The sequence below is a fragment of the Podarcis liolepis genome, assembly GCF_965112155.1.
Source record: "Podarcis liolepis genome assembly, chromosome: 12".
Taxonomy (NCBI): domain Eukaryota; kingdom Metazoa; phylum Chordata; class Lepidosauria; order Squamata; family Lacertidae; genus Podarcis; species Podarcis liolepis.
In genome coordinates, this window is record NC_139563.1 from 48,696,561 (window position 1) to 48,814,010 (window position 117,450).

General features: G+C 43.9%; 3 protein-coding genes across 7 annotated transcripts; 1 reads left to right on the forward strand and 2 right to left on the reverse strand.

Moving 5' to 3' along the window:
* Nucleotides 1-1,622: 1,622 nt before the first annotated feature.
* EXOSC7 (exosome component 7) lies at nucleotides 1,623-22,425 on the reverse strand. The gene is made up of 8 exons (XM_083468540.1): nucleotides 22,207-22,425; nucleotides 20,170-20,271; nucleotides 18,817-18,911; nucleotides 12,014-12,179; nucleotides 11,642-11,712; nucleotides 5,903-6,023; nucleotides 3,831-3,986; nucleotides 1,623-1,849 (listed from the first exon to the last, which is right to left on the reverse strand). Exons 1-8 carry the CDS (start codon nucleotides 22,261-22,263, stop codon nucleotides 1,745-1,747), a joined length of 873 nt encoding a protein of 290 aa, XP_083324666.1. The 5' UTR covers nucleotides 22,264-22,425; the 3' UTR covers nucleotides 1,623-1,744.
* A 1,906-nt stretch (nucleotides 22,426-24,331) lies between these two features.
* Nucleotides 24,332-77,794, forward strand: ZDHHC3 (zDHHC palmitoyltransferase 3). Of its 4 annotated transcripts, XM_083468516.1 has the most exons (9): nucleotides 24,387-24,577; nucleotides 43,468-43,611; nucleotides 51,226-51,555; nucleotides 54,092-54,216; nucleotides 55,917-56,013; nucleotides 58,093-58,174; nucleotides 61,898-62,028; nucleotides 71,998-73,038; nucleotides 73,406-77,794. In XM_083468516.1, the coding sequence occupies exons 3-8, from the start codon at nucleotides 51,250-51,252 to the stop codon at nucleotides 72,235-72,237; spliced, it is 981 nt and encodes a 326-aa protein (XP_083324642.1). In that variant the 5' UTR covers nucleotides 24,387-24,577; nucleotides 43,468-43,611; nucleotides 51,226-51,249; the 3' UTR covers nucleotides 72,238-73,038; nucleotides 73,406-77,794. The 4 variants fall into 4 exon arrangements, with proteins under 4 accessions (XP_083324644.1, XP_083324643.1, XP_083324642.1 ...); XM_083468517.1 differs by lacking the exon at nucleotides 43,468-43,611 and having other exon boundaries at nucleotides 24,386-24,577; XM_083468519.1 differs by lacking the exons at nucleotides 71,998-73,038; nucleotides 73,406-77,794 and adding an exon at nucleotides 69,594-71,246 and having other exon boundaries at nucleotides 24,390-24,577.
* TGM4 (transglutaminase 4) lies at nucleotides 77,621-108,032 on the reverse strand. 2 transcript variants are annotated; one of them, XM_083468167.1, is made up of 15 exons: nucleotides 107,850-108,032; nucleotides 107,551-107,708; nucleotides 99,752-99,931; nucleotides 98,180-98,286; nucleotides 97,328-97,457; nucleotides 94,294-94,412; nucleotides 91,844-91,951; nucleotides 89,688-89,862; nucleotides 88,655-88,793; nucleotides 88,069-88,172; nucleotides 86,127-86,378; nucleotides 84,480-84,782; nucleotides 82,155-82,324; nucleotides 80,367-80,503; nucleotides 77,621-78,458 (listed from the first exon to the last, which is right to left on the reverse strand). In XM_083468167.1, the coding sequence occupies exons 2-15, from the start codon at nucleotides 107,564-107,566 to the stop codon at nucleotides 78,317-78,319; spliced, it is 2,082 nt and encodes a 693-aa protein (XP_083324293.1). In that variant the 5' UTR covers nucleotides 107,567-107,708; nucleotides 107,850-108,032; the 3' UTR covers nucleotides 77,621-78,316. The 2 variants fall into 2 exon arrangements, with proteins under 2 accessions (XP_083324293.1, XP_083324294.1); XM_083468168.1 differs by lacking the exons at nucleotides 97,328-97,457; nucleotides 98,180-98,286; nucleotides 99,752-99,931; nucleotides 107,551-107,708; nucleotides 107,850-108,032 and adding an exon at nucleotides 96,333-96,449.
* Nucleotides 108,033-117,450: the final 9,418 nt, after the last annotated feature.

Here is a 117,450-nt window from a genome sequence, read left to right on the forward strand (position 1 = left end):
TCCACACTGGATCATTGTATTGTGTCAGTTCAATCGGCAGAGAAATGTATTAATCTAAGCAGAGGGGAACTTTTTACAATGTTTATTGACTTGAAAGAGGCTTTCGATTCCGTTTCAAGAAAGATACGGTGGGATTAAACTAGGATAAACATCCACAGACCAAAGTTTTCTTATTCGTGACTTGTATACTCAAACAACTGGTAAAGATGGGGCTGAGATCAAAGGCTTAGCCTGGTTGTCAAGAGCTTGGGAAGCACTGCTGAAAAGGTTCCCCACCCCAACCAAGATGTATGGGGCAAGGCAGAGATGGAGAATCTCAGGCTTGGAGGTCAAATTTCTATCTAGCCCACAGGACGCTCCCCAGGTTACACTCTCAATGGCCTGCTAGGTGTTTTGGCCAGGCTAGAATGGGCCCTTTCTGACATTGCTGCTTGCTTCCCTAGGTGGAATATAGCAAAGGACATCTACCTCCACCCCCATCATTCTGCCCAGACATTGAAGTCCAGTGCCGAGGGCCTTCTGGCTGTTCCCTCACTGCGAGAAGCCAAGTTACAGGGAACCAGGCAGAGGGCCTTGTCGGTAGTGGCACCCTCCCTGTGGAACGCCCTCCCACCAGATGTCAAAGAGAAAAACAACTACCAAACTTTTAGAAGACATCTGAAGGCAGCCCTGTTTAGGGAAGCTTTTAATGTTTAACAGATTATTGTATTTTAATATTCTGTTGGAAGACACCCAGAGTGGCTGGGGAATCCAAGCCAGATGGGCGGGGTATAAATAATAAATTGTTGTTGTTGTTAACGCGTAAAGAAGCATTAATTGCTTTGCCCCCTTTTGTTTCTGGTCCTTCCCACTGCCAGCATTTGGCCCTGTGAATAGAGAAAGCAACCCCTGGAAAGTTTCCTCTCGCCCCCAGGGTAAGTGAATACAACCACATAGCGGTCAACTTTCAGAAAATAAGGGATCAGCACCCTCAAAAATAAGGGATCAGCAGCCTCACCTATTCCGGGGACAGTCTACGGGATATCTAACAATCCAGGATAGCAGTGGGAAGCAGCGGGAAACAGCGCTGGAATAAGGGAATTTCCCGCAAAAAAAAGGGAAGGTTGACAGCTATGCAACCATTTTACAATCCATTGCTTGCTTTTACATTTTTATCAAGGCGTAGATTAGGGCTAGGCAATATCTGGTTTCCAGCACCAGATAATCATTGCAATATGCCAATATATCACAATATCCGAAATAAGGATGGAGCTACGCAGAGACACTGGCTGGCTTCATGGTTTTTCCTGCATCGTGATTTTTCCAGTGCCTGCTTTTGTATTTGCTGCCCCCTGCATGAGACAGAGGAGAGTTGAGCTGGCAGAGTTAACAGGGGCTGCAGGAAGTGAGAGAAGCACTGGCTAGCTTCACATTTCCCCCCACATTGTGATTTTTGCATAGCACACACACACACACGATTCACGATATGTTGCCAGGTCAAAAATTATGAAACCGGTATCGCAATGTGGACTTCAAACTGGTTTTGGATGATATAGCGACATATCACTCAGCCCTAGTGTTGATCGAATCTTTTAATTTTGCCACCGACGCCCAGTGAGAAAAGAACTGAAATGACAAGTGTGTGAGAGGAATCCACCTTTATTCAACAAATATATAGCCAACTTTGTAAAAGTAAAATAAAATCTGAACAACTAACTAACCAACCAACCCAGTCCTTGACAGATGTTCAATGTAACAATGAGGCTCATCCCAGGAATCCAACTTTTTTCCGTGTTGGTCCAAGACTTTCTTCTTTATCCAAGGCAGATTGCAAAGAGGTGTGCAACAACTTGCCCACTCTCTTTCCAGTCTGAAATGCAAATGAAAAGACAAAAACCAATGAGTGGCAGGAGAATTTCCCTGTAAAAAAGAGGATCCGCATAGAAGCTTTCCTTCTTTTGTGGAAACGTTTTTGTTTAAAAGTTAATATCTACCTCTCTGCTTTTTCTCTACTTTCTATTTGTTTTGGTGTTGGCGGGTGTAGAGATTTGGGGTTTGGTGGATCTGAGCATCACAAGTTTTTTCTACTGTGAAGCGGATATTTTGTGGTGCCCAGGACTTCTCAGATTTCCAAATATGTCCCCAGACCCCCCCCCCCAAATTGGAGATCTCTGTCTAGCTGATGAAAAGTTCTACTTGCTAACAACCCAGTGGAGTTTTGAGTTCTAGACTTGCACATTCCCCCTAGACCTTAGTGTCTAGCCTTTCAGACCAGAAGAAACTCTGGTGCAAACATTATCTCTGCAGATCTCGACAAGGGTAGTAAATCAGAAGGGTTAGCATGAAATACCGTAGCCTCCCACTGGAAGCAAAAAAATGTACCGTATTTTTCGCTCTATAACACGCACCTGACCATAACACGCACGTAGTTTTTAGAGGAAAATCCGTAGGCATGCCACCCGTAGGCATTCCCTCCATAACACGCACAGACATTTCCCCTTACTTTCTAGGAGGAAAAAAGTGAGTGTTATGGTGCAAAAAATACGGTACTCTCTAACAGCATTTTAGCTTTCTTGATACCTGCAAAGATTATAGGGAAGATGCAGAAAATACTGCTAGAGGTCATGGAGGAAAAACAAAGCACAACAACTTTGCCAATGCTGTATGTCTTGGAATGGAAATAAAAGAATTTAACCTTTTGAATCTCTTGAATATCTTAAGAGGGAGGGAGTGTAAGCCATAGACATAAAAGTAATGGAACAAAGACATGACTACAATAAGTATGATATAGATTTGAAAACTATAGACAAACAATGGGTACTATAAATACACCCAACCTGGATTGTAATTCAATCGACTTTTCCAAAGCTATCTTGTACCTGTCATTTTGTGGGCTGTAGGGAATTATTGTCTGCCTCAAGGCTGGCAAACATAATAGAATTCATGACTTAGTGTCGATATGTTAGTGCCTTTAAGACTGCTAAGGAGGAGTTATGAAACTGTTAAAAAACACGTTCTCCAGCATTTTCCTTTACATCTTGCTTGCCCCGGCAAAAATATTGATTCCATTTCCTATGAAAAGACTCTGATCACCATTTCAGATGAGTATGCAACACAATATATAAAAATATCTATATAAACATCATTTTTAAAACAGGAATCCTTGTTTGTTAACTGTAATAACTAAATGCTTTTGACTGATATAAACTGTCTTTCAGCTTTCTTTTGAGATATTTGGAGAAGTTAGATTTTTAAAACCAAAATAGGTTGAGGCTGCATAGTGGTACCTTGGTTCTCAAACGCCTTGGTACTTGAACAACTTGGAACTTGAACGCTGCAAACCCGGAAATAAGTGTTCCACTTTGTGAACTTTTTTCGGAAGTTGAATATGCTCCTTTCTAAGTGTTACACTTCCATTTTGAGTGCCACACTTCCATTTTGAGTGTTATGCTGAAGTCTGTCTGTTTTTGCTATTAATTTTGCATTTTTGTGGCTTTTTTGTTTTGTTTTTGTGACTGTGTGGAACCCAGTTCAGTTACTGATTGATTGATTGATTGATTGTGTGACTGCAGTACATTGTTTATTGCTTTCATTTTATGGATCAATGGTCTCATTAGATAGTAAAATTCATGTTAAATCGCTGTTTTAGGGGTTGTTTTTAAAAATCTGGAACGGATTAATCCATTTTGCATTACTTTCTATGGGAAAGCGTGCCTTGGTTTTGGAACACTTTGGTTTTGGAACAGACTTCCAGAACGGATTAAGTTTGAGAACCAAGGCACCACTGTACTTATTAAGGTGCTAAAAAATCCCACTACGGCTTGATTTACAACAACCTGACCACATCTTACCTCCATCATCTCAAATATGCTTTCTGGATCAAGACTCCCCCTTCCCACTTTCTTCATACAGGTTAGGACACCTCGACTGGTCACAGAAATGAGGAGGCTAGCCAGAGAACACGCTTCCTCCTGAAGTGTAGCGTCCACTACATGCCTATAGCCAATCTGGAAAAGCAACGGCAAAAAAACGTAAGCTGCAATCCTATAGTCAGACCTTGGTTTCCGAATGGCTCCGTTTTGGAACGTTTCAGCTTCCGAACACCAAAAACACGTAAGTACACTGGTGCCCCGCAAGACGAATGCCTCGCAAGACGAAAAACTCGCTAGACGAAAGAGTTTTCCGTTTTTTGAGTCGTTCCACAAGACAAATTTCCCTATGGGCTTGCTTCGCAAGACAAAACGTCTTGCGAGTTTGTTTCCTTTTTCTTAAAACCGCTAAGCCGCTAATAGCCGCTAAGCAGCTAATAACCGTGCTTCGCAAGACAAAAAAACCGCAAGACGAAGAGACTCGCGGAACGGATTAATTTCGTCTTGCGAGGCACCACTGTAAATGCTCCAGTTTTTGAACATTTTTCGGAAGCTGAATAGCTTCCAGGGAGTCCCCCCTCACTTTTCTCTCCATTTACTTTGCCGACACCCTTTGATCCTCGGTTGTCGAACAGTCTTCTGGAACGGATTACGTTCGACAACCGAGGTTTGACTATACAGTGGTACCTCGGGTTAAGAACTTAATTCGTTCTGGAGGTCCGTTCCTAACCTGAAACTGTTCTTAACCTGAGGTACCACTTTAGCTAATGGGGCCTTCTTGTAACCTGAAGCGCCTGTAACCCAAGGTACCACTGTACAGTTCTCTGCGAGTAAGGCAGGTGAACAAAGTGGGACTTACTTCCAAGTAATCATAGGGCTTGTCAGCATTATTTAGCTGTTAATCCATTCCCCTCATTTAAATTAGACCAGAGTAATCTATACCCTCACGTAACTGAATTTGTATACGCAGAGCAACTCTAGGCTTTCCTGTTCATATCTCTAGGCACTCCCTTTTGTGTTTATTCCTTCCTTATAATCTGTTGATTCTATTACACCAATTAAGTACAAAGTGTGCAAAGGGCTGCACATGCACCTTTGTGGGGTTTTTTAAAAAATCCCCACCCGAGAAGTGTGTGAAAACACAGGCAGGTGATTGCAAATTCGCTTGTGTGTTTGGTTTTTTGTGTGTGTGCAAATCCAAGGGGTAAAAGGAAAAGGGAAATATAAAAGGCTAAGTTCTTCACACAACCTTACTAAAATCCTGGAAAAGAAATGAAAGCAACTGAAAATGTATTTGCACCAGTGCTTTTTTTTCTAGAAAAATAGCTGCCGGTACTCACTATGAAGTTGTTAAGTAAGCGAAACACTTTTTGACAACAACAAAAAGAAGTGCCAGTACTGCATAGCTTTGAGTAACCCCTGAAAAAAACCACTGCCTAGCACTGCCTTTTCAGATCGCTGCCCAATATATCTGGTTTACAAATTTTATATGTGGTTTGCTTGTGCAACTTTCTGGTTTTGTGCAAATCTGAGGGAGGAAAGTTAGAACAATACTGAGAAATAACACGGGGAAGGAATTCTAGAACTGCAGCATTTTAATCCAGAATTCTCATACAATTAATTCACCAAAAGACCAAGCCAAGATGAAGAGAAGCCCTCGAAAGCGACTGTTTTCTGTAAACCTAACGTTTTCAAACCGCAAACCCTTTTCCCATACGTGTCAAAATGGCTTCTCAAATCACTGCTATAGAATAGTCAACCATGTTGTTAAAGGTGTTAATGGACAGAGTTCCATTTCTAAGCAGAGAAAGTATAATAATAATAATAATAATAATAATAATAATAATAATAATAATAATACCACACATACACACAAACAAAATACCTAATCTCTCCCATACTGGAAGCTCAAGAACCTAGAAAGAAATAGCGAAATAATCTGATGGTTTCCATGGCAGTGTCCACAATAAAAATGGCAGGTCCGCCTTCTGTATTAGAACTTTTCTATCAAAACAAGCCCATAGGAGATAAGTTCAGAATTGTCAGTGACTTACTTTGCTTAGTGTGACAATACAAGGTACATTATCTACATTAAGTCGAATACAGTCAAAAGGATCATCAGAAAGTTCAATTTCCCGTCCACCTTCATCCTCCAAAACGCGTACTTTGGGTATTCTAAAGAAAGCAGAAGGTGATGTCAAATTAAGATGTCATTTCTGCACATATTGCCACAGGGAATTATTCCAATTCCTATTCATATGCTGAGATTAGTTTCCAAAGATAGATCCTATTAGCTTTCATACTCCAGAAGAGCATCTCACCCAACACCAAAACAATTAAGAGAACATTACAGTGGTACCCCACAAGACGAACACCTCGGAAGACGAAAAACTCGCTAGACGAAGGAGTTTTTCGTTTTCTTAGCCGCTTCGCAAGACGCATTTCCCTATGGGCTTGCTTCGCAAAACAAAGCTTGCCCTGCAAGCTCCAGGGATAGCGGGGAAGCACAGCGTGTCTTCCCCGCTGTCCCGGGACCTCTTTTGAAGCAAGGGGCGGCGGGGAGAAGATTGCTTCTCCCCATTGCCAGCCCCGCAATTTCCGCCGCCGCCCCTTGCTTTAAAACAGGTCCGGGGACAGAGGGGAAGGCGCGCGGCGCTTCCCCTCTGTCCCCGGACGGTCTCCATAGGAACGCATTGATTGATTTTCAATGCATTCCTATGGGAAGCCGTGCTTCGCAAGACGAAAAACTCGCAAGAAGAAAAAACTTGCAGAACGAATTAATTTCGTCTTGCGAGGCACCACTGTAGTTTGCAGAAGAGATATAGCTCAGTGATGGAGCATCTTTCTAAGAGGTACAGCTTTTTAACCTGGCAACATGAGGGGGAAAGCCACACCATATTTATCATTTTAAAAGGATATATTGTGATTATAGTTAGTGCAGAAATGGCAGTTATCTTTGTTTTCGTTGGTCAGTAAGCAGTTTAAACAATAAAAATAGGAAGAGACCCAATTCATTGTCCAAATAGGGAGGTTTTCCACAAAATCGCAGGGCGTGTGTGTTCTTTTCCTTATCTGAACTTTTAAAAAATGGAAGCTGTATCTAAATGATTTAGAGCAACTTCCCATCTGTAAAAAAGAAAAGGCACATTCCCGGCATAATACGGCTCATTCCATTCTAAAGCTGAGGTCATTTAAAATAAACAGCCGAGAAGTCTTTTGGACTGCTTTTCAAAGCAGCTGTGCCAAAGTGTTATGTAGGTTTTATATAATATAATGAGAAACAAAAAACAAGGCAAGATGTTTTCAACTAGGCTGTTTGGCAAAGTTAGGAAGCCTGATGGAGTTACAGCAGCCCTGAGATCTTATGACGAAGTATATAAATCAATCAATCAATCAGACAGACAGACAAACAAACAAACAAACAAACACAAAAGGAGGAGGAGGATGATGATGATAATAATAATATTTTTTTTTATTTATACCCCGTCCCCAGCCAAGGCCGGGCTCAGGGCGGCTAACAAGCAGTAATAAAAACAAGTTGAATGAATACAACTTAAAAACAAGATTAAAATACAACATTAAAATATTGAAACATTAAAATATTAAAATGCAGCCTCATCACAGGAGGAGAAAGGAAAAAAGAAAGAGGGGGAGGGAATCAAATTGGCTCCAAGCCAAAGGCCAGGTGGAACAACTCTGTCTTACAGGCCCTGCAGAAAGAAATCAGATCCTGCAGGGCCCTGGTCTCATGAGGCAGAGCGTTCCACCAGGCCGGAGCCAGTGTTGAAAAGGCCCTGGCTCTGGCTGAGGCTAATCTAACTTCCTTAGGGCCCGGGACCACTAGGGTGTTGCTGTTTATGGACCTTGAGGCTCTCCGTGGGGCATACCAAGAGAGGCGGTCCCGTAGGTACGAGGGTCCTAAGCCGTGAGGAACACTGGAGAATTCCCCCTACCCCCTTCCTTGGGCTGGGCAATTATTTATATATTGATATATCATCAAAAACCAGTTTGAAGTCCATATATTGATACTGGTTTCATAATTTTTTGACCTGGCAACATATCGTGAATCATGGTGTGTGTGTGTGTGTGTGTGTGTGTGTGTGTGTGTGTGTGTGATGCACAAATCACAATATGGGAAAAACCGTGAAGCCAGCCAATGCTTCACTTGAGTCCTGCAGCCCCTGTTATCTCTGCTGGTTCCATTCTCCCCTGCCTCCTGCAGGGGACAGCGAATCTCAAGAGCAGGCGCCGGCAAAAAATCAGGATGCAGAAAAAACCATGATGCCAGCCAATGCCTCTACATAGCTCCATCCTTATTTCAGACATCGTGATGTATTGGTATATCACGATGTTGAAAACCAGCTAATACCCAGCCCTAGTGTTCACCTCTCCATCCTTATTTAAGACATCATGTGATATCAATATATCACACTGTTTCGCTGGTGTGATGTTGTGATGGTGAAAACCAGCTATCGCCCAGCCCTACTCCAGCCCTTGCCATCCCTCCCAGCCCTTTCCAATTTATTCAGTCAAATGTACCTGAAATGACTAGAGATTAATTCTGGTTATAGGCATGTTTCCTGCTTGTCTGGATCTACCACAGCCATGTGTCTGCGCAACCAAGAGTACATTTTATATCTAAGTTGAACCTGTTGTATCCTATCTAGCTGACCAACAGGAAGTGGTGCAAAGGTGTGGGATGGGAACAGGGTCTCTGTTGCAGCGTTGGGGGATATCCACCCTGAAGCTACCACCACAATATTGGCTTGGGACTGTTTCAAATTGGGCGACTTTTGCTCAGCCCTGTGGGAGCTCTCTTGCAGGGCTCAACTTGGTCATGCATAATAAAAAAATTCCTTCCAGTAGCACCTTAAAGACCAACTAAGTTAGTTCTTGGTATGAGCTTTCGTGTGCAAGCACACTTCTTCAGATACACTGAAACAGAAGTTGCCAGATCCTTCTATATAGTGAGAAGGTGGGGAGGGGTATTACTCAGAAGGGTGGCGGGAATGGGTGATTGGCAGATAGCTGAGATGAGCCTGTTGACGACTCTTAACGACTGCAATAGGTCTTACAGGAAAAGGCAAGGGGTGAGAAGGGGAAAAATAGCTTAGTCATGTATAATGAGATAAGAATCCAATGTCTTTGTTCAGACCAGGTCTCTCCATGGTTTTAAGTTTGGTAATGAGTTGCAATTCAGCAGCTTCTCTTTCCAGTCTATTTCTGAAATTCCTTTGTAGTAAAACAGCTACTTTGAGATCTTGTATAGAATGTCCTGGGAGATTGAAGTGTTCTCCTACTGGTTTCTCTGTTGGTCATGCATGTTATTCAACATCTATACAAAGCTGCTGAGAGCTGTCTCTGGGACATGAAGTCACCGGGATGGCAAAGACGCAGAGTTCTGTCACTCGGTTCCACTGGTACCAAGTCCTGAACTAGCACTGGGAGTATATGGTGGTTGTGCAAGGTAATAAAAACCTTTTAAAAGGTAAAGGGACCCCTGACTGACCATTAGGTCCAGTCATGACAGACTCTGGGGTTGCGGCGCTCATCTCGCTTTATTGGCCAAAGGAGCCGGCATGCAGCTTCTGGGTCATGTGGCCAGCATGACTAAGCCGCTTCTGGCGAACCAGAGCAGTACACGGAAAAGCCGTTTACCTTCCCGCTGGAGTGGTACCTATTTATCTACTTGCACTTTGATGCGCTTTCAAACTGCTAGGTTGGCAGGAGCAGGACCGAGCAACGGGAGCTCACCCCGTCGTGGGGATCCGAACTGCCGACCTTCTGATCGGCAAGTCCTAGGCTCTGTGGTTTAACCCACAACGCCATCCGCGTCCCAAAAACCTTTTGGAAGATGATATATAATGAAATGAAAAAACATGTTCAAAATAACGTTTGTTTAAAAAACCAGATGCTTTTCTATTAGGAATTATAGGTACCTAGATTCCAAAGGCTAGGAAAAGACTATTTATGTACGCGACAACGGAATCACGGATGTTATTAGCCCAGAGGTGGAAAGAAGAAACAGTCCTGACCAGGGAAGAATGGCAAACCAAGTTGATGGAGTATGCTGAAATGGCAAAACTAACTGGAAAGCTCAGGAACCAAGAGGACAAGAACTTTGGGGGGAAATTTATCATTTATTTAAGAGACCATTGTAAGCAAATGGAAACATTGGCAGGATTTTAATTTCACTTGTAAGGTAACAAAGACTACGGATAAACTAGATGGACAAAAATGTGGATGTGCAGTTGCAAGCGGTGAAATTACGACCCATGGAGGGGGGGGGGAAGTCTCGTGATTCAAAGAAATCCCTTTATATGTCTTTGTAATTGATTTTGTTGTAAATTTTAATTTGTAAAATCAAATATAAATTATTTTCAAAAAACAAACAGACAAAAAAACTAGCATTGGGAGGTTGTAAAGGGTTGGACGAGGTAAAAACAAACTAGAGACAATCCAGACAAGACAGAAGTGCTATGCGTGTGAGATTGACGCATCCAGAAGTTGGGAAAACTACCTGTCCTTAATGAGGCTGCACTCTTGTTGAAGGAGCAGGTGCGTAGGTTTGAGGTGCTTGTGGAACCATCTTAGTCCATTGAGTCCCAGGTAGCCTCAGCGGATAGGAGTGTCTATACCCATTTTCAGCAGGTACACCAAATGGCTTGTGACATCCTAAAGCAGGCATAGGCATAAGCAGGCCCTCCAGATGTTTTGAGACTACAATTCCCATCATCCCTGGTCCTGCTAGCTAGGGATGATGGGAATTGTAGTTCCAAAACATCTGGAGGGCTGGAGTTTGCCTATGCCTGTCTTAAAGATTAACACATTTAATTACGGCATAAGCTTTCTTGGATGAGAGTTCACTTCGAAGAAGGGGGGGGGGCTGATGCAAGCAGTGAATTCAGAGATGAGTAGCATGCAAAAATCACAGACAGTGAGATTTCATTAGAACTGGACGGATGGAAAATAAGCAAAGTGACCTGTAGCAGCAGCAGTGACAATGAAACAGCATTTGTGATTGTCTCTATTTGCCACTGTCTGTAGTTTTTGCACTTTATGTCCTTCTAATCTCACCGATTAAAAAGCAGAGACATCACCTTGCCAACAAAGGTCCGTATAGTTAAAGCTATGGTTTTCCCAGTAGTGATGTATGGAAGTGAGAGCTGGACCATAAAGAAGGCTGATCGCCGAAGAATTGATGCTTTTGAATTATGGTGCTGGAGGAGACACTTGAGAGTCCCATGGACTGCAAGAAGATCAAACGCATCCATTCTTAGGGAAATCAGCCCTGAGTGCTCAATGGAAGGACAGATCCTGAAGCTGAGGCTCCAATACTTTGGCCACCTCATGAGAAGAGAAGACTCCCTGGAAAAGACCCTGATGTTGGGAAAGACTGAGGGCACAAGGAGAAGGGGACGACAGAGGACGAGATGGTGGGACAGTGTTCTTGAAGCTACCAGCATGAGTTTGACCAAACTGCGGGAGGCAGTGGAAGACAGGAGTGCCTGGCGTGCTCTGGTCCATGGGGTCACGAAGAGTCGGACACAACTAAACGACTAAACAACAACAACAATCTCACAGATTACACAAACACACACACAATATGCATATATAAATACGATTGAGGATTACACTTGACGTGTCTGATGAAGTGGACCCTAGTCCGCAAAAGCTTATACCATAATAAATTTGTTAACTTGTTATGGCGCCAGAACACATTGTTATGGCTGCAACAGAGACCTTTCCATTTTCCTCTGCAAGTTTCTTTTAGAAAATTACGTGTGCCTTACCTGGTATTAAACAGTGCTGCCTTCACTGCAACAGAGATGGCATCAAACAAGTTTCCACCACACTCCAGTAACTGAAATGTTAAAAGAAGAAGTGTGTTTTACATGAATAGCCCATTCAGTTATATCAATCCTAGAACCTACTAGTGATAATCTGATTGTGGCAGATAGGCTTGTTCTTATCTTGACTTTTTAAATCAAGATACAGTCCTGAATGAGCAAAGGGCTGACATGGAGGTTCAGGGTTGTGATGGCGTTTAAACTATCTGCCCCGACTTTGAGACAGAAACAATCTCATCAGAATTCAACCTGTCAACGGCCCGAGGAAATCTCTGAATATCTAGTTTTGATTAAGCTGAAGTTTGTTTTACTTACCAGGACATCGACGTAAAGCACCCAGCAGTGCTCTCGGGGAGCAATGGAAAGCAACTTCAAGTCAATGCTGCTCTCGTTGTTAAAAATTCTGTAGAGGGTATTTGCTATTTCAGTGCCCAGCTCCTCTCCCCCGCGGCCCTCAAATTCGGGAGTGGCATTAGCTGAGCTGAAAGGAAGAAAGAAAAAATCAAAGCAGTTTTCACCTTTCAGGGATCTACGGCTCAGCACAGGACATTAAATCCTGCCCTTTCCTTAGGAATAAGATTTAATAAACCAAAATAATAAAGGGGACAGAGAGAGCTATAGATTACCTGAAACAGGCAACAATATAGTTTGGTATCTCAGCTCCAGTTCTTTGTTACAGTTGTAACTACTGTGGTTTGATGGAAATTAAGAACAATTGCTTTCTTCAGGTTAAGAATAAGAAAAGAAAGTTGCATGGCTAACAATATAGGCTGTTAAACATGACAGGGGGAGAGAACAGATAACCTGACAGGAAGACTGGCATATTTTAAATTGGCCTCTCCTGTCCTGGGTATTTCTCTACTGAAAAAGTCTCATTGCCTTCAACAAGCATCAGTCGTGATGGGCTCTAATCTTTTAAAAAATGCACACACAATTTCAAATATGCAAGGCAAAAATCAGCCTAATTAGAAGCTATTCCAGCAGAAGACACTGTGCAGCATACTAGAAGCAGCCTGCAGCTTTCAATGCTGCCCATCCTATTTCCTCCCATCTCCTACCTGGATTTAGAAGCTCTCAGGTCCACAACAGGTAGAAGTGGTTGAAAGGACCAGCTCCTTTTCCTCCTCTCTGTAGGGAGACAAGTCAACAGCCCCTAACCAGTGCTTGGCATCCATTTGAGTCTAAGTCAGGAAGAGTTATTGGGCTATTGTTTCGTTCTTGTTTTTGTTATGTATTTTGTGTTTTTATCTTGTGTTTTTAGGCCACAAACCACCCTGAAATCTTTACAAATTTATATACAAATTTAACCAAAAACGAAACAAAACAAGAGAGTCACAAGCCATTGCAGCAGGAGAGGCACTGCACCAACCCTCTATGAAGGAGGGTTTGAGTGCCTCTGGGGAAACAATCATAGCAGTCTTCATTAAGGGTATTAGTAAAAGTTTTATCGTATTTTTCGCTCTATAGGACGCACCGGGCCATAGGAGGGGGAGAACACGTGCGTTCAAGGTGCATTCACCCAAAGCCTCGGGAGTGCAGCAGGAGTACCCGCTGCACTCTGGAGGCTTCAGGCAGCTACCTTGGAAGCCTGGAGAGTGAGAGGGGTCAGTGCGCACTGACCCCTCTCGCTCTCCAGGCTTCAGTGAAGGCAACCCGAAGCCTCTGGAGTACGGCAGGAGTTCCCACTGGGCTCCGGAGGCTTCAGGTTCCTTTCGACCTGCTCTTTGGGGCTGGCGGGGGGAAGCGCTGCTTTCCCCCACCATCAGCCCCAAAGACCAGGTCGGGGAGCAGCGCAAAGGCTGCACACAGCCTTGCCGCTACCCCCCAAGCTTGTGGGGCTGGCGGTGGGGGGAAGCGCTGCTTTCCCCCACCGCCAGCCTCAAAGATCCCTGAAGCCTTTGGAGCACAGCGGGACCTTGCGCTGCGCTCCAAAGGCTCCGGGTTCCTTTCACTGAAGCCGGGAGAGTCTTGCTCTCCCGACTTCAGCAAAAGGAACCCAAAGCCTTTGGAGCGCAGCGCAAGGTCCCGCTGTGCTCCAAAGGCTTCAGGGATAGTTACCCCGCTGAAAGCACACCCTTTGGGATGGCTGCGCAAAGCCCCGAGTGCTCACTGGAAGGACAGCTTGCGGACGGCTGCACAAAGCCTTCACCCCGCTGCCCTGCAGAGGCTTTGCGCAGCCATCAGCCAAGCTAGAACAGCGAGACGGAGCACTCCGCAGTGCTTCGTCTCGCTGTTCTGGCTTGGGGACAGCCTTTGTAGCCTCCGCAGGGCAGCGGGGTGAAGGCTTTGTGCAGCCGTCCGCAAGCTGTCCTTCCAGTGAGCACTCAGGGCTGATTTCCTTCAGAATGGAGAGGTTTGATCTTTTTGCAGGCCATGGGACTCTCAAGAGTCTCCCCCAGCACCATAATTCAAAAGCATCAATTCTTTGGTGATCAGCCTTCTTTATGGTCCAGCTCTCACTTCCATACATCACTACGACGTGGAAGCACCAATCATAGCAAACCTTTAAGGGCAGGAGAAGCTGGTGTGGGAGGGATATGGAGGCAACCTCCTAACAGCAGCATCACTGCTACCGCTAGGACAATGTGGGGCAGGGCAGAAGCAAGCTGGGACTATGTGGGCACACTGGTGGATCCAATCCACTGATCCTGTTTGCTGTGCAGCCCCTACACTTGATCTTAGCCAAAAGGCCGAGAAGCGATGTGTGTAGCCCCTGCTTCACCACTGTCCTGCTTTGATAGTAAGCGACAGTGCCCCTACTGTTGGGAGGGCAGCATATAACTCTCAGTGCTCCCATTAAAGCGGGTCCTTAGGCATTTATCTTGTCCGCTTTCCTATAGCATGTGTGTTTCTCAAACTTGGGCCTCCAGCTGTTGTCAGACTACAACTCCCATCATCTCTGGCCACTGGTCTAACAATAGCTGGAGACCCAAGTTTGATAAATGCTGGCATATATAGCTGAATGGCAGGTACAGGTACTATTTTTCATAATACAGAAAATAGGCAGGATCTTCGCAAAGCATTTATCTCGCATTGATTCTTTTTGAGTCAGGCCACAAGCAATTAGTCAGAAATGGAACATTTCTTAATAGTATACTTACAAAGGATTCTTAAAGGTTTCCTAGGGAGAAGCAGCTTATATAAAAAACAACTCCGACAATTATCTAATTTACCTGCACTATGCAAGTTAGCCTCCAAGCACACTTGATTTTTAAATTGTGGCAAAGTTTTAATAGCCAATTTATATGAATATCAAATCACACAGTCATCTCTAGCGCACTGAGGGCGAGTTTGAAGTTATGTTTAATTAAAGGGAAGATTCACAGTTCTCATAGCAACACCTTGAGGCTGCCTCTTTGAACTTCGGCGTTTTAGAACTTTATTGCAGGATAACATTCCAATTGGAAAGCTAAGTAATACGCTACTCTGTGTCTGTTGCTGCTTCTGTCCATATCGCCTTGTGCTAAATAGACAGAAGCGTCCCCATTATAGACTTACATTTGGCCCCCCAAACCCACAATAGAATTTGGTTTTTTAAAAACAAAAAAACTTTATGGGCAGAATCCTGCTCTGTATATGCATAAAAGCAGGATGCAGAGGCTCGGTGCAAGAGAGCAGGATGGATCAGCCTTCCTCTCCAAATCACAATGATTAAAAGCCAGACACAGTCGTATCTTAGTTTCCGAGAGCCTTGTGACTCAAACGTTTTGGCTCCTGAACGCCGCAAACTCGGAAGTGAGTGTTCCGGTTTGCAAACTTTTTTTGGGAAGCCAAACGTCTGGCACGGCTTCCGAATGAGTGCAGGACGCTCCTGCAACCAATCGGAAGCCGTGCCTTGGTTTTCTAACGTTTTCAGAAGTCGAACGGACTTCCTGAACGGATTCCGTTTGAGAACCAAGGTACGACTGTAGTCAAGCGTCTCCCTCAACAGCTGTCATTGCCAAGTGGCAGGTACAAATAGGTTAGACTAGCCTATTAGCCCCATTTAGTTTTTTAAAAAATGCTTTTATTAAAGATTGTCAATTTTATTCAACGTGAGACACTAATGCTATAGACTAGTGGGTCCCAACTTTTTTTTTACCATGCCCCACCTAAGCAACTCTAAAATCCTGATTGCACCCCCCCCCCGTGACATATAATTCTTATTATTCAAAAAGTGAACTCCTATTCACGTGGAGGAAGCCTAAAGTAACTGTTAATGACTCATTCTCGAATTGCCCCCCTTAAAAATCAAATTGCCCCTCTGTGGGGCATGTGCCCCATGTTGGGAACCACGACTATAGACAGTATAAAGCTGGGGGAGAAGATGAGTGAGGAGAAGGGGAATAGTACACTTCCATTCTTTTACAAAATGCATGTGCAAGGTTTGTGTGTCAGCGTCACATGTGTAGGTTCCATTCATTCATTAGTTTTCATTGACATGGTTGGTTGCCTCTGGTGGACTGAAGTGAGTTTTGTTTGAGTGTGTGAGCGGGAGGCTAGCCCCACCTAGTTCATTGAAAGCGGAGCTGTTCCCCCATTCATGCTGCCCTTTCACTTTCACCACAGAAGCTGCACTTTATCCATATTTTTTATCAATAACCACATCATGAGCAGTTGGAGTAACTATGAACATTAAAGGATACTGTAGCGCAGTGATGGCCAAACCTGGCCCTCCAGCTGTTTTGGGACCACAACTCTCATCATCCCTAGCTAACAGGACCAGTGGTCAGGGATGTTGGGAACTGTAGTCCCCAAACAGCTGGAAGGCCAAGTTTGGCCATCACTGCCAGCGGTTCTGCCAATGGTACGGATTCTCACTGTCAGCCAGCTATTAGAAATTGGGCATGTGCGTCTATCTTACATATGAGTGCCTGGTCAAGGTTTTATGTGTGAAGAAGAAGAAGAAGAAGAAGAGTTTGGATTTGATATCCCGCCTTTCACTCCCCTTCAGGAGTCTCAAAGCGGCTAACATTCTCCTTTCCCTTCCTCCCCCACAACAAACACTCTGTGAGGTGAGTGGGGCTGAGAGACTTCACAGAAGTGTGACTGGCCCAAGGTCACCCAGCAGCTGCATGTGGAGGAGCGGAGACACGAACCCGGTTTCCCAGATTACGTGACTACCGCTCTTAACCACTACACCACACTGGCTCTCCAGTGTGAAGATTTAAGAAATCCAGAAAACGCTTTCATCCCACCCTGTACCCCAAGATTTAGGAAAATTATATTAATTAGACCTAAATCAAGTTAGTATCAACCTTGTATGTGTTTGCCATGTTCTTCATAACTGGTTGCCCACTCTCCTGGCACAGAGACATGCAACCACAAGCAAGAGTGCCAACCTTGTTTCTTATCTCAACAATGTGTACCAACATACACATTAAAAATTTTGGTGGAAGACTCTGCTCCTCAATTTTATCTTACATTATCTCAGAAAGTGCAGGAGGGACCAGGACAGCAATTCAAAACGAGTTAATGATTTGACAACCCTTTAAAATGGAGAGGAGGAATTGTCAAAATGCTCCAGGTGTTCAAAAACGCTCAGTTAGCACCACCTAGCGGCAGGCCAATAATGTGCCAGAGATTGAAACCCCACCATTTCTAATTGTGGCAGAGAAGGCTCTCCAGTTGCTTTTAGCATGCACAGTAAAAAATAAATAAAATGAAGTTTTTGAGCAATTTAAAGGAAATACAGACATTTTAATCAATTTTTGTAAATTCCGCCCAGATGCTATTTCCAACAGACAAATCCCGGATATATCCCGGAAATCCCAGACGTATGGCAGCCCTAACAGTATACCAGTAGCTATATGTGCAGATCTAAAAGCACATAGTGCTCATAGTGCTCTTGCTGGCAATAGTCAGTGAAGGCGGTGAATGTCCTGTGTGAGTGTCTGGAGGCGGTTGAGGATGGATGGCGGCTAACACATTGAGGTTAAATCCTGACAAGACAGAAGTACTGTTTTGTCCTGGTCCTGAATGGGGTAACTGTGCCCCCGAAGGACCAGGTGTGCAGCCTGGGAGTCATTTTGGACTCACAGCTGTCCATGGAGGTGCAGGTCAATTCTGTGTTCAGGGCAGCTGTCTACCACCTCCATCTGGTATACAGGCTGAGACCCTACCTGCCTGCAGACTGTCTCGCCAGAGTGGTGCATGCTCTAGTTATCTCCCGCTTGGACTATTGCAATGAGCTCTACGTGGGGCTACCTTTGAAAGTGACCTGGAAAGTACAAATAATCCAGAATGCGGCAGCTAGACCATATAACACTGGACCTGAAAGACCTACATCGGCTCCCAGTACTTTTCCGTGCACAATTCAAAGTGTTGGTGCTGACCTTTCAAGCCCTAAATGGCCTTGGCCCAGTATACCTGAATAATAATAATAATAATTATTAGCTTTGCAAAGTGGTGTTATTGGGATGGGGCAAGTGTTTGGCCAACCATTGATTCACTGGTCCAGCTTCCAGAAAGGGACCTGAGATGGGAGTCATCTACTGTGCCAGCCTAGATCTGGCATAGCAAAAAGAAAGAAAGAAAAAACATGCCTCCTTTCAGTCTTGGTCTATAGCATCTGGCATGTCTTCAGAAGAAATGCTGCTCTGAATCTCATTGGCTCCTCTGCCCAGGGCTTATTTAATTTTTTTTGACTGCATGTACATCTCTGGGCAGTATCTTGCTAACTACCAATGTCACGTTGAGAAATGCAAATTGCAGCAGAGAACTGAATGCAGTGTTCACTACTCTGGCGAAGAAGGCAAGGTCATCATGGTGAAGGAAACTAATGAGGTACCACCACCACCACCACCACCACCACCAGCAGCAGCAGCAGCAGGCAAAAGGGATTTGCAGAAAGGAATAGCCTACAGAATTCTGGTGAGGACTAGAAGGTTCTGTGTGTCCATTTTAGGAAAGGGTGGGACACTGGCCATGAGCAGAAGGAAGTAAAGAAATGAACTGCCAAATGCAAAAGATGGGGAAGGAAAAGGCAAAAAGGCAGTCAAAATAATGATTCGTTATCTGGCATTCTGAAATCCTTATAAAAAAGCAAACACAGAGCATATAGTCCTGCAACTAGCATCACATTAAGGTTGCTGGTATTTAGTTAAATAGACCCCCCCTGTGGCCCATTTTGCACTAACCAATCAACAAAGAATTCCAAGTATCCTTCATTTGGTCTATCCAGCTTCGGTGCTCCCATTTCTGCCTTGACTCCAACCAGGATGTCTGTGTGCCCCTGTTGAAATAACAGCACTCTGCTACAGATGTTTTCCAAGTCTTATGATCTTACCAGCACACCTCCCTTTACTTTCTGTGTTGGCCATTACTACCCAGTATTTCTCCTTAAAAAAAACAAAACGCCTTGAAAACACAATGGCAAACCTTTGAAGCATCTTCAAAGCACCGAAGGGGCCAACCAACTTAATATCACAATCTGATGCGGACTACTGTAGACACTCACTGCTAATAAACAGCACTGAGTCTGATAGACTGTGAGATTAACATTGTGAATATTTGTTGTTCACAGTGCTTTTTTTCTAGAAAAACAGGTGCTGGCACTCATCATGAAGTTGTTATAGTAAGTGCCACACTTTTTAACAACAAAAAGTGGTGCGGGTACTGCATATCCTTGAATACCCTGTAAAAAAGTACTGGTTGTTCAATATAATAATCCAATCGCTTTTCTGACAATTTACTTCTTCAGTCCCCTTTCCTGCAAATCTGTCTCCTCCACCCCCTCCCTTTTGATCCCTGCTTCTCACACCAATGCTTATTTTGTCTTCCTCCACTCACCCTTGCTTTTAGGTTTCCTGTTGCTTGGTTCCAAGACATTTTGGGTCTTCCTCTCACTAAGCTTGCCACCCCCTTAGCTTCCTTCTATGTTGGGCATTCAGCCAACTCTTTCCTCGTTTCCTCCAACAGCAAACAGCCCCTAAGGCAGGCTTCCTCAACCTTGGCACTCCAGATATTTTTGAGACTACAATTCCCAGCATCCCTGATCACTGGTCCTGCTAGCTAGGGATCATGGGAGTTGTAGGCCAAAAACATCTGGAGGGCCGAGGTTGAGGAAGCCTGCCCTAAGCCAACGTCCTTTTCTCATTCATACTAACCTTTCATTTTCCATACTGTATGCCATCCTTCTCTTCCTTAAATACTACTAGGTGTTTAAGAAGACAATTTTGCCATCTCAGTACGAACTGGGGAGTAATGGGCCACTACAACAGAATTATTAGTCTTGCATGTGGTTCTCCTTTCTATTTGTGTTCTACATGTTAATGTGACACATCTCTCTCCTGCAATATAAATGAACAATACATTTCCTGTGCCACAAAAATGTATGCCACTATAAATGAGTTATTTTTTCAGGTGCCACCAGACTGTTCTAGCTAGGGCAGGGGAGACCCAAACTATGTTTTAGCACTGTGCAGAGTGAGCTTCAACGAAAAATACAATATCATTAGCAATGTATAGAAGTCCCCACAAGGCATACTTACAAGTTTTACTCTGGCAGACCCACTTGTATTAGATACTACATCTGTTTCCACTTCAGTACATCTGTAATCTTCACAACCACGGCCATCCACCCGAAGATCCTCCTGAAACAGTCATTTATCACAATGTGTTACCTAATGCCATTGACTGATCACACAAATAAATGTTGCTGAGCGAAGCAGACAAATGCATATTATTCACAAGCTTGTGGTTATGAGTGAATGCCATCTCTCTCTCTTATTAAATTTTCTAATGTACATTTCAAAATATGTCAATGACTTCCCTTCTTCTCTTTCCATGGTTCATTTTGCATACCATATATCCCTGCATGTTTTACATGAACTAAACCATTCAGTAATCCACTGTTACAGGCATCGAAGCTTATTTACACTGTTGAATTTACCTTAATGCTACCAGCGTTTTTAAATAAACACAATTTTCACCCATATATTCAATAAACATTTTCCAAACTTCTTTGAATGTACGTTCTTGTTCTCTTATTCTATAAGTTAAATCTGCAAGCTGCGCGTATTCCATCAGTTTAAGTTGCCATTCTTCTTGGGACCTCACTCGTTTTCCATTTTTGGGCTAACAAAACACAGGCTGCAGTAGTAGCATACATAAATATGCTAATACCCAGGGAGGTTTGCCTGGCACCTTCACTATACACCTTTAGGCGCCAGGCAAAAACGTTCCTTTTTAATCAGGCCTTTGCCTGATTTGATCTATATCCTATACAGTGGTAGCTCGGGTTACAGACGCTTCAGGTTACAGACACTTCAGGTTACAGACTCAGGTTCAGGTTACGTGAACCGCTCTGAGACCTTTGTGTATAGGGCGGTATAGAAATGAAATTAATAATAATAATAATAATAATAATAATAATAATAATAATAATAATAATAGTAGTCTTTTTTGACACCTGGGAATTTCCCTCTGAATTATCCCCCCCCCAAAAAAGGACTCTGGGGTTGTTGTTTTTTGGAAAGGTACTTTTAAACATTTTTTTCAATTTTCCACCTTGGCTGGAAGAAAAATCCACATCTGGCAACCAATGCGCAACTTTGGTTTCTGATAGTACCAAAGGTCTAAAAAGCCTGAGATTTTCACAGTCCTCTCATGGCCATGGCACTCATTTACCAAAAGCAATGTATTTAGCATTAACTTTGGAAGTGTATACTTGATCCTGACCAAACAAAGCCTCCTGGAGCAAAAGGCAGTGTGGTGCAGTGGTTAGAGCAGAGGTGCACAGCCTGCTGCCCTCCAGGTGTTGTTGGACTACACCTCCCATCATCCCTGATCACTGGCTATGATGATGGGAGGTGTCAGACTAGGACCATGGTTCAAATCCCCATTTAGCCAGGAAGCTTACTGGGTGACCTGGAGCCAGTCACTGAACCTCAGTGTAACGTAGCTGACAGTAGTAGGGTTCCCATCTTTGTTTTGGCAAAATACAGGACGGGATGAGGTGGCTGAATTATTTTTGCAGCCTAACAGGATGGCCCCTTGGGAATATGTCACAAACAAATGCACGGATTTGTAAATCTGTCTGTGCTTTGCTACCCAGAGCTTAAATACATAACCTTTCACACACCCTTGGAGACATGTGTATTTGGAGAGAGAGAGAGAAAAAGATCTGAAATAACAGAACAAACTGCACCCCATATTAATCAGGATGGAGCATTTTTCATTGAAACACGGGACAATCTTGTATTATACAGGGGCAGGTGGCAGCCCAGCCTCACAGGGTCGTTGTGGGGATTGAACCATCCCCCTTGAGCCCTATGGAGAAACAGGTGGGCTATAAATGCAATACATAAAATAATTAATAATAATAATAATAATAATTAGTAACTGGGACAATCCTGAACGGGGCAGGTGGCAGCCCAGCCTCACAGGGTCGTTGTGAGGAATTGAATGAGGAGGGGAAGAACCACCCCCCTTGAGTCCCATGGAGAAAACAGGTGGGAAATAAATGCAAATAATAATAATAATAAAGTAACCGGCCCCAGACAGGCCTCCAGCCCCGCCTCAGTTACCTGGACGCCGTGCATGACGTACACTTTCTCCGCCTCGCTCAGCACCACCGACGCCATGGCGAGGACACCCTCACGCGCATGCGCCGCCCTCCGAACGCCGCGCGCCCGGCCGTCGCTATCAGCGAAAGGACGCCCACTCCCTGCTTACCCACTTCTCCGGCGCTGTCTGATGACGCCCTCGCTCCTTCGCGCCCCCTCCACACCTGCTTCCTGACCGCGCAGGCGCAGGCGTCCTCGCGCCTTTCCCGCCGAGCGGCTGGGCTTACGCGCACGCGCGTTGCGGATGCCCGGAATAATCTCTTTTAAAAGTGAGCGGTTGTTTTTTGGGGGACGCTCGTGACCGGTCAGTTCGCTCGTGTTTACTCCCTCACGGTGGCTACAGCGCCTCAGCTGTTGTCGGACTACAACTTCCATCATCCCTCAGCGTAAGTCCTGCTCGCTAGGGATGATGGGAGTTGTAGTCTTAACAATGGCTGGGGACCCACGTTTGAGAAACGCTGCGAGTTTAATGCCCAGTTTTCAGTTCTCGAGAAATCCTATGCCAGCCAAGGGAATGAATTCAGGACAAAGGCAAGAAACCTCAGCCTGCCCTCAGCAATACAGTGGTACCTTGGTTCTCAGACTTAATCCATTCCAGATGTCCATTCCAATACCAAAGCGTTCCAAAACCAAGGTGTGCTTTCCCATAGAAAGGAATGCAAAACAGCTTAATTCGTTCCAGACTTTTAAAAACAACCTATAAAACAGCAATTTAACATGAATTTTACTATGTAATGAGACCATTGATCCATAAAATGAAATTAACAATCAATGTACTGTACTATAAAATAAACAAGACAGTATTGTATATGATAAAAAATAAAATAATTTTTTCCCCCTGCACTGTTGATAGTCTTTGTTTGGATGGGGGGCTTTTATCCATTTCCGCAGTCACACAATCTATCAGTCAACAGCTGAACTGGGTTCCACACAGTCACAAAAGCAAATTAACCAAAAAAGCCTCAAAAATGCAAAATAAATAGCAAAAACAAAATCGCCCAAAACAGTGGTACCTTGGTTCTTGAACTTAATCCATTCCGGAAATCTGTTTGACTTTCAAAATGTTCAAAAAACCAAGGTGTGGCTTCCGATTGGTGCAGGCGCCCCGGAAACAATAGCTGACAGCTGCATCAGACGTTTGGCTTCTGAAAAGCGTTCAAAAACCAGAACATTTTGTATTGTCATTATTTTCTTGTGCTGAACCGCCCTGGGATTCTTGGGTGATCAGTTTAACAAATAATAATCAATGCCTCTTTTTCTCCCAGGCCTTTTAGCTGATTAAGCATTCTGTGGCCTTTTTAAATGTATTCGTGTGGTTTATTATTGGTTCATTATTATTATTGGTTTGTTTTTGTTTTGTGCTGTTCATTATTAGATGACGATGATTGGTTTATTTTTGTTTTGTGCGGTTTATTATTGGATGATGATTAGTTTATTATTATTGGATTATTATTATTATTATCATTGGATTATTATTATTATTATTATTGGTTTATATTTTTATTATGTATTTTGTGATGCCATTGTTATTTTTCTATGGTGAACTGCCCTGGACTCTTCTGGCGAAGGGCGGTATAAATTTATAATATAAAACAAATATCAATGAAGCAACAAAACTTTTCTTTGTAACCAGGCCTTGGGCTAAATAATAATAATGATAATAAATAATAGCAATAATAGTAATAATGATAATGATAATAATAATAATACCAAATTATTTATACTCCGCCCATCTGACTGGGCCTCCCCAGCTACTCTGGGCGGCTTCCAACAGGATATTAAACCTCCTACAGCCTTTTCAATGTGTTTCTTGTGTGCGTGTGAGTTTCCCGCTGGTTTTTGCTTTTATTCCGTATTTTGCGTCTTTTTTTCCTGTGGTGAACCGCCCTGGGATCTTCGAGCGAAGGGCGGGAACTAAAAAAAGGGCGGCGCTCGGAGCAGCCCGGAACGTTGGACCCGCGCACAACGCCGGGCAGCGAAGGGACGCCGCCTCTCTGGCAAGAGGAGGAATCGGATGGGGAGGGCGTGGCCTCTCTGGCAAGAGGAGGAAGCGGGTGGGGAGAGGGCGTGGCCTCTAGGGAAGAGAAGGAAGCGGATGGGGAGAGGGCGTGGCCTCTGCGCTGCTCACTTCCTGGTTCCCTCTCCTCCCCCCCCTCCCGGAGCGTGAATGTAGCGCGTTGGTGGGAGAGGAAGGTGTAGAGGCGCGCGCTTGCCGGGGCGTCGCGAGCTGCCTTCCGCCGCTGGCGGGGCGGATGGAACGTCTGGCTGGGCGCTGGAAGGTTGACCCCGGAGGCGCGAGCGGCGGCGGCGTGTTGCTTCATCCCCAGCCCTGGTAGGTTGAAGCGAGGCGAGTCTGGAGACCCCGGGGGCGAGGGAGGGGGCTTCCCGGGGCGGGGTGGGGGAAATAATTGGCAGGACCCGTTGGGGGTTGGCAGCCGTGGGCTGCTCTGCAGCAAAGCAAATGCACGCAAGGTGTGGGTGCGCGTGTCACGTGTGAATGTGTGAATGTGGCTCAGGAAGCCGCGGGCAGGTCCTGGGATGCCGCTTCCTGCAAGGTGAGTCGAGTGTCACACGAAGGGACCTCGCGGGCCATCAAGCCCAACCCCTTGTAAAGGCAGGGTTCTTTTGGCCGATGTGGAACTCGAACCCACGACCCTGAGAATGGAAATATGCTCCCCATATTGAGATATGCTCCCCATACAAGGCCTCTCTCGGCATTTGCAGGCAGTCTTGGGGGCTACTGTGCCAAGTATATGCTGTACAAAACCACAAAATACATAATAAAAACAAAAAACATCAACCCCATAACCACCCCCCAAAAACCCCACATTTTAAAAAGGCATAGGATTTTAATGTGAACCTACCTAATAAGGAACTTTTTGAATCAATATGCCCCCCCAGCCCCATGTGTAGAATTGGAGAGTTAATCATCATCAGTGCTTTTTTTTCTGGGGGGCTCAGGGGGACGCATACCCCTAAACATTTTGTGAATCTTTGTACTTTTGTCCGTTGGCTGTATTTGCTTTTCCCGATTTGAACTAAAAAATGGTGATTTTCTTGAGTCAAAATGAGAATACCCCTAAATTTTTTTTTGGAAAAAGCAGGGGCCCTAAACATTTTGTGAATCTAAGTTTGGCTTCATTGAGGGGCAGTATTTCAATATGAGTAGGAAAAGGAGAGTATACCCCTAAACATTTTTAAAGAAGAAAAAAAGCACTGATATACCCTGCCCATCTGGCTAAGTTTCCCCTGAAGGGAGCTGAGGGTCATCTATCTCAATCCCCTGCAATACAGGAGGCCCGTACAGGGGATCAAACCCATGACCTTGGCATTCTCAGCCCTGTGCTCTTAACCCATCTGAGCTAACCGGTTGGATTGTACTGGTTTTGGATGAAGTTTAACGGGGAAAGGGGTTGGATGAAACACTTGAACTGCTGGGCTGCGTTTGCTGGGCTACATTGCTTGCAATAATAATACCAGTAAGAATAATTTTATTATTTATACCCCACCCATCGGTCTGGGTTGCCCCCACCAGCCTGGGCAGCTTCCAACACATACAAAAACGGAATAAAACACAAGAGTTATATTCTTAGGAAAAATACAGAACTACTCTGTTTCCTTTGCTAATTTCTGTTAGCAGAAGTTCACGTTCACCTGCTTGGTGATCCTGGTGGAACTATACTACCATACAAATCTACCATCAATCTGTGTTGTGTTAGTTGGTGAAGCGCTGGAATTTAATAATAATAATAATATAATAATAATAATATCTTTATTGTCATTGCCCCCTCTCGGGGACAACGAAATTACTTGGCTGCTCCATCCACCCAGGTAGGGCACTCCACACAAAATCAAATCAACTATAAAAACACTAATTAAAACAATACAGTAATTTGGGAAGACTTTGGGTCAAACAGGGTTCGAAATTATCAAGGCGCATTTTGCACCTAAAGATTCTCCATTTGCAAGCGCCTCCAAAGGTCTGGGTGCCGTTTTTGCGCTTGGCTGACACTCAAGAATTACTGAAATGTACAGTATGTGCTTTGAAGCTTCCAAGTTAAGGATAAACAATATATTAAGGAGTTTAACAATAAAGAGTGTTTTGAAAACTCAAGGAGGGTACCAATATTTTTATTGTAAACACCAAATTAAACATGTATTAACAATTTCTGAAAAAACGTATTAACAATGTGTCACTTACGCGAATTGCATAGTAGTTCCTGCTTATTAAAATAATAAATAAAAAGTGTTGCCAATTCTCCCTGCCCTTGGTGGCGACTAGACATTCAGTTTTGGCACCTACAACCCAGGTCCCAGAAACCATTTGGCTCCTAGCTTTTCTATTCCGGGTTCTAACACTCGGGTCAAATATCTGCATATTTATGAAGTTCTCTTTTTATTTTCATTTTTAAAACAATATTCTTATACATTCACACCCCAACCCCCAGTTTCCAATTTCTCCCTATTTTTTGCATCTAATTACATTTTCCCAATCCATATTATCTCCTTTTTTACCTTCAGTCATATTGCAAGTGCTATAACAATCCTCCTAATGTTTTTAAGTGTACACAGTGGTTCTTAAGGTATTCTGTAAACTTTTCCTGCTCTTGACTGAATTTCTTGTCCTCTTGGTGCTTGATCGTAACGGTCATCTTTGTCATTTTGGCCTAGTCCATCATCTTTGTTACTCACTCTTCTTTAGTTTGGACTTTTTATGTATGAAGTTCTCTTGAGTGATGTTGGACTGGTTATCATCTCTCAGCCTGTCTTGCAGGGTAACTGCGAGGATAAGGGCTGGACTTATATGTGCCACCCTGAGATCCTTGTTCAGAGGGCAGGAGGAAAACATAATAAACTATGTTATTAGCACTTTAAATTCATAGAATCATAGAATCATAGAGTTGGAAGAGACCACAAGGGCCATCGAGTCCAACCCCCTGCCAAGCAGGAAACCCCATCAGAGCACTCCTGACATATGGTTGTCAAGCCTCTGCTTAAAGACCTCCAAAGAAGGAGACTCCACCACACTCCTTGGCAGCAAATTCCACTGTCGAACAGCTCTTACTGTCAGGAAGTTCTTCCTAATGTTTAGGTGGAATCTTCTTTCTTGTAGTTTGGATCCATTGCTCCGTGTCCGCTTCTCTGGAGCAGCAGAAAACAACCTTTCTCCCTCCTCTATGTGACATCCTTTTATATATTTGAACATGGCATGCTCTCAAATGGAGAAGTGTAATGATCAACATTAAGTATTGCGGTGATGCTGGAACTGAAAAAAGCTAAGCCTGAACTTACTGGAAGCGGAATTAATTGCATGTGTGCATACACACGTGACGAATTCTGTGGGACAAAAAGGACATTTCTATGAGACAAGAGCTCCAATCTCGACACGCCCTTATTGCGTAGAGGAGTGTTGCAACATTATTCGGTCTCTGCAAAGAAGAAGCCTTCTCTTCATGTACTAAGTCTATGAAGTTACTCTTATTTTTGAGGACCTGGGCAAATACTTATAATGGTCGAGTCTGATTTTCCTGCTGCAGTAAATTCCAGAAGATAAAAGTTAAACACGGCATATTTTCCTGATAATTGGACAGCAACATTGAAGGGTAATTTTGTTAAATATTTTCTGGATGGTGAGGTTTTTGTGTCCTCAAGGTTTGCCTAGTAAATGAATGTGTGGACCTGATAAAAGATTTCTCCTGTGTAGGCTTTTTCCTTCATTGTTAAATTGGTGGTGTTCGAGACGAATGGAAGGCTTCAATAACTCAAGCAATGTTTGCAGTTCTAAGCAGTGCTTTTCTTTTATAATGCTAGGGTCAGTATTCAGATCTTGATTTGTAAACGGTTAATTGACCAGTAACCTAAATTCCAAGAGGAATATAGAAGTTTGTCACTGTAACCAACAGTTCTTTGTTAAATGTACAGTACTCTGTAGTGCAGCCTTGAATTATTTTCTGTTAGCATTCTTCAATATCCCAGCAAAATGCTACTCTTTGGCCTCAACACTTAAAACAAATAGAAAGTTTCAGGAAGCACTTTTTTTAGATTGTTTCATCTCTCGGATTAATTTGCGATTTTTTAAGCTACGTAAATTAATTTATTGCAATGTTTTCCAAAAGGAGGCAATTGTATAAATTTGCAATAGGAGTACATTTTAAGTGGTGAAATGCTTATTTTTCCATTAAGTTTAGCAATGTATATCTGTAACTTTTCTTACTTGTACAGAGCTGTTTTATTCTTTGTTACAGCCTGTTCATGCTATCTAGACTGTGAGTAACCTTTAGTTACAGGATTTAAGATTTGCCTTTGTGTGGGATAGTAAATAACTTTATTCTGATCATCTGTTTGCTCCTTTACATGAGTGTTATTTCTTATCTGGGGTTGCAGTCCTGTGATAACACATTCTTAACCTGGGATCAACTCTCATTGCACTTGAATTTGCATTTCAGGAGGCCATGGTTAGGATTGTGCTGTTAAAGAAACTGCAGTATTCATTTTATACACACGTTCCGTTTTTGTCATTCTCCTCTAAGGTGTATTCCTGTTTTAAGTTAATTGGTTAATCGCATGAATGCAAAGAGAGAGTAGTGATCCAAAACAGGGATAGCAGAAGCATTGCCTCTGCATAATCTGGCTCCGTGTAACTTGATCACACGCAAATTAAAGTACAGTAAAAGTATGTCTGCCCTGAATTGTGATACCTTAAGTGTATCACCTTTGCAAATTCTGCTGAACTAGTAGTTCCAAAAAACCTTCAGTCGACTGGTTCTGGCAGCTCCAACAGTAAACGGTTTCATATCTAGGATCACGGATAGATTTGAAGCATGTTTGGGAACAGAAGAGAAGCTATGCAGAATTTAACATATTTAGAGCCATAAATTTGCCTTGATTTGCCTATTAGAAGCAAATTTTATGTCCCAAGACATGTTGTCTAAGGTCACATGTCACTCCCCTGCAGTAATTTTCACATCTGTTAGCCACAATAACCGTATGTGAAGGAAATTTTATGTGTTGTAGTTAGTGGATGAGGCCACAACCGGAGAGGCCAAGCTCACTAGATCTCTTGGCCTGTCCTACTTCACAGGGATGTTGTGAGGCTGCCTCGAATTCTCAGCGGGAAAAGTAGGATCTAGGATGCAAGTGGAACTAACAAATGTATGGAATTTAAAACAATGGAAAATTAGATTGAGAGCTCATTTTGTTCCAGGCTTTGCGTCCTGGCGAAGTTCTAAATGACCCCTATAGTATTGCACAAATACACAGATACACCAGTTTTCGTGTTGTGGCGCAGAGTTGGCCAGGGGAAAGACCGCCGTCTTGACAAACCCTCAGGCTCCGTTGGTACTTGTTCTTTGGCTTTACAATGGCTTCACAGAGCAGTTTCACAGGATAGTTACTGTGCGAAGCCACAGCGTATGAATTAATAGATTTTAGTATCTTAAGGCGAGAGTAAGCGTTAAATGAGATGAGTACGACGAGTAAATTGCTTTTCATTTGGCTGTACACTGTATTTCCATAGAAGTAGCTAGGCGGTATTTTGTATCCCCATTATCTTTAATTTCACTCCGTTAAAGCAATTTCTGCTTGCAGGAATGTGTTTACAGTGGTACCTCGGGTTAAGTACTTAATACGTTCTGGAGGCCCGTTCTTAACCTGAAACTGTTCTTAACCTGAAGCACCACTTTAGCTAATGGGGCCCCCTGCTGCTGCCGCGCCGCCGCAGCACGATTTCTGTTCTCATCCTGAAGCAAAGTTCTTAACCCGAGGTACTATTTCTGGGTTAGCGGAGTCTGTAACCTGAAGCGTCTGTAACCTGAAGCGTGTATGTAACCTGAGGTACCACTGTACTGCCTTTTCAGCCCAGTTATGGCAATCGGATGAAATAGGACGTTTCTTATGATCCCTCCGGTAGTCATAAACCAGTAGGTTTCTGAAGTAATACAGTCATTTCTTCTGAAGCTACAGGTGAATATAGTAGCTTTTCTGAAAGATAATGACCAGTCCTGAATGTGGCATAACCTAATATGCAAAGAAACACACAGGGTGATACTTCTCATAAAAAGTAGCAGTGATGGAAATTTGCCAGGCGCTTTTTGCGACTGGCACGGGTCCAATTTTGACCACGTGGAGATCTCTGGATGCCAGGTTGCCGACTGACCTCTCCCTCTGGCCGGCCCCTCCATCTTTCTTCAGCAGGTCAGCAGAAGAGCTTACTTACTGCATTAATCATCATCATCATAATAATAACAATAATTTATTATTTATACCCCGCCCATCTGGCTGGGCTTCCCCAGCCACTCTGGGCGGCTTCCAAAAAAACATTAAAATACTGCAATACATCAAACACTAAAAGCTTCCCTAAAGACGGCTGCCTTCAGATGTCTTCTAAAAGTCTTCTAAAAGTCTTTGACATCTGGTGGGAGGGCGTTCCACAGGGCAGGTGCCACTACTGAGAAGGCCCTCTGCCTGGTTCCCTGTAACTTGGCTTCTCGCAGCGAGGGAACCGCCAGAAGGCCCTTGGCGCTGGACCTCAGTGTCTTTGCAGAACGATGGGGGTGGAGACGCTCCTTCAGGTATACTGGGCCGAGGCCCTTTAGGGCTTGAAAGGTCAGCACCAACACTTGAATTGTGCTCGGAAACGTACTGGGAGCCAATGTAGGTCTTTCAAGACCGGTGTTATATGGTTATATATCCCGCCTTTTTCTCCAAGGAGTACATGGTTCACCCCACTTCTCAGTTAATACCTAGAAAAACCCTGCGAGGTGGGTTAAAAGACTGCGACTGGAGAAACGTCACCCTCAGTTTCACGGCTGAGTGGGGATTTGAACCCTGATCTCCCAGGTCCTACTTCGACACTCTAACCCAGGGGTCAGCAACCTTTTTCAGCCGTGGGCCAGTCAACTATCCCTCAGACCATGTGGCAGGGCCGGACTATATTTTGAAAAATAATAATGAGCGAATTCCTATACCTCCCATTCCAACAAACAAAATTCACTCTCTCACTATCGCTGCTGCAAACAGTTACCGATGCAGCATAAAGGGATAATTGAAGAGAGGCAAGGTTATTTTTATTTATTATTTACTCAATTTATACAATTGCGCTAACGTACTGGGAGTTAAATACCAATGGTACATCATCTTCATATAATTTTATTTCAGTGTACAACGGTGCTTTGTGATGCTTTCATTCTGGCAGGTGTTTGAGCTTAAAGCCCTGATGCAAACTGCCCATAAGATTTAAGACAGGGGTCAGCAACCTTTTTCAGCCGTTGTCCGGTCCACCGTCCCTCAGACCATGTGAGGGGCCAGACTATATTTTGAAAAGGAAAAAAAAATGAACGAATTCCTACCCCCCACAAATAACCCAGAGATGCATTTTAAATAAAAGCACAAATTCTATTCATGTAAAAACACACTGGTTCCCGGACCGTCCACGGGCCGGATTGAGAAGGCGATTGGGCCGCATCCTGCCCCTGGGCCTTAGGTTGCTTACCTCTGCTCCAACCACTACAATACACTGGCTTCCTGGAGCACTTTTGCTATGGGGAGCTCTATAAATTAAGTAGGTGAATAAACACGGGGAAAGCAAAATATCACTTAGAGAAGGATCTGAAATATTTTCCTTGAAGCTTGAGTTTGGTTTATTCTGGGTTGTTTAAATGTGTTGTAAACCACTTTTGAGTTTTTTTCTTTAAAATATAAAGCAATATAGAAATGAAAACTATTATTAGTATTGTTGTTGTTGTTGTTGTTAAGGCAGTGCCTGGACTAGCTTACGGTATATATCTAACACTGATCAGTAAACACATTCAGTAAAAGCTACAAAGCAGTATATGATTTTTAGGGGGGTGGGATTAGCAAAGCACTAGGGAAGGAGTGGGGAGTGCAGTTGAACAAAGATAAACAGGCAGTTGATGATAAAGGAAGATTCAGCAGTACAATGCTTTATGTACCAATGGAAATCTACATACAGCCGCACCTTGGAAGTCGAACGGAATCTGTTCCGGAAGTCCGTTCGACTTCCAAAATGTTCAGAAACTATAGCGCGGCTTCTGATTGGCTGCAGGAAGCTCCTGCAACCAATCGGAGGCCCTTTCAGACGTTTGGGTTCCAAAGAATGTTCGCAAACCGGAACAGTTTGCGGCGTTCGGGAGCCAAAACATTTGACTTGCAAGGCGTTCGGGATCCAAGGTACGACTGTATGTGGACATGGTCTCAGAACACTTGATCAATATTTTGGACATCGCCTTAAATCACACAGATGTGTCAAACCCTGGTTAGCAGATTCTGCAGAAGAGTTGAGAATTCAAGGAGGCAGGATAGAGAGCACCTTTGTGATTCTTTCTGCACCCTCAGATGGCCGGTGAATAGAGGAGATTTAATTACAGGAGATAACTTATCTCTGGTCTTCTCTGCAACTCTGGACAATGAAGGCTTTATTACCTTGCTTTGATATGACTGGTTAAGAGATATACGAGTGGCTAGATGTTATACCCTGCGGCATCTGTTTCCAATTGCAATAGTTTGGAAAACAGGGTTTTCTGTTTCTGATAAATCCAGGAGCACAGGGAGAAGATATCCTCCTGTGTTTTTAAACTGCTCATTTCGATCAAGTTTTTGTCTCGCCAGAGTGGTGCATGCTCTGTCTATCTCCTGCTTGGACTACTGCAATGTGCTCTGCGTGGGGCTACCTTTGAAACTGCAACTAATCCAGAATGTGGCAGCCAGACTGGTGACTGGGAGTGGCCGTCGAGACCATATAACACCAGTCCTGAAAGACCTATATTGGCTCCCAGTACATTTCCAAGCACAGTTCAAAGTGTTGGTGCTGACCTTTAAAGCCCTAAACGACTTTGGCCTTGTATAGCTGAAGGAGCATCACACCCATCATTCAGCCCGGACACTGAGGTCCAGCGCCGAGGGCCTTCTGGCGGTTCCCTCCCTGCGAGATGTGAGGTTACAGGGAACCAGGCAGAGGGCCTTCTTGGTAGTGGCACCCGCCCTGTGGAACGCCCTTCCATCAGATGTCAAGGAAATAAAGAACTACCTGACTTTTAGAAGACATCTGAAGGCAGCCCTGTTCAGGGAAGCTTTTAATGTTTGATGTTTTATTGTGTTTTTAATATTCGGTTGGGAGCCGCCCAAAGTGGCTGGGGAAACCCAGTCAGATAGGCGGAGTATGTATGTATGTTTGTATAAATATTCTTCTTCTTCTTCATGACAATTGAGTTTACATATACAGTCATGCCTTGGGTTACAGCTGCTTTGGGTTGCGTTTTTTTGGGTTACGCACCCGCCGAAACCCGGAAGTACCAGAACAGGACACTTCCGGGTTTCGGCTGTCGCGCATTCACAGAAGCACTAAATTACGCTTTGCGCATGTGCAGAAGCGCCGAATTGCAACCCGTGCGTGCGCAGATGCGCTGCTGCAGTTTGCGAACGTGCATCCCACATGGATCATGTTCGCAACCAGAGCGTCCACTGTACAGTGTTACCTCGGGTTACAGACGCTTCAGGTTACAGACTCCGCTAATCCAGAAATATTACCTTGGGTTAAGAACTTTGCTTCAGGATGAGAACAGAAAACGTGCAGCGGCAGCGGGAGGCTCCATTAGCTAAAGTGGAACCTCAGGTTAAGAACGTACCTCCGGAACGAATTAAGTTCTTAACCCGATGTTCTTAACCTGAAGCACCACTTTAGCTAATGGGGCCTCCTCCTGCTGCTGCGCCGCCAGAGCACAATTTCTGTTCTCATCCTGAAGCAAAGTTCTTAACCTGAAGCACTATTTCTGGGTTAGTGGAGTCTATAACCTGAAGCGTATGTAACCTGAAGCATATGTAACCCGAGGTACCACTGTATACTGATTTTCCAACGGCACACCTGGAATACATAGCAGTCTTGCCCGCATGGCAGTTTTCCTGCCACTCTGTGCGAAAAATGCATAATTCCAAAGCCTTTCATTTACTACTTAACCCCAACTACAGGGCGTAGGTTATTAACCTAGGAGATAACAGTTTGCATTGGTGATCCCAAGGGCTAATATTTAATTCTAACCTCCTACTCAAGAAGTACAGCTTTCCAAACGTCTTGTTAAAAAATGGGTACGTTCTGCAACTTGCTCCTGCTAGGGATTATTCTGTTACTGCTTTGTGTGCTTCTAGCACATGACTGAATCATTTACAGGCCTTTCAGAGGCACCACGAGTCTTGTTTTCTGATGCTTTTTGTGTTGTTGTGTGTAACTGCGTCTTTTGAAGTAATAAAACTCAAACCCTGTCCTATAAAAATGTGGCACTCATCCATCTAGCTGCGCAACTGTCTGAATGTGCCTGAAATACCAGAATCGTTGTGGTACAGAAGACCTTAGCATTAAGCTGTATGTTATACAGTGCAGAAACCAATGTATTTGGGTGGCAGGTGTTTTTTTTTTAAAAAAAATAATTGGTCCTCATCCTTATGCTGTTAATCTCTCCACTTCCTTCAAAGTTTTATCTGTGGAAATGAGGAGAAGTAGTGTTTGTGCAGTGGAAATCAGTTTTCTACAGCTTGTCACATCATAGCCATATTTCCTGCTCCCAGTCTGTTGATTAGACAATTAAACTTGGAGGCTAAGTAGAATAACGCTTGACTCTGAAGTCCAAAGATTTAAAAATCTTTTTTTTTCTCTTAAGGGTTGTTACTTTTAAATACAGTGCTTCTGTTTGCATGCTTCCTTCAGAAATACTGTATACGTGTTTTATTTTTTATTTTTTACTCCAAGCTTGTTGCTACATAACAACAATCACAAAGTTATATTCTGCCTCTATAGAGTATTGGCTTGAGAGTAGATTTATATGCACAAATGTTGGCTCTAGGTCTGTCTGATTTATGAAGATAATCAGATCTGTTCAGATAGCACAGCAGTATTCATGTGGGCAAATAGAAAAAAATAAACTGTAGCATCTTGCTTGTGTGAGTTTTCTCAGGCAACAAGTGTTGCATCAAAGAAGAACTTGTACAGACATAAATTATGGCTATTGATTTTGTTTATTATAGGTGGTGTGTTAGAGTCTCATTACTTTTTAAATACTTTTGATTTGCCTGTTTGTTTAATGTTACTTCCAAGACTACGCACATTTTGATTGTATAGATTATTTGAATGTCTGAGACCAGTTTTCTGAATTCTATAGTAGTCTGACTTAATCTACTCCCTTCGCTTAAAAAATAATTAAAGTCAAGGGGACAAAATAGAATGCTCCAGGGTTGCCGAAACTTGGTTTTTTGACTATAGTTTTCATCATCCTTGACCACTGTTCCTGGATGATGGGAGTTGTAGTCCAACAACAGCTGGAGACCCAAGTTTTGGAAACTCTGCTAGCTTCTGCATACTTAACTGGAAGTAATTCCAATTGAAAAAAGGGAGTGAATATGTATACGATCTGCTGCATGCCCTGGAGCCAGTCCAGGATTTAATCCCGAGTGATGCTAGAATCTAGTGCAAGATGCAACCAATGTCACTCTGCTTGGAAACAAGGGCCACACTGTCAAATTCAACTGCAATGAAAGTGGAAGCTTGCCTAGAAAGTCCGACAGGGTAACACTGAATTTCTAAAGGAGTCATTTGTAAAAAAATATATCAGAGGGTTAGTTTAAAGCAAGTTGAAGTCAGGATGGTTGAATATCCTCGGGACATTTGGAAGAAACCAGTATTAATATTATTTTTTAAAAAATAATTTTTATTGAATGATTTTATGTTACAAAAAACATTACAGCCATACTACCACAACATATAATTGAGAAAGAAAAATGACACACACCAATATTTTGTTTGTTATTTGTTATTTACCATCATATTTCCTCCCAAACATTCCATAGAAAACACACACCCGCACAAACACATAGTAATAATAATAATGAAAATAAATATTTTCCCCTTTTATCTTACAAAATCTTTACTTCTATTTTGACTTCCTGTCAAGTCCCTTTGCATATATTTTATCTTACAATTGAATGTACACAAAACAAGTATTAACAAGGCTCAGATAAAATGAGCGATTGCATGAATATGGCATAGAGCAGAGTGTGGACTGAGCGAAACCGCATTTTTTTGCGTGATTTAAATCACCAACCGAAGGTTTGTCTTTGGCTGCAGCTTGCAGTTGGGTTGGAGAACTCTGAGCCTGAGGTTTGAAGCCATGCTAAACCAAACCTTGGCTTAGCTGGGTGCTGAACAGGGACAAAAAGGATCGAGGAAGCGTAGGGTGGCTACACGCTCCTCCTCTGGAGACAACATATTCCAGTAAGCTTGCCTTCTCGTTTTTTGCCAACAAGACCAGCGACTATTAGCCATGAATAGAACATCTTTCTGAATACAGTGTTTCCTTGGTACTCAAATGCCTTGGTTCTCAAACGCTGAAAACCCAGAAGTAAGTGTTCCGGTTTTTGAACGTTTTTTGGAAGCTGAACATTTGATGCGGCTGTCGGCTATTGTTTCTGGGGCGCCTGCACCAATCATAAGCTGTGCCTTGGTTTTTGAACATATCGGAAGTCAAACGGACTTCCGGAACGGATTAAGTTTGGCACATTTGTTTTTGCTATTTATTTTGCATTTTTGTTTTTTGGGTTTTTCTGGTTCATTTGTTTTTGTGCCTGTGTGGAACCCCGTTCAGCTATTGATTGATTGATTGATTGATTGTGTGGCTGTGGAAATGGATAAAAGCCCCCCATCCAAACAATGACTATCATCAGTGCAGGTAAGGGGGAAAAAAGAATTTTAATTTTTATCATCTACAACACTGTTTAATTTATTTTATAGTACAGTACATTGTTTATTGATTTCATTTTATGGATCCACGGTCTCGTTAAATAGTAAAATTCATGTTAAATTGCTGTTTTTAGGGGTTGTTTTTAAAAGTCTGGAACGTGTTGATCCATTTTGCATTACAGTGGTACCTCAGGTTAAGTACTTAATTCGTCCCGGAGGTCCGTTCTTAACCTGAAACTGTTCTTAACCTGAAGCACCACTTTAGCTAATGGGGCCTCCCGCTGCTGCTGCGCCTCCAGAGCACAATTTCTGTTCTCATCCTGAAGCATAATTCTTAACCCGAGGTACTATTTCTGGGTTAGCGGAGTCTGTAACCTGAAGCGTATGTAACCCGAGGTACCACTGTACTTTCTATGGGAAAGTGCGCTTTGGTTTTGGAACGGACTCCAGGAACGGATTAAGTTTGAGAACCGAGGTACCACTGTACTAGTTGTTGGAGCTTGAATACAAAGGAGAGTTGTCTATCCTCTGACTGGCCGCTGTGAGAAACTTGACGCTAGACTAGATGTTCTGATACAGTAGGATTGCTGTTATGCCTTTAAAAAAAGCGCACACATTTGAGCTATTGGCACCGTTCACAAACTCTTGGTAGATCACAGAGTTTGGGGCGTTTCTTAAATGTAAATGAAGGCACCTGCCTCAACTTGAGGTATATTTATGGGGATGTTTGCTCTGCTGGGCGCTCTCTCTCTCTCTCTCTCTCTCGTGGTTGGAATAATTAGTTGTACCAGCAAGTAATGAGCTGCTGCTACACTTGCATCTCATTTTATGGTGGTTTCCCATTCCGTTTTGCACAATTCGGAGGTGAAGGGAGGATCCTGGCAGGCTCATGGTTCACCTGCCAGCCATAGGCACCTGGAAATCCCACGAAGACAAGCAGGTTGGCAAAAGTGAGATGAAATCTGTATTAGCCGTGTTAGAAGCAAAGCCCTTTCCTCTGCAGTCGGCCCAGAAATGGAGCAGATTTGCAGAATATTGCTCTGTTGCTTCGCCATTAATCCACTTGGTAGAAGACACTTTCATGTTGACTGTAGAGGAGGAAGATAGGTTCCCTTTCTCCATATTCGGCATGGAAACACAGGCTGCTAATCCCTTGGTAGGCTAGAGAAATTGTTTGCAGGCTAGTTATCTTCTTTTGGCTTATTCGCAAGGTTTGATTTTGGCTTATTCGCAAGGTTATGTTCTGGGGATGCCCTCAAGACCTGGAGTCCTAGAGGATAAAGCTTTTTACCAAAACACTTGCCCAGGAGAGTGGGATTCAATGTGCAATATAGGAGCAACAAAGCCAAGGACAAGCACAGAGAATTACCGTATTTTTTGCTCTATAAGACTTACTTTTTCCCTCCTAAAAAGTAAGGGGAAATGTGTGTGTGTGTGTGTGTGTTGTGGAGCGAATGCAGGCTGCGCAGCTATCCCAGAAGCCAGAACAGCAAGAGGGATTGCTGCTTTCGCTGTGCAGCAATCCCTCTTGTTCTGGCTTCTGAGATTCAGAATATTTTTTTTCTTGTTTTCCTCCTCCAAAAACTAGGTGCGTCTTATGGTCTGGTGCATCTTATAGAGCAAAAAATACGGTACTTTGGTTCCCAGATATTATCGGAAGAAGAGCCCAAGGCATTATGGAGAACAGCAACAACTGACCAAAGATAGACATAATATTTTACAAGGACAGGGAGAAACATCAAGGACAGAATAAATTGCCACACACAAGAACAACAAAGAGAGAGTTTGAATACCTTACCTCTAGGACTATAAATCATTTAAGGTGTTAATGCGAATGGAAGTCGTTAAAATTGCAGCTGCGGTATAAGGGTTTGTGATTCTGACTGGAAGTGTAATGGAAATTTATAAGATTTTGGAACGCAGAAATAGAGTAAATCGCCAAACCATCAATTCTCCCACCTAAATTGTACAATTTGGCTTTTGAGTGATTGGCATTATTAATGGTAGCATCATTTGGCATTGTTGTAATGGGGCTTTTATTGCACTATTGTAATTGAAAACTAATAAAAAATATTTTTAAAAAAACAGAAAACAAAACATGATCGGGAAACAATCTAATATTTCACCAAGAAGTGAAAGACTTATGTTGTTTCTAGCAACTGGAAAGATCAAGAGGGAGGCTTTATTTTTTAAATTTTGTTTTTTATTAAAGAAGTTCATAGAGTTCTTTCTACAGATCATTCATGCTTGATGTGAGTCACCAGTGTTATAGGCAGTGTAAAGTTGGGGGAGAAGACAGGTGGAGAAGTAAACTTTCATTCTTCTACATAGTGTATGCGTAAGGTTTTGTGTCAGTGTCACATGGGTAGGTTTTATTCATTTGTTGGTTTTTGTTGAAGAGGGAGGCGTTATACCAGGGGTCAGGAATCTAAGGCCCATGGGCCGGAAGTGCCCCGTGGAGGTCGTTTGACTGGCCCACGAGCCACCCCTGAACCGAGTTTCCCGCTCATGCACAGCGCTAAACCGGCGCGGCGCAGCACGGGGATTCGCTTCTGCAGCGCCGAAAATCGCATCTGTGCGTGCACAGACACTGAAAATCACACCTGCGCGGATGCCGAAAAACATGCACTCGCAATCTCCACGGGACTGATCGGCCCAGGCATAATAAACCCTGCTTTATACAGTCGTACCTTGGAAGTCGAACGGAATCCGTTCCGGAAGTCGGTTCGACTTCCAAAACGTTCGGAAACCAAAGTGCGGCTTCTGATTGGCTGCAGGAAGCTCCTGCAGCCAATCGGAAGCTGCGTTGGATGTTTGGCTTCCAAAAGAAGGTTTGCAAACCGGAACACTCACTTCTGGGTTTGTGGCATTTGGGAGCCGAAATGTACGAGTTCCAAGGCATTTGGGATCCAAGGTACGACTGTATATTCTTACTGCCTAAGTCACACCTCCTGGCAGTGAAGGCACACCAGGGATTGCTTATTCATAAGCAGACATCTTACTCGTTGACCCGGATGACCCATCAAGTGGATCCTCGGCACGCAAGACGTGTTTTTGACATGTTTGATGTCTGGTTTGCCCTCTGAGGACTCAGCATCTGATCCCAGGTCAAGGTTACATATGGCATCCAGTATGAATTCAAGTACAGTGGTTCTCAAATGCCTTGGTACTCAAACAACTTGGAACCCAAACACTGCAAACTGGTTTGCAAACTTTTTTCAGAAGCTGAACATGCTCCGTTTGAGTGTCATACTGAGGTCTGTCTGTTTTTGCTATTTATTTTGTGTTTTTGCGGCTCTTTTCGTTTTGTTTTTGTGAATGTGTGGAACCCAGTTCAGCTACTGATTGATGGATTGTGTGACTGCAGTACATTGTTTATTGCTTTCATTTTATGGATACATGGTCTCGTTAGATAGTAAAATTCATGTTAAATTCATGCTTTGGTGGTTGTTTTTAAAAGACTGGAGCGGATTAATCCATTTTGCATTACTTTGTATGGGAAAGCACGCCTTGGTTTTGGAACGCTTTGCTTTTGGAACGGACTTCCGGAAGGGATTAAGTTTGAGACCCAAGGTACCACTGTACCATATAAGTGAACACAGTTTATACCAAGCACCCTGTTCTGGGCTGCTACGCATTTTACAGAAAAAACTAGTCCCTGTATTTATGCCATAGATTTTCTGCAATTTGTTTTGAGTTTTTTTGAAGGATCTGAACAATCTTGTACGTGGGAGTCGTGTTTGCTCGAGGCCTCTTGAGTAAATTTATTTTCAGACAAAATGTTCTTTAAATTTTACAGAAAAGACACGATCATTTCGTAGTGGAGGTATAGGAATCCCATCTTTTTCTGTGCCCTATGAAGCACTTCTTAATTCCAAGCAGATTATTATTTTATATTGTACATAAAAAATTTAAATACTGAACGTATAAAAAGCCATTTTAAAATAAAAGGCCAACTAGCACAGAGGGGGGAAACCGTGTACATGAAAATGGGGAGCTTGTGTCTCTTAACACAGCATTGATCTCGGAGTCAGTAAAAGCAAATTTCAACTAGCCGTTCTTAAAAAGCAGATGGAAGGGATTATTATTATTATTATTATTATTATTTGCACGGGCCACCCTGTGTGTTTTTGCAGCAGAAAAATAAAACAGATTTTCCTATAGACAAGCTGACGTTTACCCACTGAGTCTGTTCTAAAATGAAGCAAAGGAGGAGGACACTGTTAATTAAGCTATAAATATCTAGACTGCTTGGGGAGGACTCAAGCTACAAAGCAGTGATTGGGAAAGTAGGTGAGCATCTTTGGAAATATGAAAAATCAAAGAACAGGAGACTTCTGCATCTTCAGGGCTTGAGATGGCAATGGGATTGGCCCTGATACGTTGGAGTTGCTGTCGTTTAGTCGTTTAGTTGTGTCCAACCAGTGGCGTAGCGTGGGTTGTCAGCACCCGGGGCAAGGCAAGTAATTTGCGCCCCCTAACCCGGGGCAAGGCAAGTAATTTGCGCCCCCTAACCCCTAACCTGCCGCCGCTGCCAGCTTCTTCTTGCTGCTGCCTGGTCTGGTCTGGTGTGGTTCTCTCCCGCGCTCAGCGCTGCGCTGGGCGGCCACTGCACTGCCCCTCCCCCAGATAGTCCCTCGCTCTCTCTCCGCACCGCACGCCTGGCACCCCCACCCCACAGTGGGCGGCGACCCGGCGGCTTGGATCGGATTCGCACAGCCAGCACTGCAGTGAGAGAGAGTGAGTGAGCCAGGTAGAGGCAGAGAGCTGCGAGTGCGAGCGCCCCCCCCAGATGTTGCGCCCGGTGCGGCCGGCCCCCCCTGCACCCCCCACGCTACGCCACTGTGTCCAACTCCTTGTGACCCTATGGACCAGAGCACGCCATGTCTTCCACTGCCTCCCGCAGTTTGGTCAAACTCATGTTAGTCGCTTCGAGAACACTGTCCAACCATCTCGTCCTCTGTCGTCCCCTTCTCCTTGTGCCCTCAATCTTTCCCAACATCAGGGTCTTTTCCAGGGAGTCTTCTCTTCTCATGAGGTGGCCAAAGAATTGGAGTCTCAGGTTCACGATCTGTCCTTCCAGTGAGCACTCAGGGCTGATTTCCTTCAGAATGGAGAGGTTTGATCTTCTTGCAGCCCATGGGACTCTCAAGAGTCTCCTCCAGCACCATAATTCAAAAGCATCAATTCTTCGGCGATCAGCCTTCTTTATGGTCCAGCTCTCACTTCCATACATCAGTACTGGGAAAACCATGGCTTTAACGATACCTTGGAGAGCTGCCACTAAGAGTAGGCAAAATTGGGTTGGGTGGTGGAGCAGTAGTTTAATCTAAGGTCCTTTTGTGCGTTCATTCTTGAAGATGGAACTAAGTAGGGGTCAAGTTACTTGTTACATTAGCTGCATGGCTAGTAGCCACATCAGGAGGTTTAAATTTTTTAAAACCTAGATGTGTCGATTTCCCAATTTTCATTGGCCCTGTAGCACACCAGGTCCCTTCCCAGCCAGGATCCCAACTAAAATCACCTCCTCCTTTCCCACTGCAGTTAATCTTTTAGAAAAATCTCTTAACAGTATAGCCAACTGAATACTTATTCTGTGGCACTGCATATGGTCAAAGGCCTGGTGAGAAACGGCTAAGGGAGCTGGGCATGTTTAGCCTGGAGAAGAGGAGGTTAAGGGGTGATATGATAGCCATGTTCAAATATATAAAAGGATGTCACATAGAGGAGGGAGAAAGGTTGTTTTCTGCTGTTCCAGAGAAGCGGACATGGAGCAATGGATCCAAACTACAAGAAAGAAGATTCCACCTAAACATTAGGAAGAACTTCCTGACAGTAAGAGCTGTTCGACAGTGGAATTTGCTGCCAAGGAGTGTGGTGGAGTCTCCTACTTTGGAGGTCTTTAAGCAGAGGCTTGACAACCATATGTCAGGAGTGCTCTGATGGTGTTTCCTGCTTGGCAGGGGGTTGGACTCGATGGCCCTTGTGGTCTCTTCCAACTCTATGATTCTATGATTCTATATCAGACGACGGGTTCTGTGATTTTCCTATACCTGGCTTTCTGGGGAAAGGAAGTGACTACAATAGAAAGGAAGGCAGCACCCAAAATAGCAAAAACCCTAAATAAATAAAACAAAAGAGAGAGAGATATTACCCTCTGTTGGATATTAAAGGAGAGTTTGTTGATATATTTGCTATGTTAACTAATACCTTTGCAAGCACCTGAATCACCAAATTCGGCGATGCAGAGATTCTGGATCCTTGAATGCAAGCAGTTGGTCTCAGAAAAGTTTAAGCATGCATGCTAGTGGCAAAACTGACTTATTTAAAAGCAAATTGGCTTTAGTTCCAAGCCGGCCGACTATTTGGGCATCCGTGTGCGCGCACCTATGTTATGTCAACAAAGGCGCTGTTGAAGTCTAACAGTTGCAGGAAAGGAAATAACCTTGGAGAACATTTAGATCATTTTTATATCTTCTCAGGAATGGCCAGCTTCTCCCCAGCCAAGATGTGGAGGATCAAAGGCTCCTTGGCGATATTATCCTTATCAGGCCCAGAAGTTTGATGCCCCCTTCTCCCCATCCCACAGCCAAAGGTCCTAGCTGGCCCTGTATCCTGGTTGCTAGGTAACCCTTTACATTCGGTTTTGTACTATATTTTGGAGGCTGGATGTTTGTGGTTAATTGGTAGTGGCTTTTAGCGATATTAAAATGTTTTTGTTTTTTGTTTTTTAAGACATGAGAGTAGGTTCCATACTTGCAGCCATTACCTACTGAGCCTTGAATTAATTTGCTTTTACTCAGTGTAATTGAAAAAGCAAGGTTTATACGGTGACTAGGAATGTTTGCCTTTCTTCTGGCATTCCACACAGGTGGTTTTTTTTTAAGCTGGTGGTTGTATTTGAATTCCTAACCCCTAACCTTCATGTTTGCAAGGAGATACGGTGAAAAATATACAGGAATCCCAGTATTCCACAAGCAGGGTGTAAGTGCTACAAATGTTTGATGTATTACGGTATTTTAATATTTTGTTGGAAGCCACCCAGAGTGGCTGGGGCAGCCCAGCCTGATGTGCGGGGTAGAAATATATTATTTATTTATTTATACCCCACTCATCTGGCTGAGTTTCCCCAGCCACTCTGGGCAGCTCTCAATCAAGTGTTAAAAACAATACAGCGTTACATCTTAAAAACTTCCCTGAACAGGGCTGCCTTAAGATGTCTTCTGAATGTCAGGTGGTTGTTTATCTCTTTGACAGCTGATGGGAGGGTGTTCCACAGGGCGGGTGCCACTACCGAGAAGGCCCTCGGCGCTGGTTCTCAGTGTTATTATTATTATTATTATTATTATTATTATTATTATTATTATTATTATTATTACAGTGGTACCTCGGGTTACATACGCTTCAGGTTACAGACTCTGCTACCCCAGAAATATTGCTTCAGGTTAAGAACTTTGCTTCAGGATGAGAACAGAAATCGTGCTCTGGTGGCACGGCAGCAGCGGGAGGCCCCATTAGCTAAAGTGGTGCTTCAGGTTAAGAACAGTTTCAGGTTAAGTACAGACCTCCGGAACGAATTAAGTACTTAACCTGAGGTACCACTGTACTACTACATCACCCTCTCTACAGGCGATTGTGCAAAAATCACCTTTGTTGTATTCTGGCTTTTCCAGCTTCTTTAGATCATTCTAAGTTCTACTGTTATATGAGAGGAAGAAAAACTCCCTTCTCCCTACACCATGGAAAATTTTATACACTTCTCTCATAGCCCGCACTTAAGTCCAAATGTCGTAACCTTTCCTTGTAGGGGAGTTGCTCCAGCCCCCCGTTTGGGCTACCCTTTTCTAAAACTTTCCAGCTTTTACAACAGCCATTTTGAGATGCGGCAACCGGTGCTGAACACAATATTCACAGCGCAGTCACACCATGAATATTGGCAGTTTTACTTTCAATCTAATGATCCCTAACGTGGAATCTTTTCACGGCTGCCATTCACTTGGTCGACATCTTCATCAAGCGATCTGCCACAACTCCAAGATACTTTCCCTGGCAACTTCATATGCCGGAAGCGTCTAGGTCAGGGGTCTGCAACCCGTGGCTCCGGAGCCGCATGTGGCTCTTTTACATCTTTGCTGCGGCTCCGGGGCGGATACTAGCGACGGGAGGAGGCGCATTGTGCGCCCCGACACTCCTCACTGTGGCGGGTGCTGTACTGGCTGTGACGTCGCATGGGGGCGGTGCGTGCGTTAGTCACGCACCGTCCCGACGTCACCTTCCCGCCCGCTATCAGATTGTGGCTCCGGAGATATATTTGTTTTAAATGTCGCAATGGTTTTGCGGCTCCCAGTTGTTTTTTCTTCGGAAACGGGTCCAAGTGGCTCTCTTTGTCTTAAAGGTTGCAGACCCCTGGTATAGGTGAAGTCATATGTTATTTGCTCTAGTGAACATCAGTTTGCACTCTCTTACATTGAACTGCATTTCTGATTTTAGCGCCCATTCATCCAGTTTGGAGAGGTCCTTTTTGGATTAAACCACCCAGAACAGCAAACCAAGCTATCCCATTCCTAACCCCCAAATGCCAATCATTTAAAAACAAGTTTAAAAAGCACCAGCCCCAATACAGACCCTTGGGAACCCCAATTCTCACACCCCTCCTTTGAGAGAACTGCCATTTTCCCCCCTACTCTTGAGACTTCCAATTCTTTAACCAGTTACTGCATCACCCCTATTGATGTGCTTATTGATACTCTCAAAGTACAGTGGAACCTCGGGTTATGTTACCCTCAGGTAACGCAAACTTTGGGTTGCAAAAGAGGCAAACGAAGAAGTGTTTTGCCACTGGTGCATCTGCAGAAGCGGTCCTCCGGTTGCGAAAACATCGGGATACGGCCGGACCTCCAGAACGGATCCCGTTCGCAACCAGAGGTACCACTGTACTCTGAAAGAACAAGACCTAACTCTGTGTAAGCCATGATGTTTCTTCTCCTGCAAGACATTTTCTACATGCTTGCTGATTATATCTTTAATAATGCTTTCCACCAGTTTTCCTGGAACAAACATCAAGCTAATGCCTGTAATTTCCTGGGATCCACTTCTAAAAGTTGGTGTTCCGCCACTGGTTTTTAGTCCTTGCCAGTCGTAGGGGCGAATTACATATTTTTGTTAGCAAATGAGCAATTTCACATTTGAGTTCCTTTAAGAACTCTTGCGAGAATATCATCTGGAACTGTTGATTTGTTGGTTTTTAATTTGTCAGGAAGGCCTGGAATTCTGTCTCGATCGTCACTAATTCCTCGTGAGAAAATTAGGCATGGAGATTTCACTGTCAGCTTTCTCAGTCGGGGATGTTGTAGGTGCGGCATAATGATTTGTCGGATAGAAAGGGACGGTTATTATCCCAATAATTTCAGTCACTTTTAAGGCACTTTCGGCTGTGGTCAGTACGTACCCTGACTTTTGTGTCCATTTAGCTTTTGAAAAGTCATTAAAATGCTTGCTGCCTAGAGACAGGCACTGCTTTCAATGGAGACTGTTCGTTCTTCTGCCAAGACTTTCTGATTTTCTTTTCTCTTCCTCTTAAAGAAGTCTTTGCTCTTCATGACTGTATTATTTGATTCTAGGCAGCTCTGCCCTTCAAACTGCATTATCTTGATGTTACTCATTCTTACAACAGCTCTGTGTGAGGTGTTACATAACTAATACTGCAGTATTCATATAGGTGGAGGAACAGGAATGAGTTCCAGTGATCTGCTCAAACCACAAAGTGCTTCTTGCTTCTCGCTTTAAGAATTGGTGCTCCCAGAAGGTCACCCTTGTATTTTGACACCATAAAATGAAACTGTTGATAATCCATAACTGGATCGGAGAAGGACTACGGCGCTGTAAGGCTAAAAGCAGGCAAGAGTTTGAAACAGTAGTTTGAAGGCACTTCGCTTACCCACACCTACGGCATTTTCCCTCAGTGTTGAATCTGGTCAAACAGGTTGGGGAGGTTTTGGGGAAAGAGCCCCAGCTCCCTTCATTGGCTTGGTAGATGATTTCCTGATTGTTAGGTTTATAGCTTTGGAGTCTCCAGACAAGAGACTGGAGACACCTTTTCCCAGCCTTGGCTTTCCCAGATGTTCTTGGGATTGCAGCTCACAGCCAACATGTGGTCAGTGGTAGGGGGTTATGGGCGTTTTGGTCAAGCAACACCCAGAGGAGCCAAGGTTGGGGAAGGCTGATTTAGAGTAGTAGTAGTAGTGGGACGCGGGTGGCGCTGTGGGTTAAACCACAGAGCCTAGGACTTGCCGATCAGAAGGTCGGCGGTTCGAATCCCCGCGACGGGGTGAGCTCCCGTTGCTCGGTCCCTGCTCCTGCCCACCTAGCAGTCCGAAAGCACGTCAAAGTGCAAGTAGATAAATAGGTACTGCTCCAGCGGGAAGGTAAACGGTGTTTCAGTGTGCTGCTCTGGTTCGCCAGAAGTGGCTTAGTCATGCTGACCACATGCCGGCCAATAAAGCGAGATGAGCGCTGCAACCCCAGAGTCGGTCACGACTGGACCTAATGGTCAGGGGTCCCTTTACCTTTAGTAGTAGTAGTAGAGGAGCCAAGGTTGGGGAAGGCTGATTTAGAGTAGTAGTAGTAGTAGTAGTAGTAGTAGTAATTAATTAATTAATTAATTAATTAATTAATTATACCCCTCCCATCTGGATGGGTTTCCCCAGTCACTCTGGGCGGCTTCCAACCAAATATTACAAACAATACAGCGTCAGACATTAAAAACTTCCCTTCAGTTGTCTTTTAAAAGTAAAATTGTTTATTGCCTTGACATCTGCTGGGAGGGCGTTCCACAGGTGCCACTACCGAGAAGGCCCCCTGCCTGGTTCCCTGTAACCTCACTTCTCGCAGGGAGAAATAGATTCTGTGTATATAAATTTGCAGAGGAACAATGGGATTAAGGTTTTTCCTCCACTCTGTATGTTTATTTTATAACATTTTTCCTGTGAAGAAAAGGCATGTTATCTCTGCAGACACAAATTCACACTTTTGAGAACTGCAAAAACAAGCATCTGTGATATCTTCTTGTTAGAAAAACTGCCCCAAATAATCTTTGAGAGTAATGTAATTTAAATAGAAAATCTTTAGAAAGATTTTCCCTCCAAAAGCATTTTATTTTTAAAAACCCGATTTGAATAAAAAATATATATCCGATTTTTAATTTTTAATTTTTTTTAAATAAAAAAGTCATTCATTTTTATCCTCCCTGGGATGGAGGCAAATGTAGTTCTGGTTGGCTTCAGGAATAGGAAGCTGCCATCACTGTGGTTATCACTGCAGATGAAGTGTTGCCATCCGTGAGGGTTGCGAAGCTGCAAAGGTGGAGAGTTTTGATATTTAATTTTCAGCATTCGGACATTTGCTGAGTATGGGGAGTGGGGGGGGGGCAATGCAAGTCTGTAAAGCCGTTAGCAACAATACCATCCGTATCCCAGATTCCGAACGGAAGTCAGTGATTTGTTGTTGTTGTTTAGTTCTGTCCGACTCTTTGTGACCCCCTGGGCCAGAGCACGCCAGGCACTCCTGTCTTCCACTGCCTCCCGCAGTTTGGTCAAACTCATCCTGGTAGCTTTGAGAACACTGTCCAACCATCTCGTCCTCTGTTGTCCCCTTCTCCTTGTGCCCTCCATCTTTCCCAACATCAGGGTCTTTTCCAGGGAGTCTTCTCTTCTCATGAGGTGGCCAAAGTATTGGAGCCTCAGCTTCAGGATCTGTCCTTCCAGTGAGCACTCAGGGCTGCTTTCCTTAAGAACTGATCCTCTTGCAGTCCATGGAATTCTCAAGAGTCTCCTCCAGCACCATAATTCAAAAACATTAATTCTTCGGCAATCAGCCCTCTTTATGGTCCAGCTCTCACTTCCATACATAAGTCAGTGATAAACTTGTTTAATTGCTGAGTCTCACTCGTTGGATCATCACCTGGTCACGGTGAGTGGGCTTGCACATTCCTATGATCCTTGTGAGCAAAGCTGTCGGGAATCTTTTAAAAAAGCAAAGATTACCAGTGTCAAAGCAATGATTCTTCAACATCAGCTTCGTTGGACTGGTCATGTTGTGTGCGGATGCCTGATGATCGCCTTCCAAAGGAACTATTCCAAACTTAAAAATGGAAAACGTAATGCTGGTGGTCAACAAAAGAGGTTTAAAGACTGTCTCAAGGCAAATTTTTAAAAATGCAGTATAAATGCCAAGAATTGGGAAACACCTGCGAGTGCTCCAGTTGGAGAACAGCCTTTACCAAAGGTGTCGTGGGCTTTGAAGACACTTGAATTCAGGGTGCAAGGGAGAAACGCGCTAAGAGGAAGGCATGCTTGGCAAACCATGATCACCATGATCAATTCCTGCCCAGAAACCTATGTCCCCACTGTGGAAGGACATGTGGATCCAGAATTGGCCTCCATAGTCACTTGCAGACTCATTGTTAAAACCATTTTTATGGAAGACAATCTTCCTCAGCTACGAGTGATTGCCAGAGAAGAAAGAATTGCTGTGTTTAATGTTTTCCCCATTGGCAATTGGAAATTGCAGGTTTTTTAAAAATCCATTGAATATTTAAAGTGGTGGGTAGAAGGGAGGGAGCCCTGGATTTCTAGGGCTTTTCGCAATTTAAGTCTTGAATATGATTAACGCATTGAAAACTACTGTGAAGCTGTAGCACAGAATGTAATTTCTTTTAAGATGCCAAAATAATGCAGAAATAGGTATTTCAGTAATCCAGCAACTTTCTTCCTCATACACTAGATTTGTTTTCAGGAGTGCCGTAGTCATATTTTGTTGGAAATTGATTAAAAACAAAACACAAAACCCCAACCTATTCCAGCTAAAAATAAATATCCTCTTGGTAACCATTCCCTCCCGGCCTTCTCTAAATGGTAGTAAATGCAGAAGACTTACTTGTGCATAATGTAGCCCATGCTCTGTTCAACTAGTTTTTAATTTGTGGACCTTGAGCAATTTCCATTTATGTGTTTGCTCCATCTGAACAGTGATAATTAGAATAATCAACTCACGGTTTTGCAATGAGATTGTCATTAATTACATATAACCCATATTAAGGAATAGAATTCCTCATTTGAATTTTTAGAACGTTCTCAGGAACTGATTCTGTATGTGGATATAGTTTTGTGTCTCTCTCTGTGTGTAATACAACATGGAACATTTCTTTATGGATTCCACTTGCGTATCAGAACAGCCTGAGAACTCATCTCAATTGTACCTATACAGTGGTACCTCGCAAGACGAATGCCTCGCAAGACAAAAAACTCGCTAGACGAAAGGTTTTTCCGTTTTCGATTTGCCTCGCAAGACGAATTTCCCTATGGGCTTGTTTCGCAAGACGAAAACGTCTCGCGACTTTGTTTCCTTTGTCTAAAAACAAAGACATGTTTTGTTTATAAAGTTAATTTATTTTCCCTTCAATTTTTGAACTGCTCTTTACAGTATGTGTGACTTTAAAGAGCAGTTAATAAACTGTTGTTGTACCAAATTTGGCTTTGTTTGGACTTTTTTTGACCATAGGAACGCATTAATTGATTTTCAATGCATTCCTATGGGATTTCGTGATTCGCAAGACGAAAAATTCGCTAGATGACAAAACTTGCGGAACGAATTAATTTCGTCTTGCGGGGCACCACTGTACTGTAAAATAAAACTTGTTGCCATCAACCTCTACAAGGAAAAGGAGCCATTTGTGGTTTGGAAATTACAAGTCCTTCTAGCATGTGTGGTAGAATAGTAGGTGCTTGTAGCATTCGTAGACGAACTCAAGTTTCATTAACAATTTTCCCTTATATCCCTGTGCAATATTGATCTTTTAAACTTAAAAAAGAATCAGTCCAAAATGGTCTATATATAAAAACCCAAATTTATTCATATTAATTTTAATGTTAATGCATCATACCAAAATGTGTTTGGTTGTGAAGTGTTACGTACATAACATTGGGTTGTTGTTTTTATTTTTATTAGGTATTTTGTGGTTTTATATCTTGATGTTATTCTGTGAACCACCCTAAGACCCCCGGGTATAGGGCGGTATATTAAATAAATTCAATAAATCACCACCTTTTTGTTTTTTTAAACAGGCCCCCCAATGAATCTCCCTTTAAGAGTTCCCTCATGAGAATTGCATGACCTAGAGGCGATCCCCTTTGACGAAGTTCATGAGACAAAAGACCGTTATTTATTTTTAATCTTTTTTCCAGATCCAAGAATGGACATTATAGCCTATGATGATTACTCCAATCCACCGATGCAGAGATATTGAGAGGAAACCGGAATACCTTCAACCGGACCAGTGCGTTCCACCTCCCAGCCGCGGTTCCTCGGGAACAATGTGGTTTATCCGTGATGGCTGTGGTATTGCCTGTGCGGTCGTCACTTGGTTCCTGGTCTTCTATGCCGACTTTGTGGTCATCCTCGTGATGCTGCTTCCCTCCAGAGACTATATTTACAGCGTGATCAACGCCATCGTTTTCAACACATTGGCGTTCCTGGCTCTGGCTTCGCACATGAGAGCGATGGTAACAGATCCAGTAAGTTTCCTCTTGGAATATATTAACCAGCTGCTGGCTAGTTCTCTTGTTCTTTTGAGGGTGATTTAGGGACTAAATATTCCAGAACCTATTGAACACACGCAAACACGATACGGTGGAACATTGGTTCTCAAACGGCTTAGTTGACGAACAAATCGACACCGAGAACCCGGAAGTAAGTGTTCTGGTTTTTGAACATTTTTCGGAAGCCGAACATCCGACGCGGCTTCCACTTGAGTGCAGGAAGCTCCTGCAGCCAATCAGAAGCTGCGCCTTGGTTTTTGTACGGTTTTGGGAGTTGAACAGGCTTCTGGAATGGATTGAGTTTGAGAACCAAGGTTCCACTGTATTGATACAGTACCTGGGTTTCTATCAACTTGCCCCCATGAGTGGGAAGAACTTTATTTATTTGAAGCATTGTCCCTTTATATGTGGGGGTGGGGCAGATCATAATACAGTGGTACCTCAGGTTAAGTACTTAATTCGTTCCGGAGGTCCATGCTTAACCTGAAGCACCACTTTAGCTAATGGGGCCTCCTGCTGCTACCGCGCCGCCGGAGCACAATTTCTGTTCTCATTCTGAAGCAAAGTTCTTAACCTGAAGCACTACTATAGTGGAGTCTGTAACCTGAAGCCTATGTAACCTGAAGCGTATGTAACCTGAGGTACCACTGTACTGGGGTCATGATTAAGAGAAGCTATGGAGGGGCAATAAGGCATCATTTGAATGAGATATGAAGGAGGATGGAGAAGAAATCTGTCCTTTTCTCTCTCTTCAGTAGTATGTGCAATGTTGCTGATATGTCGTGGCATGAAAAGCTGGGGAAAGCCTGTCTTGCATTCCTGTTTCTTTGGGAAAGTTCCACCGCAACTAAAATCTATTCTGAATAAAAGCGTTTCGTGTTAGCACTGGCTGGTGGCTATTGAAGGACGCCCAAGTTTTATCCAAGTGTATTTTAACTGTGGTCCTGTCTAAAGTACTTTTTCAAGCTTTCAGCTCTTCAGAGGGCTGCGAGGTTGAAATTTTCAGGAAAAAGCAGCTTTCCCCTTTGCGTGTAAGTCTTGACTTATGTTCTTATCTGGATTATTGCCCAAATGTTATCTATTCAGCTTGCAAATTTGTAACAGACGACATAGATGGGAATCTCCCAGTCTAGCAAAATGGGTGGGTCTGTTTTCGTTTTCCTAAACTTTTATTTGGAGTTCTAGCCGACCTCGAAAGAGGCATACAAATCCATGGTCTTCCCTCTAACCCTGTATTGTTTTACATTTCAAATGAACAGGACTTCCATTAACTATAGCTTCCCATTACACTTGAACAGGGAAAGTGTGGCTGATGGCGTCAGAATACGGAGCCATGGTTTGAAGTTGTCTTAGTTTCCTGCCTTGCTCTGAAGTCGTTAACCAGAGTTACCCAGTTTGGACATACAGTGGTACCCTGGTTCTCAAACTTAATCTCTTCCGGAAGTCCGTTCCAAAAGCAAAACATTCCAAAACCAAGGCACGCTTTGCCATAGAAAGTAATGCAAAACAGATTAATCCGTTCCAGATTTTTAAAAACAACCCCTAAAACATGAATTTAACATGAATTTTACTATCTAACGAGACCATGGATCCATAACATGAAAGCAATAAACAATGTACTGCAGTCACACAATCAATCAATCAATCAATCAATCAATAGGTGAACTGGGTTCCACACAGTCACAAAAACAAAACAAAAAAGAGCTGCAAAAACGCAAAATAAATAGCAAAAACAGACAGACCTCAGTGTAATACCCAAAACGGAAGTATGGCACTCAAATTGGAAGTGTAACCTTCAAAACGGAGCACGTTCAGCTTCCAAAAAAAGTTCGCAAACCGGAACACTTACTTCCGGGCTAGCAGTGTTTGGGTTCCAAGTTGTTTGAGTACCAAGGCGTTTGAGAACCAAGGCCCCACTGTAATGGGAAAATATAGTTAATGGCAGAGTTCGAGGCTGGCTGTGCCAACCCTGGAGGGGAGAGTGAAGGCCCTGTGTTTTTTAACTTCTCAAAACTTTTGCACTGGTGGTGAATACCATTTCAACAAAACTCTGTTAATGTACAGTGGTGCCTCACAAGACGAAAAGAATCCGTTCTGTGATTCTCTTCGTCTAGCAGTTTTTTCGCCTTGCGAAGCAAGCCCATTGACGGATTAGCGCTATTAGCGGCTTTTAGCGGCTTATCTGCTGATCGGATCAGCTGATAAGCGGCTTAGCGGCTTAGAAAAAGGGGGGAAGGGAAAAAAACCAGCAGGAACTCGCAAGACATTGTCGTCTTGCGAAGCAAGCCCATAGAAGATTCGTTTTGTGAAGCACCTCCAAAACGGAAAACTCTTTCGTCTGGCGAGTTTTCCGTCTTGCGAGGCATTCGTCTTGCGGGGCACCACTGTACCTAGGAGAGCGAAGTTTAACTTACCCTGTATAATCAGCAGTTCCGTGATGGGGCCTATTGAGGTTTTTTTCCCCCTGATAGTGACCGAAAGCGCTCCGAAACCCTTATATTTTCGTTTGCAGGGTGCAGTCCCCAAAGGTAACGCCACAAAAGAGTTCATAGAAAGTTTGCAGCTGAAGCCGGGGCAAGTAGTTTACAAGTGTCCAAAATGCTGTAGCATCAAACCTGACCGAGCGCATCACTGCAGGTACGGGCACATTCTTTCGTTTATGGTTTACTTATGATGATGAGCTGGGCGGCTTGATGCATTACATCTGCAGTAATCCAATATAGGGCGGGTTGTACCTGTCATTATTGTGATGCAAGCACATTTCCATCTTTCATTTGCACCTTGGCTGCATTTCGGCTCTTGCGACCTCAAGCTTTTGGCCAAGTGGAAATAGTTCTATTGCGATCTGGTGTCTGGAGAAAACATGGGTCTTTGAAGCGGATGGGATTCCACTTTTGATTTTATATACTGTTGTACCTTGGAAGTCGAATGGAATCCGTTCTGGAAGTCAGTTTGACTTCCAAAACGTTGGAAAACCAAAGCGCGGCTTCTGATTGGCTGAAGGAAGCTCCTGCAGCCAATCAGAAGCCGTGGAAGCCTCCTCGGACATCCGGCTTCCGAAAATAGTTCACTAACCGGAACAGTGACTTCTGGGTTTGCAACATTTGGGAGCCAAACGTTTGAGAACCAAGCTGTTCGAAAGCCAAGGAACGACTGTATAATTTTATTAGGTTTTCTGTTTTACAATGTACAGTCGTACCTCGGGTTAAGTACTTAATTCGTTCCGGAGGTCCGTACTTAACCTGAAACTGTTCTTAACCTGAAGCACCACTTTAGCTAATGGGGCCTCCTGCTGCTGCCGTGCTGCCGGGGCACGATTTCTGTTCTCATCCTGAAGCAAGGTTCTTAACCTGAAGCACTATTTCTGGGTTAGCGGAGTCTGTAACCTGAAGCGTATGTAACCTGAAGTGTATGTAACCCGAGGTACCACTGTAAAGCACTCATTTTTACATCCTTAAGATATCAGTGACTTCCCTTCTTCTCTTTCCACGGTTCATTTTACACATCATAAATCCGTGCATTATTTTACAAAAACTACGCCATTCAGTATTCCATTACTGCATGCATCAAAACTTGTTTGCACTGTTGAATTTATCTTAATGCTTCCATCGTTTTCAGCAGTACACAATTATTTCCCATATATTCAGTAAACGTTTTCCAATCTTCTTTAAATGTATGTTCTTCTTGTTCTCTTATTCTATATGTTAAGTCTGCGAGTTGTGCATATTCTGTCAGCTTAAGTTGCCGTTCTTTAGTTGGGACCTCGCTCGTTTTGTATTTTGGGGCTAACAAAACACAGGCCGTAGTACAGTGGTGCCTCGCAAGACGAAAAGAATCCGTTCTGTGATTCTCTTCGTCTAGCGGTTTTTTCGTCTTGCGAAGCAAGCCCATTGACGGATTAGCGCTATTAGTGCTATTAGCGGCTTTTAGCGGCTTATCTGCTGATCGGATCAGCTGATAAGCGGCTTAGCAGCTTAGAAAAAGGGGGGGAAGGGGAAAAAACCAGCAGGAACTCGCAAGACATTGTCGTCTTGCGATGCAAGCCCATAGGAGATTCGTTTTGCGAAGCACCTCCAAAACGGAAAACTCTTTCGTCTAGCGAGGCATTCGTCTTGCGGGGCACCACTGTAGTAGCATACATAATAACCATTTTTGACACCTGGGAATTTCAGTCTGAATTATCCCCGACAGAAAGGACTGGGTTTTTTGGGGAAAGTACTTGTAAACACTTTTTTCTTCCTTCATTGTGGATCATTTCCCAATACCCATTTACCCTTTTACAAGTCCACAAGGACTTTCCGTGTGCATTCGATTTACAGTGCGCATTTCTCTTTCAGTGTTTGCAAGAGGTGTATACGGAAAATGGATCACCACTGCCCATGGGTTAACAACTGCGTGGGAGAGAACAACCAGAAGTACTTTGTACTGTTTACAGTAAGTAGTTCATTGTGTGGATTTTTCCTGGAATTCATAAAGGGGCCTTGAAACGTCAAGTGGGACTTCAATGGTTATCAGTATAATTACACTGCAATTCTTATGGGAAAGTAATGGATTGTTAACACTGCAAAATGTCCGGGGCAAAGTAGTTTAAAAGGGTAAAAGCAAGCTGGCAAAGGTATCCATTATTACCTATTTAAAACATCCCATCTTGGATTGGATCAGATTTCACAGTGGTGGGCAACACACATAGATATATGTATATTTATGTACATATATATGTGTACACACACACACACACGCGCGAAAAAGAAGGTATACCCTCTTTGAATTCTGTGATTTTACATATCAGGACATAATAACAATTATCCAGGAATGTTTGTTCTGTATCTGCAGAAGTGTGCATGTTTGTTTGTGTATCTGAAGAAGTGTGCATGCACACAAAAGCTTATAACCAGAACAAATTTAGCTGGTCTCTAAGGTGCTACTGGACAATTATTTAATTTTATTAAGTTTTTATTTATTTATTTTGACTGCATCAGACCAACACGGCTACCTACCTGAATTAAAAAACTTAAGTTCACCTTATGATTAAATAGCTTGTAGAACCACCTTTAGCAGCAATAATTTGAAGTAATGGTTTTCTGTATGTCTTTATCAGTCTCTCACATTGCTGTGGAGGAATTTTGCCCGATGTTAGAACCCGGGATGGAAAAGCTAGGAGGAAAATGGCTTTTAGGACCTGGGTTGGGGGGGCCAAAAAATGTCTAGTCACCACTGGGGTGTGTGTGGGCAACACTTTTTATTTATTAATTTGATGAGCATGAACTAATATGCATTCAAATAAGTGACACATTGTTAATACCACATTTTTAGCAGAAAAATTGACACGTTTAATTTGGTGTTTACAATAAAAATATTGGTACCGTACTTGAGTTTTCAAAACACTCCGTAACATACTATCTATTCTTAACGTATTCTTTAAGGCTTCAGATCACATACATTTCAGTAATCCTTGAGTGTCAGCCAGGTGCAAAAAACGGCACCCCGACTTTTTGAGGTGCTCGAAAATGGAGAATCTTTAGGTGCAAAATGCACCTAGCACCCTGCTAATATCGAACCCTGATTTTGGCCCGCTCTTTACAATGCACTCTACGTGGGGCTACCTTTGAAGGTGACCCAGAAACTACAACTAATCCAGAATGTGGCAGCTAGACTGGTGGCTGGGAGTGGCCACCGAGACCATATAACACTGGTCCTGAAAGACCTACATTGGCTCCCAGTGCGTTTCCAAGCAAAATAAGTGCTGGTGTTGACCTTTAAAGCCCTAAATGGCCTCAGCCCAGTATACCTGAAGGAGCGTCTCCATCCTCATTGTTCAGCCCGGACATTGAGGTCCAGCTCCAAGGGCCTTCTGACGGTTCCTTTCCTGCGAGAAGTGAGGTTACAGGGAACCAGGCAGAGGGCCTTCTCAGTGGTGGCGCCCACCCTGTGGAACGCCCTTCCATGAGATGTCAAGGAAGTAAACTGTAAAAACTACTCTGAAAAAAATATTATTCCAAAAATGAAACCTTCATCTGGTTGTAAATATTAAGATTATACCAGCAAGAATGACTCTTTCTGTAAAAAATAATAATGATTTAAATCAAGTCTATCTTCTACAGATTATTTTGCTTGCTTGATAAACCATCATATTTCAAAAGGGTTTGGCCAGGCTTTGGGGGGGAACACCCTGCTATTATTGCATGGAAGAATAGATCCCCTCTTACCCTTGCCGTTATCTCATAATTCAGTATTGTTAGAGAAGAATAGACCTCTTGTTCAGTCAGTTTACTCCAGGTATTTTTCCACTGGATATAGCTAGGCCTGTTAATTCTTTGGCTGAAGTAATTTAGGAGATGAGGTTGAGGATAAGGCTATCTCTATAAGCATGTGAGCTTGAATATATTTATCTGTCCTGAATGCCATGTCTTTGATTTCGGCTTCAGCTTAAAACCGGCAAACAAATTTGAGGCATGCAAAAATGCGCCTTGAAGTCTGTGTGTCTTCATAGTTCAAAATCCTGTTGTGTTTCAGATGTATATAGCACTTATTTCCCTTCATGCCCTGATCATGGTTGGATTTCACTTCCTGTATTGCTTTGAAGAAGACTGGACAAGTGAGTATATTGACAAATGCCATGCTTTCTCGTGAACTGGATCCGATTCTTTTCGAGCTAGCAAATTGCTTCGTGCCCCCGATCCACAAAGTTGCTCTGTGCAGGATTTGCCAAATCAGGATGGTATCCAGACCATAGCTGTCAACCGTCCCTTAATTGGCGGGAAACTCCCTTATCCCAGCGCCGTGTCCCACTGCTGTCCCTTATTGATGATGTCCCTTAAATTTCCCGGGTTTCATGCTCGCCCGGCTCGGGAGGGAAGCAGTGGCTCAGGGTCCTCTGCCACGCGAGAGTGCGCGCGCATGAGCTGCCACATCTCCGTCTTTCCCTTTTCCCCCTCAGGGGCGCGTCGTGAGGAGACGGGTGGTAGCGGGCGGGCAGGCAGCCTCTCTCTTGTGAGACTTCCACCGCGCTGCCAGGGGAAGCCAGAGGCGGCAGCAGCTGAGGAGGTGGCCTGAGGGAGGAGGAAGAGGAGGGGATGGGGAGGGACACAGAAGAGCGAGACTTCCGCCACGCTGCCAGGGGAAGCCGGAGGCGGTAGCGGCTGAGGAGGCGGCCTGAGAGAGGAGGAAGAGGAGAGGATGGGGAGGGATGCAGAAGGGCGGCGCTTCAGCGGCGCCGCAACCGCCTCATGCCGGGCTCGCGGGCGCGTGGGCGAGAGTCTCTCTCCCTCCCCCCCCTCGGGCAGGGAAGGGCCGATGGAACTCCTTGCGCCAGGACGACGGCAGCCCCAACGTGCTGCTTAGCAGACCCTCCAACCAGTGCAGCATCTTAATGTAGTGATTTCCCCCTCTGCATCCCTTTCATAACTCTATTTTTATAAATCATTTGTCCACCCAGAGTTCAAATTTTAACTACACGTTTTCTGTCAATCCTACCAATGTATGTAACTCTTTACAATAGCTTTTCAACTAAATTATAAACTTTCCCCCTTCTTTATTAAAGAGGTCCTCTGCCTGGTTTCTAATTCTGCCTGTAAGCTTTGCGATCTGGATGTCGTTCATCAGTTTTGTCTGCCACTCTTCTTTGGTGGGAGTTGTAGACCCTTAGAATCATCTAGTCCAAGCCCCTGCAAAACACAGTCAGTGGCAGCCAAACCAGCCTGGCTCCATCAGTGCCGGATTTCTGCATAAGCTAAGCCAAAATCCCTTATTTTGGCTGCTGATCCCTTATTTTTGAGGCTGCTGGTCCCATATTTTCAAATCTGTAAGTTGATAGCTATGATCCAGACATGCAGAATGGTCTCTTCCTACTGTGGTTTTGTGCATGAATCAGCCCTTTTAGGTCCCGTATAAGTTCGCTGGACTCTCAGAGGCAAGGGACTGTTAATAGTTCGTGTTCGGCATCCGTTCAGCCAAGGCTCTGAAGTGACACATTTTTAAAAAGCTGTTTCCCATCCTACTCAGATTTGGGTAAAACTGTCCCATTGGAGGCCATCTGCATGGTGCAGCCCTCACAGACATGTGTTTTAAGAAATATAGAGTATTCCATGTTTCAGTGAACCCCCAAAATAAGAAATAATCTCTCCTTGTGTGAAGCTAGCTAGGCTGAGTGAGAAGGAGCCTATTTTCTAAGGCTCTGAAAAATCCCCCTAAATAGTTTAATCTATGTACTGTGACTTACTTGTTTTTATATTAATTTCCCCCCTCTCTTATACATAAAAATAAATTTAAAGCAGAGCATCAGTTACGCTTTGTGTTTTATTTATTTTTGAGATTAATTTCCTGCCCTTCACCCTAAGGTCGCAGAGTGGGTTACATAGATGATGATGAATGTATTAAAGACAACTATGTATATTAGTCATCTCCAGCTGTCAGAATGCACAAGAGCTCAGGGCTAGGTAAAAGCTCTGGAGAGATACAGTGATACCTTGGTTGTCAAACTTAATCTGTTCCAGAAGTCCGTTCCAAAACCAAGGTGCGCTTTCCCATAGAAAGTAATTCAAAACGGATTAATCCATTCCAGACTTTTAAAAACAACCCCTAAGACAGCAAATTAACATGAATTTTACTGTCTAACGAGACCATTGATCCATAAAATGACAGCAACAACCAATGGACTTTACTGTAAAATAAGACAGTATTGTAAATGATAAAAATTAAAATTAATTTCTTTTCTTACCTGAACTGACAATAGTCATTGTTTGGATGGGGGGCTTTTATCCATTTCCGCAGTCACACAATCTATCAATCAGTAGCTGAACTGGGTTCCACACAGTCACAAAAATAAATGAACTGAAAAAGCCTCGGAAATAAATAGCAAAAATAAAACGCCAAACTTAATCCATTCTGGAAGTCTGTTTTACTCCTGAAATGTTCGAAAACCAAGGCTCAGCTTCTGATTGGTGCTGGTGCCCCCGGAAACAATAGCCAACAGCCACATTGGATGTTCGGCATTCCAAAAAACGTTTGCAAACCGGAACACTTCCGGGTTTTTGGCGTTTGGGAACCAAGGCGTTTGAGAACCAAGGTACCACTGTACTTGATTGGAAGAGGAATCCAGATGCTATGAATTTGGGTAGTCTTTAGGGTGCCACAATACTTTTTTGTTCATGTTGCAAGAGACCAACACAGCTACTTCCCTTAAAAATGTCTTCAGATCAATAAAACTAACACTTGCCTAAATTTCTCACATCCTTTCCACAAAAGTGTAGTGTGTTCTAACTTTGGCAGTTGAACAGGTATATATGTATATGTATATGTATATGTATATGTATATGTATATGTATATGTATATAATGCCATGCCTCCATTTAGTGCACAATGCTTAAAGCTAAAGTGCAAGCCAAAATCTATACAATCTATACAAGAACCTTCTAGGAAGTGTATAAATTGTGCTCTCTATATTTGTTTTGCTTAAGCTCCCGCAAAGAGCTACATGCTGAAACGATGTCTCTGGCTGCCAGCTTTCTGCTCATATCCCCCCCTACCCCCCCAAACAGAAACAAACTTTTGCTACTGAGATTTCACCATGCTTTGTGCAGTCAGACAATCGGAACAAAAGAGCTAGAAGCATTTATTTTTAAGAGACTGGAAGCTGAGGTTTTGACAAAGCTGAATTTCCAGTTCTACACTTGACTAAAATGCAAATGACTTTGATTATTCCTAAAACTATTATTTACACAGGCTTTTAAGACTCAATTCTGTTCTTAACTATTTTTATTGCAGGCTTTTATGATGGGTTGAAAGTATATATTTCTCTAGTCTATTGTTTTGTGTATTGCATTATTTCTTACTTGTAAGTCTATTGTGAATTCAGTGGAACCTCGGAAGCCGAACGCCTTTGAACTTGAACGTTTTAGCCCCTGAACGATAGAAAACCGGAAGTGATTGTTCCGATTTTCAGAAGCCAAACATCGGGTGCGGCTTCCAGTTGGCTGCAGGACAGTCCTGCAGCCAATCAGAATCTGCACCTTGGTTTTCGAACTGTTCCGGGAGTTGAACAGACTCCCAGAACGGATTAAATTCGAAAACCAAGGTACAACTGTACAGATAATTCCCATTTCGCACAAGGATTCCATTGCAGACCCCCACTCACCTAAATCTGCCCCGCCCTGTTCCGTCCCTTTTCATGACATCTTTATGATGTCATAAAGGCTACAGGCTACTTCCGGGTCCGGCGCTGTCATTCGGATGCGCCGAAACAGGGAGTTGCCTATATTATAACAACATCCATTGGCTCCTGCCCTTGCCTGGAATACCGTATCACACTTTGTTGTTGCAGAGTGCAGTTCTTTCTCTCCGCCGACGACTGTGATCCTTCTTATCCTCTTGTGTTTTGAGGCTCTCCTCTTCCTAATCTTCACGTCTGTAATGTTTGGAACGCAGGTACACTCCATCTGCACTGATGAAACGGTGAGTGCTTCCTGATCTCTTGCTCCCATCCCCAATTCCGTACAGCGCGTGAATTTGCTTTATTCTTTTGGATGAATGCCGCTTTTAAGAAAAATGCTTTTCTCACTCTGGTGAGCACGTTCCCCAGGCAGGTGTAAAAGTATTTTATGAATGGTAATCGGAATCACCTTGCAGTTTTCTTTCACTCCACCAAATAGACTAGAATCTCACACAACAGTCTGGTATCTTAACGGCTTCTGTAATTCCAAGTTCCCAGTTTTCACTGGGTTGTAGCAAAAGTCAGTTCTACTCAGAGTAAACCCATTGATATTAATAAACATGACTTAACTATACCAGTGAGTCTACACTAAGCAGAACTTTGTTGGGTACAACCTATTGTCTCTTATTATTGTTCACACCTTGACATGCAAAGACAATATGAGATACATGGTAGAAAGCCGTTTTTATTCACGAGCAGCTGTATCCTAAAATAACAATCTTCACCATCCAATTAGGTGGGAAACATGCAAATTGTTAAGACTATATTTAGTTGGACCATAAGGTAAAGGTAAAGGGACCCCTGACCATTAGGTCCAGTCGTGGCCGACTCTGGGGTTGAGGCGCTCATCTCGCTTTATTGGCCGAGGGAGCCAGCGTACAGCTTCCGGGTCATGTGGCCAGCATGACTAAGCTGCTTCTGGCGAACCAGAGCAGCGCACGGAAATGCCATTTACCTTCCCACCGGAGTGGTACCTATTTATCTACTTGCACTTTGCTGTGCATTTGAACTGCTAGGTTGGCAGGAGCAGGGACTGAGCAACGAGAGCTCACCCTGTCATGGGGATTCAAACCGCCGACCTTCTGATCAGCAAGTCCTAGGCTCTGTGGTTTAACCCACAGTGCCACCCGCGTTGGACCATAGTGTTTCATTAAAGTGGATGTCTTGGGTCTTTGCTTTCTGCCCCTTTCAAAGGAGAATTTTGAGGAACTATTATGTTGTACTATTGACCTTCGCTTGACACACCTGAAGGAAACCTGTAGTCTCAGCATCCTTTCACAACTTCTGTGTCGCAGGACGGATGTGTCTGTGTTCCGACATGGCTGCTGGGGGGTGCACTCCCTAGTTAGTAGGATGTTCTTTTATTGTGAATTGACAGCTGTAAATAGATGCCACTCTGACCCAACACAGTCATTTTTGTCCTCTGCTTGTTTCCCCTCATAAATCAGACGGAAAGGCCTGTTTGTTTCCTTTGTTGATATCCATTATGAACGCGGGTTGCGCTGTGGTCTAACCACTGAGCCTCTTGGGCTTGCCGATCGGAAGGTCGGCAGTTTGAATCCACACAACGGGGTGAGCTCCCGTTGCTCTGTCCCAGCTCCTGCCAACCTAGCAATCCCAAAGCATGCCAGTGCAAGTAGATAAATAGGTACCACTCCAGCGGGAAGGTAAATGGTGTTTCCGTATGCTCTGGTTTCCGCCACGCTGTCCCGTTGCGCCAGTAGCGGTGTAGTCCTGCTGGCCACATGACCCGGAAAGCTGTCTGCGGACAAACGCCAGCTCCCTTGGCCTGAAAGCGAGATGAGCGCCGCAACCCCATAGTCGCTTTTGACTGGACTTAACCGTCCAGGGGTCCTTTACCTTTACCTTATATAAAAAGGTTGTCATGAAGGTGTGCTTGGCAGCTTAAGTAGTATCTTTAAAAAAGCAACTTCTGCAAAGGGCATTTCCTATAGATGATGAACAAATATTTAACTATCCATTGCTATGTGTGGGAAGTAAATACTTCGTTCCTGGATTAAACAGCTTTGAACTAATGAGGTCATCTATACCTGAAAGTGCATCCGTGGAGTCAGAACCTGTAGTGTCACTACTTAATCTCCCCGCCACACCCACATCCTACCAGGTGACCATGTCTAAGTTCATCTGCCTAAACCTACAGGTCATGCTTTGCAATCCTAAGCAGCCTTACTGAGCTGCATATTTCACTTTGTTATGTGGGGCTTGCTCCTTAGTAAGCATGCTTAGGACCGCAGCCCCAGGCTGCAGAGGGTTTTGCTTAAGCATAAACCTTCCAAGAACTCTATGCTCGCTTTCAGGTTAACCGCTTTGCTCTTACCCATGTTTTCTTGGGAGCTGAAAGTACGTAATTTGAATGCCAAAGCAGAAAGGGTTAAAAATGAATAATCTCCAAAGAAGAAACTGTTCTATACAGTCATACCCTGGTTTTCGGACAGCTTGGTTCTTGAACGTTTTGGCTCTCAAACACCACAAACCCAGAAGTGACTGTTCTGGTTTGTGAACTATTTTTGGAATCCGAATGTCCCATGGCTTCTGATTGGCTGCAGGAGCCTCCTGCAGCCAATCAGAAGCTGTGCTTTGGTTTCCAAAAGTTTTGGAAGTCGAATGGACTTCCGGAATGGATTCTGTTCGACTTCCAAGGTACGACTGTACAGGTTATTTACCTACCATATTTTTCGCTCCATAAGACGCACTTTTTTTCCTCCTAAAAAGTAAGGGGAAATGTCTGTGCGTGTTATGGAGGGAATGCCTACGGATGGCGGGGGGGATCTGCTGCAGTCGTGAGCAGAGGATCCATGGTTCCCCTTCCTTCCCCCCTCCGTGGCTTTGAAGCAGCAAAGCGGGAGAGGAGCTGCTTAAACAGGTAGGTATAAGCGGCTCCTGTCCGGTTGGCTCCTTTAAAGCAATCATGCTCTTTCCCTCCCTCCTCCCCGCTCAGCTCGCTGAAAAGCTCCTTCTCCACACCCCCACGCATGCTCCTTGTCCCTTCAGTGTTTTTCCTTCCCTCCCCACTTAAAACGTGGTTACAAAGCACGGATCCACATGGATCCTCAGGATTTTTGCATTGGGCTACCCCAAACTCACCATCAAATCACATGTCTGTGGCCACAGCATGAACCACAAAAATCATATACCCACTGTTTGTTTCAGAATATTTTTTTCTTGTTTTCCTCCTCTAAAAACTAGGTGCGTCTTACGGAGCAAAAAATACGGTAGTCACTGCTTCCAATGTCACTCACATTTGCTGCCGCTACAAAATTTTAATTGGGTGCTCTTATTTATTCAAACTATTAATATACCACTTGACTACCATCGGCTCTAAGTGCTTTACAAGGATACAGTAAAAAAAGGTAAAAATCAGTTAAAACTGCAAAATTAAATTTCAATTAAAATGTCTGCTGGAATATAAATGTCTTCAGTAGGTGCCAGAAGTTCAATAACAGAACAGCATACAAATGTCCAGCAGGAGCGGGCAGGAGTTAAAACACAACAAAATGATTCTGTATAAAAATGGCAAATTACTAACTGATGGCAGCAAGCAGAAGGCTAAGAGCTTCACAGTTCTAAAAGGTATTAAATGACTCGAGCAAAACAAAGTTGTTCACTGGTGCCAAAGGGACGTCAGAGTCAGTAGCCGGTCAGTTTCCCTGGGGAAGGCATTCCAAAGCCATGATGCCATAGCAGAGAAGACCTCGCCTGTGTGTGTGTGTGTGTGTGTGTGTGTGTGTGTGTGTGTAGAGGGAGTGACATGGAGAAGCACATTGGAGGGAGATCTTCATACCTGGAAAGGTCTATGCAGAAGGCAGTACATCAGGTACCCTAAGCCAATTGCATCTAGAAAAGTTACAACTTGCATTTTGAATATAGATGCTCATATATGCGGTCAGCTGTAGAATGGCTTAACGTAAATCTTGACAAATTGCTGTCAACACATACACATACACACAGTTGTACCTTGGTTTTCGAATGCCTTGTGACTCAAACGTTTTGGCTCCCGAACGCCGCAAACCCGGAAGTGAGTGTTTGAGAACTTTTTTTGGAAGCCGAACGTCCGACGCGGCTTCCGATTGCATGCAGGAAGCTCTCGCAGCCAATCAGAAGCCATGCCTTGGTTTTCAAACATTTTCGGAAGTCAAACTTCCAAAATGGATTCCATTCAAGAACCAAGGTACAACTATATTTTACTACATGCTAAGTAGTAAAATAAAATTTACTACATGCTATATTTTACTACATGTCGTTTTGTATGCACAGTCCTCCAGAACTACAAAATCTCTTTTCTGGGTAGTTGCATGTAAATTCAGATCCCACCGATGTAAATATGAAGTTAGACTTTGGGTCTTTTTTTTTTCTTTGCCCTGAGTATCACTTTGCACTTACTTGAATATTGTTTTGCCCTTTTGTTGCTCATCACCCAGTTTGGAGAGATGCTCCAAAACTTCTCCATTCTGCTTTAGATTCTACCCTCCTTAGTGCATCCTGCCAAACTTCGTTAAAAGCTTCAAGTTATGCTTCCAGGCATGATGGCAAACAGTACTTTACCTTCACAAGCATCAAGGCAAAGCCAGGATTTCAAACTGTGGCCTAATCCTGCTTTGCATAAACCACAGTTTACTAGGTTTGCTGCAAGCAGAAGTTCTGAATTCCTCCTCTGTTTGAATGCCATAGGAGAGAAGGGTATGTGCAGGCCCCATGTTTATAGCTGTTCATAACAGTAAATCATGTTTTGCTGTTACAACTGAATGCATTCAGTATCTACTGGCTCACACACCTGTTGAGACTCAAAGGATTCTCAAAATATTGTTAAGGCAGAAGTTGTCTTTCCAGAAGCCGTGCTACTTCATTCTCAGCGAGGCTTATTCTTCGATTCGCTCCATATTTTTATCTTACCTGGCTCAGAAATTAGGCTGATGAGTCTGCCGTTACCCCAATTTGCCTCTGAATCTCTCCCTTAAAAAAATATAAAAAAAATATATATTTGTCGGCGATGAGGTTGATTTTGTAAGTACAGTGGTGCCTCGCAAGACGAAAAGAATCCGTTCTGTGATTCTCTTCGTCTAGCGGTTTTTTTCCTCTTGCGAAGCAAGCCCACTGACGGATTAGCGGATTAGTGCTATTAGCGGCTTTTAGTGGCTTTTAGCGGCTTATCTGCTGATCGGATCAGCTGATAAGCGGCTTAGCGGCTTAGAAAAAAGGGGGGGAGGGAAAAAAACCTGCAGGAACTCGCAAGGCATTGTCATCTTGCGAAGCAAGCCCATAGGAAATTCGTTTTGCGAAGCACCTCCAAAACGGAAAACCCTTTCGTCTAGCGGGTTTTCCGTCTTGCGAGGCATTCGTCTTGCAGGGCACCACTGTAGACTATTTAGATGAGCAATTTTACATTTGCATATGAATGTCACCCAGACCCAGCGATCGTTAGTTGAAACACATTGCCTTTCTCGGTTTGAGTTCTCGGATGTGTCAGATGTTGGCATCTCTGACATCTTCTGCGGTGTAAGCAGATGAAATTAATCCACCTTGCTCTCTGCTGTCGCCAGGTCCTCCTTCAGATAACCCTTTTATATATTATCCAGAGGTCCTGCCATCTCCCTGACTCCTTGCCTATATTTCTTAAAGAAATATTTAGCTGTATCTGTGCCTCCAGCAATTTGCTCCTCACCTCTCTTCTCTCTATGCCTTAGCAATTTCCGCATTTTGCCAGAGCTGTTTCTCCCCACCCGCCCATTTCCTTCAGTTTAGCAAGATTTCTGTTTTATTAAAGAAACACATTGGCAGCTCTTTTTGTATTCATACGAATTCTGATGTATTTATTGATTAGTACAATTTTCTGTACTGCCTTTGACTCCAGGAAGGGCCACAAAAAGACCCCAGAGAGTACTAATCTCTCCCCCAAATCATAAAACATCTATAAAAACCTTTCAGTCAAATATGAATATAAACTATAGGATTCAGGCATTAATGACCTGGAAAAGCCGGAGCAAATAAGTTTTTGAAGCGTTCCGGAAGCACCCATCCCAACGCCTGCCTATATTGGAGTTTATGTTCTGTTGGATCATTTTTTATAGCGGCTATAAAGCAATTTTTGGGCTTCCTGACTCTCCCCTTCAACTTCCTTTTTAACTGATCTCCACCCCCACCCCCCTTTTTTGAGGAATGGCTGCTTCTGGAAATGCATTTGACTGTAGGGGACTTTCTAGGCAATTCTCTTCTGGTGTGTATATGATGAATTTGATACTGTTTTAGTTTCTCTTCAAGTGGCTTGAAATTGCTCATTGCTCAGATGAGAGCCATTCACTGCTGAGCATTTAAATCAAGGATCACCTTATCTCTCCTTAGCTTGCATGGCTATTTTTAGGCACAGTCATTTTGTGTGTGTGCGCGCGTAGAAATATTTAGAAATACAGGAATATTTTCTTTGCCACAGTGTGTACACTTAACCACCATGACAGGTTTTCTGCATAATTAACACCTGTTATCACATGATTCCTTCTGGCTGTACCCAAGATTCCAATATATTTCCAGGTCACCATTTTGATAAATGTGACAACTGTAGTTCCTCTGTGTTTGACCCCCCCCCCCCAGCTTCCTTTGGCTCTGTGACTTGGTTCTCCCTAGAGTTTCTCATTTCATTGCACTCTGTCCTTCCTACCTTTCTAAATGTCAGTGTGAAAAATGGGCCTCAAATCTTTGACACGGCATACAGTGATACCTTGGTTCTCAAACATAATCCGTTCTGGAAGTCCGTTCCAAAACCAAAGCGTTCCAAAACCAAGGCGTGCTTTCCCATAGAAAGTAATGCAAAATGGATTAATCCGTTCCAGACTTTTTGAAACAACCCCTAAAACAGCAATTTAACATGAATTTTACTATCTAAAAAGACCATTGGTCCATAAAATGAAAGCAATAAACAACGTACTGCAGTCACACAATCCATCAATCAGTAGCTGAAGTGGGTTCCACACAGTCACAAAAACAAAACAAAAACAAGCCACAAAAACGCAAAATAAATAGCAAAAACAAATTGGAAGCGTGGCACTCAAATCAGAAGCATAACACTCAAAACAGAGCACGTTCCGCTTCCCAAAAAACTTCGCAAACTAGAGCACTTCCGGGTTTGCAGTGCTTGGGTTCCAAGTTGTTTGAGTACCAAAGCGTTTGAGAACCAAGGTAGCGCTGTATTTTGGAAAACCGATTCATTTCCCAGTGTTCAACTCTACACTCCGTGCCGCTGTTATTTCAGATTTGGAGTCGTGATTGCAAACGCTAACATGGAAGTGGTCAACAAACAAATGATGTGTTATCGAAAGCGTCTCAGTTTGCGCTCCCCCTAACTGTTCCTAAACTAATGGGGTACCTTTTTTCACCTTGATATATGCACCGTCTTTATCCTGCAACTCTTTTCCCCTGCTGACACAGCCTGTAGCTTGCTAGTCAGAAGATTCAGTGGGGCTTAAAAAGCGGGCATTTCTTGTGGAGAACTTGGAAGTGGTTGGAGGGATTAACCATTTGCACAAACCTTTTTGGCTCCCGTACCCAATGCTTTTATTTGGAGACTTCCTAAAACTTTCATAACACGTTATATGACTTCCTCTTTGTTCATCAATTTGCTGCTGGTTTGTGTTCGTTCTTTTTCTCTCCTTTTGCAAACTCACCAAGTGGGGAGTGTTCAGGGAATTGGTTATTTTCCTGCTGCAGCCATTTGATAAAAGGGTAGGGACCCTTTTCCCCCGAAACCAGAACTACCAAGTTAAGTTCCTGACTGAAAATGTCATGTTTCTGTTTTCAGGGAATAGAACAGTTGAAAAAAGAAGAGAGAAGATGGGCTAAAAAAACAAAATGGATGAACATGAAAGCAGTATTTGGCCACCCGTTCTCTATAGTTTGGCTTAGCCCATTTGCCACTCCTGATCAAGGAAAAGCAGACCCGTATCAGTATGTGGTCTAAGAATCCATGAACAGTATTTCCACTAAAACACAAAAACCACATTTACAGCACTACTGTTATTCTACATGAATGTTTCAAATGAATTTTTTTAAAGAAAAAAAATGCCTATTAAATGGCTGATGATGGCAGAGAAAAGACAAAAAAAAAAAGCGCCCTGTAGTCTAAAAACAACTAAAAAAGAGAACTTTTCGGTCATTCTTTGTCTCTGGTGGCTAAAGCTTTTTTTTCTTTTCTTTTTTAACCTGTTAACTCGATGGGTCTGTTTTGGTTTCCTGTCTGCTTTCTGTATGACATAACTAATGGAAAAGGGGGGGGGTCTCTCTTTTCTTGGCGCCCACCTCCAGTCTTTACACACCCTGACTGGCACCCGAGTGACAGTCTGTGCCAACAGTGCCATCTCGTTGCGTAACAAATTATGGACTTTGGGATGGCAGCTGACGCTTTCGGTGGGCTATGGGGGCCTCTTTGTGTTGCGATATTCCCTTCCACCCCCACCCTGAGCTTTTAAGCCTCGCTAAGAACCGAAAGATGGAAGAACAAAAGTCCGAGCCTGTCAAAGGGTCCGTTAATAACAAAATGGCCTAGCTTTTAATGTCTCAAACGTATTGCCGACATTACCGTACTTTGGGAAGCTACAGAAAGGATTCCATCTCCTCCCCCCTTTTTTCAATTTTTTTATGCTGTTTGGTTCCATCCTCTCCCTGGTTCCTGGGCTAAACGGCGGAAGGTTTTTGTCGGCGTGTGTGGGTTTTGATGCCTTATGACTGGAGGAGGGAGAAATCTTTATTTCAATGTATAGAATAGCAAGATGATGTCTGTCTTTGTTTTGGAAAATAAAAATAAAAGGAGGGATTCAACAGTGTTCATATGTATGTAGGCTTGCCGGTCCAAATGAGAACCTAAGCACAGAATGTTTCCGTAGATGCGTTGTCTTTTTTTAAAAGAAATATTGCCACCTTTTTTATATCTCTGTAAATGTCTTTTCTCCTTTATATTTATACATATTATATATTTTACATTGGGGAGATGTCAAGTGTTAAAGGATCATGCATGCCTTCTGTCACGGCTTTGTGGACGGCAAACTGTATGTAGTAAGATCTGGGAAACGGGGACTTGAGTAGAGGGCATTCTGTATAAAACAAAAGCGAGTAGAATTAACTAGATTACACCCGAAATGACTTGAGTCTGTAGAATTATTATTTTTTGGGTATCTCGACAGGGATTTTATTGTATATTTTGGATCCAAAAAACTACTGATTAGAGCCATCATAGTAATTGCAAAAAACAAAACAAGACCCAGCACTATAAGATGGTAGAACTGCAAATAAGCTATGCTCCTGAATTAATTCTCTTGACTGAATCAAAGCCGGGGTGGGAATCAGTGAAGGAGGCTAAGACTTGTCTCGTTTCAAAACTATGTAAATGCTGCATCTTTTCAATTCTGTCAATGCTTCCATATGGGAAACAAATGCAATAAACCTTTTCTGAACACTGTTCGTGTGCCTTTTGATGATGTTGTTGTTGTTGCTGTTGTTAAACATCTTTGAATAACCACTTGCACCCAAGGAGGTGCAAGGAGGAAGAAAGTTGAGTACCAGAATTTGGGTTTAAATCATGTCTTTAAAAAAAAGTACACTGACTACTCATTTAAATTAGTTCCCACCGACTTGGTTCAATGAGTAAGCAGATATTTCTGTAACAAAATCTGTTTCGCTGCTCAACAGTTGAGTGTAGAAGTGTCTCTGTTGCTATAGGAATGCACAAAGTGGATTAGCCGATCTCACTGTGTGCTTGAAGTAGAGCAATTTATTCGGATGAAAGATGCCTTTAGCAATTGCATGCTTTTTAACGGTTAGGAAAGAAGGAGAGGGTATTTTTTCCTTTCATAAGATAGTTCCTTCCTGCATTGAGCCTGAGGCCTTTTTGGGCGGCCCTAAGCAACATTCAAGAAAAAGCATCTTAAAAAAAATATATTTTGGGGTGTCATGCCCTGTTGGTGTATAATACACTGTTTTTCTCTCAGTAGAGATAAATATCTCACAATAGTTTATTTATCAAGCTCCTTCCAGCTGCTCCTTCCTTTTTATTTATGCCTGGACACTGTAAGGGGAAAAAAAATCTTCACAGCCCTAACTAGAAAATTCTATTTATGCTGTTATTAGCAGGTGATTAGTTAGCAGTGTCCCAAGTTCTGTGGTTTTTAACTGCCGGCGATGAATAAACCCCAAACTTTTGTCTTCTGCAGGGCATAGAGCGGCTTAAAAAACAGGAGCCGACGTGGGAAAAAGTCAGCGGCTGGGAAGGGATGAAACTGGCTTTCGGGGGTGATCTTTCACCCAGGTGGTTCAATCCTTTTTCAGACCTGAGTTGCAAGAAGGCTCCTCCAGCCGGCACAGCAACAGTGGCTCCATCTGAGATGGCGGTCCAGGAAGCTTTTGAGCAGCTTTCTCCTCAAGAGGTGGTTGTGGGTGTGCTAGACGAATAAGGTGTCCTTGCAGATCTCCGTATGCTTCTGTAGCTCGAGCGCTCGAGCTGTAGCTTTTTAAGAGATTGTGACGCATGAAACCAACGAGGCTTCCCTCTTCCTTTAGCCAAGGACCTCACCTGACAAGAAGAGGTACAGCTACATTCCTGCAATGGTGACCTACTGATGGCGATGAGGATTTTAACCAAGCTTCTGTAACTCGAAAAACAAAACATTAACGGGTTGACCAAAGTTGACCATGCTTAAAAATATGCAATAACGAAAACTTAGCTTAACTCTTACTTACCCATCAGATCTGGTGGTGAGCGCTCGTGAAAGACCGGCCAAGAAAATGGATTCAAGGACAAAAATCCAAGCCCAGTATTGGACTCTCGGAGACCAATGAAACCACATTGTTCCCGCTCATGCTATTGAACATATGTAAGTGGATTCCTCAGGAAGTATTAATGTGCTATAAATGGTTGGGTTTTGCCGCATTTTTTGTGGCAAAATAACTATAAAGATTAGGTGTAACAGCCTCCTCACCCCCCCCATAAAAAAACCAGCATTAGTACAGCTAAGCTGTAGATAGGTAGTTTCTAAAAACTACATTTTGGGTTTTGGTCTTTTGTGGTTTGGAATCTGGCATTAGACCATTTACAGTGGACCCTAGGGTTATGTTACCTTCGGGTAACGTAACTTTCGGGTTGCGAACGCAGCAAAACTGGAAATGTATACTTCCAGGTCTCGCCACATGCACAGAAGCGGCACCTCTAGATGCAGACTTTTTGGGGTACGGACGGACCCCCAAAATGAATTACCGTATTTTTTGCTCTATAACACGCACCAGACCATAACACGCACATAGTTTTTAGAGGAAGAAAACAAGAAAAAAAATATTCTAAATGAAATAGTGGATACATGATTTTTGTGGTTCATGCTGTGGCCACAGACATGTGATCTGACAATGAGTTTGGAGTAGCCCAATGCAAAAATCCTGAGGATCCATGTGGATCCATGCTTTGTAACCACAGAGGAGGGAAGGAAGGGGAACCATGGATCCTCTGCTCACGACTGCAGCAGATCCCCCCCGCCACCTGCAGGCATTCGCTCCATAACACGCACAGACATTTCCCCTTACTTTCTAGGAGGAAAAAAGTGAGTGTTATGGTGCAAAAAATACGGTAAGTTCGTATCCGGAGGGTCCACTGTACTTACAGATGCCCCATTGATCTACATTTATTTCAAAGAGTACCGTATTTTTTGCTCTTTGTAAGACTCACTTTTTCCCTCCTAAAAAGTAAGGGGAACTGTGTGTGCGTCTTACGGAGCGAATGCAGGCTACGCGGCTATCCCAGAAGCCAGAACAGCAAGAGGGATTGCTGCTTTCGCTGCGCAGCGATCCCTCTTGCTGTTCTGGCTTCTGAGATTCAGAATATTTTTTTTTCTTGTTTTCCTCCTCCAAAAACTAGGTGCGTCTTGTGGTCTGGTGCGTCTTATAGAGCGAAAAATACGGTAATTTGCAGCACAGAGAGTCTCTGGCTCTGAAAGAGAACTGTTGCATTTGTGGTTCTGGCCTGGTGTAGAAGCTTGAAGGCCAAAGCACATCTTTTTGTAAAGTGTTCTCGTGAGGCTGGTTTATCATAGCGACTTAGCTGATCGCTTTGAATGGCAGAGCCTTGAGTGAATATTCTCGTGTATCTCAAAAGGGTTAACTTTCAGTGTTGAGGATACTGAGCATCTCTGATAAAAACAGAGAAGGGTTACTTTGCAGCTGTAGGGCCTAGTGAGCGGTCTGGGAACAACAAGTGCTGCAGCGTTATTGAATCTGGACCCCATGCAGGAGAAGATACGTGTAATGCAGTGTTTCTAAGAACAAGAATGTTTCTGGAAGCAAAGACTTAAGAAAGAGACAAATGGATTCTTCGATCTTCCCTTTTAATACCAGGTGCTATAAAAAATAATAATTTACCAAGGGGATTTTTGTGTTTTTTGTTGTTTATCAGTTGGGAGAGCCCATTTAGCACCTTATCTGTTGTCTTTTTGTAAAAATAGAGGGAACAGGGAGAGCTCTATGATGGATGAGCTCAGTATAGCTAGGATCTAAAAAACAACAACCTGTGTTCTTTGTGCTTTGGGGTTTTGTGTTGCTTTTAAGTGTCAGCTCCCACTGCCTATTAGGGCATAGCAAAACACTTTTTTGAAACTGAAGGGAGTTTCTAAAGCAGCTTATGAGGAGGAGAACGTCCTGATCAAAGGAGCTGTGTGACATTTAAAGAAAAAAACAATCTATCCTGGAGTAGCTCTTTGGATCCTAGCCTATTACAGTGGTACCTTGGTTCTGAACAGCTTGGCTCCTGAACAAATCGGCTGCCGAACACTGCAAACCTGGAGGTAAGTGTTCGGGTTTGCGAACATTTTTCAGAAGCCAAACATCCAACGCAGCTTTCAATTGAGTGCAGCCACGCTTTGGTTTCAGGAGTTGAACGGATTAAGTTTGAGAATCAAGGTACCACTGTATTAGGACTTATAGCTTTATAGATAACAAAATATAATTGAAATATAGCTAATTTTAAAACGGGAAGCTAATTTTCAGGTGTCAAAAAGGGAACTGAAAAGCTCTCAGAGATTCCCACCATTTTGGGACTAGGGATTGAAGTTAAGCTAGGGCTGTCTCGTAACTGGGAGCATATGCGTTCGTACCTTTTTTAACTCCTGCTCATTCCTCCCCGGTCCTTTTTGCCTGTACTCTTCCCCCCACCCCTTACAGGACATGAGCAGGGGTCTGTGATGCTGTCAAACCACTGGTCCATGTAGCCCATATTGTCAAATCTGACTGGCAGGGACTCTCCCAAGATTTCAGGCAGAGGTCTTGCTTATCACCTGGTCCTTTTTAAACTAGCCGAGCCGGGGATTGAACCTGCATGCAAGGCATGTGTTCTGCCGCTGAACTATGGCTCTTTCTCCGTTGCAGTTGAGAGAGTTAGGCAAACAAAGGGGAAGGAAAATCTAGGAGCAGTTATATCTTCACTCCCTCCGCACGCTGTCCAAGTTACAACTTGCCAGCCTTCAGTTAAATACCTGCTTGATTCTAAAGCAGTATATCATTTTAGAAGGGATAATGGAGCTATATAATTGGAGGAAGTGAGACATTGTAGTTATATAAATGGAAATTGATAAATATATATATATCAAAATGGCAGCTGTCAAAATATTTGGAATTCCACAATACATAATATGCAAGTCCCTAATTCAAACCTGAGGACTCAGTGAAGAAAAGAAACACAGACCGTCATGATTGTTATGTGCCTATTAAGTGTGTGGAATTCTTTTCTGGCGGGATTGAGTAAGCATAAAAGCACCGGCCAAATAGAATGGATAGATCTGCAATGAGGATTCTTGGCAACCTCTCCTGCTACATGGCAAAATTTTCAACTCGCCTTCTGGCTTTGTGTCTGGGAGTTGCATTAAAAAAAAAAAGTCTCTTGAATTGGAATAAGACAAGGAATTCTTTGAGACAGGCTATGCATTCGTACCCGCCCATGTTTGACAGCTAAAGTGTCAAATAAATATGGGAAAATAGCAACTTGCTACTCAACAGTGATCCTAGCTCATATTTACCGGTTGTCTTAGAGGGACCATCGCAATCCGTTCAGTAATCCATATTTTTCTATGAGGAGCCTCTCCACTGCTATCAGTAGAGCACCTATTAGCAAAATGCCTAACAAAAATTCTAATTTTATTGCCCTAATAAATAGTCCTGAGCGTGGGGAATAAATAGGAAAATAATGCGTGGCCTTTAATATGAATTCCTGCCCGTGAACAGTTCAGGAAATGCTAATTACTCAAATTCTTTAGCTCGCCATCCGTGTGGGAAAACATGCCTTTTCGAAATGGACCTATGTCGTGCCTTTGCTGGCGGGATTGGGGTGGTTTTCGTGTGTTTTTTTTTGCATTCCAAAGTACTAGTGTTAAATCGTAATAGCGACTATTGCAACATTCGGCTGCAGTGCTAAGGGCCTAAAGTGAGAACTGCCAATCAATTGGCAGATTTCTGCTTTGATGCTGCCTGCGTAAGGTAAATGAAGCAAGAGACAGGCTCCCAATGGCTTGGGCTCCAAAGCGGGGGCTCCGTGAGTGGAAAGCAATTCCACTCACACAAATTATACACAATTTCTCCTTCCTGTGGTTGCCAGAGGATTGAAGGAGAAAGCAAGAGAGCTCTTTTCTGTGAAGGGAGCTGGTTTGTGTTCTCTGAATACAAGTTAAAATCCAAGCCATTGAAGTCTTGTGACATTTATTAGTTTTTGACAGAGGGGTGCTGCTGTGCCTACCTGTCCTGTTGGCACAGGGGTGCCAACTTGGATAAAATACAGTCGTAACCTTGGTTGTCGAATGCCTTGGTACTCGGACATTTTGGCTCCTGAACGCCGGAAACCCGGAAGTGACTGTTCCAGTTTGCAGACTATTTTTGGAAGCCGAACGTCCAACAGGGCTTCCAATTGGCTGCAGGAGCGTCCTGCAGCCAATCAGAAGCTGCGCTTTGGTTTTGGAAGTCGAACAGGTTCTGTTTGACTTCCAAGGTATGACTGTATTGGGGGGCCCACGTAAGCCCCACCCTGCGCAACCCATCACAAGACTCACGGCATGCACACCATTTGAATAGCAACGCCCAGCAACTGTGGAGGGGCTCAGCCCCCTCAAATATTTTATTGGGGGTGGGGGTTTGAAGGGACATTGGCCCATGGGAATTGGCTACTATGGTCATATACCCTCTAGCAATGGATTTCCATTCTTCCCCTTCCATCCTTTTTTTTTTAAATTAGAACCAGGAAAAATCGAGGAATAAATGCAATTTGGGATTCAATATTTTGGCAGGAGCTATCTCCCTTACACTGAATAAAAGTGCCTTACTCAGGTCCCCAAGCCATTTTATAAAGCTTTACGGTTTTACAGAAAACCAAGGTTAACTGACCAAAGCTTCTAATCTTTTCTTCCCCCTTTCCGAACCCAAATGAATTTGGACACTGTTCTGTTCATTTATCGGAGGGACTTTTAGGCTTGAGCCCAAGAAGGTACTTCACACCAAATGAGCTTCTTGATCTGAGATCCAGTGTTTACATTTCTAGGTGTATTTCCACCTACTGTGAATAGCTCAGTTGAAGCCAGCAGAATATCCTGCCTTAAGCGAAGTATCTTAAGTATTTGCACAAGTGGCACCTCGGCTGCGTTGAAAGTGCTCTTGTGCGTTAAACTCATCATGTACTGCAATATTGTGCAACCAATGACCCCAGTGTTTGCGTGAAACCAGAAGTACGTCTTAAATAAGAAATGCATCTGTTCTGGAAGCTAAAGGTGCCTTCGTTTCAAAGGCTTTAAATAAATGATGGGCTGGGAGCCAGCATGCAAGAAAATATTCTTTTATTTTCACAAGCAGACTGTGCACTAGCCTATTCTATGCAACTAAAGAGTGTGTACATTTACAAATCTCACGTGTTCTATTTTTTGCTCTTTGTACCTCGTTTTCCGACTTCGACTGTGTAACAGTACTTATTAAAGAATCAATATTTTCATCTCACACCTGCTGTTTTGTCTTTAGTTGCTGGTGGTTGTGATGATCTTTTTACCCCTCTGTATTTTGGGGCTCAGTTTATTGCCGCACTAGTTTGCTGTCACATTCGTAATGTACTGCAGTTGGGCCTACAAACAATGTGAAGTAAGAAAATGGCAGAAGTAGCCACATACGCCAAAAGGAATAAGAAGTCAACAAGGATTGCTGACGTTACACAAAGCTCAGAAGTGCAGGCAAAAGGAAAACAGAGACAGCTCTAACCCACTCCAGAGTTCACATATCATGCTTTCAGTTACCATAAGCTGCTAAATCGCCACACATGCAAGAACAGATTTGAATAATCTCTATTAAATTCCCATTAGCTAGAATCAAAACAGCTTAAGCCACTTTAAACTCCCTTAATATCGCATTTATGTCTCTCACTCTCCTATGTTTGGGCACATAATCAAGACTTCAGGCAGCGTCAACAAGGCTCTTTCATTGCACACACCGCCACTGACAGCGCCTGATGGCGTTTTGGAATGACAGCTACTCTGTGATTGAAATAATCTTTTCCGCAGTTATTCCTTTCAGCTGGGTGGAGTTCAGTTTGGCCACAATCTTCTTCAGCCCGGCTCTCCTTGGTGCGCACACAATTTTTGATTTAAAGATTCCACCCGGCGCTATGTCCCTACAAAGGATAAAAAATAACATAATAAAATAATAATAATAATAATAATAATAATAATAATAATAATAATAATAATAAAATTTATTATTTATACCCCACCCATCTGGCTGGGCTTTCCCCAGCCACTCTGGGCAGCTTCCAAAAGAATATTAAAATACTATAATACATCAAACATTAAAAGCTTCCCGAAACAGGGCTGCCTTCAGATGTCTTCTAAAAGCCTGGTAGTTGTTGTTCTCTTTGACATCTGGTGGGAGGGAGTTCCACAGGGAAGGCGCCACTACCGAGAAGGCCCTCTGCCTGGTTCCCTGTAACTTGGCTTCTCGCAGTGAGGGAACTGCCAGAAAGCCCTCGGTGCTGGACCTCAGTGTCCGGGTAGAATGATGGGGGTGGAGACGCTACTTCAGCTCTATGTGTGCTAGATTCCTTGGGGGAGTGTATCCACAATCAAAAGCCCACGCGAAGGAGCTCCTACACCATTAGGATTGCCCTTTTGGTGCTCTCCTCGAATCAGGAGAGGAATGAAGAGGAAAATGCCTGGAAGTGGCTTCATGAATTGCCGGACTTACAACACTGGGCTTGGTTGGTAATGAGGTGGGCAAAACTGATTGAGGGCTCCACGTCATGCCTACCAGCTACGTGGCAACCACAACGTGTGCATGAATTGTGTGAGATATTTGTAGATATGTGGATCTGTCAAACGGGGTATCTTCCAGTCTAGGAAATGATGAATGAGAGATGTTGCATTGAATAAAAAAGATAAAGGACCCCTGGACAGTTAAGTCCAGGCAAAGGCAACTCTGGGGTTGTGGTGCTCATCTCACTTTCGGGCCAAGGGAGCCTGCTTTTGTCCACAGACAGCTTGCCGGGTCATGTGGCCAGCAGGACTAAACCGCTTCTGGTGCAACGGAACACAGTGATGGAAACCAGAGCACACGGAAACGCCGTTTACCTCCGCACCACAGCAGTACCTATTTACATGCTTTCTAACTGCTAGGTTGGCAGGAGCTGGGACAGAGCAATGGGAGCTCACCCTGTTCTGTGGATTTGAACTGCCGACCTGATCGGCAAGCCCAAGAGGCTCAGTGGTTTAGACCAGGCATGTCCAACAGGTAGATCGTGATCTACTGGTAGAACGTGGGGTGTTCCTGGTAGATCTCTGGCCCCTCAGTGTTCCCCTCCCCTCCCCCCCCCAAAAAAATGCTCAACAACTTCGGCTTTCCCAAAAAAGCTCAAAATTTTGGCTTCCCAAAGAAACCTCCACAACTCTGGCTTCCTAAAAGAAGCTCAACAACTTTGCCTTTCCAAAACAAGATCAACAGCTTTGCCTTTCCAGAAAAAGCTCAACCACCTCAACAACTCTGGCAGATCACTGCCAGTTTTTTTATATTGTGAGTAGATCGCTGGCTATTGGGAGCTGGATGTCCCTTGTTTAGACCACAGCGCCACCTGCATCCCTTTTTAACGGCTGTATGCAGCTCAAACAAATGATCAACAGTCTGGCTAGTCTTGGAGAGATGATGCTAGACAAATCCAACATGGCGGTTCTTTGGCTCTTAATGGTCCAACCTCCTGTTCTCACAGGGAGCGTCCAGATGCCTTTGGGAAGATGCAAGTAGGACCTGAGGACGACAGCATTCTCCCCTCCTGCAATTCCCAGAAATTGGTACCGAGAGGCATACTGCCTCTGATGGAGACAGAACATAGGCATCATCTTGATAGCCTTGTCCTCCATGAATTTGAGTAATCCTGTGAGTGATTACTGCAATAGAAGGGGGGACGGGGACTCTTACAATTTGAAGTTCTAGACTGAACTTCTCCTTTAAGGTCCAGGGGAGGAGGTCAGAGAGACAGTGCCAGCAAAACAGTGCACAGCATGTCGCCCCCTTTTAGCTACATGCACCTTACCCTTGATCAAATGTTTCCATCGTAAAGATGCCAAGGCCTTCCACGTGCAGTTTGCAGTTTTCCAAGGGAATGCACAAGGTGTTCTTGAAAATAAACGCACAGGTAAAATCCTGGTTGATCTTTGCAGTGTCTGCCATCTGCAAAAGAAAGAAGGGCCGCTGAAGAACGGATTCGAGATGTCGAAAGGAAATGTCAGGTGCATGCAATCCATGTTCATATAAAAGCAATAGTAAGGTTATGATTGTGAATATTCACCATCCACAGACAGGTGCTGAAGGCACAATATTGCAGGGAAAGGGAGCTGGGTTAGGGTGGGAGAAAAATTGTGGGGAGTTCAAACCATCCCCTTGCTTGTGTTACATTAATTTTAAGGTCTCAAATATAGAATATTCATAAGTGCACACATATCTAAATATATGAACCATGTGTCTGAAATAGTGTGGGGGAGCAATCCTGAAGCCATTTTGACTCTCCCAGTGACCTCAAATATTCCTCTGCAGGAAGGGAGGCAAATAGGGAAAGCCTTCCCATTTGTGTTTTTGCTTGCAAATCCTATCTTAAGGGCACATTTGTGTATGATTAGGGTGAGCCTGTGACCTGGATTCAGGAACTAAAGTATTAACCATCACAAAATCATGGCCAGACTGGCCAGGTAATACAATCAGTGACCATTATCAGGTATCCTGGCAGGCAGGATTTCTGCTGTAGACCACCTCCTGTGATGTCTTTCTGCTGTAGATCGCCTCCTTCTGTGATGTATGTATGATGTTTTGGGGGGGTGGTCTTGGGCTACAGGGTGGGCAATTTCAAAAGTCTATATATGGGCTTGCACACCATTGTTCGGGGTTCTCCTCCCTCCTGCGTGTGGTGAGTGGGGACCCTGTTGCAACAGTTCCTTTAATAAAGATCAGGCTTACTAGCTGCTTTGCTTCTCAATATACTCTGGCTGGCCTCTGTTTTCTCCTACCAATAGGAAAGCCACTTAAGGACTCTATACGGGCTCTGGAATACCCCATAAGGGAAAGGGAGCAGTTTTTCTTATAACACTTGCCTTTCTTTCCCCTCCAGTCACCCTCCTGGATGGCCAGGTAAGTATTGTAAGTGTGTGATTTCCTTGTTCTGACAATGTATAGATGCAAGGTCTGCTATGGAAGGGAGTTCCACTGGTTTGGGAAGAACTATAACCTAGCAGAAGTCAGTTCCTAGTGGCCATTTCTGGGACCAGGTGCACTGAGCCACCGTCACTCCAGAAGTAAAACTTGGAATTTATTATGGGTCTTGGGGCCACAACACACTTCCTCTGAGCCCAATTCCTGCCCCATCTGAACAGATGAGGTAAGTGGAGCCCTAAGGCAGCAGTGTTTGCCCTGCTAGCTAATATACCACATTTTTCACTCTATAAGATGCACTTTTTCCCTTCTAAAAAGTAAGTGGAAATGTGTGTACGTCTTACGGGGCGAATGCGGGCTGTGCAGCTATCCCAGAAGCCAGAACAGCGAGAGGGAGGCTTCGCGCGGTTATACCAGAAGCCTGCACAGCAATCCCTCTCGCTGTTCTGGCTTCTGGGATTCAGAACATTTTTTTTCTTCTTTTCCTCCTCCAAAAACTAGGTGCATCTTATGGTCTGGTGCATCTTATAGAGCGAAAAATACGGTATATAATTCAGTGGAGCCCATTCTCCATTCACCTATTTATTTATTTATTTATTTTCTCCTTCCAGCTCATCTGCTCTTGGGTTTTACATAAACTGACCACCCTGCACCGAGCTAATATTATTTAACTTCTTACCTCCACTTTCAGAGGTGGGTACTTGAAGGTTAAAGACAGCTCTTCTGTGAGCTTCTCGTTCGTTTCTTGAACCTCAGCAATCATGTTGACTCTGACCAGAAGTTCATCTTCTATTGACATCAGTGCTTTCAGGTAAGCATCAACTGCTATTTTCAGAGGGATGGAAATAACTGCACCAACAGAAAGAAGAGACAGCTAGGAAGAGAAACAATGCGGAAGAAGGAAGCCCGCGGGCCTTGCATATGGGATGGTGTTATCGAGTCACAGTTATAGAATTTTTAGAGATGGAAGGGACCAGAGGGGTCATCTTTTTTGCCCAACGTGGAGCTCAAACCCATTTTCAGAGTCGTGAAAAAATAAAATCAGCACTAGTTTCCTCCTTTGTGTTGAGCCCACCCTCCAAAGCTGGCTGATTGATGCCCCAGGCTAGCCAATAGAGCTCACTAGCAGGCTCTTCTGAGTTGGGCCAAACTCTTACCAATGGCTCCAAGAAGAAATGTTTCCTAGAGCAACAGCCTCAGCCCCTTCAAAGCTAAGAATTTGTTGCTATCTGTCCCCACCTTCCTTCCTTTTTTGTTTTGGCTGCGTTTCTACATTTATCCTCCTCCTGGCAGGCAGAAATCCAGCAGGTGGGGAGCACTGCCTTTCAGTATTGTTGCTGGATTGTTTGCAGGTACTGACAGCTTCCATTTGATGATTGTAATGGGTCGCTTTGAAGTCATTTCTTTACCAGGTAAAGTACCGTATTTTTCACTCTATAGGACGCACCCGACCATAGGACGCGCCTTGTTTTAGAGGGGGAGAACAAGAAAAAAAAAAGTCCCCCTCTCTGTTCAGCGCCCCTTCAGTGAAGCGGCAGGAGAAACGGAGCCCCTTCCATTTCTCCTCCCGCTTGGCTGAAGGGGTGCTGCGCAGCTCTCCCTCTCTGCTGAAGCCAGGAGAGTCTTGCTCTCCCGGCTTCAGCAAAAGGAACCCGAAGCCTTTGGAGCGCAGTGCAAGTTCCCACTACGCTCCAAAGGCTTCAGGCGGTGCGCACTGACCCCTCTCGCTCTCCAGGCTTCAGCAAAAGCAATGCGTAGCCTCTGGAGCGCGGAGGGAGCGCTCCCTCTGCGCTTCGGAGGCTTCGCGTTGCTATCGCTGAAGCCAAGGAGCCTGCATTCGCTCCATAGGACGCACAAACATTCCCCCTTAATTTTTGGAGGGGAAAAAGTGCGTCCTATAGAGCAAAAAAATACAGTAATCTTTAGCTTTCCAATCCCGCACACACCCCAACCTGTCCCTTATTTTGCCCAAAGGTGGCAACCCTATTCCTCAGTGCCTCCCACTTCCAACTGGAAAACACTACAAATAAACCAGTGAGAGAGTGAAAGACCTGGAGAGAGAAGGGATTTAGCTACAGTGGTAGAGCCTTGTGCCTGCAGAAGAACCTAGGCTCATTCTCTGGCATCTACAGAACCCTGCCAGAAACCCTGCAGGACCACTGCAAGTCAGTGTAGACCATGGGTAGGCAAACTAAGGCCCAGGGGCCGGATCCGGCCCAATCACCTCCTAAATCCGGCCCGCCAATGGTCCGGGAATCAGCATGTTTTTACATGAGTAGAATGTGTCCTTTTATTTAGAATGCATCTCTGGGTTATTTGTGGGGCATAGGAATTCATTCATTTCCCCTTAAAAAATATAGTCTGGCCCCCCACAAGGTCTGAGGGACAGTGGACTGGTCCCCTGCTGAAAAAGTTTCCTGACCCCTGAGTGTATTACTGAGCTAAATATAAAAGGTAAAGGACCCCTGGACGGTTAAGTCTAGCCAAAGGTGACTTTGGGGTTGTGGCACTCATCTCACTTTCAGGCCAAGGGAGCTGGCGTTTGTCCACAGACAGCTTTCTGGGTCATGTGGCCAGCGTGACTAAATGGTTTCTGGCACAACGGAACACTGTGACGGAAACCAGAGCACATTAAAATGCCGTTTACTTTACCACCACAGCGGTACCTATTTATCTACTTGCACTGCTGTGCTTTCAAACGGCAAGGTTGGCAGGAGCTGGGACAGAGCAACGGGAGCTCACTCCGTCGCGGGGATTCAAACCGCCAACCTTTCGATCGGCAAGCCCAAGAGGCTCAGTGGTTTAGACCACAGCGCCACCTGAGTCCCTTTTGAGATAGATATACCAATGGTCTGACTTGGCATAAGGCAGTTCTCAATGTTCTAACTCTGCAAAAGGAGCTCTGTACATTGCTCAAAACAGCTCTCCTCCTGTAGGGAAGTGGGCAGTGATCATGGCATCAAAAAGCACGTGGTTTAGAACAGCCGTTTTCAGGTATACACACCTGTCTTGTCTTTTGTTTGGACAGTCTGTTTGATGGTGGCAAGGCTGGCCTCGACTTTCCCAGTATATGATTCTAACTGGCACGATGCTGCAAGGTTGACTGTCCAGGCACCTGCAGACTCGTTCGTTATAATAAGATTCAACTCAATCGGCTGCCCCGGCCACAATTCTTTCTCTCCTTCCATTCCAAGTTTCAAGTTCGCCTTGAGGGGTTCAGGGGGAGGTGTCACTTCACAGATCCCCAGATTGTTAGACTGCAGATAGGAACAAGCCGTCTCCACAGCTTTCCTTTCCTCGGGACTCTCTGCAAAAACAGGAAAACGGGGAAACAATTGACCATGGCGTCATTGGAAACATTTTCCGTTGTCAGCTGCATGGCATGGCCAGAGCAAAAATATCCTTTGTTTTTGTTTTGGTCAAATATAAAGAGCATGGCAGGCCATGTTCACTCTCTCAGGATGAAGACATGGCGTCTGAATCTCTAGCCAAAATATTTTATGAGTGTGTATAATTTCTGACTAAGGGCACTTCAAACACTACCTGTTAGCCAGGTTTCTGTGAAGTCTAGAGGATGGCAAACCGAAATTAGTTACCTGACAAGCATGAGATATATGGGTTTCCAAACCTGTTTGCCTCATGAATCCATTACATTTTAGGTGTACACTTTGCAAACCTGAAGGTTCTGTTTTGTTTGTTTTACTCGTTTAAGGCAAAAAATGCAACCCATTTCTGAGACTGAGGTTGAATCCTGACAAGACAGAAATACTGTTTTAGGGGGACATGGGCTGGCAGGTGTGGGGGACTCCCGGGTCCTAAATGGGTAACTGTGTCCATGAAGGACCAGGTGCGCAGCCTGGGAGTCATTTTGGACTCATAGCTGTCCATGGAGGCGCAGGTCAATTCTGCATCCAGGGCAGTTGTCTACCAGCTCCATCTGGTATGCAGGCTGAGACCCTACCTGCCCACAGACTGTCTCACCAGAGTGGTGCATGCTCTAGTTATCTCCCGCTTGGACTACTGCAATGCGCTCTACGTGGGGCTACCTTTGAAGGTGACCCGGAAACTACAACTAATCCAGAATGCAGCAGCTAGACTGGTGACTGGTAGTGGCCACAGAGACCATATAATACCGGTCCTGAAAGACCTACATTGGCTCCCAGTACGTTTCCAAGCACAAAGTGCTGGTGTTGACCTTTAAAGCCCTAAACATCCTCGGTCCAGTATACTTGAAGGAGCATCTCCACCCCCATTGTTCAGCCCGGACACTGAGGTCCAGCTCTGAGGGCCTTCTGGCAGTTCCCTCACTGCAAGAAGCAAGGTTACAGGGAACCAGGCAGAGGGCCTTCTCAGTAGTGGCACCCACCCTGTGGATCGCCTTCCCATCAGATGTCAAGGAAATAAACAAGTATCTGACTTTTAGAAGACATCTGAAGGCAGCCCTGTATTGGGAAGTTATTGATGTTTTATCGTGTTTTTAATATTCTGTTGGGAGCCGCCCAGAGTGGCTGGGGAAACCCAGCCGGATGGGCAGGGTATAAATTAATTATTATTATTATTATTACCCAAGAAGCCTCCATCTGAAATTACTAGTCCGTGCGGAAAATAATCATTTCCTCCCCTGACAGAAAATACTTTGTGTTTTGGTCACCTTCAGGAAATTTGTATTGGCCTGTGATGTCTTCACGAGTGTCCTTCCCAACAGCTTTGGTGCTGATGCTCTTCCCTATTACTTTGGTTTCTTCACGCAGCTTGGTGTATGTTTCCTTGCCATCCACATTCTTTACGAGCCAAAAGACTCTGTCTGCATTCACTTCAGCAAACACAAACTTGGAGTCATAGGGAAGATAGACTTCTCCCTTTCTTATTGCATTTACTGGAGTAGGGCCACACTGGTAAATCCCTGTAAAAAAAACCACATACAGAACCTACACCAGCTGTTTTAGTATTTGTATGTTCACCCAGAATCCCCAGAATTCAATGACAGCTAAATAATAGCAATAACTAATCTAAAATTGCAGCTCCTGGTGTGCTAAGTTTTCAATTAACCTTCACTTTCATTTGCAGGTCTTTGTCACCTGCAGTTTTGCGTCTATGAAAATACTTGGATCATGTCAGGAAGTCCATAGAAGTTGTCTGTTCTAAGATTATACTGAGCTGGGTCTCAGCGTGGTAGAAAAGGTGGATATTTGAATATGTTGTTGGGACACACCACTGTACCACATTTTCATAATTCACGTGACTAAACAAAACTTCTTGCATGGAATCATATGGTGTACTGGGTTGTGAATTCAATTCTGACAACTCCCAAATTCTGAGACAAACTGGGTGACTTTGGAGAAGTTCAGTGATCCATGCGACGGTCACCACCAGGCTTGACTACTGTAATTCGCTCTACGCGGGGCTGCCCTTGAAGCTGTCCCAGAAACTCCAGTAGGTGCAGAATGCTGCAGCGAGGCTCCTCACGGGGTCCCTGCCATGGGAGCATATTCATCCAGTGTTTTACCAACTGCACTGGCTCCTGGTGGAGTACAGGGTCAGGTTTAAGATGCTGGTTTTGAACTTTAAAGCCCTATGCGGCCTAGGACCCTCGTACCTATGGGACCGCCTCTCCTGATATGCTCCGCGGAGGACCTTAAAGTCCATAAATAACAACACTTTGGAGGTCCCGAACCTCAAGGAGGTCAGATTGGTTTCAATTAGGGCCAGGGCCTTTTCAGCACTGGCCCCAACTTGGTGGAACGCTCTGTCACAAGAGACCAGGGCCCTGTGGGATTTGACATCTTTCTGCAGGGCCTGCAAGACGGAGCTGTTCTGCCTGGCCTTCGGCTTAGACTCACTGTGACCCCTTATATGGGATTTGGTATATAAATTTTCACTTGGCTTTTTTGATGGTCCATGTAGGACCAGCGTGGATAGCTGGCTCAGGTGAATATCTGATGTTTCCTCCCTTTATGGTCTTGATTTATGGGTTACTACTAAAATGAGGCTGCATTTTAAGCTGTATTTTAAGCTGTATTTTAATTAACTGTTTGTTGTTGTTGTTGTTGTTGTCTATTACGTTTTATTGTAATTTGTATTTGGTATTAGCCTCCCTGAGCCCGGCCCTGGCTGGGGAGGGCAGGGTATAAATAAATTTATTATTATTATTATTATTATTATTATTATTATTATTATTATTATTATTATTCCAAGATGAATCAAATGCACTTCCAGGCGTCTGCAACTCACTAAATCTGCTAGCTAAACTTCAGGGCCGCCTTGAAACTGCAGCAGTCCAGAGAACTCAAGACTGTTTCTTTAAAATTGTTACATATCCCCAAGCTCTCCATATAATGAAAACACCAGAAGAGAAGATGAGAAAGAAGGGGGGGGGTTAGTTTTGGGACTGACAGCTTTAATTTTCCACCAGGAAATATTCATACGTGGTATTTTCAAATAAAAACACTGAACAAATCTCTTTACTTCCAAACTTTAAAGAGTTCCCTTGCTTGCACATGCACACCACACACACAGCACCTGTCTGTCTGAAATTTGGCAGGCTTCATCTGCACAGAAGACATCCATTCCTGCAAATTTCATCCAAGTCTTACCTTGGCTCTTTTCCTGAGGGGTGGCATCAATCGCCTGCCAGCCATCAAAGCCCTTTGGTAAGTCCGGCCTTTTCATCCAGACATCGTTCCATACGTGGAAGTTCCTGTATTCAGTCAGGTTTCAGAATTAAAATCAAAAATTATCATCAGCTGTACTTTCATGATCAAACAGATATTAGAACTGGACGGTATAGGAAGGCATAAATAGTAACTGGCCATCGATTTAACAATTCAGTGTAATCTGATGAATTTCTAGGCATCTCAATATATGAAACTAGACCAAGGATGGGGTGGAGAGGATCATATTAAATGCAATAAGGGTTAGGCTCTTAACTTGCTCCTTACCAGTGGCGTAGCGTGGGTTGTCAGCACCCGGGGCAAGGCAAGTAATTTGCGCCCCCTAACCCGTGGATTTGCGCCCAACCCGTGGATTTGCGCCCCCTAACCCTAACCCCCAGATGTTGTGCCCGGTGCGGCCGCTCCCCCCCTGCACCCCCCACGCTATGCCACTGCTCCTTACAACCATTTTTCCCCCACGAGTGGGAATTTCAGAAAGAGTTAGTTAGTAATCTGTAGCGATGATTACCAAATCGAGTCTGTTGTCAGATTCTCCATTTTTCCTCCGTTTTCATTCAAGTAAATGTCAACTTTAAGATTTTCCTCTGTGTCGTGAGCTGAAGCAAAATTGGTCACGCTCCTGGCTGGAATCCCCAGGCTGCGCATAACTGAAATACAGAGAAGGATGTCAGCTGTAGATTCAGTTGGCTCCTTTCAGCCACACTCAACACCCATTAGAGTTCAGAATTTAATCAGGGGAAATATTCCAAGGGATAAGAATGAACTCAGTTCCCAGAAGGAGATATGAGGTGGGGCTGGAATAGGAGGGCAAATGGTGCCGTAATCTCAATTGTGCAGTTGTACAACAGTTTGAAGACCCACAAAGGTCTTCCTTGCTGCTGTTGGGCACTGGGGAGGGAGTTGGCAAGAGTGGATCCCTGCTTGTTTAGTGGCCCATCTTATTTCATTGTTTGTTGCCCACCAGGTCTGTGGAGCTGGCAGCAGGCACTACCATGAAGGGAAGGACAGGAAGAGATGTGTGTGTATTTGAGTGAGAAGCAGAGACGCTTGCGTGTCTCTGACCTGCAAATGTGCAGCAAGTGAGTCTGTGTGCAAGAGAGATACAATGCGGCTACCTTGTATATTTTTCCTGGTACAAGGGAATGATCCCCTTTGATCTCTACAATCAGGACCAGTGGACATAGCTGACTTGTCACAGAAAGCATGAGATAGTCCTTGGGTTAATGGAACAGTAGTAATGGTATACTATGGGCAGTTCCCCTCACAGCAGCCATGTTGTGGCACAACCTGGCAGCCATTTTGTGACTGGCGCCCACAGCACTTCCTCAAAATTTGAAATGTGCCCACTGGGGTCCAAAAGGTGGGCGACCCCTGACCTAGTGCAACACCCCAAGATATTAGTGGGGAGCCTGCAAGCTTGGTTTGAGGGAAACTGCCCCACTCTTATTTCCCAGCTGATTGTATTCTAGCCATCAAAAGCAGGCTGCTCGTGAAGATGGAGGATTTGGTTAGTTGAATTCCCTCCAAGATGCATGCCTCACCTGTGGTAAGCACTCCAGAAAAAACCCAGCACTGACCATACAAGACACTTTTTTTGGTTCTGTAATACTGCTGCAAAATGGGGGCACTTCCTGTCCAGGCTAGAGGCGGCGTACCACCAGTATATTTCCCGGACCAGCTTGCAAACACCACTCCACGATCATCCTCGGAGTTAACCTAAAAAACAAACAAAGATAGCAGAACCATACAGCAAAACTCCTAAATGGCTTTGTTTACCTGAAGGAGTGTCTCTACCCCTTTGTTCAGCCCAGACACTGAGGTCCAGCTCCGAGGGTCTTCTGGCGGTTCCCTCCCTGCGAGAAGTGAGGTTACAGGGAACCAGGTAGAGGGCCTTCTTGGTGGTGGCACCCGCCTTGTGGAACGCCCTCCCATCAGATGCCAAGGAAATAAACTATCTGACTTTTAGAAGACATCTGAAGTTTTTAACGTTTGATGTTGTGTTTTAATTTGCTGGAAGCCGCGCCATGGAAGTGATATACAATGAATTGGGGAAAAAATGTTTAAAATAACATTTGTCGAAAAACCAGAAGCTTTTTTACTAGAAATTACATGTTCTGACATTTCAAAAGACCAGAAAAGACTGTTTATATAATGTGACAACTACTAGTCCAAAGATGGAAAGAACCAGCAGTCCCAACTAGGGAAGAATGGCAAGCCAAACTGCGGGACTATGCTGAAATGGCAAAACTGACTGGGAGACTCAGGAATCAAGAAGATAACGACTTTAAAAAAGAACGGGGAAAATTCATAACTTACTTAGGAGACCATTGTAAACAAATAAAAACATTAGCTGGACTTTTAAAATGACTTGCAAAGAAACGAAAGACATGGATAATTTAGAGAGATGAAAACTGTGGAGAACGTAATGATATTTAGCTTTTAAAAAATTATTTTAAGGACCCACGCAGGGGGATGGGGGAAGTCACGAGATTCAGAGAATCTCATATATGGATATATTAAGAGTTTTTTCTTTTTATTATTTTAAATTTGTTCTTGTGAAAATGAATAACAAATATTTCTGAATAAAAAAATTCCTTCCAGTAGCACCTTAAAGACCAACTAAGTTAGTTCTTGGTATGAGCTTTCGTGTGCATGCACACTTCTTCAGATACACTGAAACAGAAGTTGCCAGATCCTTCTATATAGTGAGAAGGTGGGGAGGGGTATTACTCAGAAGGGTGGTGGGAATGGGTGATTGGCAGTTAGCTGAGATGAGCCTGTTGACGACTCTTAACGACTGCAATAGGTCTTACAGGAAAAGGCAAGGGGTGAGCTCTCTATATTGGACAAACAGGCCAAACCTTACGCCAAAGAATAAATGGACATAAATCAGACATCAAGAATCACAAAACAGAGAAACCAGTAGGAGAACACTTCAATCTCCCAGGACATTCTATACAAGATCTCAAAGTAGCTGTTTTACTACAAAGGAATTTCAGAAATAGACTGGAAAGAGAAGCTGCTGAATTGCAACTCATTACCAAACTTAAAACCATGGAGAGACCTGGTCTAAACAGAGACATTGGATTCTTATCTCATTATACATGACTAAGCCATTTTTCACCTTCTCACCCCTTGCCTTTTCCTGTAAGACCTATTGCATTCGTTAAGAGTCGTCAACAGGCTCATCTCAGCTATCTGCCAATCACCCATTCCCACCACCCTTCTGAGTAATACCCCTCCCCACCTTCTCACTATATAGAAGGATCTGGCAACTTCTGTTTCAGTGTATCTGAAGAAGTGTGCATGCACACGAAAGCTCATACCTAGAACTAACTTAGTTGGTCTTTAAGGTGCTACTGGAAGGAATTTTTTTATTTTGACTATGGCAGACCAACACGGCTACCTATCTGTAACTGGAAATATTTCTGAAAAAGAAAAATGGGGGGGGGGGAGCAAGCCGTACAGAGTGGCTGGGGTAAACCAGTCAGATGGGCGACATATAAGTTTATTATTATTAATTAATTAAATTTCTACCACTGAGCTATAGCTCTGGAAGGCCACACACTCCCTTTCTCTGTATTATGCTGTGGCCACAACAGGTGTACAAGGCATGATCTAAAGGTATTGGTTCAGATTTCTTGTCCTAACCCCAAAGAATCCAATCTTGAGTTAAAAGATACGTTTAAGGACTTACCAATGCTGACATGGCCCTGGAGATGATCACGGGATCTTTCTTCGCCTTTGGTTTGAGCTGGCTTTTGTCCAGAAGGTACATGCAACAGTCCAGAACATCTTCCTCAAACTGTTTTGAGACAGAAAGCAAAGTCTTACATTTAAGCTGTGCACCGCAGGAAAAACAAACTAACACATTTTCCTTCAATTAACACAGCATAAAACTGCTGCTGAGATGTCAATACGTCATACGCAAACTTCAAATGAATTCAATGCTTGCGAAATGTGCGGTGTTGACATGCAGAGGGAAAAATGGGACTGTCTCTGAAATCATTGCTGCTGTTCGGCAGTGAATGATATTTAATTGGCGGCCTTGGCAGAGAACAGCAGTGTCTAGAGACAGACAGCAGTGACCAGAGGAGAAATGACTGCTGGGAGGAGTACAGAGAGAAGAAATGCCATGTTGCATCCGTAGCTGTTAAACCAGATGCTTTCATCTGCCCCAGCTGCAACGAAACATGTCTCTCCCGTATCGGTCTCTATAGCCACACCAGGTGCTATAACTCTCCAATGGTTTGACTCCCCCCCCCCAAAGTAGGTTGCCATTGGGGGCCGAGGGATTTTTTAAGCATTAAAAAATAATAATTGCCTGAACATTTTGCAGATTGACCGAAAATCTGCCCAGATAGCATTTTGCAGCCAGATTCCTGGGAAAACCCAGACATACGGCAGCCCTACACAAAGGCATACACCTCCATTGTCTCTTGAGGCAGACGGATGCCAACAGATGCCTACATAAAGCATTTGAGACACACAACATCTATGAATGTATAAAGGGTTTTTTTTTTTGATGCACAAAATACAGCAGTGCATCACACAAATTCCGTCTTTCGAAAAGCCTGCTGAGAATTGTTGGGTGTATGTCAATATGCTACTGCCCTCCACTGGTAGGAATACAATCTGTTTAAATGCAAGTTTTCAGAGTTGCAGAGTGACCCTAAGGGTCATCTAGTCCAACCCCCTGCAATTCAGGAATCTCAACATTCGGTCCCCCATCCAGCTGACATGGTATTGTGTAGATGTGGTACAAAAGCAAGACACTGGTGAGTGTCAGAGGCCAAAGCCTATTGTTTACCCTCAACACATCCTCTATTGTCCTCACTGGCAGGGCATAATACTAATACTAATACTACTACTAATAATAATACAGTGGTACCTCGGGTTGCAGATGCTTCAGGTTACAGACACTTCAGGTTACAGACTCCGCTAACCCAGAAATAGTACCTCAGGTTAAGAACTTTACCTCAGAATGAGAAAAGAAATCATGCAGCGGCAGCAGGAGGCCCCATTAGCTAAAGTGGTACCTCAGGTTAAGAACAGTTTCAGGTTAAGAACGGACCTCCAGAACGAATTAAGTTCTTAACCCGAGGTAAAAAGGTAAAGGGACCCCTGACCATTAGGTCCAGTCGTGACCGACTCTGGGGTTGTGGCACTCAACTCGCTTTATTGGCCAAGGGAGCCAATAAATAATAATAAATAATAATAATAAATAATAATAAATAATAATAGTTGCTGTTCTATCAATAATGCCGAGGTGTTATTTCTCTGGGCTGCGTACAAAATTGTAAGTTGCTCAGGGGGTCAGGGGATGCTGATCAAATGTTAGGAGGAAAAACAGAAAACGGGTTGGTGGGGTTGGAATGAAATACCCTGAAAAGCAAGGCATGGCTCCTCAGTGTCTGCAACACTGAGCAAGAGCACTCCAAAATACTCTTTTGTTGCTGCAGGCTTCTCTAATAGAGGACTTAGGCTTTTGAGTGCCTGGAAGTAACTTGGGGCTACCCTAAAAACAGGGGCAAACGAAGGCGTTGTGACACCCGGGGTGGGGCGTCGCTACGTAGGGCGCATGTGCAACATCGTTATGTATGACGCATGCACCGTACATAGCGACGCCACACATGCGCTGCACATAGCGGTTTGCCGGCGCCGGCGCTCCAGCAATCCCTCCGTCGCTACTACAGCCGCGGAGGTTCCTCTACATGCGGCTGTAGTGGCGACGGAGGGATCCCACCGCTGTCCGTACGGCGCTTGAGCAGCGCCAGCAACAAACCACTATGCACAGTGCATGTGCAGCATTGATACAGTGCATGGGTGCGACGCCGTACATGCGCTGTACATAGCGGTTTGCCGCTGGCGCCGGGATCCTCTGCTCGCGACTGTTGGAATTTAGATATTATATTTTATGTGAGGAATCATTGGGCAACTGATCATTTTAGTGCAAAAAGTGAAGATGTCCTTTCCCCCCCCTCTCCATGCCCCCGCTCCTGAAAGTCCTCTCCTCCCATCTCAAGAAAACAAACAACCCCAAGCCTAAACAGGATTCCAAAGCTTCTGTTTGCGGTTGCTGGAACCTCGCACAGAAATTACAACCTGCTTACATCCAGACAGAAGGAGAAACATGCGAGTCTTTACCTGCCCAAAATTCCAAGGTCTTCCACGTATCATTTTTGTTGATCCAACGTAGAGATATCCGGTGTCGTTGAGCACGTACTCTGCTCTTTCAGCATCACCAGGCATGAAGACAGAATCCGCTAAAGAAAATATGTGTGTGTGTTAATTCTTTTTTTCAGGAAGTCGATAACTGGGGAGAAACTGGGCAAACGACATACTTGCAGCTTTCAGACAGTAAGAAACTGATGGATAGACATAAGAACACTGATGGGCTCAAAACTATCAATTTGCGTTCTGGCTTTCCAGTCCCAGCTATGGATCCCGCCCACATTAACAAAATGGCCCGCTATATGTATTTCTTCTTCTCATTATAAAGTATGTTCAGTGCTTTTTTTCTGGGGATACTCAACGGTATGAAGTACCAACATGTTTTTCTAGAAGAAAAGCATTTAATAACAAATATAAAGGACCCCTGGACAGTTAAGTCCAGGAAAAGAGCTCACCCTGTCGCGTGGATCTGAACCGCAGACCTTCAGATTAGCAAGCCCAAGAGACTCAGTGAATAAACCTCTTTTTGAATCAGACATAGAATCTGACTCTTTTTTCTTTACTTTCCCCTCTTTTTTGCCATTAACTTAGCTGGTTTTATTTTTAACTTTTAGAAGTCCTCTATCTTGGACTGACAAAGACATACACATAGGATGTTGGAAAGAAACGGATGTTGGAAAGAAACTAAGTGGTTTCCAGCTGTAATGCTTTAAGAGTTATGAAAAAAAAAGGGTTCTACAAATGGGTAAAAGTTTAATGGTAAGGATTTGCTGAACTAACAAATTGAACTGGAATACAAAGAAGGGAGGTACGAGGAGGTCCGGGGAAATAAGTGTAAGGAAGTTATGTTATGGAAAATTAATGTGTTCATAACTGTTTTTATTTTGTATGTTTTTTTTATTTTTCACTTTTTTGGTTATACCTTAAAAACTCTTAATAAATATCTTCTTAAAAAAAAAAAAGACAAAGGCATACACATACACATAGAGACGACAGGGGGAATGATGAGGGGCTTGGTGTGGGAGACAGAGAAAAAGGGATCTCCCAGGGGTGGGAGGCTGGGGGAAGAAACAGAAGTTCCCAGGTGAGAGCTGGGAAAGGTCTACTTTTCTGTATATGGATAAATTATATTGTGATAGAGAGTTAGTTAGAAGAAGAAGAGTTTGGATTTGATATCCCGCTTTATCACTACCCGAAGGAATCTCAAAGCGGCTAACGTTCTCCTTTCCCTTCCTCCCCACAACAAACACTCTGTGAGGTGAGTGGGGCTGAGAGACTTCAGAGAAGTATGACTAGCCCAAAGTCACCCAGCAGCTGCATGTGGAGGAGCGGGGAAGCGAACCCAGTTCACCAGATTACGAGTCCACCGCTCTTAACCACTACACCACACTGGTTAGTTAGTTAGTTACAGTCATACCTTGGGTACAGATGCTTCAGGGTTTTTTGGGTTGCGGACCACCAAAACCCGGAAGTACCAGAACGGGTTACGTCTGGGTTTCGGTGGTTGTGCATACTCAGAAGCGCTAAATCCCACTTTGCACATGCGCAGATGCACCGAATCACTACCCATGTGTGCGCAGACCCGCTGCTGCGGGTTGCGGATACTGTGGGTTGCGGACATGCATCCCGCACGGATCACTTTTGCAACCTGAGCATCCACTGTAGTTTCTTTCTTTCTTTCTTTCTTTCTTTCTTTCTTTCTTTCTTTCTTTCTTTCTTTCTTTCTTTCTTTCTTTCTTTCTTTTTTCCTTTCCTTTCCTTTCCTTTCCTTTCCTTTCCTTTCCTTTCCTTTCCTTTCCTTTCCTTTCCTTTCCTTTCCTTCTCTTTCTTTCTTTCTCTCTTTCTCTCTTTCTCTTTCTCTTTCTCTCTGTTTCTTTTATTCCTTGCCTCTTTATTTTTTGGTTTTTGATCTTTCTTTCTCTTGTTTGGCTTTTCTGTATCTTTCCCCTTTTATAAAGATTTGTTTGGCTTTATTGTACCTCACGTTGAAAACTTTCTATAAAAATATTTACCCAAAAAGAAAAGGAAAAAAGAATCTGCCTCTGCTGGAATCACTCCACCCATGACTCGGGAACAGGCTGCCTAACTCACTCCTGTGTGCACAGAAGGGACGTGGCTTTTCTCCAGAAACAGCTCCCATCTGGGTAAGGGCTGAGCCTTAGTTTGACCAGGGCTTTTTTCCCCAAGCCGGAACTCTCTGGAACTCAGTTCCGGCCCCTCTCAGGTGGGCGCCATTGCCATTATAACAAGGGAGGCGTTCATGGTGAATTATGGCACCTCTTTTTCTAGAAAAACAGCACTGAGTTTGAGAGTGGGTGAATGGGAGCATGCACACCAGAAAGAGGGGGAAATATTGCTGCTTTTCAGAACTATTTCTGCCAACTGTTGTGCTTGCTGAAAGCATGACCCTTTTGTGGCGGTTTAAGGTGAGGTAAATTTGGCTGCGAAGCAGACAGCCAATAAAACAGATCAGATCCCCGGTAGCAACTATGCCATTTATACCCGCCTCCTACGACTGGCTCTGTTCATTCACAAGCACAATATTTTCAAACACATTATTGGAACAGAGCGGTTGTTATCCACTCATCCCAAGAGAACGCCAAATAAAACTCTTGTCTCCACAGCATTCAAAGCAGATGAATGTTGGGAACTGTAGTTTCTTAATGGTTCTAGGAATGGTGGCCCTGTGAGGGGAAAGATTCCATGAGAGACATCATGTGTTTTAAATGTCCCATAGGCAGGGTTTTATGGGCAGTTTTTCAGTGTGTTGAAATGTGCCCCTGCTTACGTTTAAACTGGGTTGCAATAATTATACTGTGAGCAGCAACAGAAGGAAGTTTCATAACCTGATGACCTCATTAAAAAATATCATACACCTCATAGAATCACTGCAAAACCAGCTTTCATTGCATTTATGAGGAAAGGAGCTAAACAAGAGACACATTTTTTAAAGTTAACCTTCTATTATAGCAATATGAATGAAATCTCATTAGGTCACATGAATTACCTTCACACCAGGGATTGAACAAAACGTAGACACATTTTTTATCAGGAGTATAAACGCTAGGTCCCGTGATCACATTTAGAAGATATTTTCCAATAATTGCATCTGCTGGACTGGTTACAACTATGCGGCACTAAGAAAAACACAAGAACATCATAGGGCTATAATAGTGTACATGATAATTAGGTATCCCCATTCTTCCATTTAAATGTGAACACACCCTAGTCCATATGGTCTAGTGTCTTAGTTATTAAACAACCAGCTTCCAGAAAATACGGAACAAGCAAAACTAACATTAAACACATCTGCCCAATTTATTTATTTCATAAAATTCACACACCAATTGATTGTAAAACAAAAAACAAAAATACCTCAAAGCAGATTACAAAAATATTCTGGTTAAAGAGAGAAGAAACTGTTCTACTGAACCTCTTCTACAGGAGATGCAAATAATGGAAGCTGGAAAGTGGGATGGCAGAGCTCACCCCATTGCAGGGATTCAAACCGCCGACCTTCTGATCGGCAAGTCCTAGGCTCTGTGGTTTAACCCACAGCGCCACCCTGGGTACTCACGTGTAACTTACAGAAGGGACATCTCTCAGAAGTCCTACCACACATAGAAACAGGGCTCCCCCCCCCCAAGTTGGAACGCAACTGAACTCAGGTCTCGATTACCCCTGAACACCCCTATATCACATTCTGGATATCATGAAGGGTATCACAAATAAAATACCGTAGTGAAAAGTCTTGACCGGAAATGACATTCACCCTGAAGAGCAATTTAAACCACCTTCTGTGTGGTGGCCATAAAATGTAAATGGCCATTTCAGTCTAGGCTATCCCAAACATATGTACCTCCTTCCCATTTGTTTGACAAATCTTGGCATTCCAGGATTGATCTGTCTGTCCTGATCTTGCATTCATGGATAGAAGAGTCCCATTGGACTGCATTGGTTTTTCACCTGGAAGGACATAAATTCAAAAAGAACAACATCAATAAATTCCAAAAAAAAGTGTCAGCAGTGAATATGACTGTCAGGGAACTGACATCGGAGCAGAGGGGAGAGGCGGTACTTCCCGATTCTGCAGAAGAAGGAACGAGTAAGGGTAGAGAGAGAGCGTCATCTGGGGAAGAATGTCCAGGTGACACCAGGAAGAAGGAAGAGGGGGAGAGCAGCTTGGAGGAGAGGCTCCGAGACTCTGGCACTGAAGGCAGTGAAGAGAGTGGAGGGCCACCCCTAGGCACGCCCACTCTGCGCAGAAGGGTTTCGCGCAGAGAGGGGAGGCGGAGATTATCCGTCAAGGAGCTTCTATGCTGGAGGAAATTTAGAAGCCGCCCACTCACGGATTCGTCCAGCGACTAAGCAGCAGCAACACCTAGGCTGCTCAGTCAGGGAAAGACACCACCCACCCCTAAGCAGTTTGGAACCGCTTGAGGTTTACACACAAGCAACCCCAATTCCCGTGACAATGACAATAGTCTTTGTTTTTAGGCCCCATCTCTGAAGCATTTTCTACTGCACAGAGAAGGGTGCAAAATAATTTTGCTAAGTGGCTTGTGTGTTTCCTCTAATACAACAGTCCCAGGAGGTAAGCAGTACATTGTATTCACAATCTCTTTACCACACAATTCGGCATCTGATGTAGAATCACAAAACCCTCGATTAAACAAAGTGTTCCTGTTTCTAGTCCTTAGAAAAATTAAAAGCTTAGCAGTGTGTGTTGTTCTTTCTGTACTCAAGGAGTAGCGTGGCTTCAAAGATTATGATATTGTTACATTGCTAAAGCCAAGCAACTCTCAATGTGATCAGTTCCTGGAAGAGATTTAGTTGAGATTCCCACATTGGACTAGAAGACCCTTGGGATCTGTTAAGTTGTGGGTGAGCATATCAGACGACACAGCAATTCTTCAAACAGCTCTTGTTTATTCACAGGCCAGAACAGAACTCAACTGAAGGGTTGAGTCAGCCTGCTTATATAGAGCTCCAGTACAATGTAACTGTAACAATTTTCTAAAACTATCCAATCACTGAACGTCACTTTCGATCCCTTATTTGCATAACTATCTACAGTATCCCCCTGCTGGCCCAGGGTGAGAACTTCAGTACATAACAGGATCCCTTCCAATCTATGATTCTATGGTAGTCTACCTGGAAGAGATTACCTGGGAAATCAGTGGAATAATAAACGACAACATGGATCTCCCGCTCTGGTTCCCCGCTTGAGTTCCATTTCTCTTCTCAAAACATATAAAAATATCCACATTGGAAGCCATTCAGGGAACCAAACAAATACTTTCAAATTTTACTGAACTTGCCCACCGTGTCTGCCTGACCCTGATAGCATCTCTGAAGGATAAATGTCTGAATTACTCTGCTGTATTCCTAGACAACCTGGGATGAATCAAGCCATGTTTTGCTCGCTTACCAATTCTGAGCTGCAGTGTGACCTTGTCATTGTTGTTCAGCTCCCTGCTTAAAGTCAGCTTCAACTCAAAAGGCTGCCCACGTCTCACAATCAGGCTGCTGTTGTTGTAGTCGCTGGTGTGATGGAGGCGGGTGTTCTGCTCTCGGAGAAAATCGATTCCAGTAACCTTCAGCGGATCACCTGGAAAGGATGGCAAAGAAGGCAGCAATCAATCAATCAATCATAATAATTTATTTATACCCCGCCCATCTGACTGGGTCTCCCCAGCCACTCTACGTGGCTTCCAATAAAATATTAAAAATACAATAAAACACCAGATATTAAAAATTCCCTGTGCAGGGCTGACTTCAGATGTCTTCTAAAAGTCGGATAGTTGTTTATCTCCTTGACATCTGGTGGGGGGGGGTGTTCCACAGGGCGGGTGCCACTACTGAGAAGGCCCTCTGCCTGGTTCCCTGTAACCTCACTTCTCGGAATGAGGGTACCGCCAGAAGGCCCTCAGAGGTGGACCTCAGCCTGAACGATGGGTGGAGATGCTCCTTCAGGTATACTGGGCCGAGGCCATTTAGGGCAATGGTTTTCATGTTTGCCTGCGTATTAGAGGAGGCTGGCGTCTCGTTCAGCTTTGTGGTTTCTGAAGTTTAAAGGCAATGTTAATGCTACAACATGTATAAGCTTACAAAAGGTAAAGGACCCCAGGATGGTTAAGTCTAGTCAAAGGCAACTATGGGGTTGCGGCGCTCATCTCGCTTTCAGGCCAAGTGAGCCAGCGTTTATCCAAAGACAGCTTTCCAAGTCATGTCGCCAGCATGACTAAACTGCTTCTGGTGCAATGGGACACAGTGATGGAAACCAGAGCGCACAGAAACACCATTTACCTTCCCACCGCAGTGGTACCTATTTATCTACGTGCACTGGTGTGCTTTCGAACTGCTAGGTTGGCAGGAGCTGGAACAGAGCAACGAGAGCTTACCCTGTTGCAGGGATTTGAACCGCCGACCTTCTGATCGGCAAGCCCTAGGCTCTGTGGTCTAACACCTGCATCCCTTCTTTGTACCCAGCATGGAAACGCAGGACGCCAGCGGAGGAGAGATGCAGCAACCCCTCACCATTAGGTCCAGTCGTGACTGACTCTGGGGTTGCGCCACTCATCTTGCTTTATTGGCTGAGGGAGCCAGCGTACAGCTTCCGGGTCATGTGGCCAGCATGACTAAGCCACTTCTGGCGAACCAGAGCAGCGCACGGAAACGCCGTTTACCTTCCCGCCAGAGTGGCACCTATTGATCTACTTGCACTTTGACGTGCTTTCGAACTGCTAGGTTGGCAGGAGCAGGGACCGAGCAACGGGATCTCACCCCGTTGTGGGGATTCGAACTGCCGACCTTCTGATCGGCAAGTCCTAGGCTCTGTGGTTTAATCCACAGCGCCACCCACGTCCCATGCCAGTCTGCTTAGGAGAAGGCAAATATTTTTACTACCCTGCTAGCAGCCTGTGTTTCTGTGCTGGCCGCAGAGGAAGGGGCTTCCTCTCCACAGCATAAAAACAGAGACTACTATCAGTGTATCAGTGCCTTAGTACTGAAATTACAAACCTGCGTAAGAAACATTGCACAGGTTTGTAGTTTTTGATGCCACCTTTTACGAGGCTGTCTTAATATCAAAGGAGAGAGAAATGATCCCATGCCATCTTTGTGCTTACACCTAACAGGTGATGTTGTTTTAGGTCTGCCCAAACTTGCATTCTGATTCCCCAAGGAGCTGGTTGCAGAAGTGGCCATGGAAAATCAATACAAAAGCACCATGGCCTTATTTCTCATTTCTGGATGAGCAATTTCCTGCTTCTTAGTGCTGTACCTGTCCAGGGCACTTAAGACGTGTACAGAGAGAGAGAGAGAGAGAGAGAGAGAGAGAGAGAGAGAGGGAGGGAGTGGGGACAGCAAACACTTTCTTTTTTAAACTATTGTTGCATTGATGTGATGACAGATGTGCTAACTATTGCGTGTCTCCCTGCCGTACAGTTACTAAAAGGTACAGGCACACCTTTGCAGGCAAATGTTGACCATTCTAACTTTAGGCTACCTCTTACCTCCCATTAATAAATCTCTCAATCTGACCTTGAGTTGGCTGTGAGTTAGACACGTTATTTTTTTACAGTGGGGTTTGGAAAAGTGGATTAGCCAGGGTGAAATATATGTTGGAAATGTAAGGAAAAAGAAGGCACCTTCCATCATATGTGGTGGACATGTAAGGTAGTAAAAGAATTTTGGGAAATGATATATAATTATTTGGGGAAAATGTTTAAAGTAACTTTTTCTACAAAACCCTATCTTTTAGGAATTCTAGGTGCCGAAATCCCAATGGAGCAGAAAAGACTATTTATGTATGCGACCAAAGCTGCGCAGATATTATTGGCCATGGGATGGAAAGAGGACAAAGTCCTGGCCGGAGAAGAGTGGCAGATTAAGTTGATAGATTATGCCGAAATGGCAAAAATTATCTGGAAGAATCAGAAATCAGGAAGACCAAAATTTTAATAAGGAATGGGGGGAAATTATAATTGAGTCAAAAATGAGAGTACCCCTAAACATTTTTTTAGAAAAAAAGCACTGCATTAAATTACCAATAAAACCAGATCTTAGAAACAAGTTAACCACCCCCCCACCAAATATAAATAAAATTAGCAGTTTTCAAAAATACGCGCTGTAAAACAGATTTACCTATTAAAACATCTCTCAAAGTTACATTTCTAGGCAATATTTATTACATCTTTGGATAGAATCTTAGGTTCTACTTTAACACAGTGGATCGATGGGGACAGAAAGTATGATTTGCTTGTGTCACTCAATCGAAGACAGAATATAAATCTTTCATTCCGTTTACGATGACATTTATTAACACTAGCAGAAAGTTTAAGCATGCTTTCTATTTTTATGGGCAAAGACTGACTCGCTGTCTTTAGCAGCAGAAACCAACAGGAGTAGGTTTTAGCAATGCAATGCAATGAATGAATGAATCAATCTTTATTTGCATCAGCCACCAGCCATAGCAATAAAACAAACAAAATGTGGTATACAGAAGATAAAGGTAAAAAGTCAATTATATAAAATACATTTTTGGGGTTTGGATCAATAGTCAAATAATGGATCTTATTCAAATTGCCCTGACTAAAAGCCTTGCAACCTTTGCTGTCACCTGTTCATCCTGATTTGCCAAGGGAAAGGACACTGTGGCAGTGGTTGGGCGACCCAGAATGGACAGTAAAAGAGGGGTGATAATCTCATTCCTCAAATCTTTATAAAAAGTGCAAGCCAGAAGGACATGCGCCACCAAATCGGTACTGCCATCTCCACAGGGACATAATCGTTTTTCCAGTGGAATTTTTTGGAATCGTCCCTCAAGTACAGCTGAAGGCAGTATAGTCAATCTTGCAAGAGTAAAAGCGCAACTATATTTTTGAATTATTAAGTTATGCAGATAGGGTACCAGAGAGTCAAGATGACTGGGTGGAAAATAGTCATACCACAGGCAAAATTCCCTTATTGCGGGCAGATTGTTCTGTCACTCGATATCATATAGGCGCTGTCTAACTAAATTGCTTGCTTTACTAAAACCCAGCGTGAGTAGCTGTTGTGGTGATAAACCACAAGAGTGAAGTTATTGGTAGACAATTTTAGTCCAGGTGCTCTTAGCAATGCAATGTTCTTGGCCATTTGAAAGAAAATGGGTGGGTCCACACATCTCAGCAAATGAGCAACAGGTAAAGGTAAAGATAACGGGACCCCTCACCATTAGGTCCAGTCGTGACCGACTCTGGGGTTGTGGTGCTCATCTTGCTCTATAGGCCGAGGGAGCCAGCATTTGTCCGCAGATAGCTTCCGAGTCATGTGGCCAGCATGACTAAGCCGCTTCAGGCGAACCAGAGCAGCCCACGGAAACGCCGTTTACCTTCCCGCCGGAGCGGTACCTATTTATCTACATGCACTCTGATGCAGGGAGCAAGGACCGAGCAACAGGAGCTCACCCCGTCGCGGGGATTCAAACCGTTGACCTTCTGATCGGCAAGTCCTAGGCTCTGTGGTTTAACCCACAGTGCCACCCGCATCCCTGAGCAACAGGTAGCTCTAGCCTATTTCACGGATAGGCAAAAGACACCTGACAGATAAGAGTTAGACTACAACTTCCATCAGCTCCATCTGGTACACAGACTGTCTCGCCAGAGTGGTGCATGCTCTAGTTATCTCCCGCTTGGACTACTGCAATGCGCTCCACGTGGGGCGACCTTTGAAGGTGACCCGGAAACTACAACTAATCCAGAATGTGGCAGCTAGACTGGTGACTGGGAGAGGCCACCAAGACCATATAACACTGGTCCTGAAAGACCTACATTGGCTCCCAGTACGTTTCCAAGCACAATTCAAAGTGTTGGTGCTGACCTTAAAGCCCTAAACGGCTTCGGTCCAGTGTACCTGAAGGAACGTCTCCACCCACATCCTTCTGCCCAGACACTGAGGTCCAGTGCCGAGGGCCTTCTGGTGGTTCCCTCACTGTGAGAAAGCCAAGTTACAGGGAACCAGGCAGAGGGCCTTCTCGGTAGTGGCACCCTCCCTGTGGAACGCCCTCCCACCAGATGTCAAAGAGAAAAACAACTACCAGACGTTTAGAAAACATCTGAAGGCAGACCTGTTTAGGGACGCTTTTAATGTTTAATAGGTTATTGTATTTTAATATTCTGTTGGAAGCTGCCCAGAGTGGCTGGGGAAACCCAGCCGGATGGGTGGGGTACAAATAATAAATTATTATTATTATTATTATTATTATTATTATTATTATTATTATTATTATTATTCCACCAGCCACAACCAGCAAGGCCAATTGTCAGGAATGATGGGAGTTATAGTCCAACATCTGTAAAGACCCACTTTGGCTCCTGTTCTGAAAGAGCTCATCCTCTGCCATTTTCTACCGAGAATCCTCCTCTCTTCTTCATACTGTTGGACAAAAAATTGACCCAGAACACTCCAGATTTCGGTTGACTCTGCTGGAAGAGATACTACTTCCACTTATGCCAGCGTAGAAAGTGTGGCAAAGATCGGGCTGCCAATTTGGTGCCCCCGCTTTACATATAGAAGGAAGTTGATTAGCTTATATCTGATATCACCTTTATACCGTACTGGCCCAAATATAAGCCGCACCCGAATATAAGCCACACCTTTAAAATTCAGGGGGGGGGGGAGAGAAAAAACACACAATACCCGAATATAAGCTGTTCCCTTAAAATTCTGCAGGCACTCACACCCGTTCCGTTTTACCGTAGGTCTGTTTCAGCAGCGATATCGTAAAAGCCCTGTTATGTACTCAAGTTCTCACCCTGGGCCAGCAGGGGGATACTGTAGATAGTTATGCAAATGAAGGATCGAAAAGTGACGTTCAGTGATTGGATAGTTTTGTATGCAAATGAAGGATCGAAAAGTGACATTCAGTGATTGGATAGTTTTAGAAAATGGCAACAGTTACATTGTTCTGGAGCTCTATATTAGCAGGCTGACTGAGCTCCTCAGCCAGTTCTGTTCCAGCTTACAAATAAAGAGCTGCTTTGGAAGAATCGCTGTGTTGTCTGCTATGTCAACCCACAACTTAACACTGGCGACGAAGGTGGGATCGATGGACATCAGAGCATAGCCAGATGCGGCCATCCTCTGAACTGAGCTGACACACAACTTAACAAGCCCATTTTTGCAAGGTTGTGAATTTAAGCTGCACTTTTACGTTTCACGGTCGGAATTTTTGAAAAAAGAAGTAGTAAGGCTTATATTCAGGCCAATATGGTAATATCACCACAGCTGAAGGAACGCAGGAAATAATAAAGGTGCCCCAGAAATATCCTCTAATCAAATGCCTACCGCAATTGTTTGCTCATTACAAAGTGGAGAAGTTCCTTTTAAAGGAAATAAAAAGGCTTTCTTCTCTGTTAAGCAAACAAGAACAGGAAACAAGGGGTAATAATTTGGCAGGGGGAAATGCGTACAAGAGGAATTTATTCTCTATGGCTAGTCATGCATGATCCGTTCCTCAAAAACTGCGTACACTGTCAACACCGGGAAATTATTTTCTACGTCAATGGACGCTTAAGCTTGTATTCTCCATGGGCAGATTTCAGGTGTGCTTTTGAGCCTCTCTTCATCTTTTGATGTGCTTATGTGAAAGACAGGTTACTTCTACTCTAGCCCTTTTCTCTGGAATTGCCACAACCGGCTCCTAATTTTTTTTACAGAAAATCCATGCAATGTCATTGTGACAATTATAGTGTTTTCTGCGTTTCCCCCCCAATTCCCCCCTCCAAAAAACCCTGATTTTATTTTTGCAATAAAACACAGCAGTAGTATGTACAGGAAAGCACTACTGCAGTTTCAAAGAGCAACTGTGCCTTTAATTAAATGCTTCCTGTTTGCTTTTTTGCTTTTTACTTGGTGTGCATGCTCATAAAACCATTAAAAAACTATTAGTCATGCTGATAAGAAAATAGGACCTTTACCCTGTTTCCTTGATAGTACAAGGATGGAAGAACGAGGAAATCCCAACGAACAGTGGCCAGAAAAATTGATGAGCTACGCAGAGCTGGCTAAATTGACATACAAATTGCGGGACGAGGACAACTGTGACTTTAAGAATGGGAGCTTTTTACAAATTATCTAAAAGGCAACAAAATGAATTGGATTCCTTGGCAGGTTTTGAATAAACATACACAAATTTATTGGTTGATAACATGGCAGATAGATAATGTAAGGATATGTATAATTTCATAACATGCAGAGAATAATATGTGCTGAGAAATCAGAGAGAGGCGCTGAGGGAAGTTTTTTGAGGGGAGGGAGGGTTTGGGGGGGGAGGGGGAAAATAATGCACACTATATGATATGTTTTGATAATTTGTTATGTTGAAATAGCTAATAAAAACATTAAAAAAGAAAAAGAAAATAGGACCTTTACTACATAGTAATATACATGAAGGGTGGCGCTGTGGGTTAAGCCACATAGCCTAGGGCTTGCCGATCAGAAGGTCGGCGGTTTGAATCCCTGCGACAGGGTGAGCTCCCGTTGCTCGGTCCCTGCTCCTGCCAACCTAGCAGTTCAAAAGCACGTCAAAGTGCAAGTAGATAAATAGGTACCACTCTGGTGGGAAGGTAAACGGCGTTTCCGTGCGCTGCTCTGGTTCGGCAGAAGCGGCTTGGTCACACTGGCCACATGACCCGGAAACTGTACGCCGGCTCCCTCGGCCAATAAAGTGAGATGAGCGCCGCAACCCCAGAGTCGGTCACGACTGGACCTAATGGTCAGGGGTCCCTTTACCTTTAATATACATGAACCCAGTGCTTTTTTTTCTGGGGGAATGTGGGTGTACACATACCCCTAAACATTTTGTGGATCTAAGTTTGGCCTCATTGAGGGGCAGTATTTCAACAAGAGTAGGGAAAGGAGAGTACCCTTCAACAATTTTTAAGGGGAAAAAAGCACTGCATGAACCTCACAGGCATTTTAATGGGTCTGTTAGTTCTTGTAGAGTATATAGCATAGGGACACAAACGTAAAGGGCATTATCCCCATGTTATCTGAAGATCAAAGAGCAGCACTCCAACATTTATTAAACAATTATAGGTGTTGGCTCTAAATCTCAGGGGCTGATGTGCCCATAAATCCTCAGCAGTAAACTCATAAAATCATTTCATTGCAGGTTGTGTTACCCAGGGCTATCAGATAGAAGAAATCAATTCGAGGAGAACTAAACATCCTTTATGTACTTACCAGCTGCTTTGCTCATGGTTTCTCCTGGGCTTTGCTTCTGTAAGATTTGCACAGGCAGGAGCGGCCGGTCCCACGTTTTTCTGACTGGGCTGAAGGAAGCTGCCTCCTATTTATCAGGTTCTTTGAGGTGTTAGAATGCACATTGCAAGGGGGTGGGGCTAGGAAAGAGGAAATTGAAATGCAAGAACAACTTTCAAAATTTGCAACGAGAATTAAACCATCCTAAGTAGCCCAAAAAAACATGTGCCAATTAATGCCATGACAGGTGGCTTATCTGAAATCAAGTGAACATCACTCACATGCCTTGTTTCTTCATTCACAATTTGGATGAAATGGACTGTATCAAAATGGCCATCAGAAGAACTTTACTCCTTAAGTGAACATTGTTTCTCACAGTCAGTCAAAGGTCTGGACAAGTTATTAGTTTAATCAACTGCTCTGGTCATGGATTTTAGTGGCGTCAGGATCAAGGACTCACTGAAACTTGATCATCCACATCTGTAGCCTGTTGAGGCTGAAAGCAGAGGAAACCTGCAATGATATTTATTTAAGGTTGGCATTTTGAAATGCAGAATATTTTATTCATTTATTAAGTTTCTTAGTTGCTTTGTCTTGCCCAGGGCAACCCAAAGTGACTTACAACCAAACAGACAAATGACCCATGCATAGATACTTTAAAACTAGGAGGTGGTGGGAATAAAAATTAATTTCTTCTTCCCTGAGTAGTTCAAATTTTCTGCTCAACCCAAACAAAATACAATGAGGTGGTAAAATCATGATGTTGTTAAGCTTGACCCACTTCTCAAGAGCAGTAAGAAACACAAGGGCTGCAACGATTACCTGAGTTTTATGTGGTTTTCTTTGGAAGAGAGTTATGGAGGTGTTGGAAGTGTTAGAAGCTCAGATATATCATCTAGGCGCCAAATGGCTCCTTAAACCAGGGTTACAGTTGCCAAAATGGAATGCCTAGTTGCCATGTTTGGGCCAGACGGCTTGAAAGTTGTATTTTTCAATACGACTTTGGGTTCCTGAAATTCATTCTGATTGTGTAGATAGAATTCGAAAGGATGTGATGCTAGTGTGTGGAAGCAGTCAAGATCCAAAGATGTCCAGGCATGCGCCTCCAGATGGTGGAGACGTCGGGCACAATCCTGGCGCCTGGCGATCTTCACTTGGTCGCAAGTGGCTGAAAGCAAGATTCAAAATGTACTTGGTGAATTTCGAACCCTGTTGTTGTTGTTGTTGTGGTTTAGTCGTGTCTCACTCTTTGAGCGCTCCAGTTGGAGAGCAGCCTTTACCCGAGGTGTCGTGGGCTTTGAAGACACTCAAACTCAAGATGAAAGGGAGAAACGTGCTAAGAGGAAGGCACGCTTGGCAAACACTCACTGTGATCAACTCCTGCCCAGAAACCTATGTCCCCACTGTGGAAGGATGTGTGGATCCAGAAGAAGAAGAAGAAGAAGAAGAAGAAGAAGAAGAAGAAGAAGAAGAAGAAGAAGAAGAAGAAGAAGTTGTTAGTTTCTCTGCTGTGTGCTGAAAACAGGCAGCCCCTTTCTTAGCTCAGTAAGGAAACACTGCAAACTCTTCTGGCATGGCCAAGTTATTGTGTCATTTCTGTGCTTTGGTCTTTGGGGCTCACCCACCACTGGTATGTGGCCCCCACTTGCCCCTGAGAAAAAAATCAAACAGATGTAACCATTAGTCTCCATGGAAGCACAACAATTGTCATTCCCCTTACAACAGGAGGATGTGCCTGGCTGAAGCCTTGCCAGCCAGATTGACCAACTTTAAGCAGCTCATCTGAAACCATTTTCTTTCTTTCTTTTTTGTATAATTCCCCCCCCCCCCCTATTTTACATTTTAGAATACTCATTTGAACAACCTTAAAACAGCAATGACTTCCCTTCTTCTCCTTCCATGGTTCAATTTGCATGCCATAGATCTATGCATATTTTACATAAACTAAGCCAGGCATAGGCAAACTCCGGCCCTCCAGATGTTTGGGACTACAATTCCCATCATCCCTGACCACTGGTCCTGTTAGCTAGGGATGATAGGAATGATAGTCCCAAACATCTGGAGAGCAGGAGTTTGCCTGTGCCTGAACTAAGCCATTCAGTATTCCATTTTTACATCCATCAAAACTTATTTACACTGTTGAATTTTTCTTAATGCTGCCAACGTTTTCAAATGTCACAAACTTCAACCATATATACATTAAACATTCTCCAATCTTCTATAAACGTATATTCTTCTTGTTCTGTAACAATAAGGGAGGGCAGCTGATTGAACCTGCCCTAAATATATTTGGTAGCAAAGTGCTTCCTCAAATGCTCTACGGTGTCGAAATCTGGGGCTCTGATACAAACTCCATCAACATTTTGGAAACTGTGCAGAATAATTTCTTTCAGAAGCTGTACTCTCTGCCATCAAGAATATCAGCAGCTCTTCTTCATACAGAATCAGAGTGGCCAGCAATTAAGACAAGAGCAGACTGTGTTTGGTTAAAGTATATTTTAATTTTTTTTACTATGCCTATCAAGGGACTGGCTGGCGCTGTGTTCAATCAGTTTAAGCTGTCATTCTTCTTTAGTTGGGACCTCACTCATTTTCCATTTTTGGACTAACAAAACACGGTCCACAGTAGCGGCATACATAAATAGTCTTTTTTGACACCTGGGAATTTCCATCTGAATTATCTGAATCATCCCCAACAAAAAGGACTTTATTTTTTTGGGGAAAGTACTTTAAAACATTCTTTTTTCCAATTCATTATAAATTATTTCCCAATATTCTTTTTACCCTTTTACAAGTCCATCGTCTGAAACCATTTTCAGCAGAATAGCAACACAAAGAGAAAGGGTTAATTGCCTTTGCATAAACACTGAAATTATGCTTCCTGTTTGGGCCTTACAGCAGCTGATAATTTAAGGACACACAAATACAAATGCGTGAGTGTCTGGAGATGGTTGGAGGATGGATGGCGGCTAACAGATTGAAGTTGAATCATGACCGAGACAGAAGTCCTGTTTCTGGGGGATGGGGGTGGGCGGGGGTGGAGGACTCCCTGGTCCTGAATGGGGTAACTGTGCCCCTAAAGGACCAGGCGCGTAGCCTGGGAGTCATTCTGGACTCACAGCTGTCCATGGAGGCACAGGTCAATTCTGTGTCCAGGGCAGCTGTTTATCAGCTCCATCTGATACACTGGCTGAGACCCTATCTGCCTGCGGACTGCCTCGCCAGAGTGGTGCATGCTCTGGTTATCTCCTGCTTGGACTACTGCCATGCGCTCTATGTGGGGCTACCTTTGAAGGTGACCCGGACACTACAACTAATCCAGAATGCGGCAGCTAGACTGGTGACTGGGAGCGGCTGCTGAGACCATATAATACCGGCTGAGACCCTTCTTGCCAGAATGGTGCATGCGCTGGTTATCTCCTGCTCGGACTATTGCAAAGTGCTCTATGTTAATCTTCTCTATTTTAAGGAAGTGTTTGGTAAAAAAGAAGCATTCGTTCATAGCATTTGCCATTCATGATCTTTAAAAGGGTAAAGAAGAAGAAAAATAACCATTAAGTTGAAGGGTGCTAATTTCAGTCCTGACTTTCAAAGGACTATTACTGAAAAAGTGTTTTATTGCCCATTTCAACCTAGAGAGTTTTTACTATATAAAGTTAGTTACCTGTTTCTTTACACTGCAGAGATTACAGAAACAGACACCACCTTTTTTTCTGAACCAGTCAACACCTAAAGCAAATAATAATGTTTCAGCGGTCATAAGTTGTGGACTGCTGAGTACAGCAAATATTGATTGGGAGTAAACATATCTAAAACCCATAATTGTCCAAGAGAAGAAGAAAAATTATTGACCTAACACCTCTCCACCTTTGGTATATGACTCCACAAAGTGGCTGGTTTGTGAAGCCTCAAGGCTAGGATTTCCAAGGCCAGCTCTTCGGAAACAATTGCGTTCCCACTGCTGGGATATAGGTTTAATTTAAGGCATATAGACATAGCATATAGGTAGCACGTTTTCTGTGATACAAGTTGGTATAGATAGCTGGTTCTAACACGGCTTCCCCCACCATTACAGTTAAAAGTGGTAATTAGTAAAAAAAAAAAAAGGGGGGGGGAGGTAAAGGACCCCTTGATGGTGAGTCCAGTCAAAGGCGACTATGGAGTTGCAGCACTCATCTCGCTTTCAGGCCAAGGGAGCTGGTGTTTGTCCACAGACAGCTTTCTGGGTCATGTGGTCAGCATGGCTAAACCGCTTCTGGTGCAATGGTGCACCGTGACGGAAACTAGAGGACATGGAAACACTGTTTACCTTCCTGCCACAGTGGTATCTATTTATCTACTTGCACTGGCATGCTTTCAAATGGCTAGGTTGGCAGGAGCTGGGACAGAGTAACGAGAGCTCACTCCGTTGTTGGGATTTGAACTGCCGACCTTCTGATCAGCAAGCCCAAGAGGCTCAGTGGTTTAGACAACAGCGCCACCTGCGTCCCTTAGATACAATTAGATACAAATGTTGACTGGGGTTGCTAGTTTGGGTAACTACATCTGCCAAGCAGTTAGTGGTATTAATGCTTTTAATTTGAACATCCTAGGGACAAGGATGGATAACCTGTGGCCCTTTAGCAGGCTGGTGGTGATGAAAGTTGAAACCTAACAACTAAGTTGTGTCTCCCTTTTTTTTAGGAGAAAAGTTAAAATTCCCACCCTCCTTTCACCGCAAGTTTGTATTGTGAGAATTGGGAATATGAGTGATGTGCTCCCTCTCACAATTGCTGCATTATGGGACAGACAATATAAGAAACCTGGGAATCCTAATAGCTTTTTCTAAGCTTTAGTGGAGGAAATTCACCTAGGAAAACCTATTTCTGCACAAGCAATAGAAGCTTCAGCGAAAGCCTGCATTTGCCCCATAGGATTCATTTTTGGAGGGGGAAAAGTGCGTCCTATAGGGCGAAAAATATGATACCTGATGGAAATGTAAAGAAAAAGAAGGTCATTTTTATCATACGTGGTGGACCTGTAAGGTGGTAAAAACTTTCTGGGAGATGATATATAATGAATTGGAAAAAATGTTTAAAACAACTTTTGTTAAAAAAACAGAAATTTGTTATTAGGAATTACAGGTACCAATATACCAAAGGAGCAGGAAAGACTCTATGTATGGAACAACAGCCGCTCAGATGTTATTAGCCCAGAGATGGAAAGAAGATGAAGCCCCTACCAGAGAAGAATGGCAAACCAAGCTGAAGGACTATGCCAAAATGGCAAAGCTGACTGGAAATGCAGGAACCAAGAGGACAAAAACTTGACAAAAGAATGGGGAAAATGTACAAGTTATTTAAGAGACCACTGTAAGCAGATGGGAACATTGGCAGGATTTTGATTTCACTCGTCGTGTAACAGTTACCATGGAAAATATGGACTGACATAATAGCTAGAGTTTGGAAGAAGGTGCCGTTTTAAATGTTTAAAATGGGGCTCCAGGGGTGGGGTGGGGTGGGGTAAAATCCTAAGATTCTGAGGAATCTCTGTACAGTGGTGCCCCGCAAGATGAATGCCTCGCAAGACGGAAAACCCGCTAGACGAAAGGGTTTTCCGTTTTTTAGCTGCTTCGCAAGACAAATTTCCCTATGGGCTTGCTTCGCAAGACGAAAACGTCTTGCGAGTGTTGCGATTTTTTTCCTCTTCACCCCCCTTTTTCTAAGCCGCTAAGCTGCTAATAGCCTTTTAGCCGCTAAGCCGCTAAGCCTTTAATAGCTGCTAAGCCGCTAATAGTGCTAATCCACTAATAGGGTTGCTCCGCAAGACGAAAAAACCGCTAGACGAAGAGACTCGCGGAACGGATTAATTTCGTCTTGCAAGGCACCACTGTATATGGATATGTATTTGATTTTTTTAAATAATTTTGTATTGGAAAATCAAAAATGTTTTTTTAAAAAATAAAAAGATGGCCCATTTCAAGTTTGGTGTGCACCGACCCCTCTCACTCTCCAGGCTTTGCGCAGCTCTCCGCAAGCCTTGAGAGCCCGCGGGAGTTCCTGTCGGGCTCCCTAGGCTTGCAGATAGCAGCCTGCATCTCGAAGCCTCGGTTCCCTGAATTGGTTTGGAGGCTGGCGGTGGGGAGAAGCGTGCTTCTCCCCAGCGCCAGCCCCACAAGCTCGGGGGACAGCGGGGAGGTGGAGCGCCGCCATCCCGCTGTTCCCTGACCTGGTTTGGATTCCCCGACCTGGTTTTTTTGGGGGGAAATAGAAGAATTTTTTTCCCCTTTATTTCCCCCCCAAAAAACTAGGTGTGTCCTTTGGGCTGGTGCGCCCTATGGGACGAAAAGTACGGTATTTGTACTTGTCCTATACGTTTTTGCCAGCTTGGTAGGAGTCAAATACCACTGTGTACATCATTTTCATGTAATTCTCTTTCCAAGTACAACAGGTGTGCTGGGCCCGGGGATAACCTGTGAAACGCGGTCCAGGACGGGTCCAGAATCCGAAGGTTCCGCTAGGAGTCAGTCCGATAGGGCCAAGGCAGGGCATGAGGCAGGAAACCAGGCAAGGACAGGTACAGGATCTCAGGCAGGATCTGGCATACAGCAATGTTGCTCCCACAACCTGGGATGGGGTCTTACAGCCTTTTATATTTGTCGGGTAACGGCCGATCCTGATTCCCCTGCGACTCACTTCCCTGTTTTGCCCGAAGGCAAGCACTCCTCCTGCGAGTATCAGGTCTCTCCTTCTCTCAGACCTCAGTCTCTGCAGCTCGGGAGACGTCGGTGGGTTACTAGACCCAGGGGCTGCCTCAGCGGTAGTGGAGCAGCTGTAAGTGATGGCCCAGCTGAAGGCAATGAGGTAATCCCCGCATCTGGAGCCCGGGCAGGCTCAGGCCCCTGACTCGGCCAGCTGGTGTTTGTTGCAGGGGAACCTGTACAGACTGGAACTCTTCAGGATCAGGCCCCAGACTTGGTTCAGATGATGCCTGAGGCAAAGGATCCGGTGCAGACTGAGACTCCTCTGGTTCCAAGTCCAAGCCCGAGCCCCAGGCCATCACAACACGCTGTGAATTTCAGGTCATCCTAAAACAAAGGGAATTTCACTGGGTAACAATGGTGGGAATGCCACTACTGTTGTTGTTTAGTTGTTTAGTCGTGTCCGACTCTTCATGACCCCATGGATCAGAGCACGCCAGGCACTCCTGTCTTCCACTGCCTCCCGCAGTTTGGTCAGGCTCATGTTTGTAGCTTCAAGAACACTGTCCAACCATCTCGTCCTCTGTCGTCCCCTTCTCCTTGTGCCCTCCATCTTTCCCAACATCATGGTCTTTTCCAGGGAGTCTTCTCTTCTCATGAGGTGGCCAAAGTATTGGAGCCTCAGCTTCACGATCTGTCCTTCCAGTGAGCACTCAGGGCTGATTTCCTTAAGAATGGATAGGTTTGATCTTCTTGCCACTACTGTACAAAGGTTTATTTTTGTAAGTCCTGGCTTCACTTGGAGGAAACCCACATTTGGGAACCTGCAAAGACTATGGTCTGACATGCCTGGAAGAAAGCATCATCAACTGGACTTTCTGGTTTATCTTTCACGCAAGAATACACTGCCAGAAAAAGAGAGAGGGGTGATTTTGGGTCTCAGCGGAGAAAAAGATGACAGTGTCTCCATCGACTGCATGAGTGCAAGTCAAAAGGCAATGCTAGGTGTTTGTGGCAGCCAAAGGATTAAGGCTTTTGTCAATACAAATGCCGTTTTTCAAGAGACCGGTTCTCCATAGACCTAACCTGGGGAGTAAACAGTAAAGATCTGATGCAGAGAGCACAGCACAGGTTATATTTTCTGAGAATCCCCCGGAAAACAATCTCTCAAAGGACCTGTTGGTGGCATTTTACCATTGCACTGTCGAGAATGTATTAACTTATGGTCTCTGTGTGTGGTTTGGGAGCTGCACGGTCAGGGAAAAAACAATGCTGTCCAGGGTTGTAAAGACTGCGGAGAGAATAACTGGGTGCACTCTTCCCACCTTGGATCAAGTCTATGCTTCTAGGTGTCACAAGAAAGCTGCAGAGATATTGCAGGACAGTGCGCATCCCGGAAATGATCTCTTTCAGCTTCTGCCTTCTGGAAGAAGGTGTTGTTGTTGTTTAGTCATGTCCGACTCTTCGTGACCCCCTGGACCAGAGCACACCAGGCACTCCTGTCTTCCACTGTCTCCTGCAGTTTGGTCAAACTCATGCTGGTAGCATCGAGAACACTGTCCAACCATCTCGTCCTCTGTTGTCCCCTTTCTCCTTGTGCCCTCCATCTTTCCCAACATCAGGGTCTTTTCCAGGGAGTCTTCTCTTCTCATGAGGTGGCCAAAGTATTGGAGCTTCAGCTTCATGATCTGTCCTTCCAATGAGCACTCAGGGCTAATTTCCTTAAGAATGGATCGGTTTGATCATCTTGCAGTCCATGGGACTCTCAAGTGTCTCCTCCAACACCATAATTCAAAAGCATCAATTCTTCGGCGATCAGCCTTCTTTATGGTCCAGCTCTCACTTCCATACATCACTACTGGGAAAACCATAGCTTTAACTATACGGACCTTTGTTGGCAAGGTGATGTCTCTGCTTTTTAAGATGCTGTCTGGAAGAAGGTACATGGTTATAAAGACTAAGACTAGCCGCCTGAGAAACAGTTTCTATCCAAATGCGATTTTGGTTTTAAACGTAGTGTAAGGTAGTCTCTATGGGAGTATATTGTATTTAATTATGGGGTATCAGAGTTTTTAGGGGATTAACCAGGCTGGGATAGATGGGATAGCAGGCTTGTTGGTTTCTGAATGTAGATTTTTTCAGTTTTGTTGTTCTGTATGGGACAATGACAATAAAGATTACCGTATTGTATTATAGACTCGGCACAATAGCCCCCAGGACAGGCTGCAAAGTACATATGCCAAGAGAGGCCTTGTACGGGGAGCATATCTCAATCGGTAGAGCACAAGACTCTTAAATCTCAGGGTCGTGAGACTCACATTGGGCAAAAGATTCTTGCATTGCAGAGAGTTGGGCTAATTCTTCCAACTCTACCATCCTATTATTCTACTCCTGCCTTTCGCCTCCCAAGGGCTGGCAGGCTAAGGATGCATTCAGAGAAATAATTTAATTTTTTAATTTATAAGACACTTTATAAACCAGCGACACATTAAACAGTATCATGGTGGAGGGTGAAAATATCAGCAAGCCACAAAACCCTGAACAGATCACCAACACTGATTCAAATAAACTGTCAATACTATCCTTTATCAAAATGGCTTTTCGGGCAGTTTACAAGCTTAAATGCAGCCTTATAGTATCTTCTCCTTTTCCATTAAAATGCTGGTGTTCCTAAAGAGCAAATTTTATTCATTTATTTTATCTCAGCAAATCTCTGTTTCACTTCCCCATCAAATAGATGACCAAGGCTTTTAAGAATATAAGTATCAGTGATTTGGCAACGTATGAGAATTGCTTATAATGGCCAAAATATCTATGGAAATATTTCAGGGGGAAATTGTTCTAATGGCCAATATATGCTGACTCTAAAACAACGATGCCCTGTTAAAACTCTCTCCTGTGTGATTTTTCATGCACAACCTGTTCCACTTTCAACAAATTTGATCTCTAGTGACTTTGAAGAGAGAATATTTGATGGTTACACTTGCAATGGGTACAATGCGATGCTTGTTAATGTATTCTGCTCTCTCCTGTAATGGAAAAGTCTTCAAACTAATACATTAATTACCCCCCATGATGTTTTCGAAAACAAAAGACCAGAAGCAGCGTTGTATTTTCAAACAATATATTTGTGTTTTTCTTCCCACAGAGAGTTAGGAGGCCAAATAAAAATATGTGTCTCCTCATTTCTCTCTCTCTCCATG

Excerpts from the sequence above, each read along its gene's own strand:
- EXOSC7 (XM_083468540.1), bottom strand. The coding sequence starts at position 22,263 with ATGGCGTCGGTGGTGCTGAGCGAGGCGGAGAAAGTGTACGTCATGCAC. Across the intron at positions 20,272-22,206 it reads ACGTCATGCACGGCGTCCAG|GAGGATCTTCGGGTGGATGG; the intron begins GTAACTGAGGCG and ends TGACTGTTTCAG. Across the intron at positions 12,180-18,816 it reads TTGGAATTCTTTGTTGATTG|CTCAGCTAATGCCACTCCCG; the intron begins GTTAGTGCAAAA and ends TCTTCCTTTCAG.
- ZDHHC3 (XM_083468517.1), top strand. The coding sequence starts at position 51,250 with ATGATGATTACTCCAATCCACCGATGCAGAGATATTGAGAGGAAACCG. Across the intron at positions 56,014-58,092 it reads AGTACTTTGTACTGTTTACA|ATGTATATAGCACTTATTTC; the intron begins GTAAGTAGTTCA and ends GTTGTGTTTCAG. Across the intron at positions 58,175-61,897 it reads CTTTGAAGAAGACTGGACAA|AGTGCAGTTCTTTCTCTCCG; the intron begins GTGAGTATATTG and ends TTGTTGTTGCAG.
- TGM4 (XM_083468167.1), bottom strand. Across the intron at positions 88,794-89,687 it reads TTCTGGAGTGCTTACCACAG|TTATGCGCAGCCTGGGGATT; the intron begins GTGAGGCATGCA and ends TCTGTATTTCAG. Across the intron at positions 84,783-86,126 it reads CCAATACAAATTTCCTGAAG|AGAGTCCCGAGGAAAGGAAA; the intron begins GTGACCAAAACA and ends CTGTTTTTGCAG.